The sequence below is a fragment of the Dama dama genome, chromosome 9 (genome assembly GCF_033118175.1).
Source record: "Dama dama isolate Ldn47 chromosome 9, ASM3311817v1, whole genome shotgun sequence".
Taxonomy (NCBI): domain Eukaryota; kingdom Metazoa; phylum Chordata; class Mammalia; order Artiodactyla; family Cervidae; genus Dama; species Dama dama.
In genome coordinates this window covers 5,167,650-5,311,828 of record NC_083689.1, presented here as the reverse complement: position 1 = coordinate 5,311,828, position 144,179 = coordinate 5,167,650, and the positions used below count along the sequence as shown (strand labels likewise).

Sequence of the window (144,179 nt, the reverse complement as noted above, 5' to 3'; positions counted from 1 at the left end):
CCTGGCAACACCATGGACTGTAGCCCTCCAGGCTTTACTGTCTATGGGATTTCCCAGGCAAGAATACTCCAGTGGGTTGCCATTTCCTTCTCCATGGGATTTCCCTGACCCAGGGATCAAACCCATGTCTGCTGAAATGCAGGCGGTATCCAGCTTTGTGGGTGAGCCTTTACCCCTGAATCACCAGGGAAGCCTTCTCTACTGTTTATATATTTGCTGTTTTATTGGTCTCTGGGGCCAGTAACAAGCTCCCTTTCCTTCTAATTTATTGCTGTTTCCCCCCTAACTTTTGCAGGCCTTAACTTAACAAAATTGATTTTTAAACCTTCATTCTCCTACAAACAAATATTTGGAGTGTTAAGTGGGAGAATGTGAGGGTGGGATATTTCAAAAGAACAGCATGTATACTATCTATGGTGAAATAGATCACCAGCCCAGGTGGGATGCATGAGACAAGTGCTCAGGCCTGGTGCACTGGGAAGACCCAGAGGAATCGGGTGGAGAGGGAGGTGGGAGGGGGGACCGGGATGGGGAATACGTGTAAATCTATGGCTGATTCATATCAATGTATGACAAAACCCACTGAAATGTTGTGAAGTAATTAGCCTCCAACTAATAAAAAAAAAAATAAAAAAATCCTTGCAAGCTCTGTTTTAGCTGCATCCTGCAAATATTGATATGTTGGACATTGTTTTAAGCTTTCAGTTTGAATATCTTCTAATTTTCCATATTTTGACCCACTCATTACTTGGAAAAATTCTAATCAATTTAAAATATTTAGAAAATTTTTAGATTTTTTGTTTGTTTTTGATTTCTAATTTAGTTTCACTGTGGTATATGCTCTGTATATATGTGTATACATGTATACATACATGTAGTATATGCTCTGGATGGTTTCAGTGAAAAGTGTTAGGAAAAACGTTTGCACTAGTAAGTGTTTTATGGACCAGCACATGGTTTATTCTGATGAATGTTTCATGTACACTTGAAGATAGTATGTGTTCTAAAGTTGTTTGGTATAGTGCTCTGTGAATATCAGAGTAAGTGTGCTGAGAGTACTGTTAAAAGCATTCACTTATTACTGTTTTTTGTTTCACCTTGGTTTGTATAATTTACTGAGCTAGAGTGTAAAACTTTCCAACTATAATTGTGAATTTGTGTAATTCTCCATTATATCTGTCAGTTTTTGCTTCTTGAATGTTAAAACATTTTTTATCAAATGTATGCACATTTATGATTATTATGTCTTCCTGGTAAATTGATATTTATCATTATGAAAGATCTCTATCTTTGGCAATATCCTTGTTCTGAAACTTACTTTGTTAACAGTAGCCATCCTAGATTTCTAACAATCAATCTTTTGTGGTATATCTTTAATATAATTATTATTACATACATTTATTATAACATATATAATTACATATAACATATTTATGCTATGCTATATATATATATATATACATATATATATATATATATCAGTTCAGTTCAGTCTCTCAGTCATGTCTGACTCTTTGTGACCCCATGGACTGCAGCATGCCAGGCTTCCCTGTCCATCACCAACTCCCGGAGCTTCCTCAAAGTCATGTCCATTGAGTCGGTGATGCCATCCAACCATCTCATCCTTTGTCATCCCCTTCTCCTCCTGCCTTCAATTTTCATATATATGTGTGTATATATATATATATATATATATATATATATATATGTATATTTAAAAAACCAGGGTTAGTTGATCAGTGTGTCCTACTCTTCACAACCCCATGGACTGTAACCCACCAGGCTCCTCTGTTAATGGTATTTCCAAGGCAAGAATACTGGAGTGGGTAGCAATTCCCTTCTCCAGGGGCTCTTCCTGACCCAGGGATCGAACTTGGGTCTCCCGCATTGCAGGCAGACTTTTTACCATAAAGAGCATTTATTTATTTATTGTCATCTTCAATCATGAAACTTTAATAAGGAATCTTTACAAATTAGTGCCTGAACAAGATTTTTTTCTTCTTTACAATGATGAATAGTTTTTCTTTAATTTTTATTGGAGTATAGTTGTTTTGTGATGTGTTAGATTCTTGCTGTACAGCGAAGTGAATCAGTTAGATGTATACTCTCTTTCTTAGATTTCCTTCCCAAGTAGATCACCTTGAAAGAGTAACAGGCAGGAAGGCTAGGGGTCTTTAACAATGTCTGTGTGTAAGAAAGGTCTTCCATAAATACATTCAAAGGGGGACAGTCCCCCCTTTTGGGGGCAGTTCAAACCCTCATTGACGCTATGGGTAAAACTTTAAGCCTCTTGAGTTAATTTGCACAGATGTCTCTTAATAATGTCATCAGATTTTTCAACCTTTCCTGATGATTGGGGTCTCCAGGAACAGTGTAAGTGATATTTTATTCCTAGAGCTTTTGACACCCCCTGAGTTACAGTAGCTTTAAAAGCGGAGCCATTGTCACTCTGAAGGTTCTACAGCAGCCCAAACCTGGGAATAATTTCATGAATTAAAATTCTTATAACCTCCTTAGCCTGTTTACAACAGGGAAAAACCTCAAAACATATACCCAAACTTGTATGCAAGAATATCCATTTGCTTTTGGTATATGTGTAAAATCAATTTCCCAGTCCTCTCCAGGGTATTTTCCACTTCGTTGTAACCCAGATTTTGCTAGCTTTTTAGTCTTTGGGTTATTTTTCTGACAAACCTCACATCTTTTGATAATATTCTTTAAAGTTTTCATTTCATTTTTACCTAAACAAACAAACAAACAAAAAAACCCCGAGAAGCCAGCTGGTAAGTACTCTCAACACCTAAATGAAAAACTCTTGTGTAAACCTTTAAAAATTTTCCATTCAGCATTTTCAGGAATTATTAATCATCCATCCTCAGACTGTAACCATCCTTTATCAGAAATCTTTGCTCCTCTTTTCTCAAATCTTTCTAATTCTTCCTCAGTATATTGTGGTTTCTCCTGTTCCACAGGACCTGTCCAGATCAAAGGCATCTACAGTGAAGGGGTTTCATAAAATGCTGCCTTTCTGGCTTGACAGTCAGCCAACTGATTACCTTCAGCTACTTTACTCCTGTCCCTGCTATGCCCTTTGCAGTGCACAACAGCTACTTCTTTAGGACAATATACAGCCGTCAAAAATCTCTCGATCTCTCTGAAATGCTTAATAGGTTCTCCTGTTGCCATTTTAAACTGTCTTTCTTTCCATATTGTAGCATGAGCATGTAAAGTCAAACAAGCATACTTAGAATCAGTGTAGATATTTACTTGTTGCCCTTTGCTTAACTCTAGAGCTCCACTAGCTGAGCACTTGTTCCCTGGGGGAGAGAGTTTGCTTATAGAACTTGTTCAGCCATCACCATGGTGTAACCTGCTTTATTCTTCCCATCCTGAACAAAAGAACGGCCATCTGTAAGTATTTCCATGTCAGGGTTGTCTAATGGGGTATCATCAGATGTTCCTAAGCTGCCTAGTTTAAAGTTAGAAACTGGGAACAATCGTGATCAGGTGTTTCATTTTCCTTCTCAGGAAGGAAAGTGGCAGGATTTAAGTTTCCACGAACTTTAAGCTTAGTAACAACAATGACTGATATTTAAGAAGCCAACTGTCATCCGAATATTAACCTTAGAGTTTAAGATTCCACTCCCAATGATAAGTCAGTACAGTAAGATTTTGCCCATTAATAATTTTGAGAGTTTCAGGTGCTAAGCAGTTTCAGCAATTACTCTTAGACACTGTGGCCATCCATGTGACAATACGTCTAATTCTCCACTCAGATATCCTATACACTGCTGGTGAGGCCCTTAGGGATGTGTCAAAACTCCCAAGGCCATACCTTTTCTTTCAGTGACAAACAAATTAAATTCTGATGCTGTGGGCAAGCTCAAAGTAGGAGCTTGCAGGGAAGCAGTCTGAAGAGCCTTAAAAGCCTTTTGAGTATCTGGAGACCAAACCAGTTTGTCAGTTTGGGCTTGTTGAGTTTCAGTTATAAGTTTGTATAAAGTCTGGGCAAGTTCCCCATAACCCAGAAACCAAATGCAGCAGTAGCTTGTGATTCCCCCAAATCCTCTCAAATGTCTCAAAGTCATGGGTAGGGGATGATTTAGTATAGGTTTAATTCTCTCAGGGTCCTAGTCCTCTCTCTATGGCCCTAGTTCTCTCTGATATGATTAGGCCCAGATATTTAACAGATTGTTGACAAAGCTGAGCCTTTTCCCGTGATACCTTATAATCACAGCCAGCCAAAAACTTTAGGAAGTCTTCTGAGGCTTCTGAGCAAGCTTCCTCTGTCTCAGCACAGAGCAGAGTATCATCTACTTATTGTAGCACCACTGCCTTGGAGCTATTAAAGTTTTGAAGGTCCCATGACACATTTTGCCCAAATAGGTGGGAGCTGTTACAGAATTCCAGAGGCAAAACTGTCCTCTGGCTGAGAAGCTGGCTGAGTAGGGTCTTCAAAGGCAAATAGAAATTGACTTTCCTCTGCCAAAGTTACAGAATAGAAGGTATCTTTAAAATCAATTACTGAGAAATATTTGGCTCACTCAGAATTTCAGACAATAGAGTATAAGGATTAGGCACCATGGGGTGTAAAGGAACTACAACCTCATTTATTATTTGTAAATCTTAAACTAGTCTCCACTTATCATTTGACTTCTTTTCACCCAAAATAGGAGTGTTGCATGGACTGTTACAAGGAATTAATAGCCCCTGCTCCTTTAAATTCTTGTTGATGGGTTTTAGCCCTTCCTTAACCTCAGGTTTCAGTGGATACTGCTTTTGATGTGGAAATAAGTGCAGGTCTTTGAGCTTGACAACTACAGGAATAGCATTTTGTGCTTGACCCACAGATTATCCCATCAGCCCACACTCTAGGATTTACATTTTGTTCAATTAAAGGGAGAGAAAGGGAGGGCTCCATATTCATGAAAACAGAGGCATGACCTTGCTCATATATCCCTCCCCAAAAGGGGTGAGGGAGACTCTGGCATGATCAGAAACTCGTGTGAAAAATAGCACAGAGCCCCAGTTGCAACTTAGAGGACGACTGAAATAACATTTGGCTCATCCAGACAGTCCCATTACTGAAGTGGATTGGGGAGAAAGTGGGCCAGGGGCTTCAGTAAGCACAGAGTAAGTTGCCCCGGTGTCCAAAAGGAAATCAATGGATTAACACCCCCCCACCCCACCCCAGTTATTAATACCTGGGGTTCATCAGGTGTTATTAGGATGGGAGCTTGTGTGGGGACCCCCAGGCACCTTCAGTCCTGATTGTCTTGAGAATTAGACCCCTGAGTCCTATGCCTCTGGGGCAGTCTTTCCTCCAGTGTGGTCCCTTGCAGACCAGACCTGAGCCGGGAGTGGCTTAGATGCCTGAGGGCAATCCCACTCGAGGTGCCCCTCCTTTCCACAGTAATAGCAAGCCCACCCCTTTTCACCTAGGTCCCTCCTGGCATTTTTCTCAGGCTGTTTAAGAACGGTTCTGACAGCCATTACTGGTTGTTCCTTTGTCTTTTTCTGGCTTTCTTTTTCTCATACTCCCTGCTCTAATAGACTGTCTGAGCCAGCTGCAACAGATTGTCTAAAGACTGGTTTAGTCCATACACCTGTTTTAATAGTTTATGGCAGATATCTGGAGCTGAGTGAGTGAGAAATCTATCTTTTAAGATCACTCTTTCCCCTTCACTTTTGGGATCAATCTCAGTCAATCTGTGAAGGTCTTTCCTCAGTCTATCTAGGAATTTACTTCCTTCTCTTTCTATTTTATGTTTGCCAATTTGGCATATTTTAAATTCTTAACACGTGCTTGTCTGAGTCCTTCAAGAACACATCTGACAGAATAACTCTGATCCCATCTTCCTTTAGCTGTGTTGTAGTCCCAGTCTGGTTCTATAGTTGGGACCACCTGATTCCCAGGGGGAGGTTGGCTATCTCATCCTTCTGCTTCCCTACTGATTCATTACCAAGCCGTTCATCTCCATAGGCAAAATTTTCCCCAAAACTCGAGTTTTTAAGTTGGGAGTCAGCGTCTGTCCCAGGTAAATCACAAGTAAGGTCATAAAGCAGTGTAATACCCTTGAAGGCTCTAATATATTTTTCTGGGTCCTCTAAATAGTCTCCCAGATCCTCCTTGATTCTTTCTATTTCTTGATAAGAAAAGGGCTTATTAACTCTAATAGATTGATTATCTTTCCTGGTGGATGCTTCGTGAAGAGGCAACAGCTTGTGCGGTTGTTCCCCAGCCTCTCTGGCTGCTCTGCACATATGATCCCAGGGATAGATTGGAGAAACCTGCTTTTATTTATCTCTTTGTCTCCTGTCCTCCATCTCATCCTGTATTTCACCCTTAGTTTTGGTTGTCTGAGCTTTCTTACCTTGATTGTCTGAGTTTCTATTGAAATCAGAGTAGTCTGAGGTCATACTGAAACAGGGGTTGTTTGGACCTCTACTTGGGGAGTTTGAATCTCAGTTTGGGTTTTTACCGAGACCAAGGCAACTTGAATTTCTGTTTGAGTTTCTACCAGGACCAAGGCAACCTTTCCTGGGGGTGGAGGGCGGGAGGAGGGGGATGGTTCCCTGACTTTCAGTTTGCTCAGTTTGGAGCCCTGGGTATGGGGGTAAAGTAGGAGGACAGGAGGGAGCTGAAGGTTTCATACCTGAATCTATACCCTTAGGACGTAAATCTGGCATGTCTCACAGAGAGAAAAAGGGAAAAACACATGCTAGTTTTACCCATTTCCCTTGTTCTCTACAGAACCTATCTAATTGTAAAACAGTATTATAATTAAGAGATCCTCTAACTGGCCACTGTTCACCATCCTCCAGTGGATACCATGGACATGCAGTATCACATAGGAAGATGAGGCATGTAATCTTTAAGCTCTGGGGATCAAATCTATCCCAATTTTTCAAAGGAGTGAGGCTGAAATTTTTAGCTCCCATCTGTAAGAGAGGAAAAAATCAGCCAGCACCATCTTTCTACCAGAGGTGCCCCTCCCTGCTCTAGATGGGGTTGGAGACAGGTCTTCCACCTAAGCTTCCTTCCCTGGCCAGAATTAACCTGTTTCTTACTGACACAGCTGTGCCACTACTGTCCCTCCCGGTTCTTACCCTGGGGCAGCATGGAGATGCATCAGGGGTAGACCTGATGGCATCCCAGACTAATACCCAGTTCCTCAACATTAAACCTTTGCCTGCCTCTGATGCCACCTGAGGCGTAATCAGAGTAACCTTCTGGAATGCCTCCAAAGCTAAGACCTCTAGGGGAAACACTTGTCTCCTCACTGCCTGTGCATAACCCTGAGTATATTCCTGACCACACTAAGACCATTACGAACATAAAGTCAAGATGTGCCTTCTGAGCATCACCACACCAGTATAAGTGATAGCAAAAGAGATGGTGAAGAGCTGGCCAGTGAGGAAAAAGTGATTTTTGTCCTCAAGTTATTAGGGTCAGTCCTTCCAGTTCATTCCCACAGAGTCCACAGAAAGACTGTCTAAGGAGTTGGGACAAAAGCTACTGAAGAGCCTCCTCTGGTCCATTAAGAGCTAGCATTACCGAGGGAAGAAGCCCATTGTACTTCCAATCTGAATAACCTTTAACCCATGAGATGCTCTTGGAGCTAGAGCTCCACCTCCTTCCAAACTTTCGACTCCTAGCAAGGCTAGACTCTTCCTGACTACCAATCCAAGTTTGGACCTAAGTAACAGTGCACAGTAACAGCATAGCTACAAGTCCTTCAAAAGTCCGACAGATTAGGTTAGTAGTTCTAATTTCCAGAAAGTTATGAAATGGTCAAGAGACTGGAAAGTTTGACCGAGAGAGGAGAGTTCGGTCCTCATGCTTCGTCCATCTCTGGCCATTCCCTGAAGGAGACATTGGGTGCCTCTTGACATTAGCAGGTTGGTATAATCTCCTGACAGGGTTTCTGCCATAAGCCTTATGAGGTTACCATGGAACCGCAGTTTAGGATACAGCTCTTGCTTCCCACATGTTTGTCTCTTTCAACCAATCACACACACAAGCACACCACAGAGTTATTAAAGTACAGCACAAAACGTGTTTGCTAGGAGAACAAAGAACTAGAGCTCCAAGTGTCCTTACCCTGTCCTGAAGAATCCCAGATGAGCCCCCAAGATTAAATGTTGGTGTTGAGCCGTGAAAGACGCTGGGACTCCTGGCCTCCAGAGGAGAGGAATTCAATCCGGGGCCAGTGACAAGTCTTGATAGCTCAGAGCTTTTGTGTGATAAAGTTTTATTGAAGTATAAAAGAGATGGAGAAAACTTCTGACACAGACATCAGAAGGGGACAGAAAGAGCGCTCAGAGCCCCAGCTATTCTTTAGTAGAAAATTATATAGCTACTATGCAAAAAAGGCAAAATGGTTGTCTGAGGAGGCCTTACAAATAGCTGTGAAACAAAGAGAAGCGAAAAGCAAAGGAGAAAAGGAAAGATATTCCCATTTGAATGCAGAGTTCCAAAGAATAGCCAGGAGAGATAAGAAAGCCTTCCTCAGCAATCAGTGCAAAGAAATAGAGGAAAAAACAGAATGGGAAAGACTAGAGATCTCTTCAAGAAAATTAGAGATACCAAGGGAACATTTCACCCAAAGATGGGTTCGATAAAGCACAGAAATCGTACGGACCTAACAGAAGCAGAAGTTATTAAGAAGAGGTGGTAAGAATACACAGAAGAACAGTACAAAAAGGATCTTCACGACCCAGATAATCACAATGATGCGATCACTCACCTAGAGCCAGACATCCTGGAATGTGAAGTCAAGTGGGCCTTGTGAGGCGAGCAGAAGTAACACAACTTAGATTAGGAGTAGGCCTTCCTACTATCAGGTAGCTTTTGCTCAACAATGACCACTGTTTGCCAATTAGGACCATTTAGCTTTCACCGATGTTTGCCAATTAGGAAATTAGGAACGGGGCGGAAACCCCCAGGAAAGTCCCGCGCGCTTGAAAGTATTGACCAATGAAATTGCTTTGCAAACGTGTAACCAATCTGCTTCTCACCTCATAAATTTGTGTAACAGCTTGGGCTCGGGGCTCTCTGACCCGCACCACTGCGTTGGTTGCGGGCGGAGAGTCCTGGCTCAACTCAGTAATAAACTTCCCTTCCTGCGAGTTGCATTGTCTTGGAAGCCTTCTCTCTTCCCGCTCGGGGATTTGGACATCGGGCATAACAGGCCTTAGAAAGCATCACTATGAACAAAGCTAGTGGATGTGATGGAATTCCAGTTGAGCTATTTCAAATCCTGAAAGATGATGCTGTGAAAGTGCTGCACTCAATATGCCAGCAAATTTGGAAAATCAGCAGTGGCCACAGGACTGCAAAAGGTCCGTTTTCATTCCAATCCCTAAGAAAGGCAATCCCAAAGAATGCTCAAACTACTGCACAATTGCACTCATCTCACATGCTAGTAAAATAATGCTCAAAATTCTCCAAGCCAGGCTTCAGCAATACGTGAACTGAGAACTTCCAGATGTTTAAGCTGGTTTTAGAAAAGGCAGAGGAACCAGAGATCAAATTGCAAATATCCTCTGGATCATCAAAACAGCAAGAGAGTTCCAGAAAAACATCCATTTCTGCTTTATTGACTACACCAAAGCCTTCGACTGTGTGGATCACAATAAACTGTGGGAAATTCTGAAAGATCTGGGAATACCAGACCACCTGACCTGCCTCTTGAGAAACCTGTGTGCAGGTCAGGAAGCAACAGTTAGAATTGGATGTGGAAAAACAGACTGGTTCCAAATAGGAAAAGGAGTATGTCAAGGCTATATATTGTCACCCTGCTTATTTAATTTATATGCAGAGTATATAATGAGAAATGCTGGGCTGGAAGAAGCATAAGCTGGAATCAAGATTGCCAGGAGAAATATCAATAACCTCAGATATGCAGATGACACCACCCTTATGGCAGAAAGTGAAGAGGAACTAAAGAGCCTCTTGAAATTGAAAGAGGAGAGTGAAAAAGTTGACTTAAAGCTCAACATTCAGAAAACTAAGATCAAAGCATCTGGTCCCATCACCTCATGGGAAATAGATGGGGAGACAGTGGAAACAGTGTCAGACTTCATTTTTTTGGGCTCCGAAACCACTGCAGATGGTGATTGCAGCCATGAAATTAAAAGACACTTACTCCTTGGAAGGAAAGTTACGACCAACCTAGACAGCATATTAAAAAGCAGAGACATTACTTTGCCAACAAAGTTGCGTCTAGTCAAGACTATGATTTTTCCAGTGGTCATGTATAGATGTGAGAGTTGGACTGTGAAGAAAGCTGAGTGCCGAACAATTGATGCTATTGGACTGTGGTGTTGGAGAAGATTCTTGAGAGTCCCTTGGACTGCAAGGAGATCCAACCAGTCCATCCTAAAGGAGATCAGTCCTGCGTGTTCATTGGAAGGACTGATGCTGAAGCTGAGACTCCAGTACTTTGGCCACCTCATGCGAACAGTTGACTCATTGGAAAAGACCCTGATGCTGGGAGGGATTGGGGGCAGGAGGAGAAGGGGCCGACAGAGGATGAGATGGCTAAATGGCATCACCGACTCGATGGGCATGAGTTTGAGTAAACTCCGGGAGTTGGTGATGGACAGGGAGGCCTGGCGTGCTGCGATTCATGGGGTCGCAAAGAGTCGGACACGACTGAGTGACTGAACTGAACTGAACTGACTAGCAGGCTGCTAATTAGAGAAAGGAAATTTCTCAAAACTTGGAGACTGGCACAGGCCCGTCATCCACAACATGCATTTTGAGGTAACATTGGAACAAGGTGAGTTGTCCCAGGCCATAAAATGATTGACATGAATCTTTAAGAAAGGCAGGTTTCCAAGCAAATACGTTGTCTCCATTCACATGGCTTAAGAGACCATTTGCATGAATAAAACATACTGGTTTGTCAAGTTGGTTCTGAGTCTTAGGCGGAACTGACTTGAAGACAGACAGAGTCTAGGGTAAATACATAGTTCATTAACATAGCTTAAGAAAAATATGTCCATAAGAAAAACACATTGGTTAGCTCAAGGTTTGAGACAAATTAAGTTCAGGTGGAACCAGATGTTGTCATGGCAACACAGAATTTTAAAGGAAACCTTTGGATTTTGTATAGGGAAAGGAAAAGAATCTGACACTTGTAGCTTGTTTACTCCTGCCCCTTAAGAGAGAGAGAAAAGAACGTCTGGCGCTTGCAGCCTATTTCTTCCATTTGGAGACCTCTAGCCTTCCTGCCTGTTACCCTGAAGCCTTGGAATTAACTAATTATGTAACTCAGCTCTCAGCTTTTCAACAGGCATAAAGGAACTCCAGGAGGTAACTCCTGACCCAGCCTCTGGGTCAAACATGCCTCTGTTTGAGCCAGGAACCGAGGTCCTGATAAAAACATTGGGACCTGGGGGACTATCCCTTGAGTCCCTCTGGGAAGGCCCTTACCAGGTTATTCTTTCTTCTCCCACAGCTGTCAAAGTGACAGGAATTGATTCGTGGGTACATCACACTTGAGTTAAGAGGTGGCACCCTGACCAAAACTAAATGACATCATTTTATGTCTTTATTCTCTATGCTCTGACTTTGTACATTTCAGATGGGCTTGAAAATCTATGTGAGCCTCCTTCTGCTGGATTTTCTCAAAAAATCCTGAGTCTGCCGTTTGAGCCTCAGGACAATGCCTTCCTGTCTTGGGCTCACTCCTATGCTGCTTTCCACAGTCAGTCTAACTGCTGGGTCTGTGGAGTTCTCCCCTCTTCATCAGTGGAAGGCTTCCCGTGGTGGGCATCTCCACTTCAAGAAAGGACTTTCTCTAAGTCTGAGACTACCTTTGACAACAACAATCATATGTGATGCCTCTTCTTAGTCTGATGACATCTAACAAACCAAAGATGGACTGGTGCAACACTCTGTACCTTAACTGTGGACATAATTTGACTTTTAACTTTGCTGATTGTTCTGTTTTTGCTGTTTGCTCCCCGCATCTGTAACTGTGTAGCTGGATTTGTTTCAAGTTGCATGAAGGCTTTTAAGTTACAAATGGCTGCTCAAACTCCTGTGATTGTGGTGGCTTCCTCCAACTACCTCCTTGGGCCCATGGATCAGAGACCCTCAATATGAGGGTTAGGAAAAAATGTTGCCTCACAAATTTAGGAATGACACCCCCTTATCAGCTCAGAGGCAGTTATGGAATGAGAATGATGTCCCTTTCCCTAGGCATCATAATTCTCCTAAAAGAAAAGTGGGGAATGAGAGGGTAACAGGCAGGAAAGCTATAGGTCTCCAAATGGAAGAAATAGGCTGCAAGCACCAGACTTTTTAAAATCTCTCTCTTAAGTGGCAGGAGGAAACAAACAAGTGTCATATTTTTTTCCTTTCTCTATACAAATTTCAAAGGTTTCCTTTAAAATTCTGTGTTGCCATGACAACATCTGGTTCCACCTGAACTTTACTTTTCTCAAACCTTGAGCAAACCGATGTGTTTTTCTAATGGACATATTTTTCTTAAGCTATGTTAATGAACTATGTATTTACCCTAGACTCTGTCTGTTTTCAAGTCGGTTCTGCCTAAGACTCAGAACAAACTTGACAAACCAGTACGTTTTATTCATGCAAATGTTCTCTTAAGCCATGTGAATGGAGACAACGTATTTGCTTGGAAACCTGCCTTAAAGATTCATGTCAATCATTTTATGGCCTGGGACAACTCACCTTGTTCCAATGTTATCTCAAAATGCATGTTGTGGATGAGGGTCTGTGCCAGTCTGCGAGTTTTGAGACATTTCCTTTCTCTAAATAGCAGCCTTCTAGTAGCTATATAATTTTCTGCTAAAGACTAGCTGGGGGTGGGGACACTCTTTCTGTCCCCTTCTGATGTCTGTGTCAGAAACTTTCTCCACCTCTTTTATACTTCAATAAAACTTTATCACACAAAAGCTCTGAGCTGTCAAGACTCGTCACTGGCCCCGGATTGAATTCCTCTCCTCCAGTGGCCAAGGATCCTGGTGTCTTTCACAGCTCACAACAACCTTTCAACCTCAGCGCACTGAGCAGGGTTCCCTGTGCTGAGTAGGTTCTCATTAGTTGTTTATTTTATACATCAGGTCAGTTCAGTTCAGTCGCTCAGTAGTGTCCAAATCTTTGTGACCCCATGAATCGCAGCACGCCAGGCCTCCCTGTCCATCACCAACTCCCGGAGTTTACTCAAACTCATGCCCATCGAGTCGGTGATGCCATTTAGCCATCTCATCCTCTGTCGGCCCCTTCTCCTCCTGCCCCCAATCCCTCCCAGCATCAGGGTCGTTTCCAATGAGTCAACTCTGCATAAGGTGGCCAAAGTATTGGAGTTTCAGCTTCAGCATCAGTCCTTCCAATGAATATGCAGGACTGATCTCCTTTAGGATGAACTGGTTGGATCTCCTTACAGTCCAAGGGACTCTCAAGAATCTTCTCCAACACCATAGTTCAAAAGCATCAATTTTCCGGCACTCAGCTTTCTTCACAGTCCAACTCTCACATCCATACATGACCACTGGAAAACCATAGCCTTGACCAGACGGACCTTTGTTGGCAAAGTAATGTCTCTGCTTTTTATTTTATTTTATTGTGGTCTCTGGTTTTTAATATGCTATCTAGGTTGGTCATAACTTTCCTTCCAAGGAGTAAGCGCCTTTTAATTTCATGGCTGCAGTCACCATCTGCAGTGATTTTGGAGCCCCAAAAAATAAAGTCTGACACTGTTTCCACTGTCTCCCCATCTATTTCTCATGAGGTGATGGGACCAGATGCTTTGATTTTAGTTTTCTGAATGTTGAGCTTTAAGTCAACTTTTTCACTCTCCTCTTTCAATTTCATCAAGAGGCTTTTTAGTTCCTCTTCACTTTCTGCCATAAGGGTGGTGTCATCTGCATATCTGAGGTTATTGATATTTCTCCTGGCAATCTTGATTCCAGCTTATGCTTCTTCCAGCCCAACATTTCTCATTATATACTCGGCATATAAGTTAAATAAGCAGGGTGATAATATACAGCCTTGACGTACTCCTTTTCCTATTTGGAACCAGTCTGTTTTTCCACATCCAATTCTAACTGTTGCTTCCTGACCTGCACACAGGTTTCTCAAGAGGCAGGTCAGGTGGTCTGGTATTCCCAGATCTTTCAGAATTTCCCACAGTTTATTGTGATCCACACAGTCGAAGGCTTTGGTGTAGTCAATAAAGCAGAAATGGATGTTTTTCTGGAACTCTCTTGCTGTTTTGATGATCCAGAGGATATTTGCAATTTGATCTCTGGTTCCTCTGCCTTTTCTAAAACCAGCTTAAGCATCTGGAAGTTCTCGGTTCACGTATTGCTGAAGCCTGGCTTGGAGAATTTTGAGCATTACTTTACTAGCATGTGAGATGAGTGCAATTGTGCAGTAGTTTGAGCATTCTTTGGGATTGCCTTTCTTAGGGATTGGAATGAAAACAGACCTTTTGCAGTCCTGTGGCCACTGCTGATTTTCCAAATTTGCTGGCATATTGAGTGCAGCACTTTCACAGCATCATCTTTCAGGATTTGAAATAGCTCAACTGGATTTCCATTACATCCGCTAGTTTTGTTTGTAGTGATGCTTTCTAAGGCCCACTTGACTTCACATTCCAGGATGTCTGGGTCTAGGTGAGTGATCACACCATTGTGATTATCTGGGTCGTGAAGATCTTTTTTTGTACAGTTTTTCCGTGTATTCTTGCCACCTCCTCTTAATATCTTCTGCTTCTGTTAGGTCCATACCATTTCTGTCCTTTATCGAACCCATCTTTGGGTGAAATGTTCCCTTGGTATCTCTAATTTTCTTGAAGAGATCTCTAGTCTTTCCCATTCTGTTGTTCCTCTATTTCTTTGCATTGATCGCTGAGGAAGGCTTTCTTATCTCTCCTGGCTATTCTTCAGAACTCTGCATTCAAATGGGAATATCTTTCTTTTTCTCCTTTGCTTTTCGCTTCTCTTTGTTTCACAGCTATTTGTAAGGCCTCCTCAGACAACCATTTCGCCTTTTTGCATTTCTTTTCCATGGGGATGGTCTTGATCCCTGTCTCCTGTACAATGTCATGAACCTCCGTCCATGGTTCATCAGGATGTCTATCAGATCTAGTCTGTTAAATCTGTTTCTCACTTCCACTGTATAGTCATTGCCAAATTCAGACTTAAACTGAATAAAGTAGGGATAACAACTAGACCATTCATGTATGACCTAAATCAAATCCCTTATTTTATACATAATAGTATATCTATAGCTATACCTATATCTATCTATCTATCTACATATATCAGTTCCAATCTCCCAATTCATCCACCCCTCTAATCCCCTCTTGGCAACCATAAGTTTGTTTTCTACATCTGTGACTCTATTTCTGTTCTGAAAAAAGTTCATCTCTACCATTTTTCTGGATTCTATATATAAGCAGCATTATATGATACTTGTTTTTTTCTTTCTGACTTCTTTACTTCCCTCTGTATAACAGTCTCTGGGTCCATCTATGTCTCTGCAAATGGCACTATTTCCATCCTTTTTATGGTTCAGTAATATTCCATTGTATATATGTACCACATCTTTTTTATCCACTCCTCTGTTGATGGATATTTTGGTTACTTCCATGTCTTGACTATTGTAAACAGTGCTGCAATGAATATCGGGATGCATGTACCCTTTGGAACTATTATTTTCTCTGAATATAAGCCTAGGCATGGGATTGCTTGGTCGTCTGGTACTTCTATTTTCATTTTTTTTTTTTTTTTTTATCATTCAATCACTTATAAGTGCATTGCAGGCAGATTCTTTACCATCTGAACCACCAGTGAAGCTCCACCAACGACAGGAACACTAACACATGGTCTCTCCTCCCTTCCTCTTGAAAGGTTGCTGCTGCAAGCCATGTGTTACACCAGGATTCATGATCGCCGGAGGAGAGGATTTCCGTCTGGGATCAGAGATGAAGCTTGACTACTTGGAGCTTTTTGTGTAGCAAAGTTTTATTAAAGTATGATAGAGACATGGAAAGCTTCCGACATAGACATCAGAAGGGGACAGAAAGAGTGCCCCTCCCCTCCCCCTCACCCCCCCCCCCCCCCCCCCCCCCCCCGCCCAGGTAGTTTTTAGCAGGGTGTTTCATGTCGGTTAGAAAGCTATTAATCAGATAAGAGAGACACCTTGAGGCTGAGGGAGTCTCACCAGGCCCCTCACAATCCACATGTTTGAGACAGGATGGCACGGGGTGTATCATCCTGAGGGAGTCTCACCAGGCCCCTCTCTCACAATATGCTTGTGTGAGAAAGGATGGCATGGGGTGTGTCATCCCACCCCCTCCCCCCGCCCCCGGCCATAAAACAATTGAAAACAATTGACAGGAATACTGATTTGTTGTGCCACTCATTATCAGCCCAAGGTTTGAGAAAAGAAAAAAGTTAGTCTTAAGTGGAACCATTTTGAAGAAAGGCAAATTTCAAAGCAAATACATAGTTTCCTTAACATAGCTTAAGAAAAACATTTCCATAAGAAAAATACATTGGTTAGCTCAAGGCAGAACCAGGTGTTGTCAACAGAGAATTAAAAGAAGCCTCTTTTAATTTTGTGTAGAGAAGATAAAAAAGTCTGCACTTTCAGTTTATTTCCTCCTGCCGCTTGGGGACCTCTGGCCTTCCTGCCTGTTACCCTCTCCTTCTCCATCTATATAGGAGCCTGTGTTGGCTTCATTCACTCATACCAGCTTCTCCCCTGGGTGGAGACATGGCAGCCTCAGTTCTGGGGACAAAGGGAAAGTTACTTTCTGAGCTCAGGTGAAAAGAGCTCCCATTCATCTAGCTTAGGTGCAAAGTCCCCTCCCCACCACACACACACTCACACTGCAGACCCCTGCAACTGGGAGTGGGTACTGTTGGCTGAAAAAATATGTGCAACCTAAACACTGAGAGTTAGGTTTATTTGGTGAGAATTATGAGGACTCCAAGCCCAGGAGGTATCTTGGGCAACCCCAAAAAAGCTGTTGCAGAGGAGGCTGGGGGAAAGAGCCAGGCTGTATAGAAGTTTGCAACAAGGGACAGGTAACCTGAATATCAAAAGATTACTATTAATTAAGGAAAAGCATATCTCTCACACAAAGAGAGATCTTCATTTTTGGAAGATGCAAGCATCCAGGCTTACTGAAATCATTCTTTCATATGCATCTCAGCTATATGGGACCAAATCCTGCTTTTCAATTGTTCACGTCCTAATTCCTCATTTACCATAAGGGGTGGCAGAAGTGGTGGATGGCTGCCTCTCAAGTCCCCTCAGATCCTCAGTGCTTACTGGGGAGGAAGTAGCTGAGGGCTGTTGAATAGCTGGTATTGTTCCTCCTGAGCTCAGAAATTTGCATTTGGAAGGCTGGAATCCCTAATAGCTATGACATGGCTTGTTCACTGGTAAAGGAGAAAATATTTCATTTCACAGAAATTTTCACTTCGCAGTCCCTCCCCATGGTCAGAAATTCGACCATATTGGGAGACATTTCATGACCATTTGTTGTTGCTGTTCCCATGGTCCTAGGAGGCTCATCCCAGATCAGGTGAAAGCTCTCATTGATGTCACCCTGGGTGTTAATTTCTGGATTAGGCCCATTGATAGATAATAAAAGATTCACTGGATCCTCTATCATCTAACCTAATAGGATCCAGGAGGTATTTCCTTTGTTGCCTCTTCCCATACCTAGAATCACACTATTACAATTATCCTATGTTATGAATGTGGTCTATTTCTTCAAGATATTTAGCTATCATTAATTTAGCCAGGGGTCTGGATATACGTTGTGTAATACAGGAGATAATAACCCTATGAAAGGAGCAAATTACAAGTAATGCAGCTAATAATGTAATTAAAGTTACACGTAGGGACTTAAGCCATGACCAAATCATCTTCCCAAAAGATCACCAAGGCTAGAAAGTGGATCATCTAAGGCAGCAATCTGATTTTTCATGTGAGTCATTAAATGTGTTGCATTAGAGGATTCATCTGTTATGTAAACACAATATTCAGTTTGAATTATAGCACAAACTGAATTATAATTCAGTTTGAATTATAGAGACGATTTTGTAAGACAGCTTTTCTCATCACAGGGACCTTCAGAATTTAGTAGGCTAACAGCCTGTTTGCTATCATTTCAGGCCTTTTGAGTGAATTCTGTTAGGGCTTCAATGTGAGAAATAACATCTTCCAATCCTGCTAAAGGCACAAAAATAGCTGCTAAGTGATCATACTGTTACTGAGTCCAAGTTTGCTCCCCTCACCACATGACAGGCCAGTGAATCCAAGAAATGATGTGTTGAGGCAAGGAATATGACTTTATTCAGAAAGCCAGCTGACTGAGAAGATGGCAGACTCATGTCTTAATTGGAAAAGCCCCTGATGCTGGGAAAGACTGAAGGCAGTAGGAGAAGGGGACAACAGAGGATGAGATGATTGGATGACATCACCAACTCGATGGACATGAGTTTGAGCAAGCTCTGGGAGATGGTGAAGGAAAGGGAAGCCTAGCTTGCTGCAGTCCGTGGGGTTGCAAAGAGTCAGACATGACTGAGTGACTGAACTGAATGTCTCAGAGTAACCATCTTTTGGAGTCTGGATACCAGGTTCTTTTATAGAGTCAGAGAGAGAGAAACAATGAGGGACTGAAGTCAAAAGGCAGAATAAAGAAGGAGAAGCAGTGAAGAAATAAAGTAAAAATGGTCTGCAGTCTTGCAAAACGTCTCCAGAAAGGGTGAGCCTTTGGAAGTGGTGTATTAATTTCTTCTTTTTGTTGTAGCTATTCACTGGTGGACAGGGTCAGATTCTCTATGAGCTGAACAAAGGCTCTTTAGTTTAACAAACAGGCAGAGGGACAGGGTCTTTTGAGGCAGGTCAGTATGTATAATTGTAATAACAAAAGCAATGAAAAGCAAGTCAAAGAAAGAGCTTCCAATATGGAGTCAGAATTGGCTTCTCCCTGCAACAATTTCCCACTCTCAAAATCCATTCCACAAACTTGTGGGAAAAAGGGGATGACAGGCATTCTGCTTCAACAGATGGATCTTTCTGGGGCAACTGCCATTAGTGCCAGTGCTCCAAATGTTAGTATGTATACTTAGAAATACTGAACTTCAAACCCAGGAGGCAGCATTTCAAGTTAAGGAATTTAGTTCTTTCCTGTGTATGGGAAGATACAAGAGTCAGAGCTCATTAAAATTATTTTCCTGGTATATACCTCAGCTATCTGAGGGCCTGTAGTCCTGCACTCTCAGAGTTTTCTCAGGGTTCACCATAGAGAGTGGCTGCAGTCTAGTGGCTGCTAGCTGGCAGTCCTTCCTCAGGGCTTACCGGCTCACACTGGAGAGCTGCAATTGCTGATTCCATTTTTCAGCTCTTCCCATTGTGGTCAGGAGTTTGACCATTATTTGGGAGATATTTCATGATCAACTTTTGTCCCATGGTGCTGACAAGTTCATCCCAGTTCAGGTAAAATTCTTGCTATGCCATTCCAGGTGTTAAGCTTTGGACCAAACCCCATCAACAATTAAAATTCTCTGGATTCTGTCTAACTATAATCCAGGAGATATTTTCCTTGTTCCTTCTTCCTATGCCTAGAATCACACTATTACAATTATTTTATATCATAAATTTGATTTCCTCAAAATGTTTAGCCATGGAAACATTTTGTTGGAGGCCTGATTACACATTGGTTACTGCAAGAGATAACTAATTAGACAGAATATAAGTAATGCAGTTAGTAACGCTGACGATGACATAGTGCAGCAGGGAGACACAAAGCAGAATTTGAAAACAAAGAACAAATTTAAATTATGATTAGTGTAACTGATTGCAATCCAGTTGCGGTAATCACGTGACCAAAGGAGTCCCAACTGTTTTAATGAGCTACCTACATTTCCATTGTACTGGCCATGCACATTTATGCATGGTTTAATATCTGAGATAAGCATATGTTACTGGCAGGATTAACCAGGTAGAGAGAAAAAGATAAATGCTACATTTCTGCTCATGAAAGATATAATCTACCAAACTACTGCAAGTCATAAATAGTTGAAGAAGGTTCTTCTTATATCTGGAAAACACAGATTTAAACCAGTAATTTTTTACATAGAAACCATAAAAGTTATGAACATATTCACTAGTTAATTCAGTCATTTTGTTAGTCTTTGTGAAGCCATCAGATTTCCCACTAGAATCTTTTAATTTCCTACCCAGTTCAGCATTATGGTCTGAAAGTCAGAAACTTGCATTTATTCAAAGTCCTTTTTATAAATCTTGAAGAGGAGACATTTTTGCAGAGACTTTAGAGAGAGCCATAACTGTCTACAAAAGACTTAAGAAGGCACATTTAAATCTGATTACAGTGCAATCGGTGTCATGTAACACTTTCAGAAAATAACTAGAATTATGACTGATAATATTCTACCAGGACACATCAGATTTTTTGGAACTCCAAATGATCTCTAGAATATCTGTATCATTTACCACAGAATATAACTTAAAACATTACTCATCTGACAACACTTCCCTTATAGTATAGGATACCAAGTGAACCTAATTAGTTTAATATCTCCCTTTGGGGTGTTTCAGGATCCCTATGAAGCACCCTGAAGCTGAAACTCGAAACTTTGGTCACCTGATGCGAAGAACTGACTCATTGGAAAAGACCTTGATGCTGGGAAAGACTGAAGGCAGGAGAAGAAGGGGATGACAGAGGATGGACCGACTCAATGGACATGAGTTTGAGCAAACTCTGAGAGTTGGTGATGGACAGGGAAGCCTGTCGTGCTGCAGTCCATGGGGTCGCAAAGAGTTGGACACGACTGAGTGACTGAACTGAATTGAACTGATGAAGCACCCTAAAGTTAGCTAGAGGTCAAAGGAATTTTATTAAAATTGATTTGGGAAACTTTGTCAAAAGAACACTAAAAAAAAAAAAAAATTTAAAAATACAACAGGACCATAGGTCACATGTGAAACTTCATAGGTCACTGTGAAACTTAGCCAAGGTGATAATTAAAGGTTTCAAAGGCAAATACAGCTTACTTAAAAAGTAAATAAACAAAATCCATTATCAAAGGCAGTTTAGCATTTTCAGAAAACTTGTCTGTTTTAATAGAGAGAAAAGCCAAATGTATATTTTGTACTAGCTTAATTTTAAGGTTCATTTACGCAATTAAATTTGTTTTAAACTTAGCCAGAGCTAACTGATCATATACAAAACCCTTTTGGGGTTCCATTTTTCGTAAACCTTTCATCATTTAACATACTTTAGCACAATTTTAACTTTTAAGGTGTAGAATATCTAGAGATCATAAAACATATTTCTAAAGGTGCACTCAAAACTCTTGTCTCATTTGTGCTTTCTTTCCTCAAAAGTTTCTTCACATTGAGTTACTTTCCCTGCTGACAAATTTGTAACGGATGTAATACCTTATTTAGCTTATGTTAAACCTAGGCACAATTAAAGTATTATACTTAATATTATATTTAATATGTTGATGACTCACAGCATGTCTATATTATATACAATTAGATCAACAAGCTTAAACATTAATGAAGTGAAAGTGAAAGTCTCTCAGTCGTCTCCGACTCTTTGCGATCCTGTGAGCTATAGAGTCCATGAAATTCTCCAGGCCAGAATACTGGAGTGGGTAACCTATCCCTTCTCCAGGGGATCCTTCCAACCCAGGGATCAAACCCAGGTCTCCTGCACTGCAGGTGGTTTCTTTCCCAGCTGAGCCACAAGGGAAGCCCTAAATATTAATGCAAGGTACTAATTTGATGTTAAATATTTCCCAGTTCATGTGAGCCTGAAAGTCATTTTGTTGGGGCCAGTGTGAGAAAAGCAGGAGAGACTCCATCTTGAAGCCTGTCATCCGTCTTAAAGACAGGATGTGAACTGGGCCTGAACCCTGCCCAAGAGTGAGGAAACCGTTGCTAATGAATACCAGGTCTCCTGGAGACTTCGCTCCCTAGATGGCAAACGAGACTGTAGTTGAGCTCAGGCTGCTCCTATCAGATTTAACCACGGAGACGTCCCCCCTTGATGTATAACCATTGTCTGCCCCCAGCCTTAACTGTCTGTTCTCCCAGCACCTACCTGTTGTAAAACTCAATCGTATACAACACATACAAAGAGGTTGCTAGCACGTAACCAGTCACAGAGCAGGGGGTGGGGGTGGGGGCAGGAAGTGGGGGCGGGTATAGAGCTGGGCCCCTCAGAAACATCGGGGTCCTTGTTGGGAACTGGTTCCCCTTGGGCCCGCTGGCATAATGAACTGAACTCCATCGTCTTCAGTGTCCTCTGAGGTGTGTTTTGTGAGTCCAGATTCCACAACATTTCAACTTCTCTTTTATTTAGAATTGTTTGGTTTGTAAGCACTTATTACTTTTATTTAAGCCAATTAAATAGAGTTCTTTTACAAATCAACCGTGACAGTGCTATCCAAAGACAAAGATGCATACAGATACACCAACAGGGAGGCCTCTATTCTTCTTTCAAGATTTCAGTCCTGAATCAGGTATAGCAATGTAATATGAATGAATCAATGTATAGCATCAGTTTACAAAAGAGGTTGGGTTCTGACAGTTGGAACAAATTAAGCTCGCTTGGCTAGATGGCTAAATATTTACAAAAAAAGCAATTTCTAATTACCTTGGACAAGCCAATTTCTAAATTACTTTACCCTTTCTAAAATTTGCATTTTAAAAAGACAGCAGAGATAAAGGTTCCTGAGAAGATCAGATAGGACATTTGCATCTCAAAGATGCAGACAAGTTCTTCCTGTTGTTGTTTATTTGTTTAGTCTGTTCAACTCTTTGCAACCCCATATATCCAGCCAGGCTCCTCTGGGCATGAGATTTTCCTGTCAAGCATACTAGAGTGAGTTGCCATCTCCTTCTGCAAGGTATCTTCCCAACCCAAGGATCAAACCGGAATCTCTTATAAGTCTCCTGCATTGCAGGCAGATTCTTCAGCACTGGGCCACCAGGGAAGCCCAAGTTCTTCCTAGGATGACTTTGTTTCCCCTTTGTTTAATATTTCCAAGCCTCTTAATATAAACAAGGAAGGTTTGGGGAGTGGTAAAAGGATTTTTGGAGCCACCTCTCTGGTCCTGTAAAGACTACATTTGTAAAAACAAGGACAATTTTGTTTTTCCTTTTTGTTTTGAAAGAATTGGGTGGCTACTTCAAAACTGAAGGACTGGCATACCCATTTACCTATGTTGAAAAACTCTACTTTTCCTTATTTAGCTTAGGGGAGAACGCCTCTTGGGAAGACTAAGAGGCAACACCTTGGCTCCTGTAAATCAGTCTGGACTTAAAGGGAAAGAGGTGAAGGGAACAGGAAATTCAGACTGAAGAACCCACCTCATAGTCCTGCTGGGAAGGCAGTGACCAGGAACGTGGGCTCCGTGTCTTGCTTGAGCCAGTATGTGCCTGACACAGTGCATGGAGTGTTCTTGTCAGGGGCAGATGCTCTAAGAGCCTGGTCTGTTCTGTGACCCCCTTATCCTGTCATGGGAGCCTTTAAATGGCAGGCGCCCTAATGGCTGTTAAGTGTCTGACCCCATGACCTCACAATATTGATTGGCCTGGCCCTCAGTTTAAGGGAGGAAGAGGAAAGGAGAGCCCTCACCACTTGGGTGGCAGCTACCAGGGCACAGTGGGCTGTGAGCCTTTAGAACACACAGGACAGCAACCTCAGCCAGAGTTCTTCAACTGCTTCCACAGCCACTCACCTGTTCACAGAGGGTCTAAGGAGAAAGAAACAAATTGTAGAGGAAGCCTTAGAGGAAACAATCAGTACCAGATGTCCGTGCATTACCAAAGTAGCCAGAATAAACCAAAACCTAGCCAGCTAGAAAGTCACATTAATTAACATGACTTCCCAGTCTTATTAGACTTGTGACCTTTCTCCAAAAGGTTGGAGTTTTCCTTCACAGGGGAAGCTCCCTAAACTGGAGCTGAAACTCCCCATTGTCAAATTTACCAGGGGCTCCTGTAGGGGAAATTAGAATCAGATGTTTCAAGTCTAGGGGAGCCCGTTGGGTTATTCATTATCACAGTGTTCCTCTCCTTCGCAAGGTGCTTCTAATTGTGAGACTGTAATATGCACTCCAAAGAGCTTTTCTTTAGGATAGATGAAATATTTCCCATTTTTATAAGTGTCATAATGTTAAAACACAAAAGATATAGGCAAATTTCAACAAAAAACAGCACAAATAAATTGTATCAATGCACAGATGATCCAGTTCCCAACTCTGGTAAACAAATTTACCTTACAAAAATGAACTAGTTTCAACTAGGGTAGGCTTACCCCCATAAGAACTTTCCCAATGAACTGATAGTCCAACAACACCCCCCCCCCCCATCCAACAGGGTAGCCCAACCAAATTGGCTTGTCCTGTAAAAGAAAAAGCCCAGATTGAGGGTGCAATATGTTCTTGATGTGCACACCAGTGTGATCTACCCTACAGAATCAAGCCCGTCAACTCATAACACAAAAAGCACACACAAAACCACAAGCAAATGAACTGGCTATTGAATTATGTAGATTTACTAGATAGCATATTAAAAAGCAGAGACATTATTTTGCCAACAAAGGTTCATCTGGTCAAGGCTATGGTTTTCCCAGTGGTCATGTATGAATGTGAGAGTCGGACTGTGAAGAAAGCTGAGCACCGAAAAATTGATGCTTTTGAACTGTGGTGTTGGAGAAGACTATTGAGAGTCCCTTGGACTGCAAGGAGATCCAACCAGTCCATCCTAAAGGAGATCAGTCCTGGTTGTTCATTGGAAGGACTGATGCTGGAGCTGAAACTCCAGTACTTTGGCCACCTCATGCGAAGAGTTGACTCACTGGAAAAGACCCTGATGCTGGGAGGGATTGGGGGCAGGAGGAGAAGGGGCCAACAGAGGATGAGATGGCTGGATGGCATCACCGACTCGATGGGCATGAGTTTGAGTAAACTCTGGGAGTTGGTGATGGACAGGGAGGCCTGGTGTGCTGCAATTCATGGGGTTGCAAAGAGTCGGACGCGACTGAGCGACTGAACTGAACTGAACTCTAAAAATAAGTTTTTCAGTTCCTTTTCACAACTGCCAAGCACTGGGACAGTTGTCATTGTTTCAGGGAACCTTGAAAGAAAGATTCTCAGGACAAATGGTCCCAGCAGCTGCTTAGGGCCTTGTCTCAATATTCCCTGATAGGGGCGCGCAAGCCATGAGCCGCAAGGTTCCTGTGTTGGCTCACCAAACTTGTTACCGAGTCCAGGCTCACTCTGCTTGTTGCACAATAGGCAAATGAGTCCAAGAGACGAGATGCTGAGGCAAGGAATACGACCTGAGAATCCTGAGATGAGGAAGATGAGCCCCTGAGTACCTGGGAAGCAGATGCTGGCCAGGGACAAGAAGGCATGTGGAAACAAAAGTCATGAATGACATCACTCCTAGTCCTCTGCCCCACTTGGTCCTGGCCGTGAGGGGGGCTTTAATCCTTGCTGCTCTAATGAGGAGACAGAGGGGCTCAGTCCTAAACAGACCCATCTCCTAGAAGGCTACTCCACGGGGCCAGAGATTTGTCTCTTTTGTTCCCAGAAGTGTCCTGAGTACCCACTGCAGGGCCTGGCACAGGATGGACCGCTCATCAATACTTGTGGAACCAGGGGAATACTTGCTGGTCACTAAGCAACCAGTCTGAATGGACAGGTGAGTCTCCTTTGGAGTGGCCCCAGGGCTGTAATGTGGCTACCGTGTTGTCTTTACAAGGAGACTGTTTTAAGCATCAGGGATACCCAGGAGTGGGAACAGCTGTGAGGACCAGGCCTTTCTCCTTTTTCCATTATGGCTCTAAGGGCAGGATCAGGTCTGATTGGGTTCCTGCACCCACTAACTCCAAGAGATGGGGTGAGCCTGATCCATTCTGAGAGCAAGAGAGCCTGGAGGGCTTGGAGCACATCAGGTCTAACAGTTTGTGTGCATGGGGCTCATGGCAGCCCTTGAGCACCGGGAACTTAGCCAAGGCACAAAGGGAAGACTTGGCACACAGCACCAAACTGATGAATGAAGTTTTGCGTAAGGCCCAACATTGTCCATTCCAAGTACTATCTTAAGTGGCACAGATACCTGAGTTTAGTCCTTTAGGAGGAGACCTCTAGGGGGTGGGGTTCATCCAGGAAGCTCCCCAGAGAAAGAAGCCTGAAGTTGAGAGAAAGGGGAGCAGCAGGCAGTGTGCGTGGGTGAGGCCACAGTGGTGCGAAGATAACAGGCAGGAAGGTCAGGGGTCTACAAACAGAGGAAATAGGCTGCAAGTGTCAGACATTTTTTAAGCTCTCCCTTAAGCGGCAGGAGGAAACAAACTACAAGTGTCAGATTTTTTTTTCTTCTCTATACAAAATTAAAAAAGTTTCTCTTAAAATTCTGTGTTGCCATGGTGACACCTGGTTCCACCTGAACTTAACTTTTCTCAAACCTTGAACTAACCAATACGTTTTTCTTATGGGAATGTTTTTCCTAAGCTATGTTAATGAAACTATGTATTTGCTTTGGAATTTGCCTTTCTTCAAAATAGTTCCACCTAAGACTAATTTTTTTTCTTTTCTCAAACCTTAGGCTGATAATAGCTCCACAAACCAGTATTCATATCAATTGTTTTATGGCTGGGGTATGACACACCTCATACCATACTATCTCAAAAATGCATATTGTGGGAGAGGGGCCTGGTGAAACTCCCTCAGCCTTGAGGTGTCTTTCTTATCTGATTAATAGCTTTCTAACAGACATAAAACATCTGGCTAAAGAGTAGCATGGGGGCACTCTTTCTGCCCCCTTCTGATGTCTATGTCAGAAGCTTTGTCTGTCTCTTTTATACTTTTATAAAACTTTGTCACACAAAAGCCCTGAGTGATCAAGCCTCGTCACTGGCCCCGGATTGAATTCCTCTCCTCCAGAGGCCAAGAATCCCAGCGTCTTTCACAGCTCAGCAACAACTTTTCAGTGGCATTGGGAGGCAAGAAATGGTGACTCAGGTTAGCAGCAGTAACAACCTTAGAACTCTCCAGGGTTTTCCAGAAGCCAGGGAGCTGGGGTGGAAAGGGTTATCCCTCCTGTCTTGTTCTTTCTGTACCAGCCCCAGCTAGGAAGCCCTGGGCAGATACCCAGGGGAAGCTGGCACACTCTGCTTTTAGCAGAGATTTGAGGTGGGCTGGGAGGACTAACAGGAGGGAGGAGAGCCTGGGGCCCTGAGCCAAGGCCCTGCCCTGCACTCAAGATAAGAATCCAGAGTGCTAAGGGTACAGGGTGACAAAGGGGACCACCCCATCCAACTATTGTGCAAGAAGAAAGGAATGTTTCTGGTCAAATTTCAAGGCTTGTGGAAACTGTTTACTGGTCCTGGGTCAGCTCCAGTAGACCCCCTCCCCACTGACCTAGATCTGAAGTGTGGAAGATAAGGGAAACATTTCTCATTGTCAGGGAGAAGACATTCTCATCCCAGTTTACAGACAAGAACATTGGAATGCAAGGAGTTGATAAAGTAGCCGGAGGGTCAGGCAGGTGGGAGCAGGCTGGGAGCAGCCCAGGATTTCTTTTTTCTTTTTTTTTTTTTTATTATTTTTATTTATTTTTTTTATTAGTTGGAGGCTAATTACTTCACAACATTTCAGTGGGTTTTGTCATACATTGATCATAGATTTACACGTATTCCCCATCCCGATCCCCCCTCCCACCTCCCTCTCCACCCGATTCCTCTGGGTCTTCCCAGTGCACCAGGCCCGAGCACTTGTCTCATGCATCCCACCTGGGCTGGTGATCTGTTTCACCATAGATGGTATACATGCTGTTCTTTTGAAACATCCCACCCTCACCTTCTCCCACAGAGTTCAAAAGTCTGTTCTGTATTTCTGTGTCTCTTTTTCTGTTTTGCATATAGGGTTATCATTACCATCTTTCTAAATTCCATATATATGTGTTAGTATGCTGTAATGTTCTTTATCTTTCTGGCTTACTTCACTCTGTATAATGGGCTCCAGTTTGGGTTTCTAACTGCTGAGACTGGGCTGTGGAAGGAGGGGCTGGATGGGCTTATGCTGGGAAAGGCGACCCTCTGGGGCAGCTGTAATGACTGACTTGCAGAACAGAAGGGTGAGAGTTGGGAAGACCGACAGGAGTCAGGGGTGCTCTTGGGTGAGCAGGGGCAGAGCCATACTGTGGGCTGACCCAAAGGGCAGGGTCAGGTCAGGAGGCAGGGCATCAGGGCCCACTTGGATCCTACCCAGAGGCCTCCGGGGTTTCCTGGGCCTAGCATAGTCACCCGGCGTTTGAGGCCCTCCGTGTTCACATTCCTGAACTCTTCTTGTCAATCCCATGATTATGTCTTTAGGTAGGTCTGTCTTTTACCTCACTGTAAGCACTTGCAGTCTCATCTCACAATTGACTGCCTGAAGTAGTCTGTACTTACAAACTACAGCTTACCAAAATCCTGAGCTTCTGCCCTTCCTTCCAGTTTTATCTCATAAAGTCCTTCCAGGAAGCATTTCCTGACCACTCCTACTATAGGCACCTGGAATTTCTCGGGATCCTGGAACATGTCAGTGAATCACTCAACACTGGCAGAAAAACTAGCGTGTGTCAGGCACTCACAGAGAAAAGAGTGCCCACCATCCTCACTTCTTGGAGCTGACATCGTTGAGAAGACAGCCAGCCAGGGGAAGGAGCAAATACACCATGGCAACTCTGATATGGTAATGAAGGGGATGATCAGTGTGCTGAGAATGCAGATGAGAGGGGAGGCCTCTCTGAGGTGGGGAGGAAGCCTGCTACAGAAACTTGCTGGCACTCCTGAGTGGACCTGAGATGTAGCAGGAAGGCAGGAGGCTGGCGCTGCCTGTGGTGAATAGAGGCCCCAGTAGAGTGGACAGATTGTGTGCACTGAGGACCTGACGGCAGGTTTGGGCTCTATTCTTAGGTCCATAGGAAGCCACCATAAACTCCTGGGAAGTGGGTAATAATAAAAGTAACCAATTTGTATTTGGGAAACTTACTTGGCCTGCAGTTGCGGGATGAATTGGAGAGTTCAAGGTTGGATCCTGGGACATATTTGAGGCGGTAGAAGTCATCTGGTTCAAGATGATGTTCTTGGACCAGGGTGGTCGCAGTAGAAATAAGAAATAAATGGATTTGGGAAGCAAATCCTTCACTGCTGCCCACCGTTCCAGACGGATTTCATTTGTACTCAGGACTTAGCCATTGCAGGTATGTTCCCAGTTCCCAAGCCGTGCACTTCCTACCAGATCTGGACCAACTCCCAAGTTCCTCCCAGACACCACACCTCAGGGTCCTCAGGCACCCCCAAATCCCATAGGGCTAAATGAAACTTACATATCTCCTACCCTTCCCTCAAACCCCTGATCGCCCCTGGCTCCTGTTTCTCCGCCTGCATACTCTATCAGAGCGATGTCACAACAGTCACCACTCTAGACCAGGGCCTTCAGACTTTAAGGGGCACATATGTGTGTGCGTGTTCAGTCACTTTAGTAGTATCCGACTCTTTGTGACTCTATCGACTGTAGCCCACCAGGCTCCTTCTCTAGGCAAGAATACTGGAATGGGTTGCCATGCCATCCTCCAGGGATTCCTGACCTGGGGACCAAACCTAAGTCTCCTGCAATTCCTGAATTGCACGCAGATTCTTTACCGCTGAACCACCAGGGAAGTCCAAGGTACACATAAACCACGCAAATACAGGTACTGGTTCAGCAGGTCTGGAAGGTCCCAAATTTCAAATTTTTGATAAGCCCCCAGGTGCTGCCACTGCTACTGGTCCTTGGAGCCCAGTTGGAAGAATGTGGCTTTTGGTCTTCCCTCTCCCTCACCCACCCACCCCCCTCCACATCCCAAATACTTTTTGAATCTGTCCCTTCTCCTTTCCTCCTATCACACCCACTTTCAGGTCCCATGATCTCTAACCTGGGTTGTTTCAGCACCTCCTGATCAGTCTTCCTTTGGTTCATGTTGCTAAGGGGTGTCCCCAGGAGAAATCAAACGTTCCATGAGAAGTCCTACTTGTTCAGGCATCTTGACCACAATTGCCAACAGGGTTATGCCCAAGAGTAGGCTTCAGAGTTGAAGATGCTCCTCACCACCGACTCTGTGCAAGGCTGGGGGATGTGCACAGTGTGGAGTCCTGCAGGGGCATCAAGATCAAAGCCAGCAAACGGGCTCGAGTGGAGTCATCCCATCAACCCTGGGACCCATTGGACAGCGGGCCTGAAGTTCCTGGACCAAGCAAGGACACTACATAATGATCAAGTGATCAACCCAAGAAGAAGATATAACCATTGTAACTATTTATGTACCCAACACATGAGGTTCTTAATGCAAAGGCAAATACTAATAGCCACAAAAGGGGAAATCAACAGTAACACAATAAGAGTAGGGGACTTTAACATCTCACTTACACCAATGGGTAGGTCATCCAGATAGAAAATTAATAAGGAAACAAAGAGTCACATTTTGGGGCAGCAAATTTTGCTCTCCTATGATACAGGCGCACTGCACAGGAAACATCCCTAGGCCTTCCCTAAACTAGTAGTGAAAGTTAATGATACGTTTCTGGCATTATCATCTTTCACTTGATTTATGATAATTTTATAGGACAGATTTAAAGCAAAATTTTTTTATTTTACTTTTTAATCCTAGCAGATTTTTAAATAAGAAATTATATTAGATGACAATACATTTTGGTTTTTTCTCTTTTTTAAACGAATTTTTATTGGAGTATAGCTGCTTTACAATGTCGGGTTAGTTTCCGCTGCACAGCGAAGTGAACCAGTTATACATATACATTTATCTACTCCTTTTTAGACTCCCTTCCCATTTAGGTCACCACAGAGCACTGAGTTCCCTGCACTATATAGTACCTTCTCACTAGTTATCCGTTTGATATATAGTAGTGTATATACGTCAGTCATCCCACCCCTTCTTCCCACCCCTTCTTCTCCCCTTGGCGACCATAAATTTGCTTTCTACATCTGTGACTCTGTTTCTGCTTTGTAAATAAGTTCATCTCTACCAGTTCTCTAGATTCCACATATAAGAGATATTATATGCTATTTGTCTTGCTCTTTCTGACTTACTTCATTCTGTATGACAACCTCAGTACGGAATTGGCATTGTTTTGTTCCTTTGAACAAAATAATATTCCATTGTATATATGTACCACATTCTTCTCTATCCATTCCTTTATAAATTATAATATATTTTGAATTGGGGAAAGAAAAGAATTAAAAACCCCAAACATCTATCAGTTTACTCAAAATAAAAATACATGTAAAATTATATAAATATAGGTTAACTCTTCCCACTATGTAAATTGATGCTGCTGTTTGAAAGGCTTGAAAATTATTTTTCAAGTTTTTAAAGTCCATCTCAATCCCTCAGTAAAGTATAACTATATTTTCTTGAGTGCTAGTTTCTGGGAAGGCTTTCCCTGGTAGCTCAGCTGGTAAAGAATCTGCCTGCAATGCAGGAGATCCCGGTTTGATTCCTGGGTTAGGAAGATCCCCTGGAGAAGTGATAGGCCACCCACTCCAGTATTCTTGCCTGGAGAATCCCCAAGGACAGAGGAGCCTGGAGGGCTACAGTCCATGGGGTCTCAAAGAATTGGACACGACTGAGCGACTAAGCACAGGTTCTGGGAGAGAAACTACTCCATGTGCTCAATCAGTGGGGCTCAGATTTTCATAGTGTGTACTAAAATCACTTGTTAAAATGCAGGTACCCTAGCCCCAGTAGAGACTGTGATTCTGTCTCCTCTGGGGAATTAATATTTTATAAGAAAAAAACAACAAGCCAAAAAAAACTGTTCAGGAGACAAAGATGCCCATTCCACTTGGGTTCTGGCTGCTTTTCTTCCCTGATGCTAATGGCCCCACCTGGCGGTCCTAGGGTGAATTACAGGCACTCTTACAGGAAGGTTACCAGTCAAAAGGTTACCCTTTCCAGGGCAGGGTACAGGCTCAGGACATACAGGTCTTCTAATTTTCCTCAAAACTCCGTTCATGAGATAGCCTCATCCCATATCACTGATGGGAAAACGGAGACTCAGAAAGTAGAGGTTACTCGCCTTACTGACTGCTTTGCAGTTTCACAAACATCATTATGCTGCACGTCTGAAACTAATACAGTGCTACTTGTTAGCTATGCCTCAGTGAGAGCAAAGAGGAAAGGAAAGCGAGCGTCGCCAGTTAGAGGTGTCCACAGAGAAATGAGTAGTGGGCGAACTGGGCTGCAGCACAACTTCCTGAGGTCCTCAAGGTCACCCAGCCCAGGCGGAGCTCAGGAACTATTCCCAGCTGCCCAGGGGCCCCAGAAGTGCCAGGCTGGCCAAGGCCAGGGGCACCTACTCTCTCCCAGGACAGCTCTGTGGTGGCAGCTACTAGCCAGCATGCCCTACCTGGTTTCTCTTCCCCGTACATGCAAACAGAAGGACAAGAGCCACTTGGCATTTGAGGAAAGACTAATAGAATCCCCATATTGCATATTTTATCCTTACCTAAATGATGTCCACAGGCTTCCCTGATGACTAAGACAGTAAAGAATCTGCCTGCAATGTAGGAGACCTGGGTTCGATCCCTGGGTTGGGAAGATCCCCCGGAGAAGGGAATGGCTACCCACTCCAGTATTCTTGCCTGGGAAATCCCATGGACAGAGGAACCTGGCAGGCTACTAGGGGTTGCAAAGAGTCGGACACAACTGACCGACTAACACTTTCACTTTTTTTTTTTTTTCAAATATGTCCACAACTTGCTTTTTCTTTCTGTGTGGTTTTTCAGATTTTGTTGTTTAGTCGCTAAGTTTTGTCTGACTCTGCGATCCCATGGACTGTAGCTTTGTCCATGGGATTTCCTAGACAAGAACACTGGAGTGGGTTGTCATTTCCTCCTCCAATGATTCTTTCTGACCCAGGGATCAAACAGATGCTTGAGAGGTGGATGCTTTACCACTGACCTGCCTCTTGAGAAATCTGTATGCAGGTCAGGAAGCAACAGTTAGAACTGGATATGTAACAACACACTGGTTCCAAATAGGAAAAGGAGTATGTTGAGGCTGTATATTGTCACCTTGCTTATTTAACTTATATGCAGAGTACATCATGAGAAACAGTGGCCTGGAAGAACCACAAGCTGGAATCAAGATTGCTGGGAGAAATATCAATAACCTCAGATATGCAGATGACACCACCCTTATGGCAGAGAGTGAAGAGGAGCTAAAGAGCCTCTTGATGAAAGTGAAAGAGGAGAGTGAAAAAGTTGGCTTAAAGCTCAATATTCAGAAAACTAAGATCATGGCATCCAGTCCCATCACTTCATGGTAAATAGATGGGAAAACAATGGAAACAGTGGCTGACTTTATTTTTGGGGGGGCTCCAAAATCACTGCAGATGGTGATTGCAGCCATGACATTAAAAGATGCTTACTCCTCAGAAGGAAAGTTATGACCAACCTAGACAGCATGTTAAAAAGCAGAGACATAACTTTGTCAACAAAGGTTCGTCTAGTCAAGGCTATAGTTTCTCCAGTGGTCATGTATGGATGTGAGAGTTGGACTATAAAGAAGGCTGAGCACTGAAGAATTGATGCTATTGAACTGTGGTGTTGGAGAAGACTCTCAAGAGTTCCTTGGGCTGCAAGGGAATACAACCAGTCCATCCTAAAGGAAATCAATCCTGAATATTCATTGGAAGGAGTGATGTTGAAGCTGAAACTCCAATACTTTGGGCACCTGATGTGAAGAGCTGACTCATTTGAAAAGACCCTGATGCTGGGACAGATTAACGGCAGGAAGAGAAGGGGATGACAAAGGATGATGGTTGGATGACATCACCAACTCAACGGACATGAGTGTGTATAAACTCTGGGAGTTGGTGATGGACAGGGAGGCCTGTCATGCTGCGGTTCAAGGGGTCGCAGAGAGTCGGACACGACTGAGCGACTGAACTGAACTGAGCCACCTAGGAAGCCCCTTTTGAGGTTTATTCACTGTAAATAAATCAAGTAGTTAAAATTTTCAAAATTCCTATGTATGCATGTTTCACAGTTTATTGAATGACATGTAGGTTGATTTGGTATGGCTTTGTTCTGGTTTCTACAATTACAAATAATGCTTAATAGCCCCGTGGCTTTGAAGTTACTTTGAACCTCTCTGAGCTTTTGTTTACAGAAGCTCAGTTTACAGATACTGGTCTGTAAAATGAGGGTAACATTAGGTTTGCGATTAGGATTAAATGAATTCATAAATGTAAACAGCATGTCTCAATCAGAATACTTTCCTGCCCAGGGAAAATTTAGCATTGTCTAGAGACATTTTTGGTTGTGACAACTTGGGGAAGAGGCTGCAGCTGTTACTGGAAGGTAGGTTAGAGGCTACTGTTACTCTGGTAGGCAGAGGCCAGGGATGCTGCTAAATATCCTACATTGTACAAGACAGCCCCCATGCACGAAGAATTATCCAGCCCAATATATCAGCAGTGCTAAAGTTGAGACATCCTGGAATAGTGCACGGCACAAAATAAGCACTCAGTAAACATTAGTTTTGAATTGGTGTTGGAGAAGGCTCTTGAGAGTCCCTTGGACTGCAAGGAGATCCAACCAGTCAATCCAAAAGGAAATCAGTCCTGAATATTCATTGGAAGGACTGATGCTGAAGCTGAAACTCCAATACTTTGGCCACCTGATGCAAAGAACTGGCTCATTGAAAAAGACCCTGATGCTGGGAAAGATTGAAGGCAGAAGGAGAAGGGGACGACAAAGGATGAGATGGTCGGATGGCATCACCTATGCGATGGACATGAGTTTGAGCAAGCTCTGGGAGTTGGTGATGTACAGAGAAGCCTGTCGTGCTGCAGTCCACGGGGTTGCAAAGAGTTGGACATGACTGAGCAACTGAAATGAACTGAACTGAAATATTAGCTATTTTTCAAGAGCAGCAGTGAAGATTCTCTTATTTTCTATATACAAGCATAAGAATCTCTCATAGAAATAATCACTGTCTACAAATACTCACAGAACATTTACCAAAATTATTTTACTCAGCCATAAAGAGCACCTCAGAAATTCTAAAATGCAGCAATTGTGTAGAGTATTTTCCTGCCAAGAAGCAAAAATAGGGAATTCAACAACAAAAGGAGAGCGGGAATTCCCTTTTTCCTGCCCCACCATTACCTCCCACATCTACTAGAATTCCAAGGCCACCAGAATTTTTAAATTTCGTAAGTAGCTCTTTTTAAAAAGAGTAACATAGAGTGAAATATTAATTTATAAAGTAGTATCAATGATATATATTAAAAGCCACTGAGCATAACCAAAAGAAAATGGAGGAATAAAACACACCACAATCTTATGAAATTTTATAAAATAAACTTTTTTTTAGTTTTTAATTGAAGTATAGTTGATTTGCAATATCACATTAAGTTTCAAGTGTCAGTTGTGCTGTTCACTTGAAACTCAATGTGACATGGATTGGAAGAATCAATACTGTCAAAATGGCTATTCTACCCAAAGCAATCTATAGATTCAACGCAATGCCTATCAAGCTACCAACTGTATTATTCACAGAACTAGAACAAATAATTTCACAATTTGTATGGAAATACAAAAAACCTCAAATAGCCAAAGTAATCTTGAGAAAGAAGAATGGAACTGGAGGAATCAACCTGCCTGACTTCAGACTCTACTACAAAGCCACAGTCATCAAGACAGTATGGTACTGGCACAAAGACAGAAATATAGATCAATGGAACAGAATAGAAAGCCCAGAGATAAATCCACGAACCTATGGACACCTGATTTTTGACAAAGGAGGCAGGGATATACAATGGGGAAAAGATAACCTCTTTAACAAGTGGTGCTGGGAAAGCTGGTCAACTACTTGTAAAAGAATGAAACTAGAACACTTTCTAACACCATACACAAAAATAAACTCAAAATGGATTAAAGATCTAAATGTAAGACCAGAAACTATAAAACTCTTAGAGGATCATGGCATTCCTATATACTAACAATGAAAAAACAGAAAGAGAAATAAAGGAAACAATACCATTCACCATTGCAACAAAAAGAATAAAATACTTAGGAGTATATCTACCTAAAGAAACAAAAGACCTATACATAGAAAACTATAAAACACTGATGAAAAAATCAAAGAGGACACAAACAGATGGAGGAACATACCGTGTTCATGGATTGGAAGAATCAATATTGTCAAAATGGCTATTCTACCCAAAGCAATCTATAGATTCAATGCAATCCCTATCAAGCTACCATTGGTATTTTTCACAGAACTAGAACAAATAATTTCACAATTTGTATGGAAATACAAAAAACCTCGAATAGCCAAAGTAATCTTGAGAAAGAAGAATGGAACTGGAGGAATCTACCTGCCTGACTTCAGACTCTACTACAAAGCCACAGTCATCAAGACAGTATGGTACTGGCACAAAGACAGAAATATAGATCAATGGAACAGAATAGAAAGCCCAGAGATAAATCCACGAACCTATGGACACCTTATCTTTGACAGAGGAGGCAAGGATATACAATGGAAAAAAAACAACCTCTTTAACAAGTGGTGCTGGGAAAACTGGTCAACCACTTGTAAAAGAATGAAACTAGAACACTTTCTAACACCATACACAAAAATAAACTCAAAATGGATTAAAGATCTAAATGTTAAGACCAGAAACTATAAAACTCCTGGAGGAGAACATAGGCAAAACACTCTCCGACATAAATCACAGCAAGATCCTCTATGACCCACCTCCCAGAATATTGGAAATAAAAGCAAAACTAAACAAATGTGACCTAATGAAACTTAAAAGCTTTTGCACAACAAAGGAAACTATAAGCAGGGTGAAAAGACAGCCCTCAGATTGGGAGAAAAGAATAGCAAATGAAGAAACAGACAAAGGATTAATCTCAAAAATATACAAGCAACTCCTGCAGCTCAATTCCAGAAAAATAAATGACCCAATCAAAAAATGGGCCAAAGAACTAAACAGACATTTCTCCAAAGAAGACATACAGATGGCTAACAAACACATGAAAAGATGCTCAACGTCACTCAGTATCAGAGAAATGCAAATCAAAACCACAATGAGGTACCATTACACGCCAGTCAGGATGGCTGCTATCCAAAAGTCTACAAGCAATAAATGCTGGAGAGGGTGTGGAGAAAAGGGAACTCTCTCACACTGTTGGTGGGAATGCAAACTAGTACAGCCACTATGGAAAACAGTGTGGAGATTTCTTTAAAAACTGGAAATAGAACTGCCATATGACCCAGCAATCCCACTCCTGGGCATACACACTGAGGAAACCAGATCTGAAAGAGACACGTGCACCCCAATGTTCATCGCAGCACTGTTTATAATAGCCAGGACATGGAAGCAACCTAGATGCCCATCAGCAGACAAATGGATAAGGAAGTTGTGGTACATATACCCCATGGAATATTACTCAGCCGTTAAAAAGAATTCATTTGAATCAGTTCTAATGAGATGGATGAAACTGGAGCCCATTATACAGAGTGAAGTAAGCCAGAAAGATAAATAACATTACAGCATACTAACACATATATATGGAATTTAGAAAGATGGTAATGATAACCCTATATGCAAAACAGAAAAAGAGACACAGAAGTACAGAACAGACTTTTGAACTCTGTGGGAGAATATGAGGGTGGGATGTTTTGAGAGAACAGCATGTATACTATCTATAGTGAAACAGATCACCAGCCCAGGTGGGATGCATGAGACAAGTGCTCTGGCCTGGTGCACTGGGAAGACCCAGAGGAATCGGTTGGAGAGGGAGGTGGGAGGGGGGATTGGGATGGGGAATACATGTAACTCCATGGCTGATTCCTGTCAATGTATGACAAAACCCACTGAAATGTTGTGAAGTAATTAGCCTCCAGCTAACAGAAATAAATGGAAAAAAATAAAAAATAAAAAAAGAAACTTAATGTGATATTGCAAATCAACTATACTTCAATTAAAAACTAAAAAATTAAAAATTAAATATATATGTATATATATATATATATATACTCTTCTTCTGATTCTTTTCCCTATAGGTTATTATAGATTATTGAGTATAGTTTCCTGTGCTATACAATAGGTCCCTGTTGGTTCCACACTTCGTTTTGATGTAACAAATGTTATCTTTCTTCTTCTCCTTCTTTTTCTCCTTTTCCTCCTCCTTCTCCACCACTGCTAACACCACATCACCACCACCACCATCACTCAGCCCCATCTTGGGCTAAACACTTTCATGTGTTGATTCTTAACCATTTTCACAGCAACTTAACTGTTGCTTCTTAACCGTTTCACAGTTTTCAAGAGGGAGAAATATTATCTTATAGATGTAGAAACTGAGGCGCAGAGAGGCAAAGCCACCCACCAAAGGTCCTAGAGTCCCAGTGCGGTTGGGACTAGGGAGCAGCAAGTGAGGTGAGTCATACATGTGTAGGGTCTGGTCTGGACTTTATTGAATGAAACAAAGAAAATTCAAAATAAATGAGCTAAGCATTCACTTCTAGAAAGATAATAAATAGTAAATACCAAGATAGTAAGAGGAAGAAATTAATAACAAAAAATGAAATAAGAAATGAAAATAGCCCCAATAAATACAGATTTTTGTAGCCCGCCAAGTTCCTCTGTCCTGGGGATTTTCCAGGCAAGAATACTGGAACAGGCTACCATTTCCTACTCTAGGGGATCTTCCTGACCCAGGGATCAAACCTGAGTCTCTTGTGTCTCCTGCCTTGGCAGGTGGGTTCTTTATCACCAGTGCCACCTGGTAAGAGAAGTAAAGAAACCCACAAAACAAAAACGCAGAGAAGAGAGGGGAAAACTTTCTGTTTGGAGTACTTCCATGGTGGTCCAGTGGCTAAGGCTCTGCACTCCCAATGCAGGAGGCCCAGGTTCGTTCCCTGGTCAGGGAACTGTGTCCCGCATACCACAACTAAGACACGGCCCAGCCACATAAATAAATATATTAAGAAGTTTGGAAGCTAGAAAGCAGATATTGACACATAACTGACTTAGACTCCAGATAATCCAAACAATAAGCCAATGAGGAAAGCTGAGAAGCTCGATTAAAACCTCAACTGGATTAAACCCCTGAACCACAACCTGAGCGACGTGATCCCCCCACAGCCGCAGAGCAGCAAAGCCCCTGGCTTCCTCAGCTGTCACTCCATGGACAGTGCACTGGTGACAGTGCTATCTGCCTGCAGCAGCAAAGTCTCAGAGTGTCCCAGATCGCACACCATAATCAGGGACTAGCAGGCCCTGCAACGGCAGTAGCAGGAAAAATGCTATGCCTCCCTGACCTTCACCAGTGGCCAAAGGAGACCCACCCCCGGTATCTTCTGCTGTAGACATCAAGCAGCAGGCAAACTCAGGAAGTACATCCTGCTCCAACATGTGGCACCAGTCAGCACTGAGCAGAAGCGCAGCAATACTAGGGGGACAAAGCTGACCACAATGCATGACAAGGACTCAGAAAACTAAACTGTCATTAGAACTGAATCTACAAAAGCAGGTAGAAGCCACAGACTAGCGTAGTGACTGCCTGATAACACTGAAGATTAAGTGGGACTGAGAGTGCCCTGAGAAAATAACCAAAATGGAAGAGTACTAAAGAAAATCACTTGTCATACAAAGATGCAGGAAGACCACTACTCAAATGAGAAAAGATAGTCAAGTGAGGCCAATGCTGAGATGAATCAGATGTTGGAATTATCTGACAAGGATTTGAAAGCAGCTGGCATAAAAACCAAGATGGTCAATACTGAAATCAGATTGATTATAATTTTTCAGCCAAAGATAGAAAAGCTCTATACAGTCAGCAAAAACAAGACTGGAGCTGACTGTGGCTCAGATCACAAACTCCTTATTGCCAAATTCAGACTGAAATTGAAGAAAGTAGGGAAAACCACTAGACCATTCAGGTATGACCTAAATCAAATCCCTTATGATTATACAGTGGAAGTGAGAAATAGATTCAAGAGAGTAGATATAATAGAATGCCTGAAGAACTATGGACAGAGATTTGTAACACTGTACAGGAAGCAGTGAACAAAACCACTCCCAAGAAGAAGAAATACAACAAGGAAAAATGGTTGTCTGAGGAGGCCTTATAAACAGCTGAGAAAAGAGAAGCAAAAAGCAAAGAAGAAAAGGAAAGATATATCCATCTGAACACAGAGCTCCAAAGAATAGCAAGGAGAGATAAGAAAGCCTTCCTAAGTGATAAGTGCAAAGAAATAGAGGAAAACAATAGAATAGGAAAGACTAGAGATCTCTTCAAGAAAATCAGAGATACCAAGGGAATATTTCATGCAAAGATGGGCACAATAAAGGACAGAAGCAGTATGGACCTAACAGAAGCAGAAGATATTAAGAAAAGGTGGCAAGAATACACAGAAAAACTACACAATAAAGATCTTAATGATCCAGTTAACCATGATGGTGTGATCACTCATCTAGAGCCAGACATCCTGGAGTGTGAAGTCAAGTGGGCCTTAGGAAGCATCACAAAGAACAAAGCTAGTGCAGGTGATGCAATTCCAGTTGAGCAATTTCAAATCCTAAAAGATGATGCTGTGAAAGTGCTGTACTCAATATGCCAGCAAACTTGGAAAACTCAGCAGTAGCCACTGGACTGGAAAAGACAGTTTGCATTCCAATCCCAAAGAAAGGCAATGTTAAAGAATGTTCAAAATACTGCACAATGCACTCATCTCACACGCTAGCAAAGTAACGCTCAAAATTATCCAAGCCAGGCTTCAACAGTACATGAACCATGAACTTCCAGATGTTTAAACTGGACTTAGAAAAGACAGAGGAACCAGAGATCAGATTGCCAACATCCATTGGATCACTGGTAAAGCAAGAGAGTTCCAGGAAAACATCTACTTCTGCTTCATTGACTACACCAAAGCCTTTGACTGTGTGGATCACAACAAACTGTGGAAAATTCTTCAAGAATTGGGAATACCAGACCCCCTTACCTGCCTCCTGAGAAATCTGTATGCAGGTCAAAAAACAACAGTTAGAACTGGACATGGAACAATGGACTGGTTCCAAATTGGGAAAGGAGTACGTCAAGGGTGTATATTGTCACCTTGCTTATTTAACTTACATGCAGAATACATTGTATGAAATGCCAGACAGGATAAAGCACAAGCTGGAATTAAGATTATAGGGAGAAATATCAATAACCTCAGATACACAGATGACACCACCCTTATGGCAGAAAGCGAAGAGGAAGTAAAGAGCCTCTTGATGAAAGTGAAAGAGGAGAGTGAAAAAACTGGCTTAAAACTCAACATTCAAAAACTAAGATCATGGCATCTGGTCCCACCACTTCATGGCAAATAGATGGGGAAACAATGGAAACAGTGACAGACTTTATTTTCTTGGAATCCAAAATCACTGCAAATGGTGACTGAAGCCATGAAATTAAAAGACGTTTACTCCTTGGAAGAAAAGCTATGACAAACTTAGACAGCATATTAAAAAGCAGAGACATTACCAACAAAGGTCTGTATAGTCAAACTATGATTATTCCAGTAGTCATGTATGGATGTGAGAGTTCGGACCCTAAAGAAAAGTTGAGCACCAAAGAATTGATGCTTTTGAATGGTGGTGTTGGATAAGACTCTTGAGAGTCTTTTGGACTGCAAGGAGATCAAACCAGTCAATCCTAAAGGAAATCAGTCCTGAATATTCATTGGATGGACTGATGCTGAAGCAGAAGCTCTAATACTTTGGCCACTGATGCGAACAGTTGACTCACTGGAAAAGACCCTGATGCTGGGAAAGATTGAAGACAGGAGGAGAAGAGGACAATAGAGGATGAGATGGTTGGATGGCATCACCAACTTGATGGACATGAGTTTGAGCAAGCACCAGGATTTGGTGATGGACAGGGAAGCCTGTCGTGCTGCAGTCCATGGGGGTCACAAAGAGTTAGACACTAATGAGTGACTGAACTGAACTGACCTGGCATAAAAACACTTCAACAATCAATTACAAATTATCTGGAAACACATGAAAAAAGTCTCAGCAAAGAAAAACATTATAAGAAAAGGATCAAATGAAAACTGTAGAACTGAAAAATACAACATCCAAAATTTAAAACCTCACTGAATAGATACACCAGTAGACTGGAGACGACAGAAGATAGAACCATTGAACTTGAAGACAATCTGAACTACAGAGAATAGACTGAAAAATAATAAACAGAGACTCAGGGACCTGTGGGTCTATAATAAAGGATCCATACAACCAGGGCTAGAGGAGCAGAGGAAGATGTGGGACCAAAAAGATAATCAAAGAAATAATGGTTAAAAATCGCCCAACCTTGGTGAAAGACATAAACATACAGATTCAAGAATCAGAGAGAATCCCAAATATGAGAAACCCAAATAAATCCACACCAGGACACATCACAAGTATACTTCTGTAAACTAAAAACAAAGGGAAAAAATTGAAAAAGCTTGAGAGAAATAATGTACTACTTACAAAGCAACAGCAATTCAAATAACAGTGGATTTCTCTTCTGAAACCATGGGGCTAGAAGGAAGTGGCATAACATTTTTCAAGTGATGAATGAAAAACTGTCAACTCTTAAGTGTAAATCTGGTGAAGCTATCCTTCATAAAAGAGAAGGCAATAAAGACATTCTCAGATAAAGGACTTCTGAAAGAGTTTATTGCCAGCAGATCTATTCTTAAATAATGGCTAAAAGGAGTTCACAAGAAAGAAAGGAACTCAAGAAAGAAGAATGATACAATTAGTAAACAGAAGTAAACACAATAGATTATCCATTACTGAATGAGTTTCCTTAACTATATTTTATGGATGAAGCGAAAAGGTGCTATAACTTTTAATGTATTGACAGTATAACTTCAACGGGGGGGCTTTCCTGGTGGCTCAGCTGGTAAAGAACCCACCTGCCAATGCAGGATATGCAAGAGATGTGGGTCTGATCCTTGGGTTGGGAAGATCCCCTGGAGAAAGAAATGGCAATCTTCTCGAGTATTCTTGCCTGGAAAATTCCATGGACAGAGGCATCTGGCAGGCTACAGTCCAGGCGGTCAAAAAGAGTGAGACATGACTAAGTGCACAGGCGCACACACACATATTGACAATTGCTTTCAATGTAAATAGTCTAAATACACCAATTAAAAGACAGACTTGGGGAAAAAAACACAGATTTGGAAGAGTGGATTCAGTTCAGTTCAGTTGAGTTGCTCAGTTGTGTCTGACTATTTATGACCCCATAGACTGCAGCATGCCACGCCTCCCTGTCCATCACCAATTCTTGGAGTTTACTCAACTCATGTCCATTGAGTCAGTGATGCCATCCAACCATCTCATCCTCCATCATCCCTTTCTCCTTCCATCTTCAATCTTTCCCAGCATAGGGTCTTTTCAAATGAGTCAGTTCTTCACATCAGGTGGCCAAAGTATTAAGAGTTTCAGCTTCAGCATCATTCCTTCCAATGAATATTCAGGACTGATTTCCTTTCGGATGGATTGGTTGGATCTCCTCGCAGTCCAAGGGACTCTCAAGAGTCTTCTCCAACACCACAGTTTGAAAGCATCAATTCTTTGGCACTCAGCCCTCTGTATAGTCCAACTCTCACAACCATATATGACTACTTGAAAAACCATAGCCTTGACTAGACGGACCTTTGTTGGCAAAATAATGTCTCTGATTTTTAATATGCTGTCTAGGTTGGTCATAACTTTTCCTCCAAGGAGCAAGCCTCTTTTAATTTCAAGGCTGCAGTCACCATCTGCAGAGATTTTGGAGCCCCCTGAAAATAAAGTCTGTCGCTGTTTCCATTGTTTCCCCATCTGTTTGCTATGAAGTGATGGGACCAGATGCCATGATCTTAGTTTTCTGAATGTTGAGCTTCAAGCCAACTTTTTCACTCTCCTCTTTCACCTTCATCAAGAGGCTCTTTAGTTCTTCTTCACTTTCTGCCATAAGGGTGGTGTCATCTGCATATCTGAGGTTATTGATGTTTCTCCCTGCAATCTTGATTCCAGCTGATGCTTCATCCAGCCCAGCATTTCTCATGATGTACTCTGCATATAAGTTAAATAAGCAGGGTGACAATATACAGTCTTAACGTACTCCTTTCCCTATTTGGAACCAGTCTGTTTTTCCACATTCCATGTCCAGTTCTAACTATTGCTTCCTGACCTGCATACAGATTTCTCAAGAGGCAGGTCAGGTGATCTGGTATTCCTATCTCTTTTAAGAATTTTCCACAAACTGTGGAAGAGTGGATTAAAAAATAATAACTCAACTCTATGTTGTTTATAAGAAATTCACCTCAAACATGATGACAGAGGTAGCTTCAGAGTAAAAAGATGGAAAAAATATCTCTAAGCCCAGATGACTTCACTGCAGTATTTTATCAAACATTCAAAGAATTAATAAATGATTTTAATCTATTTCAGAAAATTAAGAGAGGAAGGACACTTTCCAACTAATTTTATGAGCCTATCCTATTCTGATCCCCAAGTCAGACAAAAATAGCACAACAAAGAAAACCACAGATCATTACCCCTCATAAATTTAGATGTAAAAATCCTCAGAAAAATTTAGCAAATTAAAGAACAGATAAAAAGATGATATACCACAATCAAGTGGGGTTTATCTTTCCAGTTATAAAGGTTGGCTACATATTTCACAACCAAGGATGAAGGTCATATGAACATTTCAATTTACACAGGAGAAACATTTGACTAAATTCAACAAGTTAATCATTCATGATAAAAATTCTATGGAATAAAAAAGGACTTAATCTCATAAAGAACATTTACAATGCCAATAGAGAACATCATTCTTAATGGTATGACTTTCCCTATGAGACTGAGAAAACAAGGCAACAATATCTGGTTTTACCACTCCTACTCAACATAATACTGGAATTTCTAAACACTGCCACAAGTCAAGGAAATGCAAAAAAAAAAAAAAAAAAAAAAAGGAAGAAGAAGACATCCAGATTGGAATGAAAGAAATAAAACTTTCTCTACTTGCAGACAACATGCTTGTTTATGTTGTAAATTCCAAGGAATGTATAAAAATCATCTAGAATTAGTAAGTGAGTTCAGAAAGATGGCAGGATACAAAGTTACTATGCAAATGTATTTCTATATGCCGATGACATTCAAGTGAAAACCAAAACTAAAGATACTACTTAGAATTGCTCCAAAGAAATGAAATAGGTATAAATCTAACAAAACATGCACAAGATCAATATGGTAAAATTTATGAAATGCTGATAAAGATACATAACTTGTTCAAGATTTGAAAGATTCAACATAGCAAAGATGGTAATTCTTTCCAAACTCATTTACAGATTTACCACAATCCTTAATGAAATCTCAACAAGATTTATTTTTATAAATATAGAAAGGCTTATTCAAAATTTTAGATGCAAAGGCCCTAAAAGAGCCAAAACAAATTAAAAAACAGAAAAGTGGGAGCAATCATTCTTTTAAATGTGAAGTGTTTGCTACCAGCTACAATAATAATAACAGTATCATATTAGCAGAGGGATAGTCATATAGATGAATGAACAGATAGAAAATGAAGAAATAGATCTACACAAATTTGTCCATCTACTTTTAACAAAGGAAAAAAAATCATTGCAGTGAGAGAGATAGGGTTTTCAGTAAATGGTGCTGAAGTAGGTACCCACAGCAAAAACAAAAAATCTTAAACTAATCCTTCAACTTTATACAAATTTTAAATCCAAATGGTGAGTTTTTACAAGTATGTAAAATGTAAAACTTCTAGAAAAAATATAGGATAAAATATTCAAGACCTATTAGGCAAAGAATTCTTAACCAAAAGTATGACTCATAAAAGGAAAACTTGATTAATTGAACCTTATAAAATATAAAACTTTTGCTCAGCAATTGACCCTATTAATGAATATAAAAAGACAAATTATGGAAAAGGACATATTTGCAAATCACATATTTGACAGAGGACTTGCGTGTGGAACTTACAAAGAACATCTCAAACATTTAAAAAAGACAAGCTAACTTTTAAAACAGGCAAAAAATATGCATAGACATTTTATGAAATAAGATATGCATATGGAAAGTAAGCACATGAAAAGACATTCAACATCATTAGGAAAATGCCAAATAAAATGGCATACCAAATACATACCATTCATAATTACAGAAATAAATACAGTAATAACACAAATGATGGTGAGGATGTGGAGAAACTGGATCCATGATAAATTGCTGCTGGGACTATAAAATAATACAGAGTAATATAATTTTTGTAAACGATATCTTGACCCTGGCTAGAGGTTGGTCAGTTTTCCTTCCTGAGCACCCAATTAAGCCCAAATTCCCAACTATTGATTTACTGGGCTCACCATTATTTGTTGTTTTTGCTGTCAGTCACTAATTCGTGTCCGACTCTTTGCGACCCCATAGACTGCAGCACACTAGGCTCCCCTGTTCTTCACCATCTCCCAGAGTTTGCTCAAATTCATGTCCACCGAGTCGGTGATGCTCCTTCTCCTTATGCCTTCAATATTCCCCAGTATCAAGGTCTTTTCCATGAGTCGGCTCTTTGCATCAGGTGGCCAAAGTATCGGAGCTTCAGCATCAGTCCTTCCAATGAATATTCAGTCTTGATTTCCCTTAAAATTGACTGGTTTGATCTCCTTACAGTTCAAGGGACTCTCAGTTGTCTTCTCCAGCACCACAATTTCAAAGCAGCAATTTTTCAGCGCTCAGCCTTCTTTATGTTCCAACTCTCACATCTGTATACAACAACTGGAAAAACCTTAGCTTTGATTATAGGGGTCTTTGCCAGCAAAATGATGTCTCTGCTTTTTAATATGCTATCTAGTGTTGTCATAGCTTTTCTTCCAAACAGCAGGTATCTTTTAATTTCATGGCTGCAGTCACCGCCCACTGTGATTTTGGAATCCAAGAAAATAAAATCTGTCCCTGCTGCCACTTTTATCCCTTCTATTTGCCATGAAGTGATGGGACCAGATGCCATGAGCTTCGTTTACTGACGGTTGAGTTTTAAGCCAGCTTTTTCACTCTCTTCTTTCACCCTCATCAAGAGGCTCTTTAGTTCCTCTTCACTTTGTGTCATTAGAGTGGTATAATCTGCCTATCTGAGGCTGTTAATATAGCTCCCGCAATCTTGACTCCAGTTTGGGAGTCACCCAGCCCAGCATTTCACATGATATATACTCTGCAAATAAGTTAAATAAGAAGGGTGACAATATACAGCCTTGTCCTACCCTTTCCCAATTTTGACCCAGTCTGTTCCTCCATGCATCTTTATTGGATTTTAACAGTTTGCAGGGCGTGCCTCTCACCCCCATGCTGTGACCTTACCCCTGGCAGGCTGGAGCCTGATTCTTCACTTTGCCCTGCTTGGAGCACAGGGCCTTAACCACTAGTTAACTAATGCACCCTCATGCAAACACCATCTATCAGCTCAGTCCTTTCTCTGTTCACTTTCAACCACCACCTTAATAGTACATCTTGATCTTCGAACACAGCTCAGGAGAGTTACATCTGGCTAGGATCCCACCACCAGAATTGTCCTTGAATTTACTGGACTGAACAACCATTTATGGACTGAAACGGGCCATTAACTATTATTTTCTGCGTATCTGAGGCCAGAAGAATCATTCACGACTAAATGTCTTGTCTTTAGAGAGATCAAGATACTGGCTAAGCTCAAAAGTCTGAAAGCCTGTCCTGTTTCCAAGTAACTGACAAGCAAATCAAAGGGAGGAAGATCAAGGGAAAAAGAGAAGAGAGGGACAAAACTGAACGGCCTGAGACCAAAAAAAAGAAGAACAAAGAGTTAGTTGGGAAGAGTAGGAGCGTTAAGAAGATGATTAAGTATAAACGACAAGGCAGTAACAAGCGAAGAGAGCGCGAAGACGGGAACCCAGGCCCCGAGAGGCGGGCACTGGGCACGGGCTCCCCAGAGCCGGGAGAGGGAAGAGAAAGGGCGGGGCCTGCGGAAGCTGCGAGCGGAGAGCGGCCGCCCCGGACGCGGAGCGGCGGCGCGCGGCGGCGGTGGCCAATGGGCGCCCGGGATGTTGGAGCGGCAGCGTCAGTGGCGGCGCGCGCGCGCGCGCTCGCCGCGGAGGGGGTGGGCGGGGGAGGGGGACGGCGGCCGCCGCCATGATGCCTGTTCGCTTTCAATGAAAACAAGGGGGACGCGGGGGAGGAGGCGGCGGCGGCGTCGGGGGCGGCGGCGGCGGCTGCGCGGGGGCGGAGGCGGCGGTGGGTGCAGCGAACAGGGAGAGACCGGCGGCCGAGAGGCCGGGGGCGCGTAGTGGCGGCCCGTCGAGGAGGCTGAAGCGGGCGGCCGACGCGGCGGGTCTCGGAGGGGGAACAAAGAGCGGCGACTGAGGCGGCAGACGAGCGGCGGCGGCGGCGCTGCGGCTGCGGGCGGGACTGGCATGGTGGTTCCACAGGTCAGGCCCCGCTGCACTCACAGGGAGGAGGCGGCGGCCGCGGCGGAGGAAGGCGGTGCGCGCCAGGAGGTGAGCGGGGCCGGCCCGGGGCCCAGCGGGCGCGCTGGCGGCGCACGGGCCCCTCGCAGTCGTGTCCCGGGGGCCGTAGCGCGGGGCACCGGAGCGAGAGCACCCGAAGTTTCGTGGGCGGCGGGCCTGCAGCTTGGACGAGACGGCGGCTGTCGAGGGGTCCTTGGACGCGCAGCTGTCGCGATCCCGCGGAGTCCGGGGCTCGGGGGTGTTGATTGACGGCGGAGGTGGGGGCACGCAGCGGGGGCTCCGGGGTTGGCGGGGTGCCCTGGCTCTCGACTCCGGCTCTGGTCGCTCGCAGGAGGAGAGTTGGTGTCTGGTACTCTTGGCCAGGATGGGTGGCAATTTTGGAGAAGTGGCAGTGTGGGATTGCGCGAAGTGTAGTTTGGAACTTCGCAGTTACCGCAGAGCGGGAAACTGTTCCCCCCGAATGTGTTTAAAATTAAGTTTAATGCAGTTATTTTTTTTGCGGGGCGGGGGGATGGATTGGGAAGATGGGAATGCCATGGTTAGAGAAGCCTTTAGCAGCAGATGGAGAGATTAGGATATTGCTGAGGACTCAGAGATACAATTACTTGAAGCTTTTATGTTTAATAACCTAAATCTTGTCTTTCCTCCTTTTTTCTAAGTACCAGTCATTATTTTCTTCAGTAGCTTTTTTTTCTTTTGACTCTTCTCCTTCTGTACCTTTCTTGAAGAACTTGCTGAGTAATACCTGTAACCTATTCTTGAACTGTTAACTGCAAAAGACCAAGTTGTGAATGGTCGTTTTGCTTGTCCTTTTTGGATGTATTATTGTGTTAAACTGAGGTTTAAATAATTTCCTTGAATATGAGTTCCCATACTTATTTCCAGGTGGATTGCCCCATTGGTGGTAGTGCAGAATCTTCTTGCCTCTTTGTGTCTGGGGATTTTAATTTTGGGGAGGAAGAGAGTGAATATGAACAGGTGAAAAATAAAATGGCATATAATTACACTTTTCGTTTTTCTGAATGCACTAGAGTTTATCATCCCAAAACAGTTTTGTAGGCTGTAGGAGCTATGTCCATTGATCGAAAGGTTTTGAAGACTTGTTTTGTAATCGCTGTCAGAGTAATTATTCCAGTCTTTACAATGTGATGACTTTTAGAATAAAAATAGCTTAATATTTTTAGACCAGTGATCTAGTACAGTCCTCTTGCTTTAAACAAAATTTTTGAATACCTACTAATGAGGAAACAAACTTAGAAAGGTTAAAGCGACTTGCCCAAGATATTACAGTTAAGAGGGAAAGGACCAGGTTTTGTTTAAGTGTGAGAGCACATGAAAGTGATGTACTTGACAAAGATTAGTCCTTTTGGGAGGGCAGAGTGTGTTTGTTTTAATGAATGGAAGTTATTTGAAGTAGTTGAGCCTGATCAGTTTCAGTAGGTGAACAAGACACTTAATGAAAGGGTCAAAAAGCGAGGATGTGACAAAAGACAAAGTTTCTTGTGAAGCCAAGAAGGTTTTGCATAGTTTCAGAAGTGTCTTCCTCAGTGGTAATGTGTTAATAGATGAAGAAGCTCTTCTGAATGCTTGTTTGTTTGTAGGGATTTTCAGTTTTCTCAGACCTTGGTGGCAAAGTAAAACTTTTCAGACTCTTGAATAGACATGAAGTTGGTTATAGAACTTAGTCCTCTGGCATTTGCGTCTGTACCTGTGGTTTATAAATAATGTATTTTGGTTAGTGCTTAGGCATTCCACTGTGTTCATATTAGCCTTCTTTTAATGTTCTTTAAAGCATAAACCTTTTTCATATTGTAGTGCAGTGGAAAGGGGTAATACATGTAAGGCATACTGAAATAAATGGTCAAGGCTGCTCGCAGCTTGTAGTTTTTGGGTCATAAAACATGAGGACTCTTTAGCACCCTTGTAACTTTCTCACACTTAAGGTGCACTGGTTGAAAAACTGCTTTTTAAAGTGTTTATTTGCATATAAGGTGGGGGCTCATTTAGGCTGCCTTAATCTTACCCTTCTCTGGCCTTTACCGCTCTCTCTTCCATTTTTATTTTCTTGATAACTTATGTGCAAGGAATAGTATATGCTGGACATAGTGTTGGACCCTGAGAATTAAAAAGTGAATAATAGTTGCTGTCTTCTTGTTGCTGTAGTCTTAGTGGGTGTACAGAGGCTGTGGGAGAATAGGAGAGAATGATTAAATTTGTAGAAGGTGTGGGCGCAGTTTACAGAAAATAACATGGAATATAGGTTTGTCAAACTGGGGAGACGGGTCATTTCCAACATAAGGAACTCTGGGTTCACTGAGGTGCCAAGTGTTGGGGGTAAGGCCAGTGGTGATATGTTACTGAAAAGGAGAGTGACTGGAGATGAGCCTGCAAATGTCCATCCTAGATTTTGAAGAACCATGCTTATTAAGTTAAAAGTGAGGTTTATATCTTTATCCTGTAGCAAAGGAAAGAGCAAAATATTTTTCAGAGGGGAGCAGTGTGATTTAGAGATCATTTAGGCATCAGTGTGGGCAATTAAGTGGAGGCCCTACATGTAAGAAAGTCACATTTGAGATAGTGTGAAGTTAGTGAATCTGAATCTATTTTAAACTTGGATATAGGGTATTTTGTTTCTGTGATCTCTTTTGTAGTGAGCTTGAGGACTTGGTTCAGTTGCTCTGTAATATAGGGTAATTTAAAATGTTTTGAAAATTAAGAGCAATCAAAACAATGAAACCCATATAGTGGTACTGTAGGTAGGCATTCAGGCTTTCAGAACTTGTCTTCTCAGTTAGGCTGAGGCAGACTGTAGCAGTTAAGCTGGAAAAATCAACCCTTTGCTCACCAGAAGTGAGAGCCACCAAGCTTAAAGGTTATGGCTGTCCTGATGGTCTGTGAGGATATGAACTGTAAACATTTTGTGAAATTGGGTGGAGGACGGAGTTTTCCCTTCTGTATGGTGGCGGTGGTTTAGTTTCTAAGTCATGTCTGATTCTTGAGACCCCATGGACTGGGGTTCCTGCCAGGTTCCTTTGTCCATGGGATTTTCCCAAGCAAGAATACCTGAGTGGGTTGGCATTCCTTTCTTCAGGGAATCTTCCCAACCAGGGATTGAACCGAAGTCTCCTGCATTGGTAGGTGGATTCTGAACCACCAGGGAAGCCTAGAGCAACATATAGGTTCCTAAAAGTCACCATGGTAGGCAGAATTGTGCAGTAAAAACTATAGGCCTTTTGGGAAAAATGGTACTGGGACACAACACTCAAAACATTGTCAGTGACTTTATTTTTTAAAAAAGGAACCTGATAAAAATAGTAGCATAGTTTTATACATGTTAAATGATTAAGGAATACATAAATACCACAGGTGCTGGAGAAGACTCTTCAGAGTCCTTTGGACAGCAAGGAGATCAAACCAGTCAGTCCTAAAGGAAATCAACTCTGAATATAGATTGGAAGGACTGATGCCGAAGCTGAAGCTCCAATGTGAAGCTGATGTGAAGAGCTTACTCATTGTGAAAAGACCCTGATGCTGGGAAAGATTTGAGGGCAGGAGGACAAGAGGACGACAGAGGAGATGGTTGGATGGTATCATCGACTCAATGAATTTGAGTTTGACCAAACTCCTGGAGATAATGAAGGACAGGGAAGCCTGGGGTGCCGCAGTCCATGGGGTTGCAAAGAGTTGGACACAGCTAAGCAGCTGAACAAATACCATGATAAATGTGACACTCTACCTTGAAAAAGACCTGGTTTGCTTGTGGAAATGGCATCAGAAGGGTTGCTGCTTGTGAGTTATTGTAAAGTGATGGAAAGAGGGTTACCTGAAATCAAATGGAATGTTATAATAACACCAAATGTGGATGGGTGTGGCTCAGCATATGTGTACACACAGACTGAACTGATGGAGCTGATAGGTGTTTTCAGGTGTGTATTTTGTAAATTTCTATGTAGCTCCGTTCAGCCAGGGGCAGGTTCTACCTTTTTCAAGTGTTTTTCTCAGACAAAATCATACATAAGCAAATGGGAATTTTGTGTTATGCTCAAGTTTTCTAATATATCAGTCGCGTTGGAACAGGTTATTTTCAGAATAAAAGATACAGCAGAACTGATTACACTTCAACATAGCATTTTAAAGTAGTGCTAAAACTCAGTTCCAAAAATACCTGAAACACGCTGTTTTAGACTTGCTACTGTAATCGGGATGGTTGGAAAGGGTCATCGACTCAGTGGACATTAATTTGAGCCAGCTCTGGGAGGTAGTAGGGAATGGAGGAGCCTGGTGTGCTGCAGTTTATGGGGTCGAAAAGAGTCAAGACTTAGCGACTGAACAACAAACAGCAACAGTGGTAGGGCTTATGCTCTTTTATTTCAAGTGGGCTTACAGTGGTGCAGAGAGAAAAACAAATGAACCAATAAAGCGCTCATCAGGTTACATGAGGAATACACAAAGCATTTGGGGGATGCTAAAGAAGGAGCAGAGGCTTCCCTGGTGGCTCAAATGGTAAAGAATCTGCCTGCAGTACAGGAGACCGGGGTTCAATCCCTGGATTGGGAAGATTCCCCTGGAGAAGGGAATGGCTACCCACTCCAGTATTCTTACATGGAGAATTTCATGGACAGAGGAACCTGGCGAGTCGCAAGAGTTGGACATGAGTTAGCAACTAAATCACCACCGCCAAAGAAGGAGCATCTAATTCTGCTTCGGAAACGGGGGATTCACTGCAGAGGTCTTTGGGCTGAATGTTGAAAGTTGAAGAGAGGTTTGTTAGACTGAGTAGGGCATTTCAGTGGGAAGAAAGAGCATGTGCAAAGACAGGTTATGTACAGTTTGGACTGAAGAACAGGTTGCAAAGATGTAAGGGACAGGAGGAGTTGCCAGAAATAGTTTGTGAATGGTCTTAGGCTCTTAAAGTGCTGGGATGTAAGTTTGTATACAATAGGGATTCACTGAGACTTTAGGTGGATGGGGGTGGGGAAATTGTGTGTGTGTGACATGCTTTTTCAGGAGACATAGTAAAAATGTGAAGGCTTGATGAAGACGGTCAAGAAACTGGGTTCAGAAAGTCCTTAGGACTTCACTTAAGTCCTTGTAAGAGAAACATTCTAGAATTGTTAAAGGCTTCATGATTTATATGGTCAGCATTTTGTGAATGATTTTCTGTCTTAGTTTTCAGGGTGGGGGAAAGGACTAGAGGGTCAAAATTGATTTCTAGCGTACTAGAACTTCCCACAATGATTGTATATATGACTTAGCAGCTAGAATAAATGTTGAATGTCTCAAAAGGCCAAAATTGCAATGTAATATGGTGTGGTCACTCACGTAGAGCTGACATCCTGGAGTCTGAAATCAAGTGGGCCTTAGGAAGCATTACTACAAACAAAGCTAGTGGAGGTGATGGAATTCCAGCTGAGCTATTTCAGATCCTAAAAGGTGATGCTGTTAAAGTGCTGCACTCAATAAGCCAGCTATTTTGGAAAACTCAGCAGTGCTCACAGGCCTGGAAGACGTCAGTTTTCATTCCAATCCCAGAAAAGGACAGTGCCAAAGAATGTTCGGACTACTGTACAATTGAGCTCATTTCACATGCTAGTAAGATGTTGCTCAATATCCTTCAAGCAGGAACTTCCAGATGGACAAGCTGGATTTAGAAAAGGCAGAGGAACTAGAGATCAAATTGCTGACATTTGTTAGACCATAGGGAAAGGAAGGGAATTCCAGAAAAAACATCTACTACTTCTTCTTTGACTATGCTAAAGCTTTTGACTGTGTGGATCACAGCAACTGTGGAAAATTCTGAAAGAGATGGGAATATTAGACCACCTTACCTGCTTCCTGAGAAACCTATATGCAGGTCAAGAAGCAATAGAACCTTACATGGAACAATTGACTGGTTCCAAATTGGGAAAGGAGTATGACAAGGCTGTATATTGTCACCCTGCTTATTTAACTTATATGCAGAGTACATCATGCAAAATGCCAGGCTGGATGAATCCCAAGCTGGAATGAAGATTACAGGGAGAAATATCAACAACCTCAGATACGCAGATGATACCACTGGCAGAAAGTGAAGAGGGCTATAGAGCCTCTTGATGAGGGTAAGAAGAGAGTGAAAAAGCTGGCTTAACAATCAGCATTCAATAAACAAAGATCTTGGCATCTGGTCCCATCACTTCATGGCAAATAGAAGGGAAAAAAGTGGAACCAGTGACAGGTTTTTTTTCCCTTGGGCTCCAGAATCACTGTGGATGGTGACTGCAGCCATGAAATTAAAAGACACTTGCTCCTTGGAAGGAAAACTATGACAAACGTAGACAGCATTTTAAAAAGCAAAAGCATCACATTGCCAACTAAAGTCCATTTAGTTAAAGCTGTGGTTTTTCCAGTAGCCATGTATGAATGTGAGAGTTGGACCATAAAGAAGGCTGAGTGCTAAAGAATTGATGCCTTCGAATTATGGTGCTGGAGAGCCCTTGGACCGCAAGCAGTTCAAACCAGTCAATCCTAAAGGAAATGAACCCTGAGTATTCACTGGAAGGACTGATGGTGAAGCTGAAGCTCTGTCTTCAGCTGGAGCTTTGGCCTCCTGATACAAAGAGCCGACTCATTGGAAAAGAGCCTGATGCTGGGAGAGACTGAAGGCAAAAAGAGAAGAGAGTAGCAGAAGAAGAGATGGATAGAGAGCATCACTGAGTCAGTAGACATGAATATGAGCAAAGTCTGGGAAATAGTGAAGGATAGGGAAGCCTGGCGTGCTGTAGTCCATGGGGTCACAAAGAGTTGGTCGCGACTTAGTGAATGAAAGACAAGAAAAAGGGGGTAGCTGTAATATTGTGATCATAAGAGAGGGAAGAGCAATTAGATGATTGAAAAATGATCTAATTGCCAGATGGCAAAAGATAAGAAATGAAAAGATTTCTGTTGGCAGTCATCATTGTTGGATTGGTTGTTGCTTGTCTCATGCTAAGAGAAAAGATTTAGATTTAATACTGGTGGCTGGCGCTCCTTACCTTTTTTATCTCAGTGATATTTCACCACACAAATTGTGAATTTATGCTCTTCATATTAGATGGCATTCAGCTTTGTTGATGAGATCATAAATCATGATTGTCTTAATATGTTCTTTTGCTCTGTACTTAATATTTGACTTAAAATATAGAAATTAAGATTTCTATACTAAGAAGTATTTGTATTTTAAATAGAAATTTGTGGATGACCTGTATTTAGTGTACCTTTGTAGTTATATTTTGAGTTGATTTATTGAGTTGAATTTGTTAGTATTTGACCATTTTTGACCTTCAAACTCGGTAGTTTCTGTGGTGTTGCAGGACACTCTTACTTCTCCCTGTATTTTATATTCAGTCATGTTATTAGGCAGAGGCACATGGTTAGAACTGCATTTTATGAGCAGTCTGTCATGGTGGTTGGTGGTTTAGTTGCTACGTTGTGTCCGACTCTTGAGGCCCCATGGACTGTAGCCTGCCAGGCTCCTCTGTCCATGGGATTCTCCAGGCAAGAATGCTGACGTGGATTGCCATTTCCTTCTCCAGGGCATCTTCCCGACCCTGGGATCAGCCTCCCCGCCAGCACTGCAGGCAGATTCTTCACTGCTGAGCCACCAGGGAAGCCCCCCTAACAGCAGTCTGGTCAACTCTTACAGGTAGTTGGTTACTGACTGGGCGCTGCAGATACAGATGGGAATGCCAGTCTTCTCCTTTGAGAAATTAGACTACTGCATCTGCTGTTTGACTCTGTACTTGGAGGACTGTTTTATCATAATTTTAAAATCTTTTTTGCAGAGGTTTTACGGTTGTAAATTTTAGTTAAACCAATATGAACTTAAAATGAGAAGTGTTAGTTGCTAAGTCGTGTCTAACTCTTTGCAACCCAATGGACATAGCCTGCCAAACTTCTCTTTCCATGGAATTTTCCAGGCAAGAATACTGATGTGGATTTCCATTCCCTCCTTAAGTTTATTTTTATTCTCTGTGAGAAAAGGATTTAAGGAATTGACATTTTGGGAGGCAGGAAAAGGTAGCTACTGAAACCTTAAAGTTTTAGAAATAACACTGCAATGTTACTTGCCTTTTTTATTCTCATCCTCTTATGAGTATACTGTGCAGTTTTTCATAGACTAACAAATGTGTGTGATCTGATCAATTGAATTCAGAGTAGACAGGCTGTCTTCCAGCATGTTAGACCTTAAAGATTTGCAAAAATGTAAGACAGTGTCACTCTTCTTGCAAAATTTTGCTTTGTTTTTGGAAGTAGTTACTTTTCATTAAAATGTTGTGGTTAACATGTGCTAGGTTTATTATATTTAGTGAGTTAATGCACATTTTTAAATTCCTTAGTTCTTATTTCTAATGCAGTAAATATTGATAGATAGAACTCACATACAAAAGGTCTTTGAGATACTTGAGTATAAGGACCCTGAGATGATAGCATTTGAGATCTGCTGTCTTAAATATTAGGCAGAGTTTGGGAGTAGAGAATATGAGTGAAGAGTAGTTTGTAAAGATCATATATCTGAGAAGGAAACTCAAGGACTCATGGTCTTAGCAACATAATATTTGAAGAATGAACACAGGATATCTTGGTTTCATCAGTAACAGAATTCTAGAGTTGTATGAGGCATTGGTGTACAGCTTGCAACTAGATTGTCCCAGGTTCAAATCCTCGCTCTGTTAGGTTGGTGTAAACATAATTGCGGTTTCAGACTGAATCATTTTAAGTAGGCTGAAACACAAATCTTTATTAATCAAAATAGGAACCATTACAATCCACACATTTTTTGCCAACAAGAAAAAAGTTTTGTTTATTCTTGTAGCATAAAAATCCATGCTTTGGGTTTTGAAAAACTTCTGAAAGGCATTCTCTGCATCCTGCTGGTTGTGGAAGTGTTTTCCCAGCAAAAAGTTGAGTTGCTTGAAGTGGTAGTTGGTTTACGAGGACAGGTGAATATGGCAGATGAGGCAAACTTCTTGTAGCCCAATTAATTCTTCAGCTTTTGAAGCTTTGACTGTGTGATGTGCAGTCAGGCCTTGTCGTGGAGAAGAATTGGGCCCTTTCTGTTGACCAGTGCTGGCTTCAGGCATTGCAGTTTTCGGTACATATCATTGATTGTTGAGCATACCTCTCAGATGTAATGGTTTTGCCCTGATTCAGAAAGCTGAAGTGGATCAGACTGGCAGCAGACCACCAAGTCTGGCTTTGGGAGAAGCTTTGGAGCTTTTTGCAAAGTTCAACCACTGTTGCCAGTTGTTGTATAAAATCCACGTTTCGTTGCATGTCACAATCTGATTGAGAGATGGTTCATTGTTGTGTAGAATAAGAGAAGAAGATGACACTTCAAAACAATGATTTTTTAAAAATTTTAGGTCAGCTCGTGAGGCACCCACTTACCGCGCTTTTTCACCTTTCCAGTTTGCATCACACGCTGAGTGACTGTAGAAAGCCGGACGTTGAAGTCTTCAGCAGCTTCTTGTGTGGTTGTAAGAGGATCAGTCTTTGATGATGCTTTCTGTTGGTCTCTGTCAACTCCTGATGGCCAGCCACCACACTCCTCATCATCAAGGCTCTCGTCTCCTTTGCAGAACTTCTTGACCCACCACTGCACTGTGTGTTCATTAGCAGTTCCCCAGGCCAGATGTGTTACTGATGTTGAGAGCTGTCTCCCCTGCTTTACAACCCATTTTGAACTTGAATAAGAAAATCACTCGACTTTGCTTTTTGTCTAACATCTTTTCCATAATCTAAAATAAATATAAAATACATAGAAAGTAATGTCAGTAGCAAAAAAAAAAAAAAAAAAAAAAAGCAAGAACTGGGCATTAAAATGATGTATGACATAATCACAATTATTTTAGAATGTATTCCCGTATCAAACAGCAAATTTCAACAATGCTAAAACTGCAATTACTTTTGCACCAACCTAATACTAACCAAGTGTGTGTGTGACTTTGGGCAAGTTATTTAAATGTAAGAGTCTCAGTTTCCTTATCAAAAGTAAAAAGAGGATAGTGTCTACTTCATGGGCTGCTATGAGATTAAATCGAGATAATACAAGGAAATTATTGCATAATGGTTGAAAGCACAGACTTTTGGATCAGATTTGAGTTAAAATCTCAGTTGTGCCACTAGTATCTGTGATCTAGGCAAGTGATTCTTTCTCTGACCCTTCCTTTCTTTATGTATGAAGAACAGAGTTGTGAGGAGTTGTGAGGATTAAATGAGGTAATGTATGTGAAGGGCCTGCCAGTTGGTGAGGGCTCACACACGTTAGCTGTTACACGCCTGGTGCAGAGTGTGGCAGATAGGCACCCAGCACAGTTTTGTCATTACTGCCACCTGTTTGCGGTCTGCTCTCATTTTGCTCTAGCATGTCACTAAGATTATACAGTTTTTACCTTTAAGTTTGGGTTTCCTGGTGGCTCAGTGGTAAAGAATCTGCCTGCCAATTCAGGAGATGGGGGTTTGATCCCTGGGTTGGAAAGTCTCCTGGAGAAGGGAATGGCGGCACACTGCAGTCCGTGGGGTCCGCAAAGGAGTAGGGCACGACTTAGCAACTGAACGACGACAACATTCACTGAGCACCTGCTACTTGCCAGGCTCTGAGTGTAAGTGCAAAGATCCTGTAGTAGAGTAGGTGAATGAGGCGTAAAAAAAATTTAGGTGGGGTTAAAGAGTGCAACGTTAGAAATACCCTCATGGTTCAAGTAGCTCAAAGCAGGAAATTAGACTCCTGTGTTGGTGAGGGATAGGGAAGGAGTCCTAAATTAATGTTTGTAAAAAGAAAGGTTTGTAGTGTGATTACACTGTTGTAAGATTTTTGTTTGCACACACCACCCCCCCCCCCCCCAATACCCTGTAGATTGAGATCCAAGATCACGTACACATTTCCTGTTTATTCTTTTCTCCAGGCACCTGACACAGTGTTTGAAACAGAAGCAGAAGGTGCTTAGTAAATATTTGTTGAATGAATGATTCTGTAAATAAAGCTTCCTTAAGGAAGCATGATTCAGTTGTATTGAATTGCCTTTTTTTTTTTTTTTTTTTTGAGTTTTCTTTGAAAACCTGATTTTGAGTGTTGAGGGAAAGAATGTTTAGACCACTTTATTAGTGTAACATGCTAGGTCTGGCACAGGACACTGGGAGATAACAATTGAACTGATAAATGCTGAGTAAATGTGTGGTATGCAGAGGAAAGAGAAGGTTGTTTAAAAGTTGTAGCTGAGAATGAGGGTGTGGATTAATTTTAGTAGCTGTAAATATGGAAAAGACAGGTTTAGAAGTCCTGAAGAAGTAAAAATCAGTTGGATTTAGTGAAAAATTTGTAAACACCTAGTGAAAATTTGGATTGGAAAAAGTAAATTGGCACCAAGGCTAGTGGCACGACCTTTCGTATATTCCCTAACTTATAGTTCTTCGAGGAGCCTGATCAATAAATAAAAGGGTCTTTCTTTGAGAAAGACCTTTCCTTTCCTTTCCTGCCTTTCCTCTGCCCTACTCACTCTTTTTCTTTGTGTTTTTGAAAGAAGTAAAACACCAAGAATGGAGGAGAAAATGTAACACCAAGAAAAGGAAAAGAACTTACTTTTTGTCTTGTCAGTTAAGATTGGCTGTAATTCGGAATTGGTCATTTGTAGTGATGTGGATGAACCTAGAGTATGTCATACAGAGTGAAGTAAGTCAGAAGGAGAAAAACAAATATATGTTAACACATATATATATGAAATCTAGAAAATGGTACTGATGAACCTATTTGCAGAACAGGAATAGAAACACAGATGAAGGCAGTGGACTTGTGGACATGGGGAAGGAGATAGTGGGATGCGCTGAGAGAGGAGCACTCATACACACGCGGCCGTGTGTGAAACATGTAGCTGATGGGAAGCAGCCGTGGAGCGCAGGAAGCTGTGCTCCGTGTTCTGTGGTGACCTGGGGAGTGGGGTCGGGGTGCTGGGAGGAGGCTCAGGAGGGCGGGGATGTATGTACACTTAGCTCTGAGCCACATCGCTGTGCAGCAGAAACCGATGCGTTGTAAAGCAATAATACTCTAATCAAAAATTAAACAAGTTGGCTATGGCTCAGCCTTATTTCCCTTGGGGGAAAAAATGTGGCTATTACAATTAAATTATTTAACTTCAGAGTGTCTTTTAACAAGATACATGTTTTTACACATTGCTACAATAAAATCTCATAATAATTTATTAATATTTCAAAATATGAACTTGGTATTAAGGGTGTCTCCAAGTGTCTGCAGAATGTTTTTTGTTGCGGATTTGTGGATCATTCATTACATCTCCAGAGAAGGCAATGGCCACCCAGTCCAGTGTTCTTGCCTGGAGAATCCCAGGGACGGGGGAGCCTGGTGGGCTGCCGGCTGTGGGGTCGCACAGAGTCGGACAAGACTGAAACGACTTAGCAGCAGCAGCAGCAGCAGCATTACATCTCATTATACACATCTCTTCATTCTCTTCAAACCTATAATAGTTTGAGCCCAGCTTGCTGAAGGTGGCACACCAGTTATCCTGGAGAATGTCCTTCGTTGCAGTTGCTGCTCTGGTGTCATCTAGCCAGCTGCTCTGGGCTTCCCTGGTAGCTCTGCTGGTAAAGAATCTGCCTGCAATGCAGGAGACCCCAGTTTGATTCCTGGGTCAGAAGGTCCCCTGGACAAGGGATAGGCTGCCCACTCCAGTGTTGTTGGGCTTCCCTGGGGACTGAGATGGTAAAGAACCGCCTGCATTGCAGGAGACCTGGGTTCGATCCTTGGGTTGGGACCCCTTGGAGGAGGAAATGGCAACCCACTCCAGTATTTTTGCCTGGAAATCCCCATGGGCAGAGGTGCCTGGCGGGGTACAGTTCATGGGGTTGCAAAGAGTCGGACGTGACTCAGCACAGCACAGCACAGCCAGTTCCTCTAATTCTTAAAAAAGTAAACATTATTGGTGTGTATTTCACATTCTGTCAGATCAAAAGGCCCACAGTGTCTGCTTCTACCCCTTGTTAGTGTTGAGAAGATTGATGAAGAGGTAATAGTTTATTCCTCTCTTGAACATTTTCTACCTTATAATCAAAAAACAACCTGGGTGGTGGTGTTACTTAGCATTACGCCAGTGCCAGTGATTCATCTCAAGATTTTAACCCAGTTTATAAGTCTTTGTTTTAGAAAGGCTCATTGGGAGTTATGAAATGATGTTGTTTTTCTTCTTTCATACTTCATTTATTGTCTTTCTTTTGTAAAATAGGACTTTTTTTCACCTGGGCCATTTGGTGACTGAAATAGAGTACCCATTGAAAGGATAGACACTTAAATATTTTTCTTTTGTACATATTTCTTAGTTTAAAAGCTGCCGCAAATGGTGGTTGGCTTGCAGTTAGGGCCCCCACCCTTCCTCTCTCCTCCTCCCTCCACTTCTCTCTCACCCTTTCTCCTGTGTACTTTTAAGCCATTTCATAAACTCTTTAATAATGTAAGCATATCTTTCTGTCTGGTAAATAATGTCCTGTATTTCTTTAAGGTAAATAATTATTCTATTCTAAGATAGTGAAAAACCATTTCTCTGAGGTCTCGATCAGGGACAGATTTTATGCTGCCAAGATCAATAATGATGTTTGGCATTGGATTGGGGGAGTTGAAGATCGACTAGTCTGGGGTTACATACATGCTGACTCTGGCCTAGCTATTTTTTAAAAGTCATGTAATTTTCCTTGGCAGTTTTCCAGTCAATTTTGGAAACCTTTTACTCTTTTTAGATAGTAATCTGCAGCAACATACTGTATTTTTTAGAGAGCAAGATCTGCTTGTTGATTTCAAAGCCTGGGGGAAAATCCTGAATTGTTTGTGTTCTTGTGTCCTTTTCACTACCTAGTTTCCAATACTATGTTCTGTTGGACCCCAAGAAAAATGGGTGGAGTTGCTTAGTGGGCAGATATGCTTCTCAAAAGGGCTTGACTGTCCAGTTTGCTACCATTTCTTTTATTCTGTCATGTTCTTTTTCCCCCACTTCCACTTTCACACTCTTGGGGATTTGGAAAATAAAGATTTTGCCTCTTTCAAGTTTAGGGTAATGTGCTGTCTCTTAACTTTTAAGATAGCTCATCACATGTCTTGAGAACTCAGAAAGGGAGTGGCTGGCTGCCTAGGCAGAAATCATGACTCTTGATGGAATGACCCCAGGTCTAGGATCTGGATTTCAGATTTCAGTTCAGTAATACTTTTATTTATTCTCTGAAGCGTGATTGAACTCTGGACATTTCTTCACACTAACTAAGCTCGCATGAGATGGGTAAATCAGACTTCTGAACTTTCACTAAGAAGTCAAATGATTAATGACTCAAAGGGAACCCTCTTACACTGTTGGTGGGAATGCAAACTGGTACAGCCACTGTGGAGAACAGTGTGGAGATTCCTTAAAAAACTGAGAATAGAACTGTCATATGAACCAACAGTCTCACTGCTGGGCATACACACTGAGGAAACCAGAATTAAAAGAGACACATGTACCCCAGTGTTCATTGCAGTGCTGTTTACAATAGTTAGGACAGGGAAGCAACCTTGATGTCCAGTGACAGATGAATGAATAAGGAAGATGTGGTATGTATACACAATGGAATATTGCTCAGCTATAAAAAGGGACGCATTTGAGTCAGTTCTAATGAGGTGGATGAAACTGGAGCCTATTATACAGAGTGAAGTAAGTCAGGAAGAGAAACACCAATACTGTGTATTAACGCATACATATGGAGTTTAGAAAGACGGTAATGATGATCCTGTATGCAAGGCAGCAAAAGAGACAGATGTAAAGAACAGACTTTTAGACTGTGGGAGAAGGGGAGGGTGGGATGAGCTGAGAGAATAGCATTGAAACATGTATATTACCATATGTAAAATAGATGACCAGTGCAAGTTCAGAGCATGAAGCAGGGCTCTCAAAGCCAGTGCTCTGGGACAGCCCAGAGGGATGGGGTGGGGAGGGAGGGGGGTAGTTCAAGATGGGGGGACACATGTGTACCCATGGCTGATTCAATTTGATGTATGGCAAAAACCATCACAATATTGTAAAATAATTATCCTCCAATTAAAGTATATTAGTTTAAAAAAAGAGCTTATAGGACCAAAATACTAACCATAGCTGAACAGAGCAGCTTATCGTTAAATTCTATTTGGAACAGCCAGTGAAGATCAGATGGTTGCTTTGTAAGTAAAATCTAGTCAGAATAATGGCATTTGAGTGATCTTAAGGACTCTTAAGGGATGTTGTCATTAAGCTCTGGTTGCTTTACCCAGTATTTTGTTATTACTGTTGTATTCATACGATTCACAGTGGGCACTTGCCTTGCCAGCTTGTCCCCTAGAGGGGACAGGAACAGTTCTTGACAGTATAGCTCTTTGTTAGGTATGTTTTGTGTTAGTCTAAAAACTTCACTCATTGTGTTTCTATTCTGGAGAAATAAACATGTAGGAGGACAGTTTTATTAACAATATTTAACAAAACAAAAAATAGATATTCTATTTCTTATGCAGGTGATTAGTCTTCACTGTTTACTTACCTTCTTCAAAAAGGGATTACTTACCTCTTCCTGTGTTTTGACTACATAGTCAAAACCATTTTTGTGTTTGAAATAGCTCTAGTTCTCATCAGTATAGATGCAGCATAACATAATGAAAGTAGCTTTAGCTCTTTTCCAATTTTTTTATTGTGTAAAATATGCATAACATAAAGTTTACCGTGTCAACCATTTTTAAAGTGTAGCATTCAGTGTTACTAGATACATTGATGATGATGTGCAGCCATCACCATCATCCATCTTTGTAACTCTTTTTGTAAAACTAAAACCTCAAACCCGTTCAGCAGTAACTCCATTTGAGGTAAGTGATTGCTGACTGGCTCACTTTAACTTCATATGATAGTGTGTTTTTCTCCAGCTTTGTTCAGCTATGTAGGTATCCAGAGTAGGTGTTCAATTCAGTTGCTCAGTTCTGTCCAACTCTTAGCAAGCCCATGGACTGCAGCACGCCAGGCTTTCCCTTCTATCATCATCTCCTGGAGCTTGCTCAAACTCTTGTCCATCGAGTCGGCCATCCAGCCATCTCATCCTCCGTCATCCCCTTCTCTACCTGCCTTCAATCTTTTCCAGCATCAGAGTCTTTTCCAATGAGTTAGTTCTTTGCATCAGGTGACCAAAGTATTGGAGCTTTAGCCTCAGCCTCAGCATCAGTCCTTCCAATGAATATTCAGGACTGATTTCCTTTAGTATTGACTGGTTTGATCTCCAGGGGACTCTCAAGAGTCTTCTCCAACATCACAGTTCAAAAGCATCAATTCTTCTGCGCTCAGCTTTCTTTATGGTCCAACTCTCACATCCATACGTGACTACTGGAAAGACCATAGCTTTGATTAGACGGATCCTTGTCGGCAAAGTAATGTCTCTGCTTTTTAATATGAATTTTAAAATAACCACGAGCAAAATGACTAGTAGTCCCAGTATCAGCTTAGATATAATTCTTCCAATTTGTCTGATTCTCAGAAATGTTTTTTACACTTAATTTGGTTACATTAGACCCAGATGAGGTCTATATATTGCATCTGATTGCTGTGCCTCACAAGTCATTTAATACCAGTTTCCTTTTCATGTCATTCATTTGTTGAGGAAATTGAGCCTTCTGTCATGTAGAACTTTCTATTGTCTGCATCTGGCTGGCTGTATTCTTGTGGCATTATTTTAGAGTTAAGAAAAAATTTTTTTACTCATAGTAAAATATACGTAGCAAAGTATACTATCTTAATAGTCATCTTAAGTGTGCAGTTCCGTGTGTTAAGTATATTCACATTGTTGTGTCTTATGTTACTTTCACCATATTCCTCTGTCTCCCTTACTTAGTGTAAACTGGTTCCAGATCTAGAGAGGCTTATTTGATTCAAGTTCAGTCTTTACTTTTAATTTTTTTTGGATGAAGGGGCAAGAGTGTACATAGTATTGAGATACAAGTCTAGTTGTTCTAATACTGAGATTGATCCTTGGGTTGAGGTCTTACAGCCTGATCTGTTTAAATTTTTTCCATTGGATATTTTTTACCTGATTCCTTTATTAGCCATTAATGGTGAAACATTTTTTTCATTAGAGGTTGTGAAATAGTGGTTTTTCTAATTAGGTAACTTTCTGCATTTATTAGCTAAAATTCTGTTAAGAACACTTCCTCAACCAGTTTCTGCCAGAAGTGCTGGATAAATGCTTGATTCTTTCCCTTTATTTTCCAACTTAAGGTGACAGGTTTTTTTTTTTTAAATCCGAGTTTTGGATTCATACAGTTTAAAATTGATTAGTAGTCTTTCTTTTGTTGTTCAGATTGTCTTATCTTGGCCAGTGGGACCTCTTCAAGCTAACTCCTATGCCCTTTACAGCTAGAGTATCTTTCTTAGTGTCCAAACTTGTTTATATTTTTCCAATCCCATTCTTGAAATCTTCCATTTCTCTAAGGAGTTCCTAGTTCGTTTTAGTGGGAATTTGTGTTTAGAGATCATAATATAGATGTCTGCTTTTTTAAAAGATGTTATTTTCAGCTGTTTGACTCTTTCATATATTGATTGGTTTCTTTTCTCATTTCAACAGGCATGCCCAAAGAGAAATACGAGCCCCCTGACCCTCGGAGGATATACACAATTATGTCCTCTGAGGAAGCAGCAAATGGAAAGAAATCTCATTGGGTGGAGCTTGAAATAAGTGGTAAGACATACACGGATAAATTTATGGTTTGGAAGTTAAAATCTAGTAATGCCAATACACAAGGGAAGCAATGCTGTATTTTACCAATGCTCATTTGTCTTAGAAGCTGAAGCGTTCAGTAGAAAGAACATGGTTTGAGTCAAAGTTCAGAACCCATTCATTGCTTATTTTCTCACTGTCAGTGTCCTTTTTTAAAATGAAGATGATAATATCAAAGATGAAATGAAAATAGCATATGTAGTGACTAGTATACAAAGGTTTGTTCTGTTACTTAATTCTCTGATGAAGTAGGATAGTGATTTTTGTATTATCCAGTTACAGGTTTCCAGTAAGGTGGGGAATGCCTGTTCTGTTGTAGATTCTGGGATAGATTTGTTTCTCCTTATTTTCTTCATTTGTATTTTAGTCTGAGTCTCTGGGGACAGCCTTGTTCAGAAACACAAAATCTTGGAAAGAGTTTGAAGTAGCTCTCAGAATTCGCTTCTACCTTTAATGCAGGTCTTCAAAAATATGGCCAAGGGACGTGATTGCTTCTTAAGGCAACCAGGGCTAAAGAAATTTTGTGTTCATGTTGACCTAACATGCCTCCTCATACTTTCCGTCTAGTTTTTCTTGACTCTTGCTTTCTGAAATAATATTGACCAAATTTTCTTTTCTTTCACTTGACTGCCCTTGATATTTTTAAAAGTTTAATGCAACAGACATACTGAGTATATGCTATGTGTAAAACATTTTTCCAGGTGCTGTACTAGACATATGTAAGATACAAAGATGGGGGGAAAAAAAAGGTCTGTTTCGTTCTGAAGCTTTTGGCATATTACGGAGCGAGAGGAAGGGACTGTGTAAGTGTAAGTAACTAATAGACAAAATATAACTGTGGCGTCTAAGTAGAAAAGTACTATACAGAAAGCGAAAGGAAGTAGTAATAGTAGCATCTCTCCCTTGTCAGCTCAAAAGTTCTGATTAATTATTGAGTAAGCCTCAACACCCTCTTCTGCAGCCGTGGTAGAGGTTGTTACCTACACGGGTCTCTCCTGTTTTCCTTCTTCCAGTTTCTGGAGTGCTGGTGTAAGAGTGGTGGGAGAGTGAAGTTTTCTCTCTTCTTTTGCCTCTCCTGTCAAATTTGGTTTTCTCTGTCAGAGAGCCTTTGAAGCACAGGCAATTACTGCTCCAGCTTCCCCTTTTAATTTCTGCAGGATTGGTATTTAACTATATTTTTCTTTTTTCAGTCTGTATTAGCAGTTTTTGAATTACGAGTCATTTGCTTCTAGGAAATTTGGATACTCTAGAAAGTGTTCACTTAGGTCAGTGAGGTTCTATCTGAGGTGAAGGGGATTTTTCTCTGTCTGCTCGCTGTACCTCATGTTGGGAACTCATTGGCAATTTTGAGTCATTGTTCTCTGCTTATTCTGAACTTTGGGAAGAAATCTGTGTAGAAGATAGGAAGGAAAAGGAGAGATTTTTCCTTTAAAATAGCATTCTTAACAGTTTTATCTTTACCAAGTGTTGTGGAGGATAAGCTGTTGATTGAATAGGTCTGGTGGAACAAGACCTTGTAATTAACAAAACCGCTATCAGGAAGGTCACTTTATCATCTTAATACATGAACATAAACTCCAATGTGTAGAAATTTTCAAGACTGAAATCATTTCATGCTAAGATTAGAGTTATTTCAAGGTTAGAGTTATCATGTGTATACTCTAGCATCAATTCCTTAAGATCATGTGATATGAAATTCTAGGGATCTGAGGTCATTGAATTCTGGACCTGAACTAATCTCATATAGTCTTCTGGTTCTAGGGAGATGGGTGGTTAGATCCTTGTGCCATTTGGTGGTAGCCAGATAATCCAAATGACTATTAGTCATTTACTTTTTTAAAGAAGGCCATTTTTTTTATGGTAAAATGAGACACAGATAAAGAAAACCACAGAAGCATATTAGTGAATTATTTTAAGGCCAGAAGCCTAGTAATACCCAGGTCAAGTATTAGAAGTCTTCTGATCAGTCCAATAGGCATGAAACGCATGTGGCTACTGAGCATTTGAAATGTACTTAGGTTAGTTCAGGGCTTTCCTGGTGGCTCAGTGGTAAAGAATCTTCCTGCCAATGCAGGGGCCATGGTTTCCATCCTTGGTTTGGGGAGATCTCACATGCCTTGGAATACTTAAGCCCATACACCACAACTACTGGGCCTGTGCTCTAGTTTGCATGCTCTGCGGCAGGAGAAGCCACCACAGTGAAACACCTCTGCTTGCAGCAACTAGAGAAAGCCCATGTGCAGCACCGAATATCTAGCACAACCAAAAATAAATAAGTAAGTCTGAGAAAGAAAAGAAATCTCCTTAGTCCAAACCGAGATACACTGTAAATATAAAAAAAGATGTAGAACACTTTGTTAATAATTTGATATTAATAAAATAAATGTTTTCGATATAGAGGATTAAATAAAATACTATATTACAGTTAAAAAAAAAGGAATTAGAAGTTTTTCACTTTTCCCAAAACCCCTTCCACACCACAGCCCAACGCAGTCCCTTCTCCACTCCCCAAAAGTAACTGTTACCCTAACTTTTATAGTAATCACTTCTTTTGTTTCTTTACAGTTTTAACATCAGGTTATATGGGGCTTGCCAGGTGGCTCAGATGGTAAAGAAGCTGCCCGCAACGCGGGAGACCTAGGTTTGATCCCTGTGTTGGGAAGATTCCCTGGAGGAGGGCATGGCAGTATGGCAGTACATCTCCAGTATTCTTGCCTGGAGAATCCCCACGGATGAGGAGGCTGGTGGGGTTGCAGAGAGTTGGACACCACTGATGACTAAACACAAGTGTTGAGTTGGGTGCTCCCCTTTTTGTTTGATATGTCTTAATTTACATGTTCCCCGTCCATCCTTTAAAGTTCTTTACAGTTTATCTGTTGACCTTCTTGTTACCCTGCAGTATGTATTCTCCTGCATGCAGTTCAACATGTTTTTCATCCATGTTTGCAAGTAGGATACAGAGACTTGATCAAGAGTTGGATTTAAGACCTTTGACAGGACTGAAGACTGTGTTATATATATGGTGGTATTTTTTTTCTTTAGGAGGCACATAAGATATAAAAGCCTTCTTTTCTACTGATGTTCAGTGCCTAGAACCATTAATTCTTTGAGGGTTGCAAAATAGTGATACTCTTTAATTAGATGAGCTGTATATGTTAAAGAGATACTTTCCGTCATTTTTTAAAATTATATTTAATTTTATCTTGGACTTCCCAGGTGGTGCTAGTGGTAAAGAACCCTCCTGCCAATGCAGGAGACATAAGAGTTGATTGATCTTGGGTTGGGAAGATCCCCTGGAGGAGGGCATGGCAACCCACTCCAGTATTCTTGGTTGGAGAATCCCATAGACAGAGGAGCTTGGTGAGCTGCAGCCCATAAGCTCGCAAAGAGTTGGACACGACTGAAGTGACCTATGTGCACACAGTTGATTTATTCCCTCATTTACTAATTGATTGCTCAAGGTATAAATTTGTGTAGGAAAGGTAGAAAAGAATGCTTCTTTTTTCCTTTTATTTATGAGTTTTCAGGATAAACTGTTGTCCTTTGAAGGTGACCAGTCAGATTTTTAAAGTTTCATTTTTAAAGTATCCAGTGGTTTAAGAATCCGACTGCCAATTCCGGGAATTCAGGTTTGATCCTTGGTCCAGGAACTAAGATCTCACATGCTGCAGGGCAGCTGAGGCCCGGCGCCACAACTGCCGAGCCCACGTGCCACAGCTGGAGAAGCCCCCACGCCGCGATGAGCAATCCTGTTCTCTGCAGCTAAGACCCGACAGAGCCAAAACAATGAAAGAAATAAAGTATATTACTAACTAGTCTATTTGGGTTTCAAACATATGCCGTGAGTTGTCATTATTAGTCTTATTTTATTGCTTAACATTGCCCTGTTTTGCCGTAGGCTTGCTGGCAGTCAAAGTTTTTTTTCATTATTCAGTTCAGTTCAGTTGCCAAGTCGTGTCCTACTCTTTGTGACCCCATGGACTGCAGCACGCCAGGCTTCCCTGTCCATCACCAACTCCTGGAGCTTGCTCAGACTCAGGTCCATCAAGTTGGCGATGCCATGCAACCATCTCGTCCTCTCTCGTCCCCTTCTTCTGCCTTCAGTCTTTCTCAGCATCAGGGTCTTTTCTAATGAGTTGGTTCTCCACATCAGGTGACCTGAGTATTGGAGCTTCAGCCTCAACATCAGTCCTTCCAATGAATATTCAGGACTGATTTCCTTTAGGATTGACTGGTTTGATCTTGCAGTCCAAGGGACTCTCAAGAGTCTTCTCCAACCCCACAGTTCAAAAGCATCAATTCTTCAGCACTCAGCTCTCTTTATAGTTTGTTATTATTTTCTCTTTTTTGGAGATGCCCAAAGAATTTTTTTTTCCTTAAAGTCAGTAATTTTTACTTGAATATGTTTTGGTATTGTTTGTTCTACTTTGATATTCTTAGGTATAATATGCTCTTTCAATGTGTAGTTCTGAGTTTTTTCTCTTTTAATTTCAGGGAAGTTTCCTTGGAATATAGCTTTAGTGTTCTGGTTCTTTTCTTCACTTTTTCTTTCAGAGATACTTATTCTCTGAATTTGAATATTTACATATTTGTCTCAGAATCACTTTTAAAGACAGAGTACAGTAAGTTCACTCCCTTACTCTTGTACCATTCTTTTACATGTACAGTCAGACAGTCGTTTAAGCACCATCACAATTACAATATGGAATGGTTTCATCACTGCAGAAAACTTCACCTTGCTCCATTTTAGGCAGACTCTTCCTCCCACTTTCAGCCCCTGGCAACTACTGAGTTTTAATTCTTTTTTTTTTTTTTTAACTAAACTGTTTTAGGGTCATAGCACCTTTGATGTAAAGTACAGTGTATGATCCTTCCACTGTCACCATCCCCCACCAGAGTGGTGCGTTTGTTAGAATTCATGAACCTGCTTTAGCACCCAAAGTTCATAGTTTACATTAGAGTTCACTCCTGATATTATACATTTTAGGGGTTTAGAAAATATATAATGACACGTATCTACCCCTGTCATGTCATATACAGAGTAGTTTAACTGCCCCAAAAGCCCTCTGTGCTCTCCCTGTTCGTTCCTACTTCACTGTCCCCGAACCCCTGATCTTTTTACTCTCGCCATTGTTTCGCCTTTTCTGTCCTTGGGATCAAACAGTATGCAGACTTTTTAGATTGGGTTCTTAGTAATGTGAATTTAAGACTTAGTAATATGCATTTAAGTTCCTTCATGTGTTTTCATGGCTTGATACTTCATATATTTTTAGTGCTAAGTGATATTCCATTGTCTAGATATATCACAGATTATCCATTCACCTACTGAAGGACATCTTGACTATTTCCAAGTTTTGGCAGTTATGAATAAAGCTGCTGCATATGTCCACATACAGGTTTTTGTGTGTACGATGTAGGTTTTCAACTCCTGGGTAAATGGCAAGGCACATGATGGTGAGAATGTTTAACTTTGTAAAAAAAATGCCAGACTCTTCCAAAATGGCTGTATTATTTGGCATTTCCTCTAGCAGTGAATGAGGGCTCCTGTTGCTCTACATCCTCTCCAGCATTTGACATTGTTCTGGGTTTTGCCCATTATAATGGGTGTGAATAGTGATATCACATTGTTATTTTAATTTTCATTTCCCTGATGATAAATGATTAAGAGCATCTTTTCATATACTTGTTCACTATGGACATATCTTCATTGGCAAGATGTCTGTTCAGGTCTTGCCGCCCCCCCCCCCCCCCCCCGCCCTCTTTGTTTAGATTTTTTTTTTTAATTATTTTTAATTGGAGGATAATTGCTTTACAATATTGTGTTGGTCTCTGCCATACATCAACATGAATCAGCCATAGGTATACATACATCCTCTCTCTCTTGAACCTCCCTCCCTCCTCCCACCCCATCCTGCCCCAGCATCATACAGCAAATTTCCATTGGCTCTCTGTTTTACATTACGGTAATATATGTGTTTCCGTACTACACTCTCAGTTCGTCCCACCCTCTCCTTCTTCCACTGAGTTCATAAGTCTTTTCTCTGTCTGCAGTCTATTGCTGCCCTGCAAATAGGTTCATCAGTACCATCTTTATTAGATTCCATATATATACATTATTAATGTACAATATTATTCTCTTTCTGTCTTCACTCTATATAATAAGTTCTAGATTCATTCATTAGGACTGATTCAAATGTGTTCTTTTCTATGGCTGAGTAAAATGTCATTTAATTTAGATGACCATTACATCTACTACTGTAGGCACGAATCCCTTAGAAGAAATGGAGTAGCCCTCATTGTCAACAAAAGAGTCTGAAATGCAGTTTTTGGGTGCAGTCTCAAAAATGACAGAATGATCCTGTTCATTTACAAGGCAAACCATTCAGTGTCACAGTAATCTAAGTCTATGCCCCAACCATTAATGCTGAAGAAGCTGAAGTTGAACGGATCTATGAAGAACTACAAGACCTTCTAGAACTAACACCAAAAAAAGATGTCCTTTTCATTATAGGGGACTGGAATGCAAAAGTAGGAAGTCAGATACCTGGAGTACCTGGCAAATTTGGCCTTTGAGTACAAAATGAGGCAGGCAAGGGCTCACAGTTTTGCCAAGAGAACGGACTGTTCATAGCAGACACCCTCTTGCAACACTACAAGAAACGACTCTATGCATGGACATCACTAGATGGTCAATACCAAAATCAAATTGCTTATATACCCTGCAGCCGAAGATGGAGAAGCTCTATACAGTCAGAAAAAACAAGACTTGGAGCTCAAATCATGAACTCCTTATTGCGAAATTCAGACTTAAGTTGAGAAGAAAGTAGCCGAAGATGGAGAAGCTCTATACAGTCAGCAGAAACAAGACTGTGGCTCAGATCATGAACTCCTTATTGCCAAATTCAGACTTAAGTTGAAGAAAGTAGGGAAAACCATAAGACCATTCAGGTATGACCTAAATAAAATCACTTGTGATTATACAGTGGAAGTGACAAATAGATTCAAGGGATTAGATCTGATAGAGGGCCTGAAGAAATACAGACGAAGGTTCATAACATTGTACAGGAGGTGGTGATCAAGACCATCCTCAAAAAAAGAATTGCAAACAGGCAAAATGGTTATCTGAGGAGGGCTTACAAATAGCTGAGAAGAGAAGCGAAAGGCAAAGGAGAAAAGGAAAGATATATCCATCTGAATGCAGAGTTCCAAAGAATAGCAAGGAGAGAGAAGAAAGGCTTCCTCAGTGATCAATGCAAAGAAATAGAGGAAAAGAATAGAATGGGAAAGACTAGAGATCGCTACAAGAAAATTAGGGATACCAAGGGAATATTTCATGCAAAGATGGGGACAGTAAAGGACAGAATCGGTATGGACTTAACAGAAGCAGAAAATGTTAAGAAGAGGTGGCAAGGATACACAGAACTGTACAAAAAAGATCTGAATGACGTGGATAACCACGATAGTGTGATCACTCACCTGGAGTCAGACATCCTGGAGTGCAAAGTCAGATGGGCTTTAGGAAGCATCACAATGAACAAAGCTAGTGGAGGTGATGGAATTCCAGCTGAGCTATTTCACATCCTAAAGGATGATGCTGTGAAAGTGCTGCACTCAATATGCCAGCAAATTTGGAAAACTCAGCAGTGGCCACAGGACTAGGAAAGGTCAGGTTTCATTCCAGTCCTAAAGAAAGGCAATGCCAGAGAATGTTCAAACTACCTCATAATTGCACTCATCTCACATGCTAGCAAAGTAATGCTGAAGATTCTCCATGCCAGGCTTCAACAGTATGTGAACTGAGAACTTCCAGATGTTTAAGCCGGATTTACAAAAGACAGAGGAACCAGAGATCAAATTGCCAACATCCATTGGATCATAGAAAAAAGGCAGAGAGTTCCAGAAAAACATCTATTTCCTCATTGACTACACTAAAGCCTTTGACTGTGTGGATCACAACAGACTGTGGAAAATTCCTCAAAAGATGGGAATATCAGACCACCTTACGTGCCTCCTGAGATATCTGTACTCAGGTCAGGAAGCAACAGTTAGAACTGAACATGAAACAGTGACTTGTTCCAAATTGGGAAAGGAATATGTCAAGGCTGTATATTGTCACCCTGCTTATTTAACTCATATGCTGAGTACATTGTGCAAAATGCTGGGCTGAATGAAGTGCAAGCTGGAATCAAGATTGCCGGGAGAAATATCAATAATCTCAGATATGTAGATGACACCATCCTTATGGCAGAAAGTGAAGGGGAACTAAAGAGCCTCTTAAAGTGAAAGAGGAGAGTGAAAAAACTGGCTTAAAGTTCAACATTCAAAAACAAAAGATCATGGCATCTGGTCTCATCACTTTGTGGCAGATAGATGGGGAAACAATTGAAACAGTGACAGACTTTATTTTTTGGGTTTCAAAATCAGTGGAGCTGGTGCGTGTAGTCATGAGATTAAAACATGTTTGTTCCTTGGAAGGAAAGCTGTGACCAACCTAAACAGCATATTAGAAAGCAGAGAGATTACCTTGCTGACAAAGGTTCGTATAGTCGAAACTATGGTTTTTCCAGTAGTCATGTACAGATGGGGAACTGGACCATAAAGAAAGCTGAGCACTGAAGAATTGATAATTTTGAGCTGTGGTGTTGGAGAAGACTCTTGAGAGTCTCTTAGACCGCAAGCAGATCCAACCAATCCATCCAGAAGGAAATCAGTCCTGAATATTCATTTGAAGTACTGATGCTAAAGCTGAATCTCCAATACTTTGGCCATCTGATGCAAAGAACTGTCTAATTGGAAAAGACCCTGATACTGGGAACGATTGAAGGCAGGAGAAGAGGATGACAGAGGATGAGATGGTTGGATGGCATCACCAACTTGATGGACATGAGTTTGAGTAGGCTCTGGGAGTTGGTTATGGACGGGGAGGCCTGGCGTGCTGCAGTCCATGGGGTCACAAAGAGTTGGACACGATGAACAACTGAACTGAACTGAAAATGTCATTGTGTATATGTACCACAACAACTTCTTTATCTGTTCATCTGTTGATGAAAATCTAGGTTGCTTCCATGTTCTTGTTGTTTTTCAGTCACTAAGTTATGTCTGACTCTTTGTTATCCCATGGACTGCAGCATGCCAGGCTTTCCTGTCCTTCACCATCTCCTGGAGTTTGCTCAAACTCATGTTCATTGAGTCAGTGATGCCATCCCACCATCTCATCCTCTGTCTCCCCCTTCTCCTCCTGCCCTCAATCTTTCCCACGATCAGAGTCTTTTCCAATGAGTCAGCTGTTGGCATCAGGTTGCCAGAGAATGGGAGCTTTAGCTTCAGGTTTGCATGGGTCCTTCCAATGAGTATTCAGGGTTGATTTCCTTTAGGATTGAGTTGTTTGATCTCCTTGCTGTCCAAGGGACTCTCAAGAGTCTTCTCCAACACCACAGTTAGAAAGCATGCGTTCTTTGGCGCTCAGCCTTCTTTATGGTCCTGTTACTGAGTCCAAGCTCTCTCGGCTTGCAACAAGTCAGTGAAAATCAGTTAAGGTGTGGGACCAGGAAGATGGCTGCCTACTGCCTCAAAAAAACTATCATGTCGGGGCCTCGATGTCAGATTCTTCTATGCATCAGGGATGAGGGGAAGTGAGGGAACAAAGTAAAAAGACCATTTCATTCCTGCAAATATCTCTTAGAATGGCAATACTCAGGTAGGGGGATATATTAGTTTCTCTTTTTCATGGGTAGTATGAAATGGAATATTGCCTATCATACCAACAAAGATGCCACATTTATCGGTGATTCCGGCCTCTCGAATTGTGAATTTCTGGGACTAGCCTGCAAGCAGAAAATGAAGGGTGCCTTGTGCCGTGCCTAGGGCTGAGCCATCTGCCACACTAATGGTTTAAGTTATTACAGCCCTTCACAGGTGGGCTGGGTCAGATTATCTTCCTGAGACAGGCCATTAAGTATGCTTAATAACAAAAAGGGTTAAAGTCACAGAAGCTGTTCCACTGTAAATTCAGAATTAACCCTTTTTGGTTACAGTCCAACTCTAGTATCATTACGTGACTGCTGGAAAAACCAAGGGCTTTGACAATCCAGACCTTGTCAACAAAGTAATGTCTCTCCTTTTTTAATATGCTGTCTGGGTATGTCACAGTTTTCCTTCCAAGGGCCAAGCGTTTTTAATTTCATGGCTGCAGTGATTTTGGAGCCCAAGAAAATAGTCTCTCATTGTGTCTGTTTTTCTTTCCATCTATTTTCTATGAAGTGATGGGACTGGATGCCATGATCTTAGTTTTTTGAATGTTGAGTTTTAAGCCAGCTTTTTCACTGTCCTCTTTAGTTTCCTTCAATGTCCTAGCTATATATATAATAGTGCTGCAGCAGACATTGGGATACGTGCATCTCTTTCGTTTATGATTTTCTCAGAGTGTATGCCCAGTAGAGGGATTGTTGGGTCATATGGTGCTTTTACTCCTAGTTTTTTTTAAGGAATCTCCATACCATTCTCCTTAGTGGCTGTATCAGTTTATATTCTCACCAGCAGTGCAAGAGGGTTCCCTTTTCTCCACTCCCTCTCTAGCATTTATTGTTTGTAGATTTTTTGATGATGGCCATTCTGACCAGTGTGAGGTGGTCAATGTAGTTTTGAATTGCATTTCTCTAATAATGACTAATATTGAGCATCTTTTCATGTGTCTGTATGTCTTTTTTGCAGAAATGTCTGTTTAGGTCTTCTGCCCATTTTTTGATTGGGTTGTTGGTTTTCCTGATGTTGAGCTGTATGAGCTTTTTACATGTTCTGGATGTTAATGATTTGTCAGTTGTTACTTTTGCAATTATTTTCTCTCATTCTGATCTTTTAATTTTGTTTATTGTTTCCTTTGCTTTGCAGAAACTTTTAAGTTTAATTAATTCCCATTTGTTTATTTTTGTTTTTATTTCCATTACTCTAGGAGGTGGGTCAAAGAGGATCTTGCTGTGATGTATGTCAGAGAATGTATTGCCTGTGTTTTCCTCTAAGAGTTTTATAGTTTCTGGCTTTACATCTAGGTCTTTGATCCATTTTGAGTTTATTTTTCTGTATGGTGTTAGGAAGCGTTCTTGTTTCATTCTTTTACATGTGGCTGTCCAGTTTTCCCAGCGCCTCTTATTAAAGAGACTTTGCCCATTTTTTACTTGGGTTATTTTCCTGTTGAGTTTTAAGAGTTCTTTGTATAAATAACAGTTCCTTATCAGCTATATCTTTGCAAGTGTTTTCTCCCAGTTTGGCTTGTCTTTTCATTCTCCTAACAGTCTTCCATTGAGCAGAAGTTATTTTAATGAAGTCTAGTTTGTTATTCTTTCACAGATTGTGCTTCTGGTATTATATGTAGTCATTGGAGAATGAAACAAGACCGGAAATAGACCCCCATAAACACAAATAGACCCACATAAATATGTAGTCATTGCAAACTCAAATCATGTAGGGTTTTCTCCTGTGTTGTTTTCCAGGAGTTTTATGGTTTTGTGTTTTGTGTTTAGTTGTGTGGTCCATTTTGTGTCAGTTTTTATGAAGAGTGTGAGGTTAGGTTTTTTTTAATCAGTGGATGTTCCAGCACCTTTCACTGAAAGTACTTTTCTCTGTAGTATTCCCCTTGCTCCTTTGTCAGAGATCAGTTGCCTATTTATGTGGGTCTTGTTTCTGGGCCCTTGTTCATCCTTTTGCCAATACCACCGTCTTGATTACTGTAACTTTATAGTAAGTCTTGGAGTCAGGTAGCATCCAGATTTTATTCTTCTTCAGTTTTGTGTTGGCTATTCTGTATCTTTTTCTCCTCTGTATAAACTTTAGGATTAGTTTGTCAGTATCCACAGAGTAACTTATTTGGCATTTAGAAGTCTTATTTATGTTCTTTTATTGTTATATTATTTCTTAATACCTTTCAGCTCATTTTGAAATTGTAGCTGTTAGTTTTTGGGGTGTGTTTGATATGTTTTTATTGTCTATAGGGAGTTTTTCCTGCTCCTTAAACTGTTTTTTCTTATATAATTTTTAGAACTATATGACAACTTTTATAGGATTTGACCTTATAACTTCCATGAAATTAAAAGACTTTCCTTGGAAGGAAAGTTACGACCAACCTAGATAGCATATTAAAAAGCAGAGACATTGCCAACAAAGGTCAGTCTAGTCAAGGCTATGGTTTTTCCATTGGTCATGTATGGATGTGAGAGTTGGACTGTGAAGAAAGCTGAGTGCCAAAGAATTGATGGTTTTGAACTGTGGTGTTGGAGAAGACTCTTGAGAGTCCCTTGGACTGCAAGGAGATCCAACCAGTCCATCCTAGGGGAGGTCAGTCCTGGTTGTTCATTGGAAGGACTGATGCTGAAGCTGAAACTCCAGTGCTTTGGCCACCTCATGCGAAGAGCTGACTCATTTGAAAAGACCCTGATGCTGTGAGGGATTGGGGGCAGGAGGAGAAGGGGACGACAGAGGATGAGATGGCTGGATGGCATCACCGACTCGATGGACGTGAGTTTGAGGTAAACTCCAGGAGTTGGTGATGGACAGGGAGGCCTGGAGTGCTGTGCTTCATGGGGTCGCAAAGAGTCAGACACGACTGAGCGACTGAACTGAACTTAACTGACTTTTTCTGAACTTTCAGGTGTGATTCAGGATAGTTTTTCTAACTTTAGAGCTCTGTGGTAACTTATTTTATTTCCTGAAACTTTCTGGTTCTGTTCCCTTTTCTCATTTTTATCTGGACTTTCCCCCCCTTTATCTCTTTTATACCTGTCCTACTTTATTTTATTTCCATTTTTTGAGCTTTTTTTTTCTTTTTTCTCAATGTGGGACCTTGGCTGGTCAGTTTGGAGAAATTCTGGGGCCTAGGCTACTGTGAAATGAAATTATCTCCTGCCATATCAATAAACAAGAAATGTCACAGCTGTTGGCATTTTCGGGCATCCAAATGTGAGTGAGGGCTCTCAAAACAACACAGGGCGATCCTGCAAAGTTGCCACCCTCACCTGTCCCCTGTGGTGATTGCTGAGGCACTCAGGGGATGGAGGCAGCAGCCATCCCCACTCCTTAGGTGAAGCTGAGCAAGGCATTAAGGATGTAAGCCATCAGGAGACTGGATTTGGCCCCAGATGGCTGAGGCGCATATGACAGGAATGAATTCACTGAGCCCAGAAGCTTGCATCTTCCCTTATAGAGAGGAATAGTTAATTCCTTAACTCAAAATCTGAGTTTCCTTACCTTGCAGTAATCTTTGATGTTCAGACTGCCTGTTCTCTTTGTTCCAAACTTTGTTGCAAACTGACTCCCCCTCAGCTTCCTTGGGGCAATTTTCTTGGGCTAAGGAGATGCTGCCTCCCAGGATTGGAGTCCTTAACATTCCCGCCAAATAAAATAACTCTCTACTTTCAGGTTGTGATTATATTATTTTTCAGTAAACACTGCTTTCAGACTTACTGCGAACACTGTGGAGTAAGTTTCCATAACTCATTACTGAATTGCAGTAAACTCTTCCCAGTTGGGATAATGTGGGTGGGTGAAATTGTCCTCTCTAGCTCTCCAGAGCTTTCAGTCTGTGTAGTCTCTCCTCTGTGGTGCTCTGCCCTGTCACCGGTAGCCACTTTGGCTTCTTTGGACTCCCAGCATCATTTCTTCAACTTACATGATGTTGCCAGACTCCACTTGGCCATGTACTGCTCCTTGTGCTACTTCGGAAACCGTAGCAGTAAAGTGGGACAGACTTAAGGGCTCACCTTGTTTTCCGTCTCATCAGTGATCACTGTCCTGTGTTGCCTGTTGTCTGCCCAGTGCCTTAAACTCAATATTTCATATATTTGTCTGGGTTTTTAGTTGCTTTAGGTGGGAGGGTATAATCCAGTTCATGTTACTCTATCTTGCTGAAAATTAAGTCTGTCAGTTTTTTGTTGTTTTTTTTCTTTTTAAGATTGTGTTTGGTAACTCCAGTATCTAAATCTCCTGGATGTTCTGTTTTGTTGTTTTTCTTCTGTTTTTCATTCCTTTGGTAATTTTTATTAAATAATAGGAGTTATATGTTAAGTGGTAGAATAATTTGATGGTCTGGATGGTATTCTCTTTCTTAGGAGTGAACTTTTTTGTTTGTCACACAGTTGTGTAAGGAGTGACATTAATCTAATCAGGGGTTCATTTATCTCATTTAAACTTGGTCTTGGCAGTGGTTTTAAGAGTTGACTTCCTGCGGAGTCACCCCTCTTCCATTTGTAGATGCCAACTGGAATCTTGATGGTTCACAGAACCAAATTCCTTAGTGGTTCTTCAATTCCCGTTTTGCATTCCCAGCTGTGTAAGAGGACTTAACATTGTGCTCAACACTTCACCCTTCCAGCCCCAACTTTCATTTCATCTGCTTGCTTCTGCTGCTTGTGATTCAATGCATTCTTTTAGAAGTAATGTGGTGGGATATGTCTCACTCATTACTTCTATATTTGCTTTCTTTTTCTCCAGGTTCTTTGTCTCTCATGTCTTGCTGCCTCTATAGTCCTCCATTTCTTTTGAACTCTATTTGTGGTGGTTTTCCTCTTTTTTTACTTAGTTTTTCTTTTGCCCAGTGGGATTATTGGTCAGCAACAGATGACTCTCATTATAGTGTTGGAAATGCTCTCAAAGGTGTTGCAAGAATAAAACAGACAATTGAAAATGGCTCCGCAAGGTAGTCTTCTGCAGAAGCGTGTGCTACAGACTCAGGTCTGGGAGCAAGCACACCAAATGGGAAGTCCGATTGGTCTGTTCCTAAGATGCAGATTCCCTCCCCTGGCTCCTCATAGATTGAGGACCACAGAGTTACAGTCTTTCCCAGACATTGCCTAAGTTTTTTATTGGACAATTGATAACTATCTCCCCCACCCTTTTAGTTCTTTGCACATGTCCAGCGTAAAGCCCGCGAACTTAGCCTGCCAAAATGTTCTTATGAGGAAAGAGAATCAGGACGTGAAAAGAGCGAAGGATTGATACCGAGCCACCATTTAGGAATCTTATTCACAAGCTGGCTATATACCTTTCTGTTCCACTATTCTAAGAATGGATCACTTCTTTATTTCTTATATCTTCTCCTTTGATAGAAAAGACCATAAAGTGAAAAGTGAAGTTGCTCTTTGCTTCCCCATGGACTGTAGCCCCACCAGGCTCCTCCATCCATGGAATTTTCTAGGCAAGAGTACTGGAGTGGGTTGCCATTTCCTTCTCCAGGGCATCTTCCTGACACAGGGATCAAACCCAAGTCTCCCTCATTGCGGGTAAAGGCTTTACTGTTTGAGCCACCAGGGAATCCCAGAAAAGACCATACCTTTCTTAAATGATAGGAAACAAATACGGATGTGTGCTAATTTGAAAATTCTGCTTAAAGAATCTGCAGATACCAAACGTCTTTCCTGTTCCTCATTTGGTGGTGGTCTTGCTGTTTTTTTCATTGTGTGGGGTAACACTGGTTACCTGTTTTTAGGTACATCTGTAGCCCAGAATAACTGCTTACTCCAGGCTCTTGAGGTCGCAGTGTAGGGCAAGGACAATATACTGACCAGAGCTGCTCCCAGGAATCTTCCAGGAAGTAGAGCCTTAAATCTGGACTCCTTGGTAGTCATTAAATGATCTTAGAACTAGGTGACCTGGCTATAGGTAACATATCAGTCTTAACTACTTTGTGACATTTTCCAGCATTTTGAAAGCTTGAGTTTATCATGAAGTTAATCTCTATTCAGACTTAACTGTTTTCCACTGGAAAGTGATAGACCATGTCTCCCAAATTCTGAATCAAATACTTCTGATTTAAAAAAAAAAGTTTTTTAATATTATTTTCGGCTCTTTGATAATGTGGTAAGTAACTTCAGAATCAGGTAGCTTTCATTATGTTATCAGCTTGTGCATGCCCACCCTCTGGATGACCCTGGTGTCTGCTATATGGAAGTTCATCGTGGGAATGGGTAAGCGAGAGAGGAGGGACACCCAGGCAGATACAGCAGGTACTGAATGGTGGCTCTGAGGCCATCATTAGAATCACTTATATTAAGTCACTCATTCATTTATTGACACTTTGATGGGACAGAAGATTTCAGTAATCCAGCAGACTGTAGGAAGAGATTCCTTCAAGAAGGTACTTATCAAACCTTGATAAATACAAGGGAGAAAGCTTGAACTATTTGTCGTCTTTAAGATTGTCTTAACTAGGAATCACAGAAAGTGTCCTTAAAATAGCTGACTCCTGAGTTAATGACACTAGGAGAGGGTGGAGTTAACAACATCTCAGGAAGAGGGGACATGGAGAATATAAAGTACTATGGAAGTCTCTCCTTCCCCTGTTACACTTCCTGGCAGTCACAGGCACGTGACCATTCAAATATAGCTTTATTAATTTCTTTTGCATCCTTTTAGAGTCCCTCTGTGTATATACAAAATGTTCCATCCCTTATTTTTAACTCAAAAGGTGTAGTGCATTATATACAAATCTGCACTGTGCTCTTTCTTTTAATGTAACGTGTTTTAGAGAGATTTCTTAACATGTATATAGATAACTCTCCTGTATGTTTTAAACTCCATAATATTCTGTCACATGTGTACTGTAATTTCAGTGGTACAGTACTGATGTCTGACAAATAGTGCTGTAGTAAATAATCTTGTAGGTGATTTTGTATTTCTCTAGTAAATCTATAAGCCAAAGGGTATATGCATTTATAATTTTGATAGATGTAGCGTAATGATTGGATGGGAAGAAGACTAAAACAGAGATTTCTTCCTCTTTTACTATAGGGAGTCAAGTGTAAAAGTGAAGCATGCAGTTAAAACTGTAAGAATCTAAACTTTAATGTTTTTTAGAACTTAGCTTAACCATAGAGGGATTTTAGAAATCTTTTGTAGCAAAAGAAAACAAAATTTGAAGGTCTGTATTTCCATTATTTTTTTCATATTTTTTATTTTTTCTTTTATTAAATTTAAAGAAGCTTTCAGTCCATTTTCATTGCTTTTTATATTAACATGTGAATGTGATATAATGGTACTCATGCTAGGTGATAGAGTTTTGGTTTTTTAAAAAAATGATGCTGTGTTACCATGTGGTAGAGCTGCTTGGTGTTAGCTCAGTTCAGTCACTCTGTTGTGTCTGCCTCTTTGCAGCCCCATGGACTAACTTAGTGTTAGAGCACAGACTGAAATGTAAGTCCCCTGACTTGAATGCATCATTCTTCTCTACATCACACTGTGGTGGTCATTTTATTTTCAACGAACATTTTCACCTTTCTCTCAATTTTTGTGTTTTTCCTAATACTTGGTTTTAGTCTTCCCTTTCTCAAGGTCTAGGCTTTTTCCTTGAGCTATAATCTTTTGCTTAAATCAGATCTGTTTAATTTGAACAGGCTGCATCTTTCTATTGCTATTAGGACATGAATTCCTTCCCACAAGAGTTCAGTGATGTGTATATATACCTTTGCGATTGCGTTTTCCTTTATAAATTGAAATTTTTGTTAACTTAAATGCTTGGGGCATTAAGTTCATTTTCTCCCTCGCCAATCCTACTATTTTTAAACAAAGCATTATTACTGTATTTAATCTGCCAAATGTTTTCCTTAGCACCCTTTGTGTATTTTAATCTGGTTTCTTTCCTTCCTTTTAATCCAATTTGCAAATCTTAAAACTAAATCTTCCTTTTGTAAGCTTGCAGTTTCCCTTGCTAGAAGCCTGAAATGCTAGTCTTGAACTTCAACAGTTTTGACTGGAGAAAAATTCAAATTACCACCATTTCCAATTATAGTTGATTCTCATTATTCACTGTAGTCATGTTCTATATAACTACCTGAACTAGCAAACACTGAACTGTTACTCTCAGACGAAATCGTTAGGTTCCTAGCAACCTCTGGTGGTAATATTTCTGTCAGCTGATGGATACATAAGCTGTTTGGTGTGTGTTTCTATTTAAAGACAACTTTTTAAATGTATGTTGTCACTCATTAACATTAAACTCATGGCCAGCAACACTGTAACTTGTGCCTGAAGGAAGCTTATCTAAGGCATATCACACAGCCTTGCGTTTAGCACTACACTTAGGGGCTGTTATCACTCATAAAGCACAAAAATGCAAAAACTGGCAGCAAATAGTGAAAAAGATAACTTGTTCACATTGTGAGAGAGCAGCAAGCAAGAGTATTACCTGTTGGACCTCAGCTGCAACCTTGGGTGACTCCAGTTTTTACTATTCTGTGCTTGCTTGTGAATGACTGTGAAATTGTAAGAATTGATTTGGCGATTAGAAATAAATTTGAAGTGAAGTGAAGTGAAAGTTGCTCAGTCGTGTCCATCTCTTTGCAGCCCCATGGAGTGGGTAGCCTTTCCCTTCTCCAGGGGATCTGCCCAACCCAGGGTTTGAACCCAGGTCTCCCACATTGCAGGTGGATTCTTTACCAGCTGAGCCACTAGGGAAGCCCAAAAATACTGGGGTGGGTAGCCTATTCCTTCTCCAGTGGGTCTTCCTGACCCAGGAATCCAATCAGGGTCTTCTTCATTGCAGGCAGATTCTTTACCAGCTGAGCTATCAGGGAAGCCCAGGGAATAGACAGATTTGCAAATACAGAATCCAGGAGTAATGAAGATCATCTGTAATTCCTGTTTCTTCTAAAATGTTAGAGTTTCAGAGATTTAGTCAAGATTTCTTCCTTGTTTTATCTCAATCTGCAAATGGGAGGTAGTGATTTCTCTATAGATAATCCTAATTATACCTAATCTCTTTGCTAATCATCCCTTTGATTTCAAGGAGCACCAGTGAGATTCTGTTTCCTAGTATTTAGCAATTAAGAATTCTGGGCACTTTAGAATGAATTTGCCTATCAAAACAAGGCTGCTAACTTAGACCAGGATAATCCCAGCCTTTCTCAAGTCACTATAAACTGCTTAAGATTGAATGCAAATTTTTGAGTGCTCATGAATATGTTCAGTTTTTATAGAAAAGTAAATAGATATCATCAGAACCTCAGAAGGTCTCTTTTCTTCTTTGACCTCTATCAGAAAATTAGGAACCTTAGTTTCTTGAATAGCCTGGTTCTGTCAGTAGAGATTTATCTTTCTCTACAGTATGTTACATTCTTTTGCTTTAATAACTGTTGATCTTTTAAACCAGCATTTTTTCCCAAATGGAGTACTGTAATGTTTTGAAATTTGCTTTTTTCCTCTTTTTTTGGTGACCATCTTTCCATATCATTGTATTATAGCTCTACTACATCCTCTTTAATAGCTGCAGAATATCATTGTGTATATGAGTCATAATTTAAGTATACTCCATTAATGATCATTTGTTATTTCACATCTTTCCCTACTACCGATAGTATATATTTCTTGGTGTTTTTGAATATATTTTTATAAGATAAACCTCTAATTGTAGAATTGTGATAGGGCAAAGAATATTCAAAGTTAAAATTTGGTAGCTATTATTACAAGATTGGTTTATAATATGGTTGTATTTTTCCCATAATGAATGTGTGTCTCCCTCTTAGCCTTGCCAGTACTGGGTATTAATCTTCTTATTTTGCTATTTGCATTGGTAGAAATGTTTTATTTAGATTTGCATCTCTTTTATTACTGAAATGAGCTTTGTAAAATGACTGACCCTTTGTTTTTTATTGATTAAATTACTTGTTCTTATCTCTTGTTCATTTTCCTATTGCTGATTGCTATTTTTATTATGGAGCTCACATAAAAAAATCCCGAGGTTGGGAACTTTGTCTTATTTACCATTCTGTTGCCACACCATACTAGTCACTAAAAGTTGGCTGAATTAATGGATGTTATCTCTTTAGCTGCCAAACATGTTAGCATCTCCACCATATACAGTTGAGCCTTGAACTTGCCTATTTAAACTGTGTAGGCTCACTTAGGTGTAGATTTTTTTCAGTAAATGTGTACTACAATACCACACCATCTAAGGTTGGTTGAATCTGAACAGAACTGCACATTAAGAGGACTGGATGTAAGTTATGTGTGGGGGACTCCACATTGTTCAAAGGTCAACTGTAGAGGTTATCTATTCACTTACTTAGGACTCCTTTCATTTTTTCAGCATTCTTTTGTAGTTCTTAGTACACTTCGATTCTGCACTTTATTTTTTTTTTTGTCAGATTTGTCCCTAAGTGTTAACATAAGTTTGATAGATAATAATATATAACTATGGATAATTCTTCAAGAGATGGGAATACCAGACCACCTTACTTGAGAAACCTGTATGCAGGTCAAGAAGCAACAGTTAGAACCGGACATGGAACAACAGACTGGTTCCAAATTGGGAAAGGAGTATGTCAAGGTTGTATTTTGTCACCCTCCTTATTTAACTTATATGTAGAGAACATCATGCGAAATGCCGGGCTGAATGAATCACAAGCTGGAATCAAGAGTGCCAGGAGAAATATCAAAAAACTCAGATATGCAGATGATACCACCCTCCCTTATGGCAGAAAGTGAGGAGCAATTAAAGAGCCTGTTGATGAAGGTGAAAGAGGAGAGTGAAAAAGCTGGCTTACAACTCAGCATTCAAAAAGCTAAGATCATGGCATCTTGTCTCATCATTTCATGGCAAATAGATGGGGAAACAATGAAACGATGACAGACTTTTCCCTTGGGCTTCAAAATCACTGCAGATGGTGACTGCAGCCATGAAATTAAAAGAGGCTTGTTCCTTGGAAGAAAAGCTATGGCCAACTTAGTCAGCATATTAAAAAGCAGAGACATTACTTTGCTGAGAAAGGTCTGTCTAATCAGAGCTGTGGTTTTTCCAGTAGTCACATATGGATGGGAGAGTTGGATTATATAGAAAGCTGAGCGCCAAAGAATTGATGCTGTTGAACTGTGGTGTTGGAGGAGACTCTTGAGAGTCCCTTGGACAGCAAGAAGATCAAACCAGTCATTCCTAAAGGAAATCAATCCTGAATATTCATTGGAAGGGCTGATGGCTGAAATTGAAGCCCTAGTACTTTGGCCACCTGATGTGAAGAGCTGACTCACTAGAAAAGACCCTGATGCTGGGAAAGATTGAAGGTAGGAGGAAAAAGGGGTGACAGAGGATGAGATGGTTGGATGGCATCACTGACTCGATGGACATGAGTTTGAGCAAGCTCCAGGAGTTGGTAATGGACACGGAAGCCTTGCTGTGCTACAGCCCGTGGGGTCGCAAAAAGTGGGACACGACCTAGCGACTGAACTGAACTGAATTGTAAATGCTACAATTTTTAAATTTCAATTCCTCATTGTTCATTGCTAGCATACAGATATACAGTAGATATTTTTGTATATTAGTCTTTGCTGTACAACTTTGCTAAACTCACTGGTAGCATTTGTATAGATTCCATAGGATGTTTTTACATAGATGATTTGACATTTGCAAATAAAGATTCTTTATATCTGCCTTTTTAATCTTTCTTGTCTTGGAATAACTAGAACCTGCGACATAATGTTGAATGGTAGTGGTGAGAATAGATATGTTTGCTTTGTTTTTGACCTTAGGGAAAGAATTTATTTCTTTATCACTAAGCTTTTTGTAGATGCCCTTCATCAGGATTGAGAAAGTTCTTAGCTTACTGAGCATTTAAAAATTTTTTTTAGTGTATAAGAGGATTTATTTTTATTAAAGTTAAAAAAATTATTATATTTATAGAGGTAGCACACTGTTTACAGTTATTGTATGATATTGGCTGTAATCTCTGTGTTGTGCAGTCCATCCTTGTGGTCTTTTACCCAGAAGTTTGTACCTCTCACCCCAGTATTGCCCTCCCTTCCCACTGGTAGCTACTAGCTTGTTCTCTGAATCTGTGAATGTACCACCTTTTTGTTATTGCACTAGTTATATTTTTTTAGATTCCACATATAAATGATACTGTACAGTATTTGTCTTTCTCTTTCTAACTTAGCTCAATTCCCTCAAAGTCCATCCATGTTGTTGCAAATGGCAGAATTTCATTCATGACCAAGTAGTATTTGATTTATATATAAAACATCTTTATCCATTCATCTATTGTTGGACACTTAGGTTTCTTCCATATCTTAGCAGTTGTAAATAATGCTGCTATAAACATTGGAAAGCATGTATCTTTTGGAATTCATGCTTTTGTTTCTTTTGGATATATATCCTGGAATGGAATTCTGGGTCCTATGGAAGTTCTATATTTAATTTTTTGAGAATCCTCATATGCTTGTCCACAGTGGCTGTATCAGTTTACATTCATACAGCAGTGTAGAAGGGTACCTTTTGCTCCTCATCCTCACCAACATTTCTTATTTGTGTTCTTTTCAGGAATTGCCATCCTGACAGGTGTAAGGTGATATTTCATTGTGGTTTTGATTTGTATTTCACTAATGATAAGTGATGTTGAGCTTCTTTTCATGTACCTGTTGGCCATCTGTATTTCCTCTTTTGAAAACTGTCTATTCAGTTGTGCCCATTTTTTAATCAGGTTGGATTTTTTTTTTCTTGCTGCACTGGGTCTTTGCTGCTACTCATGAGCTTCCTCTAGTTGTAGCGGGAGGGGGCTGTTCTCCACTTGGTGTGTGGGCTTCTGGTTGTGGTGGCTTCCCATGTTGCAGAGCACAGTCTCTAGGGCACACAGACTTCAGTGGTTGTGATGTGTGGGCTTAGTTACCCTGAGGCACGTGGACTGTTCCCAGACTAGGGATCAAACCCAAGTCTCCTGCACCAGCAGGTGGATTTTTCAACCACTTGACCATCAGGGAAGTCCAGGTTGGTTGTTTCTTCTTTGATACTGAGTTGTATGAGCTGTATGTTTAATATGTTGATATTAATGTTGATGATAGGTCATAACATTTGCAAATATTTTCTCCCATCGAGTAGGTTGTCTTTTTGTTTGATCAGTGGTTTCCTTTGCTGTGCAAAAGCTACTTAAGTTTAATTAGATCGTATTTGTTTATTTTTGCTTTTATTTGAGACAAACCCAAAATAAAAACTATTGTTGTGATTTATGTCAGAGAGTATTCTGCCTATATTTTCCTCTGGGAGTTTTTCAGTATCTGGTCTTACATTTAAATCTTAAATCCATTTTGAGTTTATTTTTGTACATAGTGTTAAAGAATGTTCTAATTTCACTTATTTGCATGTAGCTCTCTAGTTTTCCTAGCACCATTTATTGAAGAGATTGTCTTTTCTCATAGATTGACAAGAGTGTCATAGATTGACATAGATTGTCATAGATTGATATGAGTGTCATAGATTGACATAGCTTGTCATGAGTGTCATAGATGGACATGAGTGTCATAGATTGACATGGATTGTCATGAGTGTCAGATTGTCATGAGTGTCATAGATTTACATGAGTGTCATAGATTGTCACGAGTGTCATAGATTGACATAGATTGTCATGAGTGTCATAGATTTACATGAGTGTCATAGATTGTCACGAGTGTCATAGATTGACATAGATTGTCATGAGTGTCATAGATTGACATAGATTGTCATGAATGTGCAGCTTTATTTCTGGACTTTCTGTCCTGTCCTGTTTTTGTGCTGCTGCCATACTCTTCTGAGTCCTGTAGCTTATAGTACAGTACAGACTAAAGTCAGGGGGTATAATTCCTCCTGCTTTGTTTTTCTTTCTCAAGATTGTTTTGGCTATTTGAGAGTCTTTCTGTTTTGATACAAATGAAAATTTCTTTGTTCCACTTCTGTGAAAATGCCATCGGTAATTTGATAGGGATGGCATTCAATCTGTAGATTGCCTTGGATAGTATGATCATTTTAGCAATATTGATTCTTCTAATCCAAGAACATAATATACCTTTCCGTCTACTTGTATCTTCAGTTTCTTTCATCTTTAATTCAAGATTATTTAATTACAAAGCTGGATAACTGGAAAAGAATTTTCCATTAAAAATAGTTTCAGAGCTAGAAAGTAATATACTGGTTAACAGGTTATGACTTTAGTACAGTGACATGATTGAATAGAAATGGCTTGGATCTTCTGGATGCATTAATCTGCATTTCCTGTTGGTTCAGAAATTTACAAATAAATTTCAAAATAATTATAATTCATCTTGATTTTTCTTTCCAAATCTATAAAATGAAGGTTTTCCTGATCACCAGTTTACCATGCAAGAGATGAGTAAATCTCATGGCACTACCCATAAATGTGTACACCTTAGGAACTTCACAGCAACTGGCCTCTCAGCAGGAAGACACTGAGGGTCTGATAGTTTCTGGAGTAGTCGTTTGCCTCCTTAGGTAGGTTTACTCCTAGGTATTTTATTCTTTCTGAATAAAAATAAATGGGATTGTTTCTTTAATTTCTTTCTGATAGTTTGCTTATAGTGTATAGAAATGCAACAGATTTCTGTATATTAACTTTATATCCTACAAGTTTACTGAATTTATGAATGAACTCTAGTAGTTTTCTGGTGGTGTTCGTAGGATTTTCTATGTATAGTTACGTCATCTGCAAAATAGTGACAATTTATTTCTTCTTTTCTAATTTGGTTCCTTTTATTTCTTTTTCTTGTCTGATTGCTGTGGCTAGGACCTCTAACAAGACTATGTTGAATGAAAGTGGAAGAGTGGGCATCCTTGTCTTGTTCCTGATATTAGAGCCATACTCCCCCACCTTTTTGGTGCCAGGGTTGGTTTGGTGGAAGATAATTTTTCCCAGACCAGGGGTTGAGGGAGATGGTTTCAGGGGGATTCAGGTACATTGCATTTACTTTGCATTTTATGTCTATTATTATTCCATTATGATGCAGAGTGAAATAATTACACAGCTTGCCATAATGCAGAAATCAGTGGGAGTCCTGAGCTTGCTTTCCTGCAACTAGATGGTGCCGTCTGGAGTGATGGGAGACAGTGATGCCCACAGTGTGTTGCTTGTGTCCAGTCCACTCTGTAATCTCGTTTCAGTTGCTGTCACTGCAGAAAAACCCTTTTCACAAAGATAGGATGTTGGAAATGGAAGCAGGCTTTTCAGTGCTTTTGTGGCCATCTCAGGATATTCCATCTTGATTTTAATGCAGAATGTATGGAGATTTGAAGTTGTCTCAAACATACTTTAAAGGCCAAGTCATTTGCTATCTCAAGCAATTGATCCTTTTCTAGCAAGGACAAAGTTGTTTCAGCTGGCTTATTCACAGATGGGTTGTGGATCTATTCCTTCCCAGTTCAGGGTCTTTTGTGGTTGGGAAGTAATTCTCAAACTCATTTGAAAGCTGAGATAGGTGATCATGCACCAGCTGGGAGAAAGAAGGCCCTGGCTCATTCTCTTTCAAAATCTCTGCTAATGTTAGAAACATGTCAGAAATCCCCATGTTCAGTTGTCATCCCCCTCATTGCAGTTTGGCACTGAATGCAGCCACTTTTTGCCTTTTCATACTGTTCATGGGGTTCCCAAGGCAAGAATACTGAAGTGGTTTGCCATTCCCTTCTTCATTGGACCATGTTTGTCAGAATTCTCCACCCTGACCCGTCCATCTTGGTTGGCCCTATATGACATGGCTCACTCATTGGTTAGACAAGGCTGTGATCCATGTGATCAGTTTGGTTAGTTTTCTGTGACTGTGGTTTTCATTCTTTCTGCCCTCTAATGGATAAGGATAAGAGGCTTGTAGAAGCTTCCTGATGGGAGAGAGTGATGTGGGATAAACTGGGTCTTGTTCTGGTGGGCAAGGCCATGCCCAGCAAATGTTTAATCCAATTTTCTGTTGATGGGTGAGGCTGTATTCCCTCCCTATTGTTTGGTCTGAGGCCAGACTTCAGTGGGGTTAATGGCGACCTCCTGAAAAAGGACTTAGGCCAGCACTGTTGTATTCAGTGCCCCTGACTCCGCAGCAGGCCACTGTCAACCCACGCCTCTGCCGGAGACTCCTGGACACTCACAGGCAAGTCTGGCACAGTCTTTCGTGGGGACACTGCTCCTTTCTCCTGGGTCCTGGTGTACACAAGGTTTTGTTTGTGCCCTCCAAGAGAATGTTTCTCCAGTCCTGTGGAAGTGCTGTAATCAAATCCTACTGGTCTCCAAAGTCATATTTCCTGGAGGTTCTCAGTCCCTTTGCTGGATCCCTAGGTTGGGAACTCTGTTGTGGGTCCTGGAACTTTCTTAACACTGCAAGGATTTCTTTGGTATAATTGTTCTGCAGTTTCTGGGTCGTCTGCTTGGTGGCCCTGTGGTGGTGCTAATGGCGACCTCCTCCAAGAGGACTTACGCCACATGCCATGTGTCCCAGGTCTGCTGCAGCCAGAACCCCTGTCCCTGCAGCAGGCCACTGCTGACCTGTACCTTGGCGGGAGACATTTAAACACTCAAAAGAACGTCTGGCTCAGTCTCACTGGGGTCTCTGGGTTCTAGTGCACACAAGATTTAGTTTGAACCCTCCAAGCGTCTCTGGTGGGTTTGGGGTTTGATTCTAAATGTGATTTCACCCCCCTCCCATTTTGTTGGGGCTTCTCCTTTGCCCTTGGACCTGGAGTATCTTTTTTTGGTGGGATCCAATGTTCTGTTGAAAGGCAGAAGAACCAAAGATCAATTTGCCAATATCCGTTGGATCATAGGAAAAGCAAGAGAGTTCCAGGAAAACATTCGCTTTGTTGACTTTGCCAAAGCCTTTGACTGTGTGGATCACGACAAACTGTGGAAAAAGAGATGGGACTACCAAACCACCTTACCTGTCCCCTGAGAATTCTCTATGCAGGTCAAGAAGCAACAATCAGAACCGGACATGAACAATGGACTGGTTGCAAATTGGGAAAGGAGTAGGTCAAGGCTGTATATTGTCACCCTCCTTATTTAATTGATATGCAGAGAACATCATGCGAAATGCCAGGCTGGATGAAGCACAAGCTAGAATCGAAATTGCTGGGAGAAATATCAGTAACCTTAGATATGCAGATGATTTCACCCTTGTGGGAAAAAAGAAAGCATAGAGGTAGTAAAGAGCCTCTTGATGAAGGTGAAAGAGGAGAGTGAAAAAGCTGCCTTAAAATTCAGCATTCAGAAAATGAAGATCATGGCATCCGGTCCCATCACTTCATGACAGATACATGGGGAAACAGTAGAAACAGTGACTGCTTTATTCTTTTTGGGTTCCAAGATCACTGCAGATGGTGACTTCAGTATGAAATTAAAAGACACTTGCTCCTTGGAAGAAAAGCTACGACAAACCTAGTCAGCATATTAAAAAGCAGAGACATTACTTTGCTGACAAAGGTCCACCTAGTCAAGGCTGTAGTTTTTCCAGTAGTCAGGTACGGATATGAGTGTGTTAGTCGCTCAGTCGTACCTGACTCTTCGTGACCCCATGGACTACAGCCCACCAGGCTCCTCTGTCCATGAGATTTTCCAGGCAAGGATACTGGAGTGGGTCGCCATTTCCTTTTCCGGGGGATCTTCCCAACCCAGGGATCGAACCCGGATCTCCTGCACTGCAGGCAGATTCTTTACCGACTGAGCTATAAGGGAAGCCCGGATATGAGAGTTGGACCAAAAAGAAGGCTGAGTGCTGAAGAATTGACGCTTTTGAACTGTAGTGTTGGAGAAGACTCTTGAGAGTCCCTTGGACCGCAGGGAGATCAAACCAGTCAATTCTAAAGGAAATCAGTCCTGAATATTCATTGGAAGGACTGATGCTGAAGCTGAAGCTCCAATACTTTGGCCACCTCTTGCAAAGAACTGATTGATGGGAAAAGACCCTGATGCTGGAAAAGATTGAAGGGATGACAGAGGATGAGATGGTTGGATGGCCTCGTGGACGTGATGGACATGAGTTTGAGCAAGCTCCAGGAGTGTGATGGACAGGGAAGCCTGCAGTGCTGCAGTCCATGGGGTCACGAAGAGTCGGACATGACTGAGCATCTGAACTATACTGAAAGAAACCAGCAAGCCATCTAGTCATGGCAGCCACTCTGTCCATGCATATACAGACACAAAATGACCAATTCTGTTTTTCTCATGTGTAATCACTGTTGAATAGTTCTGCAGCTGTGATGTTGATTGCCAACCAAAGTGCATATAACATATCCGCCTGCACATCCTCCTGAACATGCATCACACAGAGGCAAGCACTGTTGTCCTTTTGTCAGCATCAGTACTTTGAACCTGGATTGCATACAAGAGTGACTTATTGATCCTTTCTAACAGTTGTGCCTCAGTATCCTCTGCTGTTTCATCCATTCGTCTTCTTACGGTGCTAGCCTAAAGAGGAATTCGTGCCACCTTTTGAACTGCAGCATCTCCTAAAAGTTCATGATAAATGGACTTTTATCCATTTATCCAAAGAGTCAGGATCAACTCTTTACCAATAGTAAAGGGCTTCTTAGTTTTAGCAATGCAGTTAGCCTCTAAGAATGATGCTCTCAGTGCAGACACATTTGATGACATGGTGGCCTTCAGTAATTGCTTCTGTTTTTCATATTTACATGTTTATTTTTTAACTCTAAAGCCTTGTTTTTTTTAATGCAGTATGCTTGGTCTCCATATGAGGAAGCAGTTCTCATGGTTTCATGGCTTCTTGGATAACTGGTTGCCACATATTACATAAAGTGGCCTTGGAGAATGTGAATCACTTGTTGCAATGAACCCCTAATTTAAATAGGACTCCTAGTATGTAAAATGCAGCTTTCTTTTTGTTAGTAGTTTTGGAGTCTTCTGCTGTCTCATCATTGGGTCTTTCGCTCTGTTCAAATAAGTTCTCCAGCAATGTTTGTGTTTTACTTGTTTTGGCTGGGATTACCTTGTAATCCCTTGTAAGCTTGGGCTTAGCAAAATTGACCGAGACAGTATGCAGTGCAGGAAAAAGACACAGATAGAACGGGTGGGTCACTCATGGGCTAAAATAGTGTCGAATTCTTACTTAAAGCCTGCCACCAGCTGAAGCTGTACAATTGAAGTATGTCAACTCACTTGCAACTATAAACCCTGACACCAGATGCAGCTTAATTGTTACTTGCCACTCACTGATAGGGATTTGATAGGAGTCTGCAAACAGTTGATTTATTTTGGTCTCTGTGCAGTCAAACCTCTCTGCTGATGATAATCTGTATTTGCAGCTGCTCTTCAGTGCTAGCATCACTGCCTCAGCTCCACCTCAGACTCTCATAAGGCTCCCACAACGTAGATCCCTTGCATGTGCAATTAGCAGTAGGGTTCATGCTGCTTTGAGACTCTTAATGCCACTGCTGATCTGATAGGAGGTGGAACTCAGATGGTGATGTCAGCAATGGGGAGAAGTTGTAAATACAGATGAAGCTTCCCTTGCTACCCCAGCCATTCACCTCCTGCTGTGCAACCCAGTTCCTAACAGGCCATGGACCAGTGTGAGGTTTGGGGATCCCTGTCTTAGAGGGAGTGCTTGCAGCTTTTCACAGTTGAGTATGATGCTAGCTGTGGGTTTGTTATATATGACCTTTTTTGTGTTGAGGTAGGTTCTTTATACCCATAATCTCTGGAGAGAGTTTTGTCATAAATGGATTTGAATTTTATCAAAAGGGCTTTTGCATCTGTTGAGATAATCCTATGATTTTTAAAAGATGTATTCATTCATTCATTTGTTTTTGGCTGTGCTGGGTCTTCATTGCTGCTGCATGCGGACTTTTCTCCAGTTGACTGTGAGTGGGGTCTGCTATTCATTGTGTTGCTCGGCTTCTCATTGCAGTAGCTTTTTTTGCTGCACAGGCTCTGGGGTGTGTGGGCTTCGTGGGCTGCTGTTCTCAGGCTCTAGAGCACAGGCTCTGTAGTTGTAGCACACGGGCTCTTCTGCTCCGTGGCATGTGGGGTCTTCCAGAACCGGGGAATGTTCCTATGCTCTTGAAAAGAGTGTTTATTCTACTGCTTGCAGATGGAATGCTCTATATGCTTATCAATTAAGTCAGTTTGTCTAATGTGTCAACAACTGATGCCTTGTCAGTTGTTACTGTTGATTTCTCCTTTTATGTCTGTTGACACTTCATTGACCAGGGGAATTTTTACAGAAACTAACGCCTGTGGCTGGTGATTTGTTATGTAAGTGAATGTTGAGATGCTCATGTTTGAGTAAATATCAACAAGGTTTTTTTTTTTGCACTTAATGTATTTATTTGAAACTTTGTACATGTGTTACTAAAGCCTTCTAATATTTTGTTAGTGTGTGATGGACAGTATAGCGGGCATCTCTGTGCAGAGGAACAGGACATCTATTACAGATATACCGTTTCACTGTGCTTTCCCTGGGAAGAGCAGACTCTCCACTCTGCCAGGATTCTTTTTTAGTCCTGTGGGTATTATCTCCTCTAGAACATTTTATTTTACCTGATATAACAAGGTGGATCTTTGAAGGGGGCTCTTTTTCAAATAAGAAATTTTGTGCTATGTCATTTCTGATAGTTTTACAGTAATAAACTTGTGTTTATAATATTTAGAAGGTTGGAACAAAATTTAGTGGGGCAAAATGTGAATGATAATGACAATCACAAGCTGTATAATGAACCCTTGATCAGTTTTTAACTTCTAACAACTTTGCACAGTAATGTTAATTGTACCACTCTCTAAAACTGTATTGCTCTTTCTGGTCAATAACGCACAGGTAATAAAAGACATATTAATGTGTCTCTGGTCAATACTGTGTTAGTATTTGCCTTATGTATTGTGGTGCTCCTGTGTTGGGTACATATATGTTTACAATTGTTATAAACATTCCTGGATTGATCCTTTAATCATTACGTGGTGTCCTTTTTTGTCTTTTCTAACAGTCTGTATTTTAAAGGGTTTTTTTGTTTGTTTTTTTTATTTTTGTATGATAAAAGTATCACTACTCTGGTTTTCTTTTGGTTTCCATTTTGCATAGACTTCCTTTTTTCATTTACTCATTTTGTGTGTGTCATTAGTTCTGAAATGAGTGTCTTGTAGGTAGTATATATATGGGTATTGTTTCTGCATCCATTCACCCACTCTAATCTTTTGGTTGGAACATTTAGTCCATTTACATTTAAGGTAATTATTGATTTATATATAATCAATTTTACCATTTTGCACATTGTTTTATTGCTTTTTAGGTCTTTTTGCCCTTTTATTCTCTTTGAGATTTGATGACTCTCTTTAGTGTTATGTTTCAGTTACTTCTTTTTGTGTGTATATATCTATTTATACTTGGTTTGCAGGTAACCACGAGGTTTTTGTATAACAGTCTACATCTGGCCCCAGTAGCTCAGCAGTAAAGAATCTGTTGGAGATGCAGGAGACACAGATTTGGTCCCTGGATCGGGAAGATCCCCTGGAAAAGGGAGTGGCAAGCCACTCCAATATTCTTGCTGGGAAAATCCCACAGACAGGGGAGCCTGGCAGGCTGTCTAGTCTGTGGGGTCGCTGTAATTTTTTAAAATAATTTTGAAATTATTTTAAAAATAAAAAATGAAAAATTTCAGTTTCTACTGAAAAATCAACTAATAGGAGAGGTTTTTAAAAGTCAGAAATGGATACTGATTTTGTCAAATGCTTTATTTTCTGAGAAAACATTTTCTAAATTATATTTTTTAAATGTTCAACAAACCTAGCATTTTCTGGCACAGATCTTACTTGGTCATTATCCCTTTTAATGTATTGTTGGATTTGTTTTTGTTAAATTCACATTTATGTTCATGAGGATGTTGTTTGTAGTTTTATCCGAGTGTTGTCTGGTTTTGGTATCAGGATGATGTTGACCTCATAATGAGCAGGAAAGTATCCTTTTCAGTTTTCTGGAGGAATTTGTATAGAATCATTTTTAATTCTTCCTTGAATGTTTGGTAATATTCACCAGTGAATCCATCTGGTTCCAGAATACTGTCTATGGAAAGGTTTTTTAGATACCTTCATAACGTGCATCCATCACTACCGTCCGTCTCCAAAGCTCTTTTCACCTGGTAGTTTGCCCTCACTTTTGAAAATCTCTGGGTTGACAGATCGTTGCATTAATGTGGGGATTTTTCTGCCCGTATGTGTGTGTGTGCGTCTGTCTGTCTCTCTTTTGGTGGCAACTATATTTGATAACAGTAAATTCACACAGTTCACCCATTTAAAGTACAAGTTCCGTAATTTTTATATATTTTGTTGTGCACCCCTTACCATAGTTGACCTGAGAACATTTTCATCGTTCCCAGAAGAAACCTGAATGCATTAGCAGTTGTTCTCCGTTTCCTCTCACCGTGGTGTTGGGCTGTGGGAGTTCAGTGAGCGCCTGTGCTGTCTTCAGTGTCTAGCTTTCGGCAGTATGGAATATAATTAGAGTAGCTTCTAATATCTCTCTACTAGTTTTGTCGTCATCTCTTCTGGACTGGTCTTAACTGACTGACCTTTCATTGTGGATATTACTTTACAGTCTCTGTGTGTACCTGGTAATTTTTAATTAGGTGCTAGATATTGTGGATTTTACCTTACTGAGTGCTGTGTGAACCTAGAGATTACTACCTCTGCTCCTTTTGGGTGTTTTTTTCCCCTCTGGCTCAGGCAGTTTCTCACATGCATTTGCTGATCACTTGATAACTTGAGGGGGAAACTCAAATCTCTAAACCTCTCTCTTCATCTCTCTCCTCGGGTACTCTGCCTTTATAAATTCTAGTCATCCTGGCTTCCCTGGACATTTGCTGTGTGTCCTGTACTTGGGGGAGATCAGTGTTCTTCCCCTGGAATCCCCTGGCTGTGCTGCTGTTCAGGAAGTTAGCTCGGATAATAGTAAACCTGATTGTTTCTCGTCGTTAACGGATCATTCTCCTGCACTGATTGGTGTCTGATCTCTGAAATTTGTTGATTTATGTTTATTAGACTTATTACTATGAATTACTCATGCTTTTTCTTGTCATAGCTGAGGCTAATTAAAGGATAAAGTCTTTTAACTGTTGTGCTCTTAAAAATAACAATGCAATCTAAATACAGATATATTGCTTTAAATGAGTTGTGGTTAGTTTGCTAAATGGAGAGTTTATAACTTAATCCTAGCAGTGAATCATTCTAGAATCAATAAGGTTTTCGTGTTGACCCCTTTCTCACAATTTTTTGTATGGTAAGTTATTTACTCAATAAAACATCTAAATGCTACTTAATCCAGAGACCAAATTGTAGAGTTAATTCTTGTCCCATTTTTCTTCTTTTACAGGAAAAGTAAGAAGCTTAAGCTCATCTTTGTGGTCACTAACTCACTTGACAGCTTTGTATCTAAGTGACAATTCCCTGTCCCGCATTCCTTCAGACATTGCCAAGCTTCACAATCTGGTGTATCTGGACCTGTCCTCTAATAAAATCCGAAGTTTACCGGCAGAACTCGGAAACATGGTATCACTCAGGTATACAGATTCAACTCAGTGCATAGTTATATACCCTTAAAACAAAATACTATTATATTGTTAGGAAACACCACTTTGTTAGGAAACAACATTGTCAGTTTAATGTTGAACAAAATTAAACATGAGGTAAAGTTTTCTGGGAAAATTGAATGTAAGCTAATAAATCATAAGTCACATAGATCCGTTGCCTAACATTTATTTAATTGCTCTTTTGTGTAATATACTTCATATTTGAAACAAAATTTTAAGACAAAGTGGAGCAAACAAGTAGAAAGTGCTTGTGTTATTCCATATATGCACTTATTTGTGACACAGTTGAAGTGCTTTTTCTCCACTAAATTCTGGGGCCCCTTATCCTTAATACAGGATCTAGGAAGTCATTCCCAATTAGTGATACCTTTTTGACTGTCCCAGGGCTTCTGTGCATGATAGTAACAAAGATGGGACTTGAAAGAAGCTAGAATTAGTGAGTGAATATGGGGGAATATAGTGTGGAGTTTAGAAGGCAGGTAGAATGTGGAGTCATACAGAGTTCAGGTTAGAAACTTGACTCTGTCATTTATAAATTGTGTGATTTGGGGCAAGCTTCTTAAAACCTTGCTGAGTTTTCCTTCATCTATGAAGTTGCTATAATAAGGACCAAGCTGAGATCAGCAATATTTGAGATACTGACTAAAAAGCTATCAGCAACCCTGTTTGGTAAATACTGTATTAGTAAATGGTAATTCCTGTAACCTCTGTTTTCTAAGATAGATGAGGGTTACTCAAGTTGAATATAAAGCCAATTTCTAGCTATTATGTTAATCCTAATGGAAAATCTTGTGCCATTTCATATTATCTGCCTTTTAAAAAAAAATTCCACTGACTTTTTCTGCTGCTTTCTATCATTTGCTGCATAATAAAAAGGAATAAGGACCTTGTGAGAGGTGGTGTTTTTTTATTTTTTGTAAAACCTGTGTTGTTTCCAGACCAGCCCTTTGACAGTTTCAGGCTTAATGAGTATATACCATGACTTTAAATCCTCTGAACTAAATTTACTTAAAGGACCTCCTTTCCTATGTGATATATTTGGTAATTACAGGTATTCAGAACAAGTTTTTCTTCTTCATTTTATGGCCTCACCAACCTCTGGTTTTACTCAGTAGTAACCAAGCTTCTTTTAAATTCTAAGAATCAAGGATTTTAAAAGTAGTTCTCATTCACATGTAAAAATTGACAAAACTTACTATTATAGGATATTACCAGTATCTTTGTATTGGATCTTCTTTTTCTACTGAAGATGCCTTTCATAGTTACATTTTCTATGCAAAACAAATCATTAAAATTACCAGTAGTTATTAATATAGCTGCCATTATTTATAAAATGAAACATTAGTAAATTTGGAAAAATATCAATCATAAACTTACTATGCAGCTACCATAAAGTATTTTGTTTTGGCATGATGCTATCATTTAAATTCTGTTTTCACAATTTACATGTTAGGCTGTATTTTCATTCCCACTTTCTGAAATATGTGTGGGAGACCTCCATCTGTGCCGACCAGTGTAGGCTCTGGACTGCCATTTCAGAGTGCGTCACCAGCTTGCAGTGAGATACGCAACATGTGTCTGTTGAATATCATGCTCCTAAAAAATGGGCTTATATTTTGTTGGTCTTTTTCTTTCTCACTTTTACAAGAATCGATTTTTTTCCCCCTGTGTTTTATAAATGTTTGTCTTTGGCAGTTTGTGATTTTTTTTGTTGTGTCTTTTTTTTTTAACCACATATGATTTGAGAAGCACTGTGCTGGACATTAGCATATAATACTAAATTTGTATTAGGTATTTATATCTTTATATTCCTAGAAATCATATTGCTGATTTTAGCTGTTAAAGTTAATATATCTTTTGACTTCCTGGAATTTTTACATCTACAGGGAACTCCATTTAAATAACAACCTGTTACGAGTTCTACCTTTTGAGCTGGGAAAACTGTTTCAGTTGCAGACTTTAGGCCTGAAAGGTACGATTTCCCGTATTTGTGCTGCTTATGGTTTACATGTATGTCTTTGAGTCTAAAGAAGGCATAAGAGGGAATCTTTTTGCCAGGGATTTGAAGGTTCATTCTTCCCAAGAGTTCATCAGTTTGTTAGATGTAGCCCACTAGTTTTTTCTCTTTTTCACTGATAGATCGTCTGCTAGTCTTTTTAATGTTTTTTCCTCCTAGCCCAGCCTTGCTTTTCTTGCCCTTATTTCAGTGACCTCTTTGTTTTGGTGATACATTCTTGACGTCAGACTTTATTTCATCATGCTGTAAAACAGCTTATTTCTTTTTTTTTAATGTTCAAATCTCAAAAAATGGAAATTCTTACAAAGTGCAGAAAACAGACAATTTCGATACGTTTGAATCCTTTAATATAAAGACCAGTATAAGCATTTTTTTAAAGATCAAAAAAATAAAAAATAAAATTGATTTATAAGGACTTCATTAATATGTTAGAACTTGGGGACATAACTGACGCAGTAAGAAGTATTGAGAAATATTTTTTTAAACCAGCAAGATTGAAAGTTACATTTTAAGCATATGTTAATACTTGTAATTTTTTTTTTATCACATTATGATTCTTCACTAGTCTTGTAGATGTAGCCAGCTTACTCTATAATTGATTCCTAAATAGAGAGCACAGGGAGACGACTTCTCGATCAAGTGGTTGTGACTCTGCCCTTCTACTGCAAGGGGGCCTGAATTCAGTCTCTGGCTGGAGAACTAAGATCCCACATGCTGTGTGTGGGTCACCCCTTCCACTCCAAAATCACATAATTAGGTCTTCAAGAATTTTATTTCTTAAAAAGAGTTATAGAATGAGGTTTTTATTTATATAAATCCATGTCATATTATAAAATTAGTGTTATTGTTCACAAAAGCAACTGGAAGAATATAAATACTACCTTTACAAATACATGTAAAACCATGTTCAACAGACATCACTTTTATAAATGGTTCTTTGGAAAGGTTTTATCTATATGGTTACACTGGGTGAGGCCTGCCTCTTAAAATGGATATCAGGGAAATGTGAGTTGCAAAAGCCTTTTTCTGTTCTATTTCCGTATGGTAAGTCTGATTTATTCTTATTTTCCTGTTTTTAAATTTGAAGAACAGAAAAATATAAAATGTAGCAAAGTGTAATCCATATAAGGACTATCAGAATTAGCAACATTTTGTCACTTTTGTACCTTTTTTTAATGTAAAAGAAATAAAACATTACAGAATGTTAAGGCCCTGTTCTTTGTTCCTCTTCTAGTCTTTTTTCCCTTCCAGTGCCAGCTACTGTTGTATGTCCTTCTGGTTTAAGGTTTTTTGTAATCTTATAGTATATATATTTTACAAACCTTAGCCTGTATTCATTTCTCTAAATATTTTGCTGTTGTTTAGTTGCTAAGTCATGTCTGACTCTTTGCGACCCCATGGACTGCAGCATCCCCGGCTTCCCTGTCCTTCACTGTCTCCTGGAGTTTGCTCAAACTCATGTCCATTGAGTCTGTAATACTATCCAACTATGTCATCCTCTAAAGGTTACAAACTTTATTTGAGATTAGCGTCATTGGTCACAAGTTTTACACTGATTTAATGTATGTGAAAGCCTGTGAAAGTAAATGCTGGGGATGGAGAGGAAAGTCTTTATATGGCACCTTCAGTTTTGATTCCTTGGTTTTCCGTTTCAGAAAGAGCCTTTACCATTTGACATTTGTGCTGTTACGTTTCTCTTTTGGAAGTGTAGTTTCACTGAGATGTTTGTATATCTAGCAATTCTGTTGGACATTGTTACGTATCTGTCTGCAACAGCAGTCTTTTCACTTAATTTCACCGTTTTAAGACAGATCTCTGTTATTTTCCTGAACTTTGCAATTTTGCATCTTAATGTTGTGCTAGCTACTAAAAAACAGTTACATTACCCTTACTCTGTGAAAACTTTCATAATTTCTGATGTCACTGTTCATTATTTGAAAGAGAAAATGTATCACTTTGTTCAAAAATCAAGTCTATTTGCTATATCATCCATTCATGCAGATCCAGAGTATTTCTGCCTCATAAATCAGTTCATACTATTTTCTTTAAAGTTGTTTGCCTAAGACTAGCATGTGTCACTTTTTTTTTTCAAACGTTTTTCCATGTTCTTCAAAATTGTTCTACTGTGAAAGATAGGGCTGTAACCTTAGATGCACATTCATTTTTTTAAACAAATTTTGAGGTACTTAAAAGATTCACATGAACCTGTAAGAAATAACGCAGAGACCAGTTCATGTGCCTTTACCAGTTTGCCTCCAGTGATAACATCTTCAAACCTATAGTACAGGCTTCACAAGCAGGGTGTTGGTCGGGAAGATTCCCCTGGAGAAGGGAATAGCTACCCACTCCAGTATTCTTGCCTGGAGAATTCCACGGACAGGGGAGGCTGGCGGACTACAGTCCATGGGGTTGCAAAGAGTCTGACACGACTGAGCTACTAACACACACATGCACAGTCAAGGTACAGAAGAATAGTTCCATCACCAAAGGATCCCTCATGTTGCCCTTTAATAGCCACACTTGCTGCTTCTTGCCCCAGTTCACTCCTTAATTTCTTACAACCAGTAAAAAAACTTTCTGGAATTTTGTTATTTCAGAAATAAGATGTAGAGCTTTCCTGGTGGCTCAGTGGTACAGAATCTGCCTGCCAGTCCAGGAGACAACAGATTCGATACGTGGTCTGGGAGCTCCCACATGCTCCAGAGTTAAGCCCGTGCGCCACAGTGTTTGAGCCTGTCTTCTAGAGCCTGCGAGCCTCAGCGCCTGAGCACAGCGCGGCAGCTGCTGCAGCTCAAGCGCCGAGGGGCAGCTCTGCAGCAGGGGAGCCGCGCTCCGAGCTGGAGGGCGGCCCCTGCACTGTGCACCCACAGCGACGCCGCACTGCAGTGAGACCCGGTGCGGCCATTAAATAAGTTAGTTAAAAAGACTGGGTACATAGAATCATGCTGTGTCTAATCTTTTGAGTTTTTTTTTTTTTTTTTTTTAACTCGGGTTAATTCTTTGGAAAGTCACCCAGGTTGCTGGGTATTTGCTCATTTATATTGATGAGTAGTATTCCTTGGTATAGATATATATATATTCATGGGTTGTTTAACCATCTTACTGGGTTTTTATGGAGGCTCCATTTTGTTGATTAGATCATTGGCTGTTGGTGTTTTGTCCCTTCTGGGGGTGGGACTGAAAGTTCCAACCTTCTAGTCACATAATGGTTCTCTTAGCAACGAGCCCTATCTTTCAGAGAAATCCAGATATCACCTCATTAATATGAAGCATCTTTATCAATCTCATCACTTAGGAAATTTCAGAAGTTTTAGGATCTATGTATGAGGAACACCAGACAGAAGGTAAATATATATCCCTTAAGGTAAATCACACTATCACACAGGGTATTTTATATAGCAAACATTTTAAATTTTGGTAAAGTCTGGTTTATTGGTTTTTTATTTCTGGAGCTTGCTTCTGGTGTCAGGTCTAAGAACCCTTTAAAACAGCGCTCTGTGTCCAGCTGCTCCAGCACCACACGTTGAGAAGTGTATCCTCCGTTGAATTGCTTTTGCACTGTGTTCGTAAATCAGTTGAACATATCTATGTGGATTCTCTTCTTTTCATCAGTCTCTGTGTCTGGCCTTCTGCCAATATCACATAGTTTTTGGAAATTGAAATAGAGTAATAACTCTTAATAGATAGATTGATTCTTCCTCTATAGTCTTCTTAAAAATGATTTTAGCTATTCTAGTTCTTTGGCCTTTCCATATACATTATAGAATAATTTTGTCTGTGGTTATAAAAAAATATTGCTGGGATTTGGTAACTTGTATATCAAATTGGGGAGAACTGACATCTTTACTATGTAGAGTCTTCAGTCAAAGAATGTGCTATATCTTTTCTTATATCTAGGTCTTCTTTGATCTTTTTCATCAGTGTTGTATAGTTTTCGGTATGTAAGTCCTGTAAGTATTTTGTTAGACTTAATGCTGGTCTTTCTGTGTGTTTGTTTGGGTGAATGTAAATCATGGTGCATTTTAGCGTTTGCTCTCTGCGTGTTCATCCCGGTATGAGTGTGGTGTGCCCGGGGGCTTTGGCCATGTCTGCCTCTCTGTGACCCGTGGGCGGCAGCCCGCCAGGCTGCTCTGTCCATGGGGTTCTCCGGGCTCGAATGCTGGAGTGGGCTGTTGCAGTGCCCTCCTCACGTTTATTCCCCATATACAGAAATATAATGGATTAAAAATTGTTTATTTTATATCCTTCTACATTGTAGAACCCAATTTTATTTTTAGGAGTTGGTTTTTCTTTTCCTTTTTTTTTTTTATAGGTTATTTGGTAATTACAAAATTTTTTTCTATGTAGAAAATTACTTACCTGCAGATAGGAACAAGTGTATTTTATTTTTTCCAATATGTATGCTTCCCCCACTTTCTCTTGCCTTATGGCACTGACTATAACTTCCAGCACTATGTTGAATAAGAGCTGTGAAAGCATATATCCCTCCTTTTACCTGATCTTAGAAAATATTGTTTTCATTTATGAGTATAATGTTAGCAGTAGGTATTTTGTAGATGCTCTTCATCAGTTTGAGGAAATTTCCTTCTGTCCTTTTTCTGAGCATTTTAAATCGTGAATGGGTATTAAATTTTATCAAATATTTGTTTTATGTCAGTTGATATGATGTAATATGTAATTTTTCTTCTTTAGCCTGGTAACTAATCTTTGAATATTGAACCATGCTTGCATTCCTGGAATAAAATCTGCGTGATCATGGTGAATAGTTTATTTATTGCCCATGTGTGTATCCTGATATTTTCTTAAGGGTTTTTGACTCTCTATTCATGAGAGATGTTTGTATGTTTGTTTTTTGTTTGTTTTGTACTTAGTTTGCCTAGTTTCGGTATCAAGGCGATATTCAGTTCAGTTCACTTGCTCACTCGTTGTGTCCGACACTTCATGACCCCCTTGTACCGCAGCACACCAGGCTTCCTGGTCCGTTACCAACTCCCGGAACTTGATCAAACTCATGCCCATTGAATCAGTGATGTCATCCAACCATCTCATCCTCTTGTCGTCCCCTTCTCTTCCTGCCTTCAATCTTTCCCAGCATCAGGGTCTTAGCCAGTGAGTCAGTTCTTTGTATCAGGTGGCCAAAGTATTGGAGCTTTAGCTTAGCATTAGTCCTTCTGATGAATATTCAGGACTGATTTCCTTTAGGATTGACTAGTTTGATCTCCTTGCAGTCCAGGGGACTCTCAAGAGTCTTCTCCAACACCACAGTTCAAAAGCATCAATTCTTCAATGCTCAGCTTTCTTTATGGTCCAACTCTCACATCCATACATGACTACTGGGAAAGACATAGCTTTGACTGGATGGACCTTTGTCAGTAAAGTAATGTTTCTGCTTTTTAATATGCTGTCTAGGTTGGTCATTAACTTTTTTTCCAAGAAGCAGGCGTCTTTTAATTTCATGGCTGCAATCACCATCTACAGTGATTTTGGAGCCCAAGAAAATGAAGTCTTTAACTGTTTCCGTTGTTACCTCATCTGTTTGCCATGAAATGATGGTACTGGATGCCATGATCTTAGTTTTACGAGTGTTGAGTGGTAAGCCAGCGTTTTCTATCTCTTCTTTAACTTTCATCAGGAGGCTCTTTATTTAGTTCCTCTTCGCTTTCTGCCATAAGGGTGGTGTCATCTGCATATCTGAGGTTATCGATATTTCTCCCGGCAATCTTGATTCCAGCTTGTGCTTCATCCAGTCCAGCAATTCACATGATGTGCTCTGCATATTAGTCAAATAAACAGGGTGACAATATTCAGCCTTGATGTACTCCTTTCCTAATTTGGAACCAGTTCATTGTTCTATGTCTGGTTCTAACTGTTGCTTCTTGACCCGCATACAGATTTATTGGGAACTCAGCTGCCTCTTCATTTTTTGTTTTCTCTTTTTTTTCTCCTTGCTTTGTTTTTTGTTTTCTTTTTCTTGTCTTCCTATGGGCTACTTGAATGTCTTTATATATTACTATTTTAATTTGTCTAAGTACATTTGAATGATCTGTTTGTACATCTTCTTTACTAGTTGCTCTTTATTTCTTTGGTGTTTAGCTGGAGTAAAACTGCTGCTATCTGTAAGTTTTGTTCCGTTAGGTTGCCCTTTCCTCGTCCTTTGGCTTTTGTTGGATTTTTCTTTCCCCTGTTCCCATTTATATGTTCAGGTTGCTGGCTGCTTCAGTTCTGTATCTGTGTTAGGCAAATAGTTCAAGGAATTCTCTGCTGTGTTGTTCCTCAGGTCCTGATCATTCTGCCTTCTTACCACGTTTCATTCAGCCTTATGTTTCTTTACAGAGGCTTTAGTTGTTTTTGATAGGAGGAATAGGGAAAAGTATGTTTACTTCATCTTTTCAGAAGCAGCTTGTCTCACTTTTCTTCCTTAGTTTTGAGGACTCAACATCATGTTTTAATTGCAGAATTGTGTTGTACTTTTAAAGTTTACCCTATGTATATTATTTTTCCAGGCAGTGGAAAGCCAGATTAATTATAAATTTAAAGGAATTTCAAAAAGCACTCCTACATCGTGGGAAATATACCATTTGACTTCATCCATTTATTGTTGTTATTCAGCCACTCATTCATGTCTGATCTTTTGTGACCCCATGGACTGCAGCACAGCAGGCTTCCCTGTCTTTCACCATCTCCCAGAGTTTGCTCAAACTCATGTCCATTGAGTCAGTGATGTTGTCCAACCATCTTGTCCTCTGTTGTCCCCTTCTCTTGCCTTCAGTCTTTCCCATCATCAGTGTCTTTTCCAGTCAATAGGTGCTCTGCATTAGGTGGCCAAAGAAATGGAGCGTCAGCTTTAGCATCAGTCCTTCCGAAGAGTATTCAGGGCTGATTACCTTTAGGATTGACTAGTTGGATCTCCTTGCTGTCCAAGGGACTCTCTAGAGTCCTCTCCAGCACCACAGTTTGAAAGCATCAATTCTTTGGTGCTTCTTTATGGTAGCCTACTTTATGGTCCAACTCTCACATCCATACATGACTACTCAAAAAACTGTAGCTTTGACTAGACGGACCTTTGTTGGCAAAGTAACATCTCCACTTTTTAATATGCTGTCTAGGTTTGTCATAGGTTTCAAACCTTCCAAGAATCAAGCGTCTTTAAATTTCATGGCTGCAGTCACTGTCTGCAGAGATTTTGGAGCCCAAAGAAAGAAAGTCTGTCACCGTTTGCATTGTTTGCCCATCTGTTTGCAATAAGGTGATGGGACTGGATGCCATGATCTTAGCTTTTTTGAATGTTGAGTTGTAAGCCAGCTTTTTCACTCACCCCTTTCACCTTCGTCAAGAGGTTCTTCAATTCCTCTTCGCTTTCTGCCATAAGGGTGGTGTCATCTGCCTGTCTGAGGTTATTGATATTTCTCCTGGCAGTGTTGATTCCAGCTTGTGCTACATCCAGCCCAGCATTTTGCATGATGTACTCTGCATATAAGTTAAATAAGCAGAGTGACAATATACAGCCTTGACATACTCTTTCCCAATTTGAAACCAGTTCATTGTTCCATGTCTGGCTCTGACTGTTGCTTCTTGACCTGCATACAGATTTCACAGGAGACTGGTGAGGTTGTTGGTATTCACATCTCTTTCAGAATTTTCCACAGTTTTTGTGATGCACATAGTTAAAGGCTTTAGTGTAGTCAATGAAGCAGAAGTATATGTTTTTCTGAAATTCTCCTGCTTTTTCTGTGATCCAGCGGATCTTGGCAATGTGATCTCTGGTTCCCCTGCCTTTTCTAAATCCAGCTTATACATGTCGAAGTTCTTGTTTCACGTACTGTTGAAACCTAGCTTGGAGGATTTTGAGTGTGACCCTGCTAGCACGTGAAATGAATGCAATTGTGCAGTAGTTTGAACATTCTTTGACATTGCCCTTCTTTGGGATTTGAATGAAAACTGATCGTTTCCAGTTCTGTGGCCACTGCTGAGTCTTCCAACTTTGCTGGCATATTGAGTGAAGCACTTAAATAGCATCATCTTTTAGAATTTGAAATAACTCGGCTGGAATACCATCACCTCCACTAGCTTTGTTCATAGTGATGCTTCCTAAGACCCACTTGACTTCGTGCTCCAGGATGTCTGGCTCCAGGTGACTGATCACACCATTGTGGTTATCCAGGTCATTAAGATCTTTTTGTATAGTTCTGTGTATTCTTGCCACCTCATCTTAATATCTTAGAAAGTCAAATCCCTGTCCTTCACCGTCTCCTATAGTTTGCTCAGATTTATGTACGTTGTGTCGGTATCATCCAACCACGTCATCCTCTGTCACCCCCTTCTCCTCTTGCCCTGGATCTTTCCCAGCATCAGAATGTTTTCCAGTGAGTGAGCTCTTCACTGCAGGTGGCCACAGTATTGGAGCTTCAGCAGCAGTCCTTCCAATGAATATTCAGGGTTGATTTCCTTTAGGATTGACTAGTTTGATCTCCTTGCTGTCCAGGAGACTCTCAGGAGTCTTCTCCAACACCACAGTTTGAAAGCATCAATTCTTAAGCACTCTGCCTTCTTTATGATCCAACTCTCATCTACACGTAGCTACTAGAAAAACAATAGCTTTGACTGTAGGGACCTTTGTTAGCAAAGTGATGTCTCTGCTTTTTAAAACGCTGTCCAGGTTTGTCATGGCTTTCCTTTCAGTGAGCAAGTGTCTTTAAATTTCATGGCTGCAGTCACTGTCCTCAGTGATTTTAGAGCCCTCGAAAATAAAATCTGTCACTGTTACTACTTTTTCCCCTTCTATTTGCCGTAAAGTGACTGGACCAAATGCCATGGTCTTAGTTTTTTGAATGTTGAGTTTTAAGCCAGCCTTTTCACTCTCGTCTTTCACCCTCATAAAGCGTCTCTTTAGTTCCTCTTGCTTTCTGCTATTAGAGTGGTATCATCTGCAAATCTGAGGTTGTTGATGTTTCTCCTGGCAGTCTTGATTTTAGTTTGTGATTCATCCAGCCTAGCATTTTGCATGATATATTCTGTATATAAGTTAAATAAGCAGGGTGACAGTATTTAGCCTTGACGAACTCCTTTCTCAATTTTGAACCAGTCCATTGTTCCATGTCCGGTTCTGGTACTTCTTGTTGACCTGCATGTAGGTTTCTCAGGAGACACCTAAGGTGGTCTGGTATTCCCATCTCTTTCAGAATTTTCTACAGTTTGTTGTGATCTACACAGTCAAAGGCTCTAGCATAGTCAGTGAAGCAGAAGTAGGTATTTTTTCTGGAATTCTCTTGCTTTCTTTCTGATCAGGTGGATGTTGGCAGTTTGTTCTCTGGTTCCTCTGCCTTTCCTTTTCTGTATCCAGCTTTTCCATCTGAAAGTTCTTATTTCACGTACTGCTGAAACCTAGCTTAAAGGATTTTGAGCATAACCTTGCTATCATGTGGTATGAGTGCAATTGTACAGTAATGAGAACTTCCTTTGGCATTGCCTTTCTTTTGATTTGGAATAATAATTGAACTTTTCCAGTCCTGTGGCCACTACTGAGTTTTCCGTATTTGCTGACATAGTGAGTTCAGTACTTTCTCAGCATCATCTTTTAGGATTTTAATTAGCTCAGCTGGAATTCTGTAACCTCAGTGATTGCCTTTAAATATTTTTTACGCTAGAAAGTAGTAAAAAGACAGCAGTAAGTGTAATCTGGTTAGAATGGGATGCTTACCTGGTACTGAGAAATTTTTAGTTGACTTCATTTTCTCAACACACTCATAGGGTCCTGGTAACTTTCAAGTTATAGCTACCTGTTTCATAGGATTGTGACTAAATGAAAATTTCAGGACTCTGGTATCTGTAAAGAACTGTACACATAGGTTGTAACTTGTCTTCCTGCAATTAATACTTTGCATTTATAGGAGCACATTTTTACCTTTACAGTTATTAAAATCGTAGAGATCTTAAAAGTCAACTAATTTAGCTGTTCTTCCCACCCATTTAGTCTGGGCTTTTTATGAAGGATACTCCACTATCTCACAGGTGAGGGCGTGTTATCGTAAATAGTCCTAATGCTTCCCAACCACTTCTCTTCTGAGCTGGCTTTCTGGCGGATCCTGCCCCTTGTCCTCATTCTGTTTCTTGTGTCTGTTCTTTCATAAGAGAAAAGAATAAATGCAAATTACTTTTTTTCTGTTTGGTGATGATTCTTAAATTCTATGCTTTTTAAAAATTTTTCGAATGGCTAAAATGTCTTATTATTTTAACTATCTTCAGTCTATAGAATTTACTAGTCTTTCTTAAAATGAAGCATGGATGGGAACTTTGGTTTTAAACAGTGTACTGTGTTGTTACTTCTCGTATGTAAGAAACCCTTCTGAGAATTTTGGACTCTTAACAATACATGTAAATCATTTCATTTGCTTTCATTTTTGGCACTTATGAAACAGTGATTGAGTTTGCTGTTGGAATACTGCTCTGGGGTTTTCCCCCTTCATTAGTGAGTTAATCTTAAACCAAATCTGTCTCATCTTGCTATTTCATTCTTTAGAATTTTAAAAAATCTAAGTGCTAGACTGCATTTCTCAGTAGGATATTTCCTTATTAACTTTGTAGCATTCTTAAATTATGATTCTCAGATTGATTATATTGGCTCTCACCTTTCCTTCTCCTAGTCCTTCTTCCCACTCTTCCCCAATCCCATTTTACTTGCTTTTGATCATTATGAAAGTTTTGAAGAGGCAGGGTCAAATGCAGAGCACTGTTAGATATCTTCTAGATTGACATCAGTCCATTAGTAATCATTTTTGGATACTTCTGTGTAATGTGGTATGACTCATTTTTACTCTTCACATCAAAAACTGAAAAAAATATTTTTTCTAGTTTGATATATTGAGTTAATATATATGTTTTTATATGTGTGGTTAATATATATAATTACATAGTTAATATACAAATGATCTGATAGTTTTGGTATATTTTTAAGTTTTGAAATATTTTAATATTTGTCTTTGTTTCATTTTACCTATTTAAAAAATATTTCCAGGAAATCCACTTACCCAGGATATACTGAACCTCTATCTGGAGCCAGATGGAACAAGAAGGCTACTGAACTATTTGCTTGATAATTTGGCAGGTACTGCAAAAAGAAGTAAGTGGTCATTTGATTAAACCATTTTTTTAGAAAGACATCTAAGAATATTGTTTAATTTTGTGTTTTATGTTCAACTAGTTTCAACAGAACAGCCACCTCCAAGATCTTGGATTATGTTACAAGAACCAGACAGAACACGGCCAACGGGTTGGTAACCTGATTTTTTTTTAATCTTATTTTTACTTTGTCTTTTTTAAACCTAATAGTATTGTTGGTATGCTTCAGATTATGGGCAGTATTACAGTAGAATGCTTAAGGTTGATTTGGTTTGAAGATAATAATAATGAAGGCTTGTGTGAGTGAAGTGGAAGTCGCTCAGTCGTGTCTGTCTCTTTGTGATCCCGTGGACTGTCGCCTGCCAGGCTCCTCTGTCCATGGGGATTCTCCAGGCCAGAATGCTGGAGGGGGGTAGCTGTTCCCTCCTTCAGGGGATCTTCCCAGTCCAGGGATCAGACCCAAGTCTCCTGCATTGCAGGCAGAATCTTTACCGTCTGAGCCACCAGGGAAGGCAAGTCTGGTATAAGGCAGTGCTTCTCAACCAGAGGTGGCTTCATCTCCCAGAAGACAGGCAGCAGCGTCTGAGATACTTTTTCATTGTCGGCAAGTGGGAGATGTGCCCTTGGCATCTTGTGGCTGGAGATCAGAGGTGCTGCTGTGCATAGCACAGCCCCCAACAGCAAAGAATTACCTACCCGTGATGTCAGTGTAGAGAAACTGCTCTGAAGTATTGATCAAATTCAGTTATAATAAATACACCAAAATCTTTCTATATTGTAATTTTCCAAATTCTACTGTATTCCAGGTGTATTTGATAATACAGAATTATAGCAGAAACACCTACTTGAGAGAGAAATCAAGCTAGTGACCTCTGATCTTTTAAAAGTGTATGAAAGTAGTTTGGGGACTTCTCTCGTGTGTGCAACGGTGTTTTTCTTCCATGTGAATTAATAGTTGCTTTGTGGAAGAAGAGCAGAGATGGCTGTTAAGAAAAAACATGTTTTCTTAGATAAATGTCAGATTACATTCTACGTTAATAATTGATGAAGTGGTGGAGGGAGCATAGAAATGAGGAGCCTTGGACTTAGAAGCTGAAGGACTCAAGATCTTAGTCTGTTTCCTTTTGAACCTTCTGTCTGTACCTCTGTAGTGGGAAACACACTTATTTATATTTGTTCATATATTTGTTCTTGATTTATTATCTGACTTATGCCATGTCTGGCATATGGTAGCTTTTCTGTGAATATATTATTGAATGAATAAAATCAAACTTAGTTTTAAGTGAAACAAAGTTAATTTTTTTTTTTTCTGCCACGTGTGTGAATAAGTAAAGTTATCTTTCCTACAGCCTTGTTTTCTGTCATGTGCTATAATGTTCTTTGTGATAAATATGCGACCCGGCAGTTATATGGCTACTGTCCATCATGGGCACTAAATTGGGACTACAGGAAAAAGGCCATTATTCAAGAAATCTTGAGTTGCAATGCTGATATCATAAGTCTTCAGGTAAGTCATCAGAAAATACTGTTTAAATTGCAGAAATGCACCTTGATCAAGCAAGGAATAGCTTGAGAATGCATTACATTAGCACATTTGAAGTCCTGGCTTTAGCAGTTCTTAAAATATGGACTTTTCCTGTATTGAGTGAATTTTGGGAATATTCACTGGAGCCTGTACTTTTAGCACTGTGCTGCCAAGTTAAGCAAGTGGGTTAAGCTGGGTGTTTAGGTGTTTGCTATTACAACTGAATGTTTTACCTGCTCCTCCCTTGTGCCCCTCCACACTGTTTTTAATTGGGTGGCAGTGTTACTGAAGCTGTGGCACTGTCAAGGCATAATTTTGCTTTACTACCAGTGGTAATTGAATAATTAGGGCCAAGTGGAAAGAACATTGAATCTGATACACAGTAACTGGGTTCTCAGTTCAACCCTCATCATAACTTACATGACCTTCAGCAAGTGGCTTTCTCCTTGTGGTCTGAAACTTGATCTGTGGGTTTCCTTCTACCGCTCTGAGTTTTGTTTACACCAGTTCTAAAGCATGAGGAAATACATATGCATGGGGTACATGGCTTTCCAGTCTTTACTCCTAACAGCAAAGAGGTGCTTTGTCAACTCGGACCTGTAAAATGACAACTAGGGGTTGTGATTGGTTTCAGATAAATTACATTGAAAAGATGTAATTCTTCTTTCTTCAGGTCACTCCTTTGAATTTATTTTAAGGTCTCAAACTGTACATATAAAGGTAATGCATAGGACTAGTTTTTGTCTTATGAAATAACTGCTGTTTACAATTTTTCAGGAAGTTGAAACAGAACAGTATTACAGTTTTTTTCTGGTAGAACTGAAAGAACGTGGCTATAATGGATTCTTTAGTCCTAAGTCTAGAGCTAGGACAATGTCAGAACAAGAAAGAAAACATGTTGATGGCTGTGCAATATTCTTTAAAACAGAAAAGTAAGTCGTCTTCTTTCTTTCTTCTTTTTTTTTTTTTCCTTTCGTTCATGCGACATGGGGATCTTAGTTCCCTGACCAGTGATTGAACCTGTTCCCCTGCCGTGGAAGTCACAGTCCTAACTAGTGGACCACCAGAGAATTCACCAGTCATCTTATTTCTTAAAAGAAAACTATTCTCTGTATTTGCAGAATGAGGGTCAAGGGAATGGAAATTAGTTGGCAACTAAGAGAATGAAGCACCATATTATTTCTCAGGAAAACAATACTGTGATTTAGAGGGTTTTGTTTTGATTCATCAGAAAAAATGTTTTTTGGAAGACATGTTGAAAGTTCTGCTGTTTTTTCAGGTGTCTTCTAGGGTTTCACTCCAGTTGTTAATTGAAACACTTTGTAATTGCATTTCCTCTGGAATAATAGATTCTTAAGCCCATACTTTGGAAGAAAATTATTTTAACATTTTAAGATGGAATATTCCAACATGAAACCTAAACAGAAAATGACTGCATTATCTTAAGTTGTAAAAGTTTTTCAAGATGTTATTTGTATCTGTGGCAGACTGAGAGCAACTGAAATGGACATGGGAAGCTTGGTGCTAAGTGTGGAGCATGTTCTGTAATGTAATTTACATGTCATCATATCTGTTAAGGAAGTTGGGGGGAAATTGCATTTACCACAAAACGAATGTTTTGGTATTCCCAATTTTATATTTGTGTTTTGTTTTAGATTTACTTTGGTTCAGAAACACACTGTTGAATTTAATCAGCTAGCAATGGCAAATTCAGAAGGGTCTGAAGCCATGCTGAACAGAGTCATGACAAAAGATAACATAGGAGTTGCTGTACTGCTAGAACTTCGAAAGGAATTGATTGAAATATCATGTGAGTGACCTTTTCACTTCCTATAAAATTTGGCCTCCAAAATGGAATAGTGTCAGAAAATATTTCATGTTAATACTCTTGTCTAATGCCTGAAGAAACTCAGAATTTAAATCTTTTCTAAAATCTCATCTCCATTTTTCTCTACCACAAAATTCAAGAAGAGGAAGCATTGCCTAGAAAAGTATTTCAAATCTTAAAAGGCATAAAACAAGGTTTTTTCTGCTCGAGAATTTTTCACATAAAATGCTGAAGTAAATATTAGTTAAAATAACTGCTCAGAGAGAAGAACTCCGTACACTTAATACAATTTCTTGGCAACAGGGATATTTCTGTGTTGACTTTTCTTCCTGACCTGCTTTTAGTCATTATTTTAAAGGTCTTAAGTCTTGGAGAAATGGACCACTATTTCAAATTAAACGTATATTTAGAGAGTGATCATCATGCTAAGAACTGAGACTTCTGTCACTTGAGGAGCAGTTGGAAATGGGGATATTTAATCCGAGGGATAGAAAAGATGAAAGATGGAATTTAGTGGCTTTTAAATATTTTTTAAGAAGAAGGATGTCCGTTTAATTTTCTGATGCTCGGTGTAGGACATCTAGAAGATCAGAAGTTTTAAGGAGCTGGAACTACTTAAAAACCAAGCTGTCCCAGGTAGAATGGGCTCTCTGTTCAGCGTGGACCCTGTGCTGAAGTCCTTGTCCTAGAGGTCAGATGGCTGTTTCTCGGGTTTGTCACAGAGAGCTGTCTTCAGCTGGGACATTTTCAACCAGACTTTAGCATTCTTTTTTTATTCCCAGGACTCAGATATTACTTGCTTTCAGACCATGTGAGAATATATGGCCTTTGTTTCTTTTCTTTTTATCTAATATAGCTGGAAAGCCACATCTTGGAACAGAAAAGCAACTTATTCTCGTGGCTAATGCTCATATGCATTGGGACCCTGAATACTCTGATGTGAAGTTGGTTCAAACGATGATGTTCCTCTCAGAAGTGAAGAATATTATTGATAAAGCCTCGAGAAGTCTCCAGTCCAGTGTATTAGGAGAATTTGGAACTATTCCACTAGTGTTATGTGCAGATCTTAATTCTTTGCCGGACTCTGGTAAACAAAACAATGCTATCTTACATAGAACACTTGCTGACTTAAAATGTTTTTGTAATGTGTTGTTGCTGATAATTCCAAATCTAGTCAAAATGAAAATTCAGTTTATAGTGGCCGCTATCAGTCAGGTTAAAAAAATTTTTTGTGTATGGAGTAGGGAGACCGTTTTGAAAATGAAATGGTATTATTACCAATTCATTATAAAATGAAATGGTAAATGGTAATGGTATTATCCTCTGGTACCTCCAGAGGAAGGAGGTTAATCATCTTCAGAAAACACATGGGGATATTTTTTTATCCCCATGTTATATGTATTGCAGACTCTGAAAAGGTTATTAAGACAGACTCTGGGAGTCCAGCATGTGGTAATATAATCCAGTTTAAATTTGACCATATATCACACAATCTCAAATTTTGGTCGACTTGATTAGAAACATTGTGCACCTCAGGTGGAATTTGAGATTTTTTTATTTACACAGGTCAGACAGTGGTTTTAACAAAAAAAGGATCAAGAATGTTGATGTTTAGTCACAGAGTGGAAGAATACAGAAAGCCTTATTCTTAAACTTTTCCATAGATAGTACAGTGAGTAACAACCATACTTCTTGGTTACTCAAGAGAACTTTTCCTTGAACTTACTTGCATGCACACACATATATACTTGGAGTAGTTAAATTCAGTAGCATATTGCTGCTATCACAATAGATGAAAGAATAGATAATGAAATAAAATTTATGTTAAAATCTGTTTTCGGGAAAATAAAGGTGCCTAAGATCCATAATTCTTTAGTTCATCTCATCAAAGCCATCTGGGGATTACTGGAAAGTTCTTTATTTGCTTTTCATCCTCTTTAGCTACGAAGTATGTGAGGGGCAAAGAGAGACTCTTGTCACATGATACAGATCTTAAGACTCATTTCTGTGTTGCATTATAATAACAAAACACATGGGAAAATGTCTGGTTTTGCTAACTGATTAAATGAAAGTTAAATAATTTCAGAGCCCACCTTATGCCTGTGTGTGTGCTAAGTCACTTCTGTCATGTCCAACTCTGCGATCCCATGGACTGTATCCCTCCAGGCTCCTCTGTCCATGGGATTCTCCAGGCAAGAATACTGGAGTGGGTTGCCACACTCTCCAGGGCATCTTCCCAACCCAGGAATTGAACTCAGGTCTCCCGCATTGCAGGTGGATTTTTTACCATTTGAACAACCAGGGAAGCCCCACCTTATGCTTATTAGCACACTGGAAAAATAGTGTCCAGAGGTGGTGAGACGGCTTTGTCATTCTTTCATAATTGGTCATTCACGTTTTTATAAGCACAGTGAATCCTAATCTTGGTATTTCATGCTAAATCTGAGCAGAAGCCTACATACTAAGATGCTGATTGTGGTGTTAATTTTTTTTTTAAAAAAAAGGAATAACATGAATTTTTTTAAGAAATTGGGAGCTGGTGTAACAAATACTATATGTCAGCCCTGTTGTATTACAGTTATTAAAATAAAAATAATTGAGATGATGTAAGTTGGTATGGTACAGTAAAGTGTAAAATATTGAGTAAAATATTCACTGTGATTAAAATCATGGGAAAATGTGTTTATACAAGTTTTGGCAAAGGTGGAAAATAGTGAAACATTTTAAAAAGTGAGAGTATGTGTGATTTAAAAGTTTACTATTGAATTATCTGTTTGGTTATGTATTGCACATTGTATATTATACTTAACAATGCAGAAAGTACATTTATATCCTTTATAGGTGTTGTAGAATATTTGAGCACTGGTGGAGTAGAAACAAATCATAAAGATTTTAAGGAACTGAGATATAATGAAAGTCTTACAAACTTCAGCTGTAATGGGAAAAATGGGACAACCAATGGAAGGATCACTCATGGCTTCAAGTTAAAGAGTGCCTATGAGAGTGGCCTGATGCCTTACACCAATTACACATTTGATTTTAAGGTGAGTTTTGAGATAAATAAATATTTAAAACTCCATCTTTTTTTCAAGAGCATTTTATAATTTTGTGATGGCTTTAAATGTTAACACTTAGAATGGAATTAAGCCATCTTGAATTAGATGACAGCAGTATTCTTACGTAGAATTCCATGTGATTAGAATTCCACCCCTACTTTATAGATATTATTAGAATCATTTCTAGGGTTAGAAATCAGATGAAATAATGATATTAAATCCTGAGTTACCTGTCATCTCTTTAAGGCATTTTTTTTTTTAATGGGCTCATTACTAACGGCTGGATATGCAGGACCATTGTATTTAATTTGATGTTAGTTTGATGTTCCATTTCTTCTATTTCAGTTTAACTGAAACTACTATTTGAGAACCAAAATGTAGTTTATTGTTAGCTGTTGTAAATTTTCTAATACACATATTGTTTATATGCCGCCTTATACAATTAATGGATTACAATATGGAGGTTTTTCCTTAGTAATTCTCCTCATTTTAATTATCTGTGGTTGTTTAGGACTTGTGTTCAGCTGTCATTTTTTGCCATCTTTTGCATTTTTGCTCTCTTAAATCCTCGTTTTCCATTTCTAACCTGCTGAAAAAATAATCATTCAGGTTAGATTGTCTATTAGAATAGTGTAAATACTTGTGTTAACTGTTGCTTAATTTTAGAGGGGAGGGTTATTTAGACTCCTTTGAGAAACTGTTGAAAACTAAAAAAATTTTTTATTTGGCTTTCAAGCATCTACAGAACTGTAAATAATGATTTAACACTGGGAAGAGATGAGTATGTATAGTTGAAGAGAGACTAGAAGTGACTGGGCAAAACTAACATGTAAATGATGTTAGTAACCAAAGCGGTGGAAAGCCATGACAGGATAGGAACTTAAATACCAAGGAAAGAAAGCCTTTCCAGGGAAAGAGGAGTGAATGTTAAGTTTCAGAGAGATTTGCTCCGAGTTGTCTGTAGAGATGGTCAGAGAAACTAGAATCCAATGAGTTGAAGAGTGAGCAATGAGAGAAAAAACCAGCTACAGATTTTCATTTCAAGGAGGTTGATGGCAGAAGAGGGGAGGATGATAACCAAAAGGCAGGAGAGATTAGAGCTGTTTCCCTTCTGACTACTGTTACTGGTACAAAGTTAGGAAGAATTTCGAACGTGCTAAAATACTTTTGGCCAAGAGCATGTAAAGGACAGACTGTTAAAGTTACAGTTACTGGACAGAGAGGAGCAAACTAAGAGTATCCTAGCTGTGTGCCGGATGCTGTGCCTGAGTGCTGCTGAAGGTGTGGAGGGCAGAGGTGTGCTTGGGCCTTTTTGAAATCATGGTCTGGTGGGAAAGGTAGATCTCAGCCACACGAATGAGTGTATAGTTACACTTTAGGGTGTGCATTAGCAAGTGAAAAAATCAGGTGGTAGGAGCTTTAAGTGGATGAGGGTAGGATTCCAGAAGGCCTTGGGAAAGTAATTAAATTTGGCACTTGAAGGTTAAGAAGGATTTAGCCAGGTGACAAGTAGAAGAAAGTGTTCCAGACATGTGAGGAGGCCCTGGAGGAGGATGGAGCTTATCACTTCCAAGAAAGGTACCTCAGTTCACACCCCCTCCCTCCTTCCCCAAAAAGAGCTAGTACGGCAGTGGGGTAGTGAGCAAGGAAAAGTGTCACAAATTAAGTTAGGAAGCAGCAGCAGAGGCCATGTCGTGAAGGGTTCTTTAGGTCTCGTTACAGATTTTGAAACGATCTAGATAGGAGGAAGAATGGTTGCCATCCGTAAGGTTTCTTCATTCTCCATTTGGGGATGCCATTTGGTCTTTGTAATAACTGCCTTTTTCTACAGGCTAGTAAGTTTCTTTGTTTACCAAACATGACTAAGGTGTGTCTTGAAAGTTCTCAGCATTTCAGTGTCATTTTGTGTGTCATTTTCTTATTTTTCTTTTTGCCTTCTGTTTTCCAGGGTATAATTGACTACATCTTCTATTCTAAACCTCAGCTGAACACTCTAGGCATCCTGGGGCCTCTGGACCACCACTGGCTGGTTGAGAACAACATCAGCGGCTGCCCGCACCCCCTCATCCCCTCGGACCACTTCTCACTTTTTGCACAACTGGAGCTCTTGCTGCCTCTCCTGCCCCAGGTTAATGGCGTTCACCTTCCTGGCAGGAGGTAGTCAAGTACCTTCAGAGGATGACCTCAGTTTTACTCGTGAACTTGTAAAAATTCTGAATATAGGGGAGTGAGGTATGGCCACTAAGATTTATTTGTTTTTTCTTAATGATGATTTGAGTTTTCAGTCTGATCATTTGATAAGGATATAGTATGAAAGCCAGGTGCTAGCAAACAAATTCTGAGCCCAGTATGCTTTATATACTGTTAGACAGGGATTGGTGTGTTTGCACCTATCTTTAATTTGTTGCAAATAATTTTCCTGTTTCTTCTATCCAATATAATATTTTCATGCCTTGAAATAGGAAACTGAACAGCATATTCTCTTTGCACAGAAATCTGTAGCACTACTTTTTTGAGGCCAGTAATAACATCCAGAGATCATTCTTTCATACTTTACTCCCTCCTTTTTCAGACTTGTTTGTAAAATATAGAATTTGAATTTAGCCTTTATGATTGTATATGATCCACAAAAGACCTGATTTATGAAATTTTGTACTAAAAAAAATCAGATTTGGAAATGATTGTATTGTAATCTAAGGCTAAGTTTTTTTTACCTGTTTCATGTGTTATAAAGCTTGTAAAAGAAGTTGCAACAGACTTTCTCTGCTGATGATTTGCACTGTTAGGGTTTTGTTAGCCCTTTTGTACTACTTTGTTTTTAAATTGAGAACATTGCTCTTTAAATTTAACCCTGTTTAAATTTTAGGACATTTGCTTGGACCAGAGACAACTTACCTATGAATTCCTGGATTTTTACAAAAAACTATTTACCAGGACAGATAATCTGAGTAGTGAATGATCTGAAGGCATTTATGGACTGAATGTGTAATGGTTGATGTATGTACATTCTGATGTTTTTAAATCCTTAACTTTTTTAAGTTAAAAAATTATGGCTGCTTAGGTACAGCTTCTTAACTCCTTTTGAGACACTTCTTGTCCTATCTCCACTGTGCCTGCCTGAATTTGTTCCCACCAAGCACTGCCTGTGCATGCAGAGAAAATCTGTGCATCCTCTTTTGTATTTTTTAAATACTGTTTAACATTTGTGAGAGTTTTATGAAAATCCTTTTGTACGAGCTGTGGGTTTTTTCCATTGTGAAGCATCGAGTATCGCATTTTGGAACGTGTTCCTAGGCTGGGGACCCCGGGTCTTTGTTTACCAGACCCAAGCACTGCTTTCTGGTGTCACTGCAGGTGCTGCTCATCACCCGGAGTGCTACTATCATGTGAATCCTTTTTGTTTTCCATGTATTCCTTAGTTTCCATGTTTTTAAAAAATCATTCCCTTTTTTTAAAAAAGAAAAAAAGTGATTTTCCATTTATGAAGCAGTATAAAATAAATGAGATGTATTTTCAAAACAGGTCCCCAAGACAATACTTCAGATCATTTTTAAAGTGACCAAGTCATTTTAATATGTCAACCAAGATAAAAGACATTATACCTTGTATTTTGCCTGTAGTGCCATTAGTAGAATAGAGATGAAAGCCAGCTTTAACTTTGCAAAGTTAACTCCTGTATGTTCTGTTCGCCTCCATTCATTCTCTCAAAAAGCAAATGAACTCAGAGGGAGCGTGGTCTGAGTGCTTTTGTTTCAGCTGCAGGCAGGGAAGCAAAAGGATGCCATGTATCCAGTGAGCGTTAAGAAGGAAATTGTTGAATGTTAATAACAGGTTTTATACAGAGAATGAGTCATTTTGGATAATGACTTAAAATTTTATGAAAAATGTTCAGCACTTAAATGTGCTTATTCTAAGAGAAAATAAAATTACATACTGTTTAAGTAAAAGATTCTTTTTTTTTTTTTCTCCTTTAAAAAGAAATTCTACAAAAGGTTTTGATCTTGAATCTTTGTCTGGGACCTGGTTTTTCCTTTGAGGTTTGCTTTTCTTTTCTTTTTTTAAGATTTTGTTGTGATAGTTTTTATTTTTCACTTTTTGTTCTAAGTTGTGCTGACACCAAACACATCTGGTTTATAATCAGTACGTGGGAAAGCTGGTGTTACTGATCAGAACTGATGCATAGCTTTCTTTAGGGCTTCTTTCTGGGTTTTTGTTTTTTGTAAAGTGTGAATAAAAGGTGTGTTTGCTCATTTTTCCTAAACACTGTGTTGGTAGTGCATCATGACAATTTCCAGCAAAGGCGAGCTGGAGCTGGTTGGACTGATGAGATGAAGGAAACTGCTTGAGCTTTATGGAAGAAGGGGAGAAGCACTTACTCTGTTTTTAATGGAGGATGTATTCTTTTCATAGATGCTGGAACTAGAGTGCACTTGTTAGATGCTAAAGGTTTGAGCTTTACACAAAATATTTTCATGTGTATTTGTTATTGTCTACAAAATACTTTAATTTGGAACCAGCATACTGAGATACAATGGCTGGTTATGTCTTGAAGATATTTGTTCTTGCCTCTTCTAGGCATACTGCATTCTGTGGGTCAGTTTGAACAGCTTCTCCACCTTATTAGATAGTGATAAATTGAACCAGGAGTGTAGATTTACAACCATAACCTTCAAAAGAGAAAAAATATTTTCAGTCTATAGGGAATAAATGATCACACCAAAATAGACTGAAACTTTGGTTAAGCAAGGTTTGCGTTTTAAATATTTTCTGTGTCCTGGATAATTTCCAGTAATCCGTACTCTCTAAAATGGAGTAAAAAAAAAAAAAAAAAATAGTATGTTTTCACAGTATAGATTTTCTTCAAAAATTCTGTAACAAATATATTTAATGTGGTGTTGCCATAATGTAATTTCAGTGTTCTTACAGGATAAATCCATCTTATGAATATTTTGCAGAAAATTTGGGGTATATTTTCTTTTTAATGATCAGAAATTCAGAGGTGCTCAATTCCTTGTAAAATCTCTTGAAGTATAGTTTATGGTATTAGTGGCTGTTTATTTATGCTTTAAGAATTTAAATAATGTTCATCAAAATTAACTTATGGCATAATTTTAAGTTGTAGAAATAAATTGTTGATTGCAACTTAACAGTCCTAGAAGATAAGCAGGGAACAACTCCCAAGAAATGTTTTCTATTTTACTTGATTTGGTGACAACCAGGAAAACTTGAGTTAGCACTTTGAAACCTAAGGACATGATTAAATTGGGTGGAATGCACTTCTTAAATGTTGAAATTAAAATTTCAAAGCTCTTCTAAGACGTCAAGTTTTCAATAATAAATTGAAATTTTAGTATTCCACTTTTTACTACTTAAACTTACAGAATTTCCATAGTAACTTTTAAGGTTTTGGGGTTATGCTATACAAGTTCAAGAACCATCCTGGGCAAAAGAACAATTTACAGCAGATTTGTTCTTTTAATGAAACAATAAGAATACCTAGTAGAGATGCTGCAGAGAATTCAAAGAACGTTTATAGCAAGTGTTTATCCCCCACTTGTAAACAGTGTTTTAAGATGTTCGCTATGCTCTTTTTGGTTACATAAATTTTAGTAACCGTTCTATTGAAATAGTGTCTAAAATAGAGTATCTAGTCTTTATTCACAGTACATTATATTATGTAATGCACTGGACTAACTTTTGTTTACCATTCATGTAACAAAACCCAGCACGTTATCTGCACTAAACTCAAGGAATGTCCCATTTGCCTAGGCAGCTCTTTAATAAGGGTAATGGGAAACTGAATATGACCTATGGACTGGTGGTAACAAGGGCTTTTACTGTTCTTTTCAGTGGAACCTTCATTGTAACTAGCTAGTATTATATTTATATACAGGGTCTCTTTTCTTTACTGATGTATTTTCCTACTCATAGCCAACCAATAAATTCAATTATCTGTTTCAAATATTTTTAAAGTGTAATTTGTATAGTTGTAGTACTGAGGTTTGAGGAGACACATGTTAATCAGCAGACCACCTATGTAAAATTCTGAGTTATCTGGAACAGAGTTGTAACTCTTTGAAAGGGAAGAGTGAACAGGGCCGTGATATGGGGAGATGGTGTAAAATTAAGGATCTCCTTATTGCTGTGTTATCCTGTGTAACACATCTTTGCCAAAGATTAATTTTATATTTAGGCAACTGATGGTCCTTTTGCATTTAGGATTTTTGTTGTTGTTACCATATACCTCGTAGCATAAGAAATGGGCTCATGTGTCTTTCATCCTTTGGAATGAGCTTGACATATTTTGAATAAATGCTTTTAAATACAGTAGCAAACATTGTATTGGTGGGGTTATACTAATTAAATGTTTTAATTGTTACATGTATATTTTGTTGTATATATAAACTTTTAAAATGTCTGATTTCTCATCTCTTCAGAGCATTACGTCTCTTTACTTTTTAGAAACTACTTCTTTAATAAATAAATGTAAATTTTTATGTAGATGCTGGGGGAAAAAAATCCTTTAAAAATACAGCACAATTTAGATAAAATGTTTGCTGAGATGTCCAGTTTTTAAAGCAGGCATTTTCTACATAATCCTTAATATATAATTTTACCTCTATAACAGAAGAGTTTTGCTAGATATGAAGAAAGATCTCTGGGATTATAAGGTGACTGAAGACCAGTCTCTACAGTTATTTTAGCAACATTAACATTTTAAATCAAATGAGTAGGGAGATGTCCATTGTCTCATTTTCTTTGAACTGCACTCTTCAAATAACTTGAATCTATTCAAAAGCTATTGAATTATTTTGGGCCTGTCATGAGACACTTTGTTCGCTATACCAGCATGACTGTAAGTGATCCCAAGAGCTCTTACTGCCAGATACTTTTCAGGCTTACTGGTAAAGTGAATTTAAGCTGTGGGGTCTGAGACTGCTTCATTAATTAATTAATTAATGGCTTTTGACTCTCATCCCTGTAGCCCTGGTGATTTTGGTATCTCCCCTTCGTGGCAATCCTGCTAGTAACTTTTTTTCCCCAAGCTTTGTGTAATTCTTGAAAGGATGGTCCATGAAAGACATCGAAAAGGGACACTGGTGTGATCAAATTCAGGCAGAAGAAATCTGCAAAACCGTAGGACTTGCTTTCCTTTTAATATTCATAGTGATGAAGATGTGAGGGGTATGTGCTCACATTCGGAGCTTTATATGGGAAATAACTTTCTCCCCTCTCTATTAACATGGTGCTTCCTAGTGGTGACTTTGAACAGACCTGATGAGTGGGAGGACTGTGTGTACTTGGTCCCTTTTGATGAATCAGAGTTTTCATTAATCTGCTTTTCCTACTATACTGATCAACGGGCTTCCCTGGTGAAGAATCTGCCTGCAGCTCGAGAGACTCGGGTTCGATTCCTGAGACAGGAAGATCCCCTGGAGAAGGGAATGGCAACCCACCCCAGTATTCTTGCCTGGAGAATTCCATGGACAGAAGAGCCTTGCGGGCTATAGTCCATGGGATCTCAGAGTCAGACACGACTGAGCGACATACATACATACTGATCAATACTCATTTAGAATTTCTTCTTTTCAATCCCATGTTTAGATTCAAAATAGAGATTTATCAGACATGTCCTCTGACTTTAAGTTGTTCATGGGTCATTATAATCTAGTGTAATATATGCTAAAGATATACCAGGTATGAAGGGAGCAAGTCTCTGTCTACATGGTCTTCCAGAGGTGACTGTAAAGCTGGTTTTAAAGGACTAAGAGCTTGTTTACTGTCCAATAGGAGCTATATTAATTAACATGGTGTATTAATGTAGTAGGAGCTGTGTTAATTAGCATGTATTATATTAACATGGTGAGGATCTTTCAGTGGAAAGTGCCCTAGTGTATCGTCTGGAACACAGTGGGCATCTTGGAACTTTGAAGCATGTACTAAAGTTTGAATTTCATCCTGTAGGTGGCGGTAAAGAGCCACAAAGGGTTTTCAGTGGGAGCAGCATTAGTCAGTTTGTGTTCTAGAAAGGTCCTTCTAGCAGTACCATGGAGGGTGGATTAAAACAGTGACTGTTAGCTGGTTCTCTTGTGGTCCATTTGTCATATGATAAGCTGAGGAGAAGATTGCACGGCAGTAAGAGTAGAAGGGAAATTTGACATATTTAGGAAATAGAATCAGGGAGAGACTTGATTCCTGCCTTACTTGTGGGAGAAAAGACAGGTAAGTGAATTTTGTTCATTCATTGATTATTTCCAGTAGAAAACCCCTGAGTCAACATCTCTTCCATCTTTACCACCAAGGCCCTTGTTTTTCAGGCCCTCAACTGGCCTGACAACATTTAGTCAAACTTTTTTTTCTCAGGTTTCATTTTACTTCATTTCCCATTATAATTCCTTCAGATTTTAGTCTGCAGAAGAGATCCTGTGTTCCTCTACTAGACAGTTAAGTAATCCTGGGAAGTAATAGAAGATAGCACTTGATGCTAATTTGATTGTTTTAGCCTGTTTCCTGTAGGCTTTTTATGTCCTTGAAAATGCCATATGTATAAAAAGACTTTTTAAAATCTAGATTACTAGGTAAGATTATTCTTTAGAAGATATTTCAGTAGAGGAACCCTTAAATGGGAGGAATCGAGCCATTCTAAACCCACTTGTTTCCCCTCATGCAATGAATTAGACTGTTCAGTGTGGCACCCTCTAACCGCATGGTGTTTGAACACTTGAAATATGGCTAGTGTGAATTGAGCTGTAAAAATGCTTTCTGTTCAATGAAACTTAATTTTGATAGGACCTTATTTCCCTTTATCTCTTGCGCTGTGCTTGTTCATACTACACATAAACACATCAGCAGTTGATGTCAAAGAACTAGTTACGTTCTAACAATGATTTACTCACCAAAGTAACATGTTCATCTGAATGCACTATGCAAGCGGCACAAGCCACTGTGCCTATGTGAATCACAATTAATAATTGAGATACCTATATTCATTTTGATATCATTAAATTATTTTTTCTTGTTCAAAAATAAATATGAACAAATTGCTAAATTTAAAGTCAGTTCTACTAATAGAGAACTGAGCTAGTACCACAACTGGAAAAGACTGGGAGATATAAATTTTACAGTGAAATATTAATAATTGTAACTTGTGCACCAGAGCAAAAGAAAAACTGTGCAAAAAAATGTAATAAAATGAACAATATTAAGATATATTTTGTTCAAATGCATATTGGATTGTTTTAAATAAAAAAAGACAGAAAAGTATGGATGAAATTAATCACCTGAAGTCAGAAATAAAAGTCCAACAGTAAGAGGATGAGAACTTATATCCTTGGCTAGCTAAAAAAGATCTTGTACTTACGGAAAGAAGAAAATTTTTTGATGGATTTATGGTTTATATTATGGAAATCTTGTTGGAAATTGCAGAAGAGACAATGTTTTACAAAGATGAAATATATTCAGTTAAGCAGATTACACCTATAGACTATAAGACCTTTCTGATAGTACTAAAGATTAATTAATTCAAAATTGAAAGTATTGGGTTGCCCCAAATGCTTGGGTTTTTCCTTAAGATGTTACAGAAAAACCTGAATGAACTTCTGGGCCAACCCAATATTTTTTTTAGCTTTAGATGAGCTATGATGTAAAAGACACTGCTCGGGTAACACTTTGTATGCTTTGTCTTGAATTTCAAATGTACCCGAAAAAGGTGACTTCTCAGCCTAAAAAAAAATCACTTGTGGCATATTTTTGCATCTTTGACATCTGCTGAGGAATTTTGCTAGATATGAAGAAAGAGGTTCCTATCACCACAGAATGTGTTTCTGCTATGTCAGGTCAATGATCTGGATTTCTTATGATTTTTTAAAATAAGCCTGGATTTCTCTTACTGTTTTGTTTCATCTAGTGATGCTTATTGCAAATAAGTTTTCTGAAACAGACTCTTTGAACAACGTCACAATTGTCAAAACTTGATCGGAATATAGGTTCAAATCCAAGCGCCAGAACCAGTTTTTGATAAAGACAATTTAATGATCTTGTCTACCTTAATGCTCATTGGTTGAATTGTTAATTTCTTAACAATGATTTATTGTTCTGTTAATTCCAATTTTGGATTTTCTTGCCAAACATCCAGTAATCAAAAGCAAAACATGGCGGTATAATACACATTTTCTTGCCTATATCACAGACTATATTAGTGAACCAGTACTGAAACTCCAAGGAAAGGAAAAATCTGTCACATTCACAGCCAGGTACAAAAGTTTATGTTGAAGCATCATGATACAGATCAAGAAATGCTGATGGTACATATTTTTTGACATTGTTTAAAATTTTCATTGTAATCAGGCATTTTGTAAGTTTGCAACAAAAGCTACCAGAAAAAATTGAAGCACGGTGCTGATATTAAATAAGTTTAGAGTTTCTTTGCAAATTATGCAAATACCTTTTTAAATTTGATTTAATCTAGAGTTGACAAGGATTGATACTTGAAATGTTATTAATTTGGAGAAAAATTGATAACCTTTTGCTAAAAAGTCAAATAGGTTCTTCTAAAAAATATTTGTTGCTATGGATCCAAAAAGAAATGTCTTAATGATTTTCAAGTAGTTGATTCAGTTGTGGGAAAACAAGAATATTTCAAGCAATTTGGATACATGAGTCTACTTTTTCAACTATGAACTTAATTATGAAATTGAGAGCAAAATTTATAAAAATTAAAGTGTTATACTGTAGAATACTTAATGCAAAAAGGAATAAATGAACAACAACAAAAAGCATGAGACAGTGAAAAAAAGTAAAATGGTGGACCTAAGTCCAATAATGTTAAATGGGGATGAATTGCTCCTATCAAAACACAAAAGATCAGACTGGATAAAGATAAACATGATCCAACTATTTGCTGTGTATAGGAGACATACTTTAGGTTTAAAGATACAGATAGTGAAAGTAAAAGGATGGGAAAAAGTGTTCGGCAAACACTATCAGAAAGTTGGAGTGGCTATACTAACATATAATGGGCTTAAAAACAAAATATGCTAATAGAAATAAAAGGAGGCATTTTATAACCATGAGCAGCGCCAATGATAAGCAACCCCAAACTACGTGAAGCAAACTGACAAAATGGAAGGGAATAATGAACAATTCAACAAGGATAGTTGGACACAAATTACTGTTGCTGTTTAGTCTCTAAGTTTTATCAGATCCTTTGTGACCCAGTGGACTGTGCCCCACCACGTTTCTCTGTCCATGGGGTTTTCCAGGTAAGAATACTGGAGTGGACTGCCATTTTCTTCTCCAGGGGATCACAGGCAGATTGTTTACCACAACTACCAGGGAAGCCCAAACACTTAATACCCCCAGTCCCTGGTGGCTCAGATGGTAAAGAAATCTGCCTGCAATGCAGGGGACCTTGGTTTGATCCCTGCATTGGGAAGATCCCCTGGAGCAGGGAATGGCTACCCACCCACTCTAGTATTCTTGCCTAGAGAATTCCGTGGATCACAAAGAGTCAGACACAACTGAGCAACTAACCCACTTTCAATGGATAGAACCAGGGAGATCAACAAACGGGAGACTTGAACAACACTGCAAGGCAACTAGATCCAACAGATACTTGTAGAACACTCCATACCAGATTACACATTCTTCTCTAGTGCACATGGGACTTCAATATTCCATAGGCTACATCAAAAACAAGCTTCAAAATTTTAAAAGAACTAAAATGAAAAGTATATTCTCTAGTCATCATGAAGTTAGATACTTTGGAAATGTATGGAACTTTGGGAATATATAGAAATTAAACAATACACTCCTAAAAACCAAAGGGTCAAATGAAAAAAGAGAAATTAGCAACACTTTGAAATAAATGAAAAAGGATAACACCAAACCTGGTGAGATGCAGTCAAAGCTGCATAAAGGGAAATTTATAGGTATAAAAGTCTAGATTAAAGAAAAAATAAGAACCCCGCAGAAGATATTAAGAAGAGGTGGCAAGAATACACAGAAGAACTGTACAAAAAAGATCATCACGACCCAGATAATCACAGTGTGATCACTCACCTAGAGCCAGACATCCTGGAGTCAAGTGGGCCTTAGGAAGCATCACTACGAACAAAGCTAGTGGAGGTGATGGAATACCAGTTGAGCTATTTCAAATCCTGAAAGATGATGCTGTGAAAGTGCTGCACTCAATATGCCAGCAAATTTGGAAAACTCAGCAGTGGCCACACGACTAGAAAAGGTCCGTTTTCATTCCAATCCCAAAGAAAGGCAATCCCAAAGAATGCTCAAACTACCGCACAATTGCACTCATCTCACATACTAGTAAAGTAACGCTCAAAATTCTCCAAGCCAGGCTTCAGTAATATGTGAACCGGGAACTTCCAGATGTTCAAGCTGGTTTTAGAAAAGGCAGAGGAACCAGAGATCAAATTGCCAACATCCACTGGATCATCAAAAAAGCAAGAGTTCCAGAAAAACATCTATTTCTGCTCTATTGACTATGCCAAAGCCTTTGACTGTGTGAATCACAATAAACTGTGGAAAATTCTGAAAGAGATGGGCATACCAGACCACCTGAGAAATCTGTATGCAGGTCAGGAAGCAACAGTTAGAACTGGACATGGAATAACAGGCTGGTTCCAAAGAGGAAAAGGAGTACGTCAAGGCTATATATTGTCACCCTGCTTATTTAACTTATATGCAGAGTACTCTCATGAGAAACTCTGGGCTGGAGGAAGCACAAGCTGGAATCAAGATTGCCAGGAGAAATATCAATAACCTCAGATATGCAGATGACACCACCCTTATGGCAGAAAGTGAAGAAGAACTAAAGAGCCTCTTGATGAAAGTGAAAGAGGAGAGTGAAAAAGTTGGCTTAAAGCTCAACATTCAGAAAACTAAGATCATGGCATCTGGTCCCATCACCTCATGGGAAATAGATGGGGAAACAGTGGAAACAGTGTCAGACTTTATTTTTTGGGGCTCCAAAAATCACTGCAGATCATGATTGCAGCCATGAAATTAAAAGACACTTACTCCTTGGAAGGAAAATTATGACCAACCTAGATAGCATATTAAAAAGCAGAGACATTACTTTGCCTCCAAAGTTCCGTCTAGTCAAGACTATGGTTTTTCCAGTGGTCATGTATGGGTAAGAGAGTTGGACTATAAAGAAAGCTGAGCACCGAGGACTTGCTTTTGAACTGTGGTGTTGGAGAAGACTTTTGAGAGTCCCTTGGACTGCAAGGAGATCCAACCAGTCCATCCTAAAGGAGATCAGTCCTGGGTGTTCATTGGAAGGACTGATGCTGAAGCTGAAACTCCAATACTTTGGCCACCTCATGCAAAGAGCTGACTCATTGGAAAAGACCCTAGTGCTGGGAGGGATTGGGGGCAGGAGGAGAAGGGGACGACAGAGGATGAGATGGCTGGATGGCATCACCGACTCGATGGGCATGAGTTTGAGTAAACTCCAGGAGTTGGTGATGGACAGGGAGGCCTGGCGTGCTGCGATTCATGGGGTCGCAAAGAGTTGGACACGACTGAGCGACTAAACTGACTGAAATGATGATACTCCACTCACAACAATGGACAGATCATCCAGACAGAAAATTAACAAGGAAACAGAAGCTTAAATGATACATTGGACCAGTTGGGCCTAACCAACATCTAAAGGGCATTTCACCCCAAAACGATGGAGTCCACCTTTTGCTCAAGTGTACATGGAACATTCTCCAGGATAGATCACATCCTGGGCCACAAATCAAGCCTTGGTGAATTTTAAAACACTGAAATCAGTTCAAGCATCTTTTCTGATCACACACTGTAAGATTAGGTATCAACTACAGAAAAAAATTATAAAAACACGAACACATGGAGGCTAAACAACATGCTTCTGGATAACCAACAGTTCACTGAAGAAATCAAAAAGGAAATTCAAACTATGCCTAAAAACAAATGGCAATGAAAACACAACAACCCAAAGCCTATGGGGTTCAATAAAAGCAGTGCTAAGAGGGAAGTTCATACCAATTCAAGCCTACCTCAAGTAACAAGAGAGACATCAAATAAAAACCTAACCTTTCACCTGAAGCATCTAGAAAAAGAAGAAAAAAAAAAACCCTCAAAGTTTGTAGAAGGAAAGAAATCATAACAATTAGAGCAAAAATAAAGGGAAAAGAAATGAAGGAAGCTATAGCAAAGATCAGCAAAAACCAATAGCTGGTTCTTTGAGAAGATAAATGAAATAGACAAACCATTAGCCAGACTCATCAAAAATAAAATAAAGGCAGGGAGAGAAGACTCAATAAAATTAAAAGTGAAAAAGAAGTTACAACAGATAGCACAGAAATACAAAGGATCATAAGAGACCACTATGAGCAGCCATATGCCAATAAAATGTGTATTTAATTGGCATAACTGAAGGTTCATAATTGTTGTAGGTACCCCATTTTTTCTTAATGATTGTGAAAAGTTGGTCAGCCAGTGTAATAAGGACATGTTTATATAACTCTGACCAACTTAGACTGTCTTTTGACTAGACTAGCCAAATACTCATCTAGGTTCAAATCCTCCATCTAAGAGGTGTAGTTAAGCAAAGGATCATTTTGGTGGTTAGAAAATGATTTAAATGTCAAGTCAGAATATTGCTTTAAAGTTTTTTCAAACATTTCACAATAGTTCAGAATTAATTCATCTGATCTTTTCTTGCACTGTTGAATCTGTCCAGTATACATTTTTTTGAAAAAGCTCTGGGATAAGTTTGAGTAATTTCTGTGCTAATTCCTTGCATTTAGTGCAAGCCTGTGGTTCAAAATCCATTAAGGGATTTTCCCCTCCTGCTTTATTTATTCATTCCCTTGCTTTGTTTTCAGAAACTAACAACTGTATTCAGTTCAGTTCAGTTCAGTCACTCAGTCGTGTCCGACTCTTTGCGACCCCATGAATCACAGCACGCCAGGCCTCCCTGTCCATCACCAACTCCTGGAATTTACTCAAACCCATGTCCATCGAGTCGGTGATGCCATCCAGCCATCTCATCCTCTGTCGTCCCCTTCTCCTCCTGCCCCCAGCCCCTCCCAGCATCAGGGTCTTTTCCAATGAGTCAACTCTTCACATGAGGTGGCCAAAGTATTGGAGTTTTAGCTTCAACATCAGTCCTTCCAATGAAAACCCAGGACTGATCTCCTTTAGGATGAACCGGTTGGATATCATTGCAGTCCAACAACTGTATTAGTTGATATATTAATAGATTTGAATACCCACTGCCATTAGACTGGGTGGTTAACTCAAATTCCTTAGCAAATTCCAATGCATCCTGACTTAGCTAAGGCTAAGCTCTAGGTTCTGTTTGGGTCCAGGGTGTGTACATAAGGACTAAAGACAGGTCACCTCTTCCTATGAAAGGCTTCTCCTTAAAGGGAACTGTAATCACTTCTGATTTTTAAAATTCTCCTTTGCTGGAGAAAGGGGAGCAGCAGCAGGCTGAAGAGTTGGAGGAGAAAAAAAAGATAGTGTCTGGGCCAGGCAATTCAAATAGAAGAAGATACATGGGATGGACAGACAGAGAGTACTTCCAATGACCTTTTTAAATTCTGATATAGTTTCAAGCAATCTCGGTTTCCTGCAAAGAAGTTACTCCATCATTTCCTCTTTTAGAAACTTCTAAATATAAATCAAAATACCAATCCATTCAGTATGTTGATCTTATGGCCAGCATTATCTAATGTATGTGCAAAAATATCAATGTTGGAATATCAAAAGAACCTCAATTTGGCCATTTTGGGCTGACATCGTCTTTGGTATAATTTTCCCAATTAATTAGGTACTTGTAAGTATGAGTTTTATGTGTACATAACCCTGGACAAAGTGTTAGTTAGAGGTTGACTGTCTGATGGCCCTTATTTATGTGTTTGAGAGGTGCTATTTCCCATTTTAAAGTTGAATTTGCCAGGGATGAAATTTACTAGTGAAATTGTGTGGTGGACCAGTGTGCTGCTTGTGAGTTTATCTCCTCTAGTCATCACTCTCTACAGAGTCATTTCAGCCCTCTTACATGTCTTGGTTTTTCCCTCGGCAGCTTAAGACCAACATGGGTGGTTGGATCATTGAATGCAATTGTTATTTGTGATCCCCGATGAGCAAGTGGTTTAATTAATGAGTGGGTTTCCCTCTGGGACCACTGCACAGTATGAGGACTCTGCCTCCACCACTCCTGTAAATTTTTCAGTTGCCTGAGAAAGCCAGAACCTGCTAGGAGTCTTGTCACTTTTCTTCAGAGCAAAGTTCTCACATCTTCCCTTTTATCTTGACTAATTCTATTAAGGCAGCTGAATTGAGGAAGATTGCCAAGTCAGCCTCTTACCTAACCACTCAGCCAAGACAACTGTCTCCTACAACGGAGTAAACTCTGAAATCTTTCAGTCAAGCCTGTCCCCCCAGTATCTTTCACCTGGGTAGGTATTCCCTGGTAACTTTCAACCAGCACCACCACCACCCCCAGTTTCCACTGGAAAGACTCACCAGTTTCTTTCAACTGGTAGGGGGCAGATATCTGATATGCAACACCAAATAAAGCTCAGGATCATCACCCAGTATGAGAGATCCAAGAATCAGGACAGACTTACCCAAGTTTCTCTGGACTTTCTGAGGAGGCAGATGGGCACGAGGGCCTCTGCTGCTACAAAGACTCCAGTCCTTCTTAGAGTTCAGGTGAAGGAGAGACGTCCACTGTGGGTCCTTCATGGTCACTGTAGAACTTTCAACTTAAAAAATGCACAATGTAAAGGCTGTGAGTTACATTTTATTTGAGGGCAAAATGAGGACTGTAGCCCTCAGACAGCACCGCAGACAGCCCTGAGAAACTGCTCCAAAGAGGCAGGGTGGGGCAGGGAGGATCGTTTTGGTGAAGCGGGAATACATGCAATCAAGCACAAACTTTTTTCGCAGGTTTCTGCTATTCACGAGGAGCAGGTGTCACCATGAAGGATTTTAATGCTTTTCTAGATATGAGTATATAGAAGAATTGGGTTCATAATGTTGCTCCTGAAAGTATCTAACTATCTGAAAACCTGTTCTGCCAGTTTTCCCAGAGCACAGAGTGCCTCATTTCTGCTCTCTGTCTTGAGCTCCTTGCAGCGGGGTGTTGAAAATCAGCAGCTGAAGCAGTACATATTTCAATAGTCTTTGAAGATGTCGATAGCGAATTTCTACTTGTAGTTGACAAATGAAATCATTTTGTATGATTTCTTCTGGGACTTGAATTCTTTGGTCACTACATTTTTGAGATTCATTCATGTTAATACATGTGGTTGTAATAACTAATTTGTTTTCACTGTATATGATACTATATTTTGTGAATATTCCAAAATATATTTATTCATTCTTCTCTGCAAGTGTCTTTGTGTTGTTATTTCTAGTTTACTTCCTCCTTACCTACCCCTGCTCTTAAAAATCATTCTGCTCTAAACATTCTGGTAGGTGTTGGAGTACAAGAGCTTCTCTGAAGTGTTAACTTGAGGGTTGGAATTGCTAGGTGGTAAAGCAAGCACATGTTTGACTTACTAGGTATGCTTAACTTTGTTCAAAGTGTTTGTTCCCATTTACTCTCCCATTAGCAGTATGTGAGATTTTTTTTATCCTTCCATACCTTGCTGTTGTTCAGTCGCTAAGTTGTGTCTAACCGTTTGGGACTCCATGTGGTGAAGGCATGCCGGACTTCACCACAACTTAGTCAATGCTTGTTTTCGTCTGATTTTTAATTTTTGGCAGTCTGGTAGGTATAATGATATTTCACTGTGTTTTCAATTATATTTCAGGTTCCTCTTATGATTTTATACCTATTGAGTGTTTTGCCCTTTTCTGGTTGATGCATAATTCTTTGCATACTCAGGATACTTATCTTTTATCAACTATGTATGCTGCATATATTCTCTCACTTTCAATCTTTTAATTTTTTTGACTTTGTATTTTGAAATGTTTCCAACATATGCTATAGTGCAGAGAACAACTGAATGAACTTGATTCACCCATCATCAAGCTTCAATTACCACTACATAACTAATCTTGTTTCAACTAGCCTATCTATTGTGTACACCCTGGGTTATTTCAAAGCAACGTCCAGACATCATATCATTTAATCTGTAAATATTTCAGTATGTATTTCAAAGTGATAAGCATTTTTAAAAAATGTTTATCAGTTTTCAGAACACTGAGTTGATTTCCTTGTATCTCTGTTACTACACAATTTCCCCCATATCAAAATCATATGGATTTGAACAAGCTTAATGAATTTTATCTACTGCATAGTCCACGGAATTCTCTGGGCCAGAATACTGGAGTGGGTAGCTGTTACTTTCTCCAGAGGATCTTTCCAACCCAGGGAATGAACCCAGGTCTCCCGCATTGCAAGCGAATTCTTTACCATCTGAGCCACCAGGGAAGCCCAAGAATACTGGAGTGGGTAGCCTTTCCCTTCTCCAGCGGATCATCCTGACCCAGGAATCAAACCGGAGTTTCCTGCATTGCAGGCGGATTCTTTACCAGCTGAGATACCAGGGAATCCCCAGGTTTCAATGACACTAACATAATTACTCATTTGGCTTAGAATATGCAAAGAATGGCCTCAGTATAGCAATGCCACCAACCAGAAAATTTCATTGTTTTTACAGTTCTTGTTCTTGGGGTGCAGGATGCAGAGTCCCAAATTACTGCATTTTCATGTTACTTGAAATAGTTTCTTTCTGCTGATTATACCACCACTGGAAACAAGATTTGGTTTGTATGTTTCTTTAAATTTTTTTCAATTGATGTGTAGTTGATTTTACAATATTGTATTAGTTTCAATTGTACACAACAGTGAGGCAAATTTTTATAGATCATAGTTCTTTTAAAATTATTACAGGAGATTCCCTGGCAGTCCAGTGGTTAGGACTTGATGCTTTCACTATAGTGGCCTGGATTCAATTCCTGATTAGGGAAATATGATCCTATAAGCCATGCAGTGTAGCCAAAAAATAAACAAAATAAAGTTATTACAGAATAGTGTCTATATTTCTTTTTTTTTCTTTTTTTTCCCCATTTATTTGTATTAGTTGGAGGCTAATTACTTCACAACATTGCAGTGGGTTTTGTCATACATTGACATGAATCAGCCATGCAGTTACATGTATTCCCCATCCCGAACCCTCTTACACTGTTGGTGGGAATGCAAACTAATACAGCCACTATGGAGAACAGTGTGGAGATTTCTTAAAAAACTGGAAATAGAACTGCCACGCGACCCAGCAATCCCACTTCTGAGAACAGCGGCTATATTTCTATGTGCTGCACAATATATCTTTGTTGCTTATTTATTTTGTAAGTAATAGTTTGTGCCTCTTAATTGCCTACCCCAGTCTTGCTCCTCCTCCCACTCCTCTTCCCCCCTGGTAACTGCTGGTTTCCTCTCTCTATGTATGAGTCTGTTTCTGTTTTGTTATATTCATTCATTTTATTTTGTAGGTTACACACATAAATGATAGTGTGCGATATTTGTCTTTCTCTGTCTGACTTATTTCACTAAGGGTAATATCCTCTAGCGGCACCCACATTCTTGCAAATGGCAGAAGTTCATTCTTTTTTCTATGGTTGAGTAATGTCCCCTTGTGTGTATATCTATCATATCTTTATTTATTTGTCTGTTGATGGACACTTAGGTTGCCAACTTTCATGTCTTGGCTATTGTAAATAATGCTGCTCTGAACATTGGGGTGTATATGTCTTTCGAATTGGTGTTTTCATCTTCCTCAGATATACCAAGGAGTGGAATTACTGGATCATATGGAAGTTCTATTTTTACTTTTTTGAGAAATCTACATTCTGTTTTCCACTTCCATTGGTTTACATTCTTACCAACTATGTATGAAGGTTCTTTTTTCTCTACATCCTCACCAACATTTATTATTTGTGGTCTTTCTGACAGATGTGAGGTGGTATCTCACTGTGACTTTTAATTTGCCTTTCTTTGATGACTATCAATGCTAAGCATCTTTTCATGTGTGACACCTAGTTTTATTTATTTATATTGAGGTATAGTTGATGTACAGCATTACATAAGTTTTAGGTGTACAACATAGTGATTCACAATTTTTAAAGGTTACATTTTACTTACAGCTATTACAACATATTGGCTATATTCTCTGTCACTAGTTTGTGTGGTGGTATTTCAGATGTGAAGTGGTATTTCATTGTAGTTTTAATTTGTATTTCTCTGATGATTAGCCATTTTGAGCATCTTTTGATATGCCTGTGGATATTCTTGTTTCTTTTTTAAAATTTTTTGATGTTGCTTTAATTATTTTTAGTCTTGTAAAACACTTACATGGTTACAAACTCAAATTGGCAAAATAAGATATTAAAGAAATCTAGCTTTCTCTCCACCACATTCCCTCTTCCCCAGGAATCTACAGAAAGAAAGAATCTAGCTATTGCAGTTAGCCTTGGGACTTCAAGTGATACTCATGGTCTTCCTTTTCTAGGCACTTTGATTTCCCCTCTAGTATTTTTCCTGAGAAGGCTTCTCAGGTGGAAGGTAGCAGGACCATGTCATGATGGAATCCTTGGTCTAGTTCCCAAGCCAACTGTCAGTTCCAACAAGGTTTTGTGCATACAATGTTCTCTCAGAGATCCCCTTGAATGTTTTAATCCAGTGCCAGACCACCTGCAAAGAGCCTGGATACATATATAATGCTGGAAGAGATTGGCCTGGGATCAGGTCATGTCCCTCTTGCCTTCTTTGCCAGAGATAATAATTCATCTCATTACTGGTTCGTTTTTATCCAGACCAGAGCTTTACACAAAGATTTAGAACCCTTGAGAATCTTGTGGTCAACGTGTGAACAGTGAAATTTAAATTTAATCTGGATCCAGGTGGCCTCCTACCTACTCTAATTTGACTGTGAATGCATCAAAATGATCCCCACACAAATTTTAACTCACTGCATATACTTGTCAAAAATAGGAAAAGAAAAAGGTCAGGTCCATTGAAACCATGGGTAACCATTGGTTAAATTCATTGCATCTGAAACCCAGCTTCACTAATCAAGGTTATTTTAATTGTTGCTAAGAAATACTCTTGTATATCCTCTAAGCATTGCATGGCTTAAATAATGAGATGTTTCCCTGTGTTATTCTCCAGAACTTGGAGTCAGCTGTGTTTAGTTCGAGCCAGTTAAGTCTGGATCAGTTCAGTTCAGCTCAGTTACTCAGTCATGTCGACTCTTTATGACCCCATGGACTGCAGCACGCCAGGCTTCCCTGTCCATCACCAACTCCCAGAGCTTGCTCAAACTCTCGTCCATCGAGTTGGTGATGCCATCCAACCATCTCATCCTCTGTCATCCTCTTCTCCTTCTGCCTTCAATCTTTTCCAACATTAGGGTCTTTTCCAATGAGTTAGTTCTTTGCATCAGGTGGCCAAAATATTGGAATTTCAGATTCAACATCAGTCCTTCCAGTGAATATTCAGGACTGATTTCCTTTAGGATTGACTGGGAAATGACGTTTCAGTGACGTGAGACCCAGATGTGTCTTGCAGGATTTTGAGGAGTGGAGTATTTCCACTTTGCTGGAGGATGGCTGGAGAGGACTCCCTCCACAGGGAAGGTGCCCAAATTACCAACAGAACCTTCAGGGCCCCTGTGGGCTCAGGGCCCAGCTCAGCCACACACTTCCTGGAGCTCTCCACTAGATGCTCCACTGGGATTCCCAGGCTGGACGGCATGCACTTCAGAGGGTTGATGTCTTTGAGAAAGGGGTTGGCTATAGCCCCAACCCCAGCCTCCATGGCAGGGGCACAGGCAGCTGCCAATGGAACCACACACTTGGCCACTGAGTTCAGAAAGCAGCAGCTGTGAACACAAGTAGAGAGGAGCCACTCCCCTGGACCTGGGTGTCCCGAGGAGGCTTGCTGAAGGCTGGTCTCCACCAGGAGGTGCCTAGGGAGACTTTCCAGCTGACCAGCACCCCTGACCACCCACTCCACCCTCACTGATGCTTGCCCTGTGCTGAGTGCAGGCAGGCCTGGCCAGTGGGGAGAGGTGGCTGTGTAAGCAGAGAGCTGGGACCCAGCAAGGGTCTGGTTAGACAGAAGGACATGGGAGGCAGCTTGGGAGTGGAGGGAGGGAAATTGAGCTCTGTGGGAGCACGGGTAGTTTCCCAGAGGTGGCGATGCCTGGGCTGTGCCTTAAAGACTGAAGCAGGGATCAAGTCAATGTTTCCAGACTAGGGCACTTGCACTAGACTGAAGGTGGGAAAGCCTGGTGTTGGTGAGCAAAGAAGAGAGTCTGGAATGGGCAGGAGGCCTGAGGGCTCAGGGGACCCCAGAGGACTGGAAGACCTTAGAGAGGAGCAAGACTCCCTGCCCTGAGGGGTGGGGAGCCCTAGGAGGTGGTAGGCAGAGGAATGGCCTGGTTCATCCAGGGCGCTGGCGGGGTGGGTGTGAGGAGCCTGGTGCCCAAGGTGCAGAAGCAGCAGGGTCAAGACCAGCTGGCACGGATGAGGGGGACAAGCAAGCTATTGTCAGGAGCCCATGGTGCGGGGCCAGGAGCCAAGGCTGGACAGCACTCACCAGAGGAGCTGAGCAGGGCCCCACAGAGCTCCAAGAAGTCGGTGGCAAGCTTCACGGCAGGCTATGCTCCGTGGATGCTCCTAGGACCAAAGTTGCTCTTCCTAGAGCCTGGCCCTGGGCTTCATGTACCCCGTCCTCACCCCTCTCCAGAACCAGGGCCTTACTCCCTCCTCCTGAGAAATGCACTGTTTGCTCAGATAACAGGCAGAGCCCTGGCCAACTTCCTGCTCAGGCCAGTGGGTCCTAGGAGACCTGGACCCCCACCCCAGCCCAGGTCTCAGGGACTTCTTGGCAGGGTCTCCTGGGCCAGAGGGCGGGGCCCTCCTGTGAGTGCAGGAGCAGAGGTGGTGCTTTGTCTGCACGAGGCTCACCCAGGCCTTCACCTGTCTGGAGAGCTCTCTAGCCTGACACCATCTGGCCTTCAGTAGTACTGTGGGTGTGAAAGGGACAGGTATGTGACCCCAGTCCTTTCCCCTGCTCTCAGACCATAGAAATGCTGTGCAGTGGGGGTCCTTGTGGCTCCTTCCAGTCCTGGGGAGGCTAGGGAGGTTGACCAGTGGGAAATCTGGGTAACCCTTCAGGTGTCCAGGTCTCACTCCTGGCCACCTTGCTCGTTAGGGCCACAGAATGCTACTAAAGCAAACAGAAGGATGCCAGACGTTTTTCCATCTTTGAAATCAGTCTACATACTGAGGGGTTCCTCCTGGAGTCCTCACACATCTGTGACTGCAGAGAGAGTGAACAAAACATTTAGCCCCATGACACTGGTGCATTAGAGAGACAATGACTTTTCAGGGAATGTCTTAGAATACCCACATCGTGGTTACAAGCGGGTCTTGACCTTTGCAGCCTGGAGGGGTCTCCAGGCCCCTTTCTCCATAGTCACCTCTGCAAGGTGCTTTATATTCTTCCTCCTGCAGGCACTGCATGACTTGGTAATAGCCCAGATGAGCATGTGCACATACACATGGTCTCACACTCCTTTCTCCCATTCTTCCTTGACTGTTTTGTTTGGGGATTTTTTTTTTTTTTTTTTTGCAGCAGGGAAAGGCAGATGGCCATGGCCATCTCCGGAGCCCGAGCCTCATCTTCTCAAGGAGACGCCTCCTGAAAAGGTGAGGCTACCATTTTCTACTAGCCAGGGTAACTACCTCCCCAGCAAGCAGAGGGTGCCAGAGGTGGGGTAAAACCAGAGGGATTTCTCTATGAAACTCAAGGCCTAAGGGTTTTCCAAATTGGATACTGGTTCCCGGGTGAGTGGGAACAATAGCACAAGTTGTGTAAGGAAAACACAGACACAGTTGAGAGATTTCTCCCAAATTCAAACCAAGGAGATTCTGTCTTTGCCCACCTTCCTCTTCCCCATATCAGCATGTCTCCTGCCATTTTCTCAGGCCTAAGGACAGGGGCATGCTGTCCCCTCCCAGGAGCACCACCTCTTCTTGGGATGGAGAATATGTGCCCTGAGGAGAATCTGCCGGGGCAGAATTGTCAGTAAAGTTTCTTCAGTGTGTGTGTGTGTGTGTGTTGGGAGCATGGTGCTGGTTGGCGCTAGAATGCTCTTACATGCCCTCTCGTCCCTTTGAGACCTGGGGTACATGGGTCTTGCAAGAGCATGTATGGTTCATGCCAACTTGGGGTTGGGGAGAAATGTCAGTGGTTCCCAGGGGTCCCAGATGGCTCAGGGCCACCCACAGCCAAAGTGTCCTGACCCGCTGTGGGCCAGCAGTGGTGGGCATAAGGGGTCCCTGGCCTGGGAGAGCCACATGGAGAGACTGAGGAGGGCTGAGGTCAGACTGCCATTTGCTGTGCGGACTTGAGTCATGGCTTGTCAGTTGATATTTGGTTGTGGGGATTTCAGAAGGGACTACACTCCTACAGATGGCCAGCTGCTGACTTCACCCAGACCCCTTTGTCATCCGGTGGTCAAAGAGCAGCCTTACCTGTAGAGTTTGGAGAGTACAACTTAGCATGATTCCCAGTTGGAACTGGAACGTGGCAGAACTTGGTGTTAGTGGGTCCTCAGAGTCAACATAACTCCCGAACCATTTCACAGTTCTGGGGCTGCATCTAGGCAGCTTTCTTTGAGATACACGGGCTACAGCCCAGTCCCCGAGGACCAGAGTCAGGAAGTCCTGACTCTCCCTAGGAGGCCACATCTTTAGCTTCAAGAAACAGTGGGTTTCTAGAAGGAAGAAAAAGATGGGCCAAGTTCCCTATCAGGGAAGGAGGACTCAGCTCCTCTGCTTCTCACTCCAGCCTCTCCTAAAAGAGAGCTCCTGCCAACCAGTTCCATGCCTTGGGTAGTTTGAT

General features: G+C 40.4%; 1 protein-coding gene across 4 annotated transcripts; it reads left to right on the top strand.

Moving 5' to 3' along the window:
* Window positions 1-48,402: 48,402 nt before the first annotated feature.
* CNOT6 (CCR4-NOT transcription complex subunit 6) lies at window positions 48,403-125,687 on the top strand. Of its 4 annotated transcripts, XM_061149614.1 has the most exons (13): window positions 48,403-48,676; window positions 56,197-56,306; window positions 66,263-66,376; window positions 99,500-99,686; window positions 101,603-101,688; window positions 112,745-112,849; window positions 112,931-112,999; window positions 114,198-114,355; window positions 115,151-115,305; window positions 116,029-116,183; window positions 117,058-117,288; window positions 119,043-119,245; window positions 121,206-125,687. In XM_061149614.1, the coding sequence occupies exons 3-13, from the start codon at window positions 66,265-66,267 to the stop codon at window positions 121,416-121,418; spliced, it is 1,674 nt and encodes a 557-aa protein (XP_061005597.1). In that variant the 5' UTR covers window positions 48,403-48,676; window positions 56,197-56,306; window positions 66,263-66,264; the 3' UTR covers window positions 121,419-125,687. The 4 variants fall into 4 exon arrangements, with proteins under 4 accessions (XP_061005597.1, XP_061005598.1, XP_061005600.1 ...); XM_061149615.1 differs by lacking the exon at window positions 56,197-56,306 and having other exon boundaries at window positions 112,745-112,834; XM_061149613.1 differs by lacking the exon at window positions 56,197-56,306 and having other exon boundaries at window positions 48,404-48,676.
* The last annotated feature ends 18,492 nt before the right edge of the window (window positions 125,688-144,179 follow it).

What these genes read in the sequence shown, in the direction of transcription:
- CNOT6 (XM_061149614.1), top strand. Translation starts at nt 66,265, where the DNA reads ATGCCCAAAGAGAAATACGAGCCCCCTGACCCTCGGAGGATATACACA. An exon ending in CTGATATCATAAGTCTTCAG is followed by an intron (nt 114,356 to 115,150) that starts GTAAGTCATCAG and finishes ACAATTTTTCAG; the next exon opens with GAAGTTGAAACAGAACAGTA. An exon ending in ATTACACATTTGATTTTAAG is followed by an intron (nt 119,246 to 121,205) that starts GTGAGTTTTGAG and finishes TCTGTTTTCCAG; the next exon opens with GGTATAATTGACTACATCTT.